The sequence below is a fragment of the Sceloporus occidentalis genome, unplaced genomic scaffold (assembly GCF_023333645.1).
Source record: "Sceloporus occidentalis isolate IW3139 unplaced genomic scaffold, rSceOcc1.0.p SCAF_8, whole genome shotgun sequence".
Lineage (NCBI taxonomy): Eukaryota > Metazoa > Chordata > Lepidosauria > Squamata > Phrynosomatidae > Sceloporus > Sceloporus occidentalis.
This window is the reverse complement of record NW_028316988.1, coordinates 17,931,377-18,040,000: the sequence shown is the minus strand read 5'-3', so window position 1 is coordinate 18,040,000 and position 108,624 is coordinate 17,931,377. Positions and strand designations below refer to the sequence as shown.

Sequence of the window (108,624 nt, the reverse complement as noted above, 5' to 3'; positions counted from 1 at the left end):
TGTATGTATATATATGTATATACAGTGTGTAAATGTGTATATATATGTGTGTGTGTGTATATATGTGTGTGTAAATATGTGTGTGTGTATGTATATATATGTATATACAGTGTGTAAATGTGTATATATATGTGTGTGTATGTATATATGTGTGTGTAAATATGTGTGTGTGTATGTATATATATGTATATACAGTGTGTAAATGTGTATATATATGTGTGTGTGTGTGTATCTATATATGTATGTGTGTAAATGTGTGTGGATATATATGTGTGTGTATATGTATATGTGTGTATATATATATATATATATATATATATGTATATACAATATATGTGTGTAAATGTATATGAGTGTGTGTGTATGCATATGTGTGTCTATATATGTGTGTGTGGTTGAGCTTGAGAATGTGTGTGTGCATATATATATATATATATATATGGTTGTGTGTCTTCAAGGCATTTCTGACGCATGGCAACCCTGTCCTGGGCTTTATTGGCAGGATTTCCTCTGGGTTCATAAAATGGTGCCCCTTATTTAAAAGAAAATTGGCAGAATCATGGTTTGCTTTTAGGATTTTTAGCAATGCATATATATAAATGTGTGTGTGTGAATATATATATATATATATATAGAGAGAGAGAGAGTTGTGCACCTTCAAGTCATTTCTGACTTGCAGTGACCCTAAGGGGGACCTATAATGGGGTTTTGTTGGCAAGATTTGTTCAGAGGAGTTTTGCCATGGCCATCCCCTGAGGCTGAGAGAGTGTGACTTGTGGGTTTCGTGACACACACATATATAATATTGCCAAATTGTGGGTGGTTTAATATGTGGGATATTGAGGACCATCTGTATTTGACAAGAAGAGATGGTGAGGGAGGGTTAGTCTTGATATAGCGAGGGGGAAAAGGATAATAGGAGAAGAAATGTTTATGGATGAGCCCTTGGGCCATTTCAAAATAACACTAAAACACACTATAAAATCCTATAGGAATTCTATAGCAATTAGAAAAGAACTAAAGTGTGATAATAGCTATTTTCTCCCCCAAATTTTTCTTAAATGGGATGGTTTGTTTATTTTTATTGATTTTAAACCCTCTTCTGTGTCGTTTGTACTTCATACATTGGCAAAAGGGTTGGGCTTTTGTATTCCCATTTCGGGAGAAGGGTCCATAGTTCAGTGGCAGAGAGCATGCTTTGCATGCAGACGTTTCCACTTTCATTTCCTGGCATTTCAAGTGGCAAGGGCCACTCCGGCGATGGATGCGAAAGCCTCTCTTCCTCTGTGTGGCTCTCTGAGTAGATAATCCTGGGCTATATAGACAAATGGGTCTAAGGTAACCTCCTATCCAGTATCATCCAATAAGGGGTTCTTGTTCCTTATGCCAAATTAAAGTTAGTGTGCGTTGTGATACGCTTTATTGCTAATGGTGTCATGCATTATATGGCCCCAAAAAGTGTGATCTTACATACTTGATGTTCTGTGCCTTCAAGTTGTTTCTTAAGATGAGCCTATCATGGAGTTATCCATCCTTAATACAACATATTTGGGTTAAGGACATGTATCAAGGATAGATAACTGAGGCCCCATATAGACAGGCCAAAATAAAGCTGCTTCGGGCCACTTTGGAGGTACGCTGTTTAAATGATGCATGTGTCCTAAGAGTCCAGAAGCTGCACCAAAGCTGCGCTCTGGTCTTTAGGACTGGAGCATGGCTTTGGCCTGGCTTCCGGACTCTTAGGATGCATGCCTCATTTAAATAGCATACCTCCAAAGTGTCCATAAGCAGCTTTATTTTGGCCTGTCTGTATGGGGCCTGAGCTACTTTTTAGTTAACTTTATGGTCATAACGTATGCAACCTCCCCTATATCCAAAATTGCATCCTTTAATATGTAACAGACTTCTCTCTCTGTCTCTTTTAGCAATTGTTTTGTTAGTCTATGCTTCACTGTTGATAACCTTTCTGATTTCAGACAAAGTACACCTTGATAGATGAGCAAGACATTCCACTTGTGGAGAGTTATTCTTTTGAGGTAAGAGTCCCAGCCCTTTTTCCTCTTACATTAATGGCCTGTTAGTATGCTTATTGCTTCAGTATCATGTGGCCTTCCAAATATTGCTGGATTGTAATTCCAAGCATCCCTATAGCTATATTGGTTAAGGGCGGCTGGGATTTGCAGTGCAGCAAAACCTTTGCAGTTCCCATCCTTTTCTCGTTTAAGTAGTTGTGCCTGAGCTAGTTTTCAAGTGCACTAATTCAACCAAAGAAGCTGTGGTCCTCAGTTTGCAAGACCAGAGGAGAAGAATTGACGACTGGTGCATTTGGAAGTCTCTTGTTTATCAGGTTGCTATAAACTGAACTAGGCTCTGTGGCAAATAATAACAAATTTGCCCCTCTATACTTGCCCTCTGCAAGCAGAGGAAAGATGTGAGGGAGCAGCATCTATAGGAACATGATTTTGCGACAGGCCCTTTTGGGGATGGAGACTTAGGTTGTATACTTCCTTAGCTGCAACATTTGCAAAAATCAAAGTAGACTGAGGCTTTAGATTCACTTTGTCTGCTTTCAGCTACTGCCTGCCTCTTGTCCCATCTTTGCTTCTCAGCATAAATAAGTGACTCTTTATCTTTTGAGGCATGTTAGCTATTCTATATATACTATAAACTCCCTTAAATAGCTATATTAGGTCTGCTGAATCACTTGGATTAACATATGTTGACTTACTGTTTAACAATTGATTGAATGGGTCCACTCTGTTTGAGACCAACTGTTGGATTTAGGCCATAATGTATATTATTAGAGCAAAGATACGCAAAGGGATCTCACAGCACCTTTGAGACTAGCCTTGAGAAAGAAGTTGTGGCATGAACTTTCGTAGAATTGGCCTACTTCCTCAAATGCAACAAGTCTACAAAAACTCATGCTACAACTTCATTTGCACAGTTAGTCTCAAAGATGCTGCAAGATCCCTTTGCATACTGATGTTCCAGACTAACCCAGCCATGCCTCTGAAATTTCTGTCATTCAGATGCTTAGGTTAGTGATTCTCACACTGTTTTTGAGGATCAAACATTTTGGACTTCAAGGTCCCATAATTTCTGACCATTGGCCAAGCTGGCTGTGTCTTCTGGGAGCTGAAGTCGAAAATGCTTTGAGAACCACTGCTTTAGGTAACATGTTAAAACCATATTATTTCACTAGGCTTTTATCTGAACATTTTTGTGTTGTTTCTGTTAGTATTTCCTTTTATAGGACATTACATTTCTCTGTTAGGCTTCAGGCTTAATTGGGTGCTATTGTGTTAGCATTGTGAGTTGCAAACAAAAAAGTCTAAAGCAAGCCAACAAAACAGTCTAAATAATACATAAACTGGTGTACTCTTTTTCTTTGGCCAGGCTCGAATGGAGGTTGATGCTGATGGAAATGGTGCTAGAATATTTGCTTTTGCTTTTGACAAAAACCGAGGAAGGGGGTTTGGACGCCTGCTGCATGAGTTACTGTGGTAGGTATTGCTTTGCAAAGGAAACAGAAATACAGGTTTCCAGACAGGTGAAATGTGTCTGTATATACCTTTCAGAGCTACATTCTGTGATGTTTTTAGATAAAGTGAGAGCTGTGTTACACTTCTGTATCCCCTGTTCTCCTTTTCTGCTTTATGACTTTTAAAAACCACTGTTTAAATGTACAAAGCTGCTTTGTATCAAGTCTGTTTTGCTCATTGTTGTCTACAATAGAGATGTGGAAATGCAGCCTCTCTCCATTTAAAAGAGATGGATGTTTTGGAACTCCCTATTTGGCTGGCAATAATCTTGCCTCCTCCAAGACCATGGTGATTGGGGCTTGCTGGGTCTGTAGACTGGGGCCATGTCACACTTTCCCAACCCCTGGGCTTTGCTACTAAGCTATGCAGAGCTTTGAGAACTCAGGATCAGCACCTCGAACAGGGCCTGGAAATTGCCAATACCCTTCAACTCTTTTAAGCTAACAGGATATGCTCCTGAGATATGTCTTGTCTGAAATCCAGGCAGCTGCATTTTGCATCTCCTACAGTTCTATCTTCACTGGCAGCCTACGTTATGTTAGATCAAACAGGCAGTTATTGGACTGACAAGAAATGTCTAGACACACCCTTGAGAGCCAAAAACCTGCAAGTGATTTGTTTGTTAATTGTTTTTTCCAGGGAGAGACACCGGGGAGGCATTGCTCCAGGCTTTCAAGTGGTGCATCTCAACGCAGTGACTGTGGACAACCGTCTGGATAATCTGAGATTGGTTCCATGGGGCTGGAGACCCAAAGCTGAAGAAATCTCTAGCAAACAAAGGTAATTCCTCACTAACGAAGAGTTACACATGGGAGGAGTGAAAGGAGCTAGAAACTGGACAGCATCTTGATTTGTTACTCAGCATACTACCTTGGCTGTCTTTTTTTTTTTAATGGGCTTTGCATCAGGAAAACAGTGGTACTAACCTGACTGTGGACCCTTTGTCCTGATCTTAAACAAGAGACACTTGAGTTTGAAGGCACAGAGTGTGGTTCTTGATAGCTAGTCAGAAGTGGAAGAGTGGAACAAGTGGAGGTTGCTACTTCTTGTCTGGTAGTAAATAGTAGCTGTACTTTTAGGTGTGTTTATCTTGGGCTCGCTGTGAAGGCTTTCTTTTGTCATGTGAACTGAGTGCTTATTAACAGAAATCTTGTTCACTAAGTAGCGAGAGTTTTTTCCTTGTCTTGGGTATGGAACCTATTTATACCGAAGTTATAGTAAAGCAGTATCTGATCCATAGATTAAATAAATTCATAGTGAGTTAAGAAGAAAAGGAGAATTTTAAAATTCTGGCCGCAAACTGTACAGCTACCAAGACCTCTCATTCAACAACAAGCATTCAATGCAGTTTATATACTCAGTTGATACTGAGCATGTTACTTTTTGAGTAAAAATAAACAGAATACGGTGAAAGCTTTCTTGAGGCAAAGCAGTGAAGGATGAGCATGTATTGATATGGGTTGTGTTTTGACTTTTGTTAATAGTATCTAATCATTTGGTTAGCAAGTCATTAATTTGCTGTTTGTTTTATGAAAGGGAACAAAGCTTATACTGGCTGGCGATACAACAGCTTCCCACAGACCCCATAGAAGAGCAGTTTCCTGTGCTGAATGTAACACGCTACTACAATGCTAACGGGGATGTGGTGGAAGAAGAGGAGAGCTCATGCACATACTACGAATGTCACTACCCTCCCTGCACAATGATTGAGAAACAGGTGAGTTCAAAACCAGAAGCAAAATAATAGATAAGACTCCTGCCTCTCTTTCCTGGTTCTAAGACTGAATTCTTAACATTCCCTTGCAAGGAATTACTCTGTGCTGTCTAACCTAAATAATTGTCTAGGCCATTGACCACCAAACTTCAGACATTTCCCAATGGTTTTCTCCCCCATTCTGTGAAGTACAATTGGTTTCGTGCAACAGTTCTTCTTAGATTAAGCCTTCATCCTTTCCCTTGGTGTAATCTAGAGGCTGCTTCAAATCTGCTTTCCTAGCTCACTGTTTTTCTGTTGGGGGAGGAGGACTGGGGTGGCAGCCCAGAATGAATAGAGTGGTTTAAATGTTGTTGAATTAACAGCACCTATAGAGTATACATAAGTCACCTGAAAAGGTATTTCTGTAAACTAGATCTCCTCAGTCTACATCTTTTATTTGGCAGACAGGTTTGAAGGTAGAGTAGAAATAAGTCCAGAGAGCACAAGTCAGTGATAAGCCACTGACTTTGACTGCACAGAGTCCCAATCCATCAACATCACTAGGTTGGGCGGTGAAAGGGTCTTCTCTTAAGAGAGTGGTTGCAGTTCATCTTAACGAATACTGAAGTATGTGGACCAATTGTCTGACATGACATAAAGCAGTTTCCTATGTTTCTGAAGCATTAGTATAGGCCATGATGGGAAGAAATGGACAGCTCGATTCTTTATATATCTGCTCAGAAATATGTCCAACTGAATTAGAAATGTGCACATTAAACTGTGGGTGGGAGAAAACAGCTTGCAAATAGTCATAAATAAGAATTGCAGCTTTTGAAATAGTATTTAACTTTTGTAAGAGAGGTTTCACCTCTGGGGAATTGCCGTATACATTGCATATATGTATCCTGTGGCCTGCCTGCCTTCCAAGATGAATCAGGTGGCATGTGTAAGATTCCTAGATGGTGCTGACCAGACTTCCTTGGCTCCAGCAAGGCTGTTGTATCATATTCTCCGAGGCCATTTCCTGACACTACCTTAGATCTTTTGTTTGGCTTGTTTGGGGGATGCTTCTCTAGGGCCCTGGAAGGGAATACTGATTCTTGTCCCGTGCTCCTCTCTCCAGTTACGCGAATTTAACATCTGTGGGCGGTGCCAGGTCGCACGGTACTGTGGCTCGCAGTGCCAGCAGAAAGACTGGCCGGCTCACAAGAAGCACTGTCGGGAGAAGAAGCGAGTCTTCCAGCAAGAGCTTGGACCAGAGCGATGACCGGCTAACCGAGGCCTTAGCCACACATGGGGCACCTTCTCAGAGGGTGAGGGGAGGTGCCTGCTTTGCACAGACTGCTCACTTGAAGCCAGAGGCACTGACAACGAGGAAAAAACAAAAACAGATTACAAACCAACCCCTGTGATGCTTGAGGAAAGGGACTGGTTCTCCCCTTCCAGTGTTAGTCTCAAGCAAAAAGACTACTGTGGGAGCTCTCCTGGCCGGAAGCTTCCTGTTATTTATATGTTAATATGTTTGTAAAGTTGTGTACAGGGTTTTCTTTTTTGTTAGCAGTTCTCTTATATAGGACTCATTTACTGTAATGTTCAGGTGAGAACACATTGTTGGTTGAAATAACTGTCTTGTAGCGAAAGCTTTTCCTCCCGCTGTGGCTGGGAGAGGGCCAGGGGAGCTAGCTCAGACATCAGCAGTTAATCTGAACAACTCTGCATGGAAGTTGTGTTTTCAAGTAAAGGATTGGAATGGATTGGCTGCCTTTTTACTTTGAGCCAGCGTGGCTGATTTGTCCTATCTTCCCCCGTGCAACCTTTCCCCACTGCCTCCAAAGGGATCAAAACAGTTGACCTGCTGAGATTTAAACTACCTCTTGTCAAATTTCTTAGCAATCTCTTTATTTATAGTGGCTGCCACAGCACCCATCGTTGCTGTCTTAGTCTCTGATGATCTTTGCACCGCTTCTTAAAGAACCATGAAAAGTAGGGATGAGAGTGCTGGCGATCTTCCATGAACAAAAGCATGGGACATGGATGGGTGACTTAAAATGAGGAGGGGGCCATCCCAAGGCAGTCCATACTGCCATGTCTAATACTAAATTTAGTCTGCTCCAGATGCTTGGCTGTGTGATATAACTACCTCCTTCAGCCTCTGACGTCAAAATCTCTGAAAGAATGCTTTCCTTATATCTACCATCTTGGAGATGTAAGGTCTGCAAAGTTAGTGGAAGACATTGTTCCCAGGGATAGGAAACCTTTAGACCTGGCTTGGAAAACAACTCCTGCAGTTCCTTATTATTTGCCATGGTGGCTATGATTTCTGGGAGGGGAAGTCCAACAATATCTGGGGGGGCCAAACAATTTTACTTTGTGGCCTTGGGGCTCCAAAGCTTGTGTGTTCTGTAGGAAATATAAGTTGTTGTTTTTTTTTTTAAATAAAGAAAATGATACACAAACTAGCTTTTGGTGACCAAAGTACCTAGAATTAGTGGTCCTCGCCCTGGGCCAGCAAAACGCAGCCAACTGTTAAAGCCAATAGCAAAAGTGAACCTTCAAGACTAGGTATATGGAACGTTCATTTTGCAGATGGAGAGTTAAGAGAAAGCGCACTCAAAACTTCGTGGGGCTTTCAGTTAAAAAGGAAAGTTCAAGCTGTGTATGACAACTTGAGCCCTCCCTTTCCAAATCTCATTCAGATTTAAGGGACTTTGGATTGATGTTAGCAGCCTACGCTGTCATGAAGCGACTGGTGGAGGTTGCTCCTTCTGTGTTTGCTCCAAGGCAGACTAATTTCCTGCATCCAAGCAAGAAGGCTGTGCTGTGCCACAACTACAAGGCATGCATATCTGCTCCTAATCTGGAACTGAGTCAGGAAAGTCAGTTTGTTTTTCAATAGAAATCCCTGCATCTCCGTTTGCCTTTTAACCTAGGTACAATAAAGCCAAAGCCAAAATAGTAACTAAATTTGGCCATTTCCTTTGAGGGTACGGGGAAACTTAGCCTGTAATAGTAATGTAAAACTGATTACAGACTAGGAACCATGCATAGTAATTTAGACGCTGGTGACTGTGGCCAAGAGTTCTCTATATAAGAGGGGTTCATCCTGAGCCTATTTTCCAGTGCTTGCTTCACAAAATAAAGGAAATCCTTGATTTTCACTTTGGCATACATGAATCAAATGAGATTCTGGGGTTTGCCTGCCTTCACTCTTAAGAAATTGAGGAAGATGTCAGTTTTCAAATCCTGAGGAAATCTGCTGCTGGGACCCAAATAGGTGCTTGTCTGTTGTTATATATCCATCCTTCCTCTAGTGCTCACCTCTTATTCTCTCACACACTCCCATTTACCAGGTTCTTTGTTTCAAACTGGAAATGTGCATTAGCTTGTCTTCCCAAGCAGTTTACACCAAAGTACTCCCACCTCATGTGTATTTACAAGTGACTTTATTGCTTGAGCCAATAAATAGTGGCATAGGTATACATATCTATGGGGGTCATGACATTTTCAAAGCTTTGCCTGCTCTGGCGGCTCTCACAAGGGACGAGAAAAACCCACTATTGCATTCTTGCTTATAGCTTTACTTGGGTTTGCTTGTATCCTTAAAATTGTGGTGTGTGAATGGGAGAAGCAGGCACTAAATGTTATATTGGCTAAATCTGGAGAGCGACTACTGGGCTATCAGTATGCAAAGGGATCTTGTAGCACCTTTGAGACTTAACTGTGTGAAAGAAGTGGCATAAGCTTTCGTAGACTTGGGTCCAAAACACACTGCAGAAATAATCCAGTTTGAGACTGCTTCAACTGCCCTGGCTCAGGGAGTCTTGGCAATTGTAGTTTATTGTGGTACCAAAGCGCTCTGACAGAGAAGGCAAAATGTATCACAAAACTAGTTTCCAGAGTCCTCTAGCATAGAGCCAGGGCAGTATAAGCAGTCTCAAACTGAATTATTTCTACAGTGTGTTTTGCACCTTGGTCTACTTTCTCAGATGCAGACCAGCTCTACGAAACGGATGCAACAATTTCTTTTGCTACAAGATCCCTTTGCCTATTGATATTCCTGACCCACATGGCTATGCCTTGGTATCTGCTGGGATTTGGTTCCAGGACCCCCTGTGGATACTAAAATCTGTGAATATTCAAGTACTATTAAATACAGTGTCATAGTAACATGGTGGCCCTTATATAAAATGGCAAAATCAAGATTTGCTTTTTGGGATTTATATATTTTAATAATATTTCCAAGTCATGGATGCTTGGATCCGTTGAGACAAATAAGGCCAACTGTACAAATAACTGCTTTTGAATGAATTTCATCAATCAAAGGCAATGTCACAATAATCTCTGTAATACACAGTTCATTGCCCTGGTCCAGGAGGAGGAATGTCTTAAATAAATGGCCCTATTCCCCTGAAAACCTAGCCAATAGAAATGTATGGCTACAAGTTGCCTGTAGACCAGTGGTCCCCAAACTGTGTCCTTTAAGAGATTTTGCACTTCAGCTTCCTAAACCTTTAGCCATGTTACCAATAGTCTGGGATTCTGTGTCCAAAATCCCTTAAAGAGCACAGTTTTGGGGTCCATTGCTCTAGGCTTATGGTGACCCTATTAATTTAATAGGGTTTTCATAGCCAAGGGACACTCAGAGATCATTTGCTCTTGCCTCCCTCTGAAATTTAACATTAAGTGCCTGCTATTCCTATTCCTCTCATGCAAATACAGTGGGACCTTGGTATCTGCTGGGGTTTGGCTGCAGGACCCTCCTGTGGTTACTAACATCTGCAGATAGTCAGGTCCCATTAAACACAGTAGCATAGTATAAAGAAGCCCCTTATCTAAAATGGCAAAATCAAAGTTTGCTTTGGGATATTTATATTTTTAAAAACATATTTTCAAGCTTTGGCTAGTTGAATCGGAGGATACGGAAGACCGACTGTATTAACCAGGCCTGACCCTGTTTAGCTTCCAATCTGAGATTAGAGGGGTCCGGTGCCTTGAGGGCATGTAGCACCAGAGATCAAGAATAGCCCAACTATTAGGGTGAGGCGGATGCTTCATGTGGCTGGAGTAACATTGGAGGAGAGCTGTTTGCCACGCAGCATCGCTCCCTAAGCATTTAGGCAACCAGATGTCCTCCTTTTCCAGGGCATTTCAACTTTATGTCCAGGAGGAATTTTACAACGTCCTCCATTTTTTTGAGCATGATGGAAGAGGCATGCATTGAAATTTATGGGAAGGTGTTTAGCTTTTTATTTCGTAGTGCCCTCCGTTTTGCGGTGCCTTGTCCTTTGAGGTGAGTCCTTTGAGCTGCCTGTCCCATTCTTGTGTTGAAGAAACATTCAATAGTTAGCAGCTTTTGCATGTGGAATGGGATATTATCTTTGCCCCAGGCAGTGTAATATCTTGGGCCAGTCCTGCTAGATTGAACAACATTTCCTTTGGGTCATTTCTTCCAAGCATGGCGTAATGGTTCCCTGAGCTACAAGCTGGAGACCGGGGTTCAAATCCTCCTCTCAGCCATGGAAACACACTTGGGGTGACTGGGCAAGTCATATAGTCTCAGAAAGGCAAATCCCCCTCTGAACAAACCCTGCCCAGATAGGGTTGCCATAAGTCAGAAATGACTTGATGAAGGCACGCCACATCTCTAGAGGTGCATCTACACTGCAGAAGTAATGCAGCTCAACACCACTTTAACTGCCATGGCTCAGTCCTGCAAAATCCTGGGATTTGTAGTTTTGTGGAGCACCAGCACTGGCAGAGATGGCTTGCAAAACTACAAAACCCAGAACTTTTGTACCTTATGATTATGAAAGCCACCACCAATAGTCTCTATAACAAACCAGAAATGGGGGACCCTCATCCCCTGCCTCCTGTTGCTGGACTCTGATTCCCATTAAGTCTCATTAGCTGAAGGATAATGGGAGCTGTAGTTCAGGGAAAACCCCTCAAAACCCTATTTATTCATTTTTAATTCAACTCCTGAAACCCATTTCGATAACATCTCAGGAGCTATATTCGGTGTGTGTGTGCTGTGTGTATATGTGTGTGTAAATATACATAAAATGTGTGTGTATACATACATACATACAGTGTGTGTGTGTATGTTTGTATGTGTATACTGTGTGTATATACAGTATATATATAATGTGCATATATACCACACACACATATATAATGTGTGTATATGTGTGTATGAGTATATGTATATATGTGTGTGTGTATATATATAATATGCATATATATATATATATATATATATAGTGTGTATATATATTTATGTATACAAATATGTGTATTATGTGTGTGTGTGTATATATAGATATGTGTACAGTATACACACACACACATATATATATGGTCCCAAGAGTCATAGTCCAACACACAAGTTCACCACACCACACTGGCTTTGAATTTTTTGAATATATATAATTTATATATATATATAAAGTTGGAACCAGTGTGACATATAGTGATCTGAGTGTTGGACTCTGGAGACCAGGGTTCAAATCCCCACTCAGCCATAGAAACCCACTGTGTGGCCCTTGAGTTCAAGTCACACTCTCTCAGCCTCAGAGGAACCCTCTGAAGAAACTTGCCAAGGAAAACCCCATAATACGGCCGCCATAAGCCAGAAACGCCCTCAAAATCCTTTATTATCATCGTTAATAACCCGTTTTGGCTCCGTTTTTAACACTTTTTTCTGTCTCTCTTCTATGGAATTCTGGGAGCTGGAGTTTGTCGTGGGCCCAACAAACTCCAACTCCCAGAATTCCATAGCGAAGAGACAGAAAAAGAGAGCGGGGTTAAAAACGGTTTTTGCAGCCCCTCTCTTGCTAAAAAAACTGCCCAAAACTTAGGGCGGCCACAAAGAGCAAAATAAGGCACACAATAAACAACAACAACAACAACTATTTATTGGGTTCAGCTTCTCCTCGAAGCCCTGAGGCCTCTTCCTTTTGAGGCCTACTACTTTCATTTTCATGAGGGGGAAAGGGCGCCCTCTCGTGGCTACTCTAGAGCACTGCAGCCAGTCTGGATGGAGCCAGAGATGGAGCCAGGATTAGACCCAGCTCCAGAGATCCCTTCCTCCTCCCAGGGCTGCCCTTAGAGGCCCATTGGGCAGCAAAGCCTATTAAACATACAATTCCTTTATATCTATATATGTCTATATCTTTAAAGGACCCTTCCCTCTGCTTCTGCTGCAGGACCAGAGAGAAGAAGGATGATGGGTTCGCTGCTCCTGGCGCCCTTCGCGATGCAGCCTTCTTGGCTTTGGACTATATTTCCCATCATCCCCCGGAGGGCTCCAGGATGCTGGGCATTTCCAGAAAGGAGCTCAAGGGAGGGGCCAAGGAGGGCCTCTGCATGACCTGGGGATGATGGGAAGCGTCCTCCGACCCTCCTCTTGAAAGGCTCCAGGGCAGAGAATGGAGGCCTTGAAACCTCCCCGACATTCTGGGCGTGATGAGGATGATGGGAAGTGTCCTCCAAGACCCCTAGCATCGACATTCAAGTCACCAACCCTGGGAATGGGGATGATGGGTCCTGCAGTTCAAGAGGCCTGCTGCTCCCCCTGAACCCTGAGGAGCTTGACAAGGACTGCAAGGTCCCTAGGCATGGCTTTTGGACTGCAATTCCCATCATCACCCCCTGGGAAAACATGGCCGGCCCGCCCCTGAGGGCCAGAGGATGATAGGAATTTCATCCCCAAGTCTAGTTCTGCGTCGCCTGGGGATGATGGGAAGTGTCCAGCTCGGGGCTCTGGAGCCGCCCAGGCCCCCTGGACATTGGCACAGAGGGTGGGTCAGTCCCTGGCAAAGGATTGAGAGTTGCTGCATGGCCCTTGCCTTGGGCTCTCTCTCTTCCAGCTCTAGCCCCAAAGCCCAAGTCCTGGCCAGGAAGGGGGCGAGCCAGGCGTCCTCCTTTCCCCCGGACACGTCCTCCGAGGCATGCATTCCACTTGGAGCATGGCTTGATGGAAAGGAGGAGGCGGGGCGCCAAGATGGCGGCCCCTGAAGTGGGAGGGAATGGAAGGGAGGAGCTGGAAGGAAGGAAGGAGCCATGGCGGCTCCGTTTCTCCTCAGGGAGCCGTGAGGGGAAGGAGCAGGCCTTGGCCTTCCTGGGGGCTCCTCCTTTTCCCCCTCAGAGGCCTGGAAAGGAACGAGGTTAGCATCATGGAGGCCTCAGAGGCAGCCTGGCTCCATTTGCAGAGACTGGTTTCTTTCAAGTTCTTGGTCTTGGTGTTGTTATTACTATTGTGTGCTTATGGCGACCCTATTATTGTGTTTTTGTTTCTTGGCAAGGTTTCTTCAAAGTGTGGTTTGCCATAGCCTCTGAGGCTGAGAGAGTGTGGCTTAGACTGGGTTTCCATTGATCCTGAGGGAGAACCATCATGGGGTTTTCCTGGCAAGGTTTCTTCCCAGAGGGGTTTGCCATGGCCTTCCTCTGAGGCTGAGAGACTTGTGTGGCTTCCCTATTAGGGTCACCCAAAACGGGTTGACATGGTGAGTCTGGATTTGGACCTTGCCAAATGCCATGGCTCCATCTTAGAAAACCCTGGGATTTGTAGTTTTGTGAAGCACCAGCACTGAAACTCCAACTCCCAGAATTCCATAGCAAGAGAGCCAGGCAGCAAGTTAAAGCGGTGCCAAAGTCACAAGAGCCAGACCTGCGTAGCATGGAGCTGCCACAGTACTTTTTAAAGTCTGCTGTGGTTGTGCGCCTTTGAGTTGTTTCTGACTTATGGCAGCCCTAAGGCACACCTATCCTGGGGTTTTCTTGGCAAGGTTTCTCCAAAGGGGAGCTTGCCATGGCATTCCTCTGGGGCTGAGAGAGTGTGACTTGCCCAAGGTTTCAGGGCTAAGCGGGGATTCAAACTGGACTAGATGCACTGTTTTCCAGTGCAACTCTGCCAGAAGTTGACCATAGAGTTGTGCTGGAGGACCTAGAGGTTCCTAGAGAGAACACTTCTCCAGGCATTTGTAGGTCCTCCAGGATGTTTCTATGCTCAACCTCTGGCAGATAGTGACAACAGAGTTGCACTGGAAGACCTGCAGATCCCTAGAAAGGTGTTCTCTCAGGTCTAAAGGATAGTGGCTTTTTTATTTGCCCTTTCCCCACATCCAAGCATGGATTTTAAGAGGGGAAAAGATCACTCCTTCACGCCTTCCCTGCGTTGTGTGTCGGTTGGTAGGTATGCTTGCTTGGGGAGATTAAGGAGAGCAGCTTATGTACACTATTTCGAGCCACAGTTGTGTGTGTGTGTCTCTGCATGGGGCTTTTTGTGCGCTTGGTGTGGGATGCCTGTCAAAATGAAGGTAGGTGTTTTCAAAGAGAGATGTCTTTAATTGGTTTTTGTGGGGTTTTGGGGCTATGTGGCCATGCTCTAGAAGGGTTTCTTCCTGACGTTTCGCCAGCATTTGTAGCTTTGGCATCTTCGGAGAATGCATTCCCTGAAGATGCCAAAGCCACAGATGCTGGCGAAATGTCAGGAAGAAACCCTTCTAGGCCATGGCCACATAGCCCAATAAACCCACAAAAAACTAATTTATTCACTTCTTTTTTTTAGCCAGAAACAGGGAGGTATGGAAGAGTTGAGGGTCACAGAAACAGTCTTGGGACATCCTTTACCCATTCCTAAAACTAAATTGCTAGTGCATTGTGAGTGTTCTTTCTTAATTCATAATTTCAGGCGCTTATTAACCCTTTCATTCCTCTGCTTGCCTTTCTTCCTTCTAGACCAAGAAAATGCTCTGACATGGCTGTGCAGTGCAAGACTCAGACCCTGCAGGTGGTCAACACAGAATACAGTGCTGATGCTGTGGAATGGTGCCCTGTGGATGGCTGGCACAGCATCCTTGCATGTGGCACCTACCAGCTGAAGAAACCTTCCAGCAAGGTAAGTGGAAGCTCTTCCAAGAGATTCAGGCTGCATTTGAACTGCAGAAAGAATGCAGTTTGACACCACTTTAACTGCCATGGCTCATTGCTATGGGACCCTCAGTTTTGTAGTTAGTTGTGGCGCTAGAGCTCTCTGACAGAGGCTGCTATATTTCTCACAAAACTACAAATCTCAGATTGGGTAAAATGAAACAATTACTCCAGTTATAGTTTTTAATTCTGCTTCCTGTTGCAGCCTGGTGAAAGCCCTGATGAAAACAATGAGCCTCATGTGCGTCTGGGCCGCCTATATGTCTACTACTTTGAAGAACAACCTTTCACACCATTGACTGAGGTCCAAAGGCTGGAAATGGCTGCTATACTGGACATTAAATGGTAGTGCTGGAAGCAGATGCTGACACCTAAATGTTTTTTTCTGTATGTTCTGCAGTAAAGTTGTAGAATTACAGGTTTTTAGGACCTACTTGATTAGCAAATGTTAATTAAGCCCCAATTTTGGAGTGGCTTAGATTGGAAGCTATCATAATCCAGTGCAACCAACACAAAATTCCTATCATCGTATATAATGCTTAAGTGAATTAACCCCAGTCATCCCACCCACCCCTTTCCCTTCCTAAAGAAAGTGTTCAGGGGTTCTCTTGGGCTTCTACTGAACTCTTTTATCTATTCCTTTTCAAGGTGCCATGCTCCTATTGCAGAGCATCCTGTTCTAGGCATTGCAAATGCCAAGGGAGCAGTGGAGCTCTCCCGCTTGATAGGACGTGAGGTATGTGGACAAGTAGTGAGCCATAGACATTCAAAGCATTTATGTTTACAAAGTGGAGGAAGCTTAACAAATTGTCTCTGTGTGGCCACTGAGTTTTAGCTTGGGTGCATTTTCCTGCTAGGAAAAGTAAAATGGTTGGATGGGGTGAATTCTCCTGATCCAAACATGAAATCATTTGGCATTCTCTGGGAACAAAGTCTTTAAACCCCGGAATAACTGGAGAGGTGTCTACTAGGAAAAGAAAGAGAGGAATAGAAATACAAAAGTTGGTTGGTGAAAAGATGGCTACAAAAATGATGTAAGGGTGCAAAAAAGAAAAGTCCTTTCTTATGCATGGGAACTAGTGTATGACTAGTGTCCTTAGTAATACTCAGTGTAATATTCTAATGTCTACATAGAAATAAGACCAAATGTGTTCAGTGTGTGTGTATTATTGAAGAAAACATACTTTCTTAATCATGGTGGTCACAAATATTCTTTCATAAAACTTTTATAGACACCCAGCTGGGCTTTTTAACCGATGCTAAATCAGATATTCCTCCTTGAGTCTGTCTGACTTTGATCAGTTTTCTTTTCTCTTCAGTAGAAAAAGAGCTGCAGACTGGAAACGCTGTGCAGTGTTAACCTGGGAGATGAATGCCTTGCTTTGTCTCTGGACTGGTCGACAGGACGGGAGCAACGGTGAGCAGATGCCAGAAAGCTGGACATTGGCATGGTGGGTGGGGACTTATTGATCCTGCTGTATTTCAGGAGCTGAACAAATGTCCATGAGGCTTCCATGGACTTGTGATATTCCATCCCTGCTGCAACTTTGTGTCTGGCAGCCCATTCCAGTTGTTGTCTGAGGACATCAACAGCCTTGATGTGTTTTGGTAGCTTGTACACATATCCGTTGAGTTTATGTTTTATGTGCTTATGGGGATGGCAGTGGTGCACCCAACGTACAAGGTCCAGGACTAATTTGTATGATCACATGTATTGCCAGTCCTCTATTCTGCCTCTTCTGTGCTTTTTCACTGAGCAACACAAGACTGAGATTTTCTCCCATATGTAAGCAGACATCACAAAGAGAGCCATGTGTCCTTACTATTTGCTATTACTTCTTGCAGAGGCCGCCCTCTACAACTGGTCAGCAGTGATTCCAAAGGGAGGCTGAGCTTGCTGTCCATTGACGAATCTGCTCCATCTGTACACATCTTGGAACAATGGAAGGCACATGACTTTGAGGCCTGGATTGCTGCATTTAACTACTGGAATACAAGTATTATGTATTCAGGTCTGTATTTAGATCTCTAGTGGATATTGTGGGTCCCCGTTTTAGAATTACCATTGGTGACAGCCCCTTTTCTGGTGACAGGTATCTTTAATTTGTCCATGGTGCCTGAAGTACGCAACAGCAGTTCAATCAGATTTCTTGAACTCAACTTCTCACCTTCCTCTTTTTTAAAAAATAAAATAAAATACCTAGTTTTTGTCCTTGATCATTGTTTATTCTTAAGACCATGACAAAAAGTGAATTGATATTTGGGAGGGGCTAAGTGCTTAGAGAAGAAGGGCTAACCTCTTAGCCAAACTATCATCCATTCCCCTTAGCACCTATTTCATATCTGTCTCATTTTTCCCTTATGGGAAAATCAGAAAGAGGAGCAAACGTCCCATTTTACTTTCATAAAATACATTGCAAAATATATGAATAGACTACGCTGGCATTGTTTGATTGACTTATGTGCTTTCTGGACTGACTTAAGGTCACAGTCATCTCCATCCAAATTTATAGGAAGGAAAGGAGCCAAGGTAGAACAGGCTGAAGGTCCATCTCATGCAGCATCTAGTTTCCCAGTGTCCAGTTAGTTGGTTCCTGGAAACCTTCTGTTAAAAGCATAGTGCTAGACACAGCTGCCTCTTAGCTTCACCAGTGTCCTGTTTGTTTCAGGGGGAGATGACTGCAAGTTACGAGGCTGGGACACCCGAAGTAGCCCAAGGGCTCCTATCTTCAATAGTGAGGGGTAAATATTAGCCTGTTGGCACGATCTTCAGAGAATTCAGACTGGTGAGGCCTGATGATCTTTCTGGAAGTCTCATCTTTGACTTATATTGCATTGCAGGCATTCAATGGGTGTGTGCAGTATCCAGTGCCACCCGCTCCAGGAGAATCTGCTGGCCACAGGAAGGTAAGTTCCTTGTATGTCACCTCTATATCCACAATGGACAAGTGCTAGAGAGACTGGCGACTTGGCGATGGATCAGAAGCTGTGGCATCCCATAGACAGCACTTTGAGTGTCTCAAAAAGAATGGGGTTCAGGTTGAAGGTTGGCCACAGACTGTTTTGGGAACCTTGGCAGTTTTGGAGGGGTTTGCTAAGTTACAAAGCTTTGAAAAGCCACCTGTAGCACATCCCTGAGGCATGTCCTATTTTTCCAGCTATGATGAACATGTCCTTTTGTGGGACACCCGGAATATGAAGCAGCCATTGACAGACACCCATGTGCAGGGCGGAGTTTGGAGGTTAAAATGGCATCCAAAACAGAAGCATTTACTGCTGGCAGCCTGCATGGACAATGGCTTCAAAATCCTTGATTGCCAAGGCATTATGGGTGAGTGTTTTGACCTTTGGAGTTAGCATAGAAGGTGTGAGAAGTCATCCCCTTATGGCCATAAGGAGATGTATGTTTCTATTAAGCTGGGTATATAAACAAATTAAGTTTACAATTGTAAATTGTAAGTTTTACAATGTTACTTTAATACAATAGCACTGTGGAAAGGTGGTTTAAAACTGAAATATTGCTGCCATTGTTGTAAGAGTTATCACTAATTAGGTTATCTATCTACTTTCTGCCTATTAGTGGAGAACAAAGAGAAATGCGCTGTTCTTTCATCCTACACCTTGCACAACTCCTTGGCCTATGGAGCAGACTGGTCAAGACTGTTCTTGAAGGATCCCTCGGTGCTGTCTACAGCAATGCCGGTAGTTCATATGGATCAAGGCGATGGAACTGTGGATCTTAAAGTACAGAACCTCAAGATAGTTTACGAATCCCCCACCGCCACTTTTGATGTGCTGCTAGATGAGGAGGATCGTTCACCGGTGTCCTCAGTCCAAGCAGAAGGAAGCAGCAACCTGGAAGGATCAAGTGTTGACGGGAAAGGTTCAGGCACCAAAGCGTGTGGCGAAACTGGGTCACATAAAGCCCACAAAGAGACCAGCCTTCTGGCCACATGTTCCTTTTACGACAGTGCCCTACATGTGTGGAAATGGCAAACTAGCCAGGCTGCTACCCCATTGTCCTGAACGTACCATCAGTATTGATTTAGGTTGCCACTTTATCAGCCTTTCTTCTTGGCAGACCTTTTAAGCACTGGAGGGAAAGGTAGGTGCTGAGTGGCGTTGGGGCCATCCCAGGTCGAAATTAATTCCTAAGCCAGGTTTCCAGCTTTATTCCTCTTTTTTGTTGGCGTGTATATTCAAAGTGTGAACTTTTATTCAGAATTTGAGAAAGTACTAAGGGTATTTGGGTAGATTTTCCCCTCTTCTTGCTTTTTGGCTTTCTTTATGTCTTACAGATTATAATTACTACATTTTAGCTGCTCTGCTGCCTTTTAATTAATAATTTCATTTCCACTAAATAATAATAAATAATAAATACATTATTTATTTATATCCCACCCAATCATGAAGAGCAGTAAGAAAAATACATCACAATAACAATAGAATAAAAATAACATAGCAAATTACAATAACAGCAAGAAGAATGCATAGCAAATAACAATAATAAAAACTGCATAACAATTAACAGATCAAATCAATACAATTCAAAATTAATCCCCAGAATACATAGCAAATAACAATAACAAAAAATAACAACAAATCATAATAGCAATAAATAGCAAAAAACTGACAATGTCTAACTCTCTCCTGGCAGCAGAAAGACAACCCTTTCTGTTGGCCTAGGTAGCTGGGCGGCTGGTGTAGGGAGATGGGACCCGTTTCCTGAGATCTCTAACAGACGGATGAGATGATGCTGAGCGTTAAGCAATTCTTGTGAGAATTGGGTGTTTCTTGCATAAGTTTCCTTAAGAATGTAACACTGACATTGCAACTGCAGGCATTCTTGGTACCAACACTCTGCCCCATTCCTAGCCGGGTTTGAGCCTGGCCCCTGGCCCTCTGATGTTATCCGGCTGGCCGCCTCCGCCTCAGACCTCCACACGCCCGTTGCCTGGGCCGCAGCCATTGGAAGCTGGCTTTACTCCTGATGGCCACTTTGAAACTTGCTTTACTCCTGATGGCCACTTTGGAAACCACTCAGGTACTTCAGGGATGCATTGCTGAGCTGATGCTTTCCTCTTCCCCTTGCCTGCTCTTCCTTGCTGCAGAAACAAGACTGGCTAAGATTTTTTTATTCCACAATAATTCCTTCATCTCTGATATAAACCTTTTTATTCCTTTTTTGGCCTTTCTAAACCAGTCTGTTCCAGCAAGGAAGACCAACTGTATGACCAGTCCCACTTCTGTTGGGAACTCAGCTTTTTTGTAGATACCTTTCTTCAAACACCAGCTTCAAGTAAGTTAGGCATGTGGCTTACGATTTGCTTCGTTGTTCACAAGCCACTTAATGGCTGGATTCCCTGATTCTAAGCAAACGCTTGAAGGTGAGGAAAGAATCAAAATACGTGGATAGTGTCATAGTCTGACTCTTTTTGAGGAAAGGTAGAGTCCCAGCCTCTATAGGTCTGGGATTCCTTTTAATGTGCTGCTCCTGAGCAGTTTGGATTTTCATTGTTATGTCTCTTTTATATCACTGAATAAAGAACACCAGCAACTGTCAGTATTCATAGCGAGGATACGTTCCTGAAACCCAGGTGCAAATTCCTCAGTGCTGCAGAAGTCCTTCCTGAAAGGCAAGATTTGTAGTTTTGAGACTCTACAGTGCCACCTTGGAGGGCATTTATGTACAAATGTGCACATTAGTATGGTAAAGATCTTTCATTAAAAACATTTTGACCTTTCTAAAGCATGAATGATAACTGTCTTTGCTTACAACTTCTGTACAGTATTTCACTTTTCCTTTGGGCAGGGGACTTGAGTTACTGTGTGCATGAAAAGTTACATTAGCAGTGCTGTGTACCCTTGAAAGCTAAGCAGGATCCACCCTGGCTAGCACTTCAATGGGAGACCACCAATAAATACCAGGTGCAGTAGGGCTGTATTATAGTTGGAGGAACATGCCTAAGATAACCCTATGAAATCCATGGAGTCACCATTAGGCTACTTGAAGGTGTACATGCATACAGTGTCACACAGCATAAGTCAATGTGTTAGGCATTAATGTGTTAAGCATTAATCTTCAAACTTGCTTGAAAAGGCAGAGATGTCCTTTTCATCTAGAAGTGAACTCAGTTGTGCTTAGAAGTGTGAACCAATACTGAAGGATCCTGGAAGCATCAAATCCGCTCACCCGTTTTAAATGCAAAGCCACAGTTCTGTCCAGAAACAGAATGAGCCTCAACATCTGAAAAGCTATCATAGGCCCCATACAGACAGGGCAAAATAAAGCTGCTTTGAGTCACTTTGGAGGTATGGTGTTTCAATGATACATGCGTCCTAAGAGTCCAGAAGCCACACCAAAGCCATGCTCCAGTCCTAAGGACTGGAGTGCATCTTTGGTGCAGCTTCCAGACTCTTAGGACACATGCATCATTGAAACACTGTATCTCCAAAGTGACTTGAAGCAGCTTTATTTCGGCTGTCTGTATAGGGCCATAGGCCCCATACAGACAGGGCAAAATAATGCTGCTTCGGGTCACTTTGGAAGTATGGTGTTTAAATGATGCATACATATTAAGAGTGCAGAAGTTGTGCCAAAGTCCTTAGGACTGGAGCGTGGCTTTGGCACGGCTTCCTGCCTCTTAGGACGCATGCATCATTTAAACAGCATACCTCCAAAGTGACCCGAAGCAGCTTTATTTTGGCCTGTCTGTATGGGGCCTTACTTTACAAAATGCGATGAAGGTATTACACTCTGCTTCCTTAACCTTGAATGTCCGCTGCATCACTCAGGATTCCCAGAACTATACTTTGCAGAAGGCAAGTTAAACTGCTCGGCCGACCTGCGTTCCCAACCTTCCTATAAGAAGGAATACCATCCTTACTATCGTCCCCATTTTCAAGATGGCTTTAATTCCACCTCCTTTCCAACATATCCCACCCCCGACACTTCCTCAGTGCTGTCTGGACACAGATGTGGGATTATGTGGTCTCTGTACACTTTTGCTCAGCTGAATTAGAAGCGACTTGGATTCAAAGGTACAGCCGTGTTAGTCTGCAGAGAGATCTTGTGGCACCTTTGACTCACTGAAAGGAAGCATGAGCTTTTGCAGCCTTCAGTCTACTTCCTGAGATGGAGTTTGTTGTGGGCCCAGAGCGGAGCAAAGCTCACAACAAACTCCATCTCAGGAAGTAGTCTGACGGCTGCAAAAGCTCATGCTTCCAACTCCTTCCTTTCAGTGAATCTCAATGAGTTCTCTATGTCCAAGTGGCTTCTTAGTCCAAAAAGCGTAGATGCCTTTGCTTTTCCTCTCAGAGTGCCTTTCAATAATGGACCTTTATTGACGCTAATTAGGTTTCACATTGTTTTTATTTCCAGGAGCCTTGGCCTTCTATTAACCATCCGAGAGACTGCTTTGCGCCGCCTCCCTTTCAGCAGCTTCCACACTGTTTTGACCCTTTCCAGCCCAGTCTCTTGCGATTCTCATTTTCCTCTCATAACATTGAACATTATCAGGTGCCTCCAGTCTCTTTATGCCCTTCTCCTCCTTCGGTGCCCTCTTCCTTCCTTCCTTCCTTCCTTCCTTCCTTCCTTCCTCATCGGACGAAGTTCTTGGGGAAGAGCTGGAAGAGCTTCCCTTCCTGCTGGGGCTCGAAGCCGTACTTCTCCAGCCGCTCCGGGTCGAAGGCTCCCTCGCGGAGGTCCTTCTCGATCTTCGGGGCGGCCGTCTGCTGGAAGAGGGCCCTGGCGGTGAGGGGAGGCTCGCTCCCCGCGGGGGCTCGGTACGAGACGTAAGGCCTCAGCTTGAAGCCGCTCAGGTCCGGCACCACCAGCCGCGGGACCTGCTCCGGAACCAGGATGAACTTCCCTCCGGGCGCCCGGAAGCCCAGCGTCTTGGCCCCGCGGCTCTTGTAGAAGGTGCGCGGGCCGCGTTTGCTCGTCCAGGCGGACATGCGGTCGGCGCCGCGGATAAAGCCCCGGGAAAGCTCCCCCAAAAGGCCCATGGCGGCTCCGCGGAACTCCTTCGCCTCTTGCCCTCACGGCCAACTCCGCACTGATCCTTCCCACAGTATTGCTGCCTCTCATTGGCTCAGAAGCGACCGGCCAATCGTCGGCGTCTATGTTGAGGGGTGAGGAAAGCGAGAACCAATCAAAACGAAGGATTTTTTCTCCATATCCTCCTGCTATTGGCCAGTCATTCCTAGCCCCGCCTCCACCCCTGACGCGCGCAGTCCGTACTACTATTGGTCAGCTTCATTCCTAACCCCGCCTCCATCCCCGACGTATTGATCTCACGCGCGCAGTCCATGCCCTCCTGCTATTGGTCAGCTTCATCCTTAGCCCCGCCTCTCTCCCTGTCCTATTCGTCCCACGCGCGCAGTCCGTCCCCTCCTGCAATTGGTACATAGAGAGATCTTGTAGCGCCGCCTTTGAAAGAAGTTTGGCAGCATGAGCTTTCATAGACGTCAGTCGACTTCCTCGGATGCAAACTATTGGTCAGCTTCGTTCCTAGCCCCGCCTTTCTCGCGGTCCTGTTTCTCTCATTGGTTGTAGAGGCGACCACAACGATAATAAGCTGAGCTGCCCGTGTCAAGAGAGCCCTTACCCTCCCCTCCTTCTATTGGTCAGCTCTTAACCCCGCCCTGTTTCTCTGAGGTACTGGTGGGCGGAGCTGCGCGAGGGAGCCATTCCCCTCCGCTCCCATTATTGGTCAGCTGCATTCTATAAACCCCGCCTCTCCTCTCTGTCTTAGCTCTGATTGGTTGTATTGGCAGAGGGGCGTGGCCGGTCCTCGCCCCCTTCCATGCTTAGAGTAGTTAGTCCTCTTCTCTAAGTAGAGGAGGAAGCTTTGTATGGGAGGAAGTGACGTCAGAAGGAGCGCCGCCAGGGTTCTCTCTCGAGTCCTCGCCCGTGAACTCTGACCTTTCGCTCGGTTCCTCCGGGAAAGGGACCGTTGGTGCCTCCGCCGCCGCCCCCTTATTCCCCCCTTCCCTCCCTCCCTCCCCCTTCTCCTCTCCATCCCCGAGGGCCGCCATGGAGAGCCAAGGCGCCCCGTCCCCAGAACAGCAGCAGCAGCAGCAGCAGGTACGTGGCCTCCCTCTGTGGCTGCATCCACACTGGAGGAATAACCCGGTTTGGCACCGCTTTGGCTCTTTTCTGGCTCAAGGCTGCTATGGAATTCTGGGAGTTGGAGTTTGCCCATAGGGAATCATTGGGGAATATTTGCCCATAGGAAACCATTAGGGAATACTTGCCCATAGAGAATCATTGGGGAATGTTTGCCCATAGAGTAGAATTAGGGAACCTTTACCCATAGGAAATCATTGGAGAATACTTGCCCATAGAGAAACACGGGGGTTCCTTTTTGCTTATGTATTACTGTGGCACCGGAGCTCTCTCTGGCAGAGAAGGCTAAACCTCTCCCGAAACTACAGCTCCCAGAGTTCCCTAGCACTGAGCCCAGGGCAGTTAAAGTGGTCTCAGACTGCTTTATTTCTGCAGCGTGGTTTGGACCCAACATTTTGCATGGCCTTGTCTTCCTTTGCGGCCATTGCATCTGGTCACCCTGTTCCTTGGTTTATATATATATATATATATATATACACAACTCCATTCTTCTTTGTCCGTTGTTAACTATCTGCCAGTCAGACATGACCCATGGCAACCCTGCAGATGCGACATTTCCCAAGACACTCTTCTGCTGCTCTGCTTAAGTCTTGCAGATTCAAACCCGTGACCTCCCTCATTAAGTCTTATCCATCTGCTGTGCACTCTTTCCTTCTTTCTCCTTCCCTCCATCTTTCCCAGCATTATTGCCTTTTCTAGTGAGTCTTGCCTTCTCATGATGCGGCCAAAGGACAACAGCCTCAATTCGATCATCTTGTCTTCCAGGGAGATTTCTGGTTTGACCTGTCCTAGGACCCATCTCTTTCTCTTTTTGGCCATCCGCTGGACCCTCAGCACTCTTCTCCGGTGGATTCATTTTCTCTCTGTCAGCTGTCTTCCCCGCTCAGCCCTGGGCTTCCTTTGGTGTTTTTAGGCCACTCGTTTCTTCCTCGCTCACAATCTCTCCTACTTCGTAGTCTTGTGGTTAAGGAGACTGCCTGGGAGGCATGTAACTGTAATTGAGAGAGAGAGAAAGGAAGAGGAGAAAGATGGTATTATAGGCCATGAAACTCACTGGGTGGCCTTGGGCAAGAAGTCACACTCTCTCAGCCTCAGGGGAAGGCAATGGCAAACCACCTCTGAACAAATTGTGCCACTATAAGTCAGAAACAACTTGAAGGGCCACAAAACACACATGCCAAAGAGGGATGGAGCCTCACAAAACTGCAAATCCCAGGCTTCTGGGGCATTGCCCGCCTGCCATTCCTTCTTCCTTATCTAATCTCTGGCAGGCAGACACTTTCCTAGCCTTTCTTGGACAGAGGTCCTTGGTATTCTTCCCTGTTTGTCTCCATCCAAATTCTACACAGAGGCAGCCTTACTTAGCTTTAAAAACCAGACAAGGAAGTTTGAGTGAGTTAAAGTTGGTATCATGGTGCAATGATATCTATATGCAGAGGATGGCGAGAAAAGCAGCCACAGTGATGTATAAAGTCTCCAGAATCAACCAGTTTTGACTGCAGTTTCCAGAATCCTCCAGCCAGCATGCCTTTTGAAGAGGAAAGGAGGGTGACTGCCTTCATGTCCACCTTGTGAGCATACCAGCATTAACTGGTTGGCCAAACTGGAAAGGTCATTGGGGAACTGGATGGGCCTTGGGGGGCTCTCTGGCCTTCGAGGTGTTGCTGGACTCACAAACCCAGCCTCAGCCAGTATGGTTGATGACTAGGATGATGAAATTGTCACCCAGCAACATCTGGAGTATACAGCTTCCCCACCCTTTTAGCCGGAGAGTCCATCAACCACAATTGCCCTTGGTAGCTCTTTGAAGTTAAACTATCCAAGCACAGTCTCCTTCAGGATACCAGATACTGGACATGGAAAACAGAAGAGCTTCTTTTGAGACCTGCTTGTGAGTGTCCTGGAGGTGCTGGGTTGGTGTTCTTGGGGAATAGGATAGTGGGCTAAATGAAATTTGGGTCTGATCCAGCAGAGCTGCTGTTCCATTTATGTAAGCCACTTTAATGCTGCTTGAGAAAACAGATAAAACAACAAGGCTGAAGCTAGGATATGAGCCCCTCTCCAGCTGAACCCTTTAGTGGTGTTCATTATCTAATGTTGATGTTGCTGGGAGCCTAAGAGGGATAATACGATTTTGACTTCAGCAAAATTTCGTGCAAGATTTGATTTTAAAGGCAGTGTGCAGAGATGCTGCCCTGTATTCTGTTGTTCTTGAAGAGTCAGGAACGTTGCATACAAATTAATGATCTCTTCTTCTAGTTTATCTATTAGTTGCAGATTTCTTTTCCTCTAAAACCTCCGATATATGGCTCATGTCCCACTACATCTTCACAACGTCTCTGTAATGTAGGTCAGGCCGGGAGTATGTGACTGGCCTAAGTTCACCCCAGTGAGCTTCATGCCTAACCAGTTTCCAGTCACTCACCATTACACCATGCTAGCTTTCTCATAATGCAAAAACTAAGCAAGTAGTAATCTGTCAGGGAATGTATGGTTGAATCAGCAAATGATTTTTAGTGGAGGTTTGTTTACAATTCAGCCTTTGCGTATCATCTTTCCTAAGACTCAAGAAGCTGTTCTGCCACCTTTCCTAAGACTGCCAAATCTTTTTAAAGTTCCCCAGTTGGAATAGTTATGTAGAGGGGGATTTTCTGCTCTGGCAGGATAGAAAACATGGAACAGTTTCATGAAGGAGCATGTGGAGAAATGGGTTGTTGGGTTTTTTGTTAATGATTTCTGTTTCCCTCCTCAGTGCGCAAACTCAGCCAGAAAGTCATTGTACACCAGGATGTTTTTGTCCTTCTGTTCAGTAACACCACTTCATATAGCAACTGCTTTGCAATTATACTATTTGTTTTGCAACAACTGCACAGGACTACCTAGTCAGCATTGTAGGAGAATAGAAATAAATTCTGTGTCTTGGAGATCTCTCCTTTGCTTTGTTGCTTCTCATCCTTAACAGGATCAGAAAGACAGTTCTCTCAACCATCTCCGCCTAGAAACATCAGTGTTGTTTTCAACTAATTTTTGTGTTTCCCTTTTGTTTCTGTTTAGCTTTCAGATGGCCCTAGTGTTGTTGTATAAAGTTTCTCAGTTACTATCTGCCGAGAATGCTGTTTATGCCATGAAGTATCCCTCTCATGTGTTTGTTTCTGTTGTGTAACAAATGTATACCTAAGGCTGAAACTGACCAAGTGTACCAGTGTGCCACAATACTGTTTTGCAATACAGAAAAAAGCTTGCAACTTTGCCAGTGTGTTGTGGCGTCCAAGCAACCCAACCCTTGTTCTTTGTCCCTTGCTGCCTCTTGTGCCTGGAACTGACTCCTAGAACACATCCATAATGCTGGTTACCTGCCTTTCTTCATATCCTACTTTAAAAATCCTTCTTTTTGAGAAACCTTTGACACTAAGAGCAACTACACTTAAGAAAATACAAAAAATGGAGGTTGCCTTGTCTCTGTGTCTGTATATAAGAATGATACAAAACCTACAGGTGGATAATACCTTTATTAGGCAATTAGTTCTCAAATGCATTGCCTACCTGCATGCTGCGTTTTAAGTCTAGCTTAAGTGTATGCAATAACTGCATATTTCTCCCCTATTAATCCCCTGCCTCTTCACCCCTTTCACTGGTGTCTTTCTTGTATTTGTTTCATAGATGGAAAGCTCTTGGGACAGGGTCCTGCCCTCTCTTACTCTGAAAAACACCATGGCACTATATACACATAATGTAACCAGAAGTGACTTTACGACAGCTGTTAATGTTGTATGACAATAAACATACAAATGAATTAACCCAAAAGTGAGCGACTGTTTTCTGAGTGTACATTTTTGACCTAATAGCTCTCTTTGTGTATGTACTGAGATTAAAAAATAAAATAAATATCAACCCATTCTGCCCACAGTTTTGCGTATTCTGTCATAGAAAGACACTGTTGAAATGTTATCTTCTCCGCCTCTTGTCACCCATTGTTCGTGACAAATGGGCAGTATTTGTTCATTTGATGTGCATATTGAAAGTCAGGGTGTGTATTTGTTGTTAGTTTGCACCTTGGGTGGGTCCAAGATAGCTATTTGGATCATGGCTCAGATCTCCATGCTGCAATGAAGGAAAGACTCTCCAAGATAGCCAGTCTAAAAGCTTATTTAATTAATTGCGTTTCTGGTTCTTAATTGAATTCAAAACCTTGATATAGGAGGATGATAGTAATAGGAGCAATACCAAGCTGAGTAGTCACAACTTGCCAAGCCACCTTGGTCCCTTTGGCCTGTGTTATACCTCTGGTGTTTTCATCCTTTAGGTCAGCTTTGCATCAAGTTCAGATATAACAACACGAGTTCTTCAGTTTGTGGAAGACAGAATGCAGATTACTATGGTAATGTTTTAGCCTGCCTGTTTGTGCTTTAGCTTAGATACTTCTGACACATAACAAGCTTAACCGAATCTTGATCTTGCACTATACTTTATTTTGGGATGCCTGGTTTCACGTTTCTCTTGTAAAAGTCCTTTTCTTTGCTTTGGCACTATCTTAAGCTTTGCTATAACAGTGGTGGTGGTTATCTCACGACTGGTGTGCAGTGGAGTATGTGTGTCTTCTAGTTGCCTACTGACTTATGGCAACCCCATGAATTTCATAAGGACTCCTTAGGCTGTTCTTCCTCTGAAATATATCCTACAGCATGTGGTATTGTTGGCAGTCTTCCATCCAAGTATTAACCAGGGCTGACCCTGCTGAGCTTCCAAGATCAGATGGGATCTGGTACCGTCAAGGTATGCTGTTTATTTATTAACCTGTTTATAGCCCACCCTGAATCATAGGATTTAAATTGTAAACAGCAAAGAGCATCATCAGCATATCGACTGCCTCCAAACTCTTAGAGCATCCAGCAGCTTTATGCAGATGTTTAACAGCATGATGACAGAAGTGGAACATTGTCCTCACTCACAGCTTAATAATGTGATTTATTTAATACCTGTAAAGCTGAGCAGGAGTCCCCCAGTGACTGTTTCTGGCCCTCACAATCTTCTGACACACTGGCTTCATGTCCTACATCTCCTGCGCACAAGACATTGTCCAGCATGCTTAATTGTCTGTTGAGCATCTGTGAGCCAAATAGATTGGCACCCTTTGGAGTGTACTGGTGGTCTTTTCTGTCTCTGTATTCCATAATGAGACCAACACCTTGACATAATAGCCACTCTTTCCAGCTAGAAAATAACCTGGAGCATTCAGGAGTCCTTTAGATTTTGGAGGTCTTAAGCGGCATGTTATCTTAATTGGTCCCCCATCCCTGCAGGACGGGTTTACTGCCAAACCAAACTTGTCTAACCATGACAATGGAGTTGTTGATTCTCCTTCACTTGATCATTTGCTGTTCAGCAGTAAAATTCAGGTCCTTCACATATGTCATCTCGCCACGTTATAATAGGCCCAGTATAGATGTTGAGTCCCTCAGAGCCACGGTTCTGGGATTCACCAGCACTACCATCAAGATTACATTAGCCAGTTTATGCAAAGAAACGGTGGGTAGTACAGCAGCAGCGTGCCTTTTCTTTCTTTCTTAGCCAGCACAAAATGTAGACCCTGGGAACTGTTACCAAGGAAGATGAATTTCCTTATAGAGGAAATGTATCCATGCAGACGATAGCAGTTTCATCCCCCATCTTTCCGGTGTAGGCTGTTCTGCACCAGGTACCTGAAGAGAGAAAACAAAGGCATGCCTACTTCAGTTAGATTTTAGTTATAAAGGGATGCACACACTTTTGGCTGGCTTGGGGGCCAATGGAGTTGGAGATGTGAAGAATCAATCTTACCCTTCTTCTCTGGCTTGGCACTGGATGGTGGAACATCTAGAGATTGTCCCACAGTTGTGCTGGGTGCCCAAGGGTCTGTGTAGCAGTTCTTATTTGTTAGGAACAAGCTCAGGATAATACAGATAAAACTGACCTCACAGAGGAAGAGAGGGGGAATGGGGTGGATGGGAAATCCAGAAAAGAAACACGAAGGAAAGGTTACAAAGAGCAATGATCCAGCAATGCTCATCAGCAGTTGTATCCTGTGTGCATGGTATATAGAGAATCTTAAAAGCACATCAATGAAATGTGATCTTCAATAGATGTTTTAGTGATGTTGAATGTCAGTTCTGAAATGGTAATTAAAAAGGGAACCTCAAAACTCAAAGGAATTTAAAACAAATGGCTCAAACAGGGAAAGGTTCGGCTGCTTACCTTCTGCAGAGTTTTGGGTTGCTAATGGACCATCAGCCACCATTTGAGACAAGTAGATCCACAGAGAAGCACCTGTCCTCTCTTCATCCTAAGGATCATAATGGCTGAGCATGTGGTTTTGAAACTCTAGCTGGGATATATTTGTGCTTAGTTAACTTTTATTAAATATGGAAGAACATTTATCAACATTGTCCTTATTCTGCTCTGTGCCTCTGGAAACCTCAGGGAAATGGGTTTGAAAACAGTGATTAAGACTTATGTCTCTTGTCTCGCTTCTTCCCGCAGTTAACTGGAATGATCATTGGGGCAGCTGTAGCCTTGCTACTTATCGGGATCGTTGTGTATTTTGTTTACAGGAAGGTGAAGGCCTCCAGTAAGTCTATTCACTTTGCTTGGCAGCTCCTACAGCTTGAATTAGTTATGCATGAGACTAATATCATATTGGTATGCAGAGGAATAAGTGGAGCCCAAATCAGCATCTAATATCTATCTATTGAACTAGTCAAGGGTTGTACAGGATTGAGTCCACCCTAATGGAGGTTTCAATATGCTTTAACAACTGTTAGTATTATTTCTTACATTTTTTAAATCTTGCTTTTCTTCCATTAACTTGAAGATTAAATATATGGCTTTCCTTTCTCTGTACTTTATCCTCTCAACAACCATGCAGCATTGCTAATGCAATACCAACTATTCCTGGCTCTCTTTGTATGAGCAATATGAATAGGTGATAAATCCAATTGGAGTTTTGTAATGAAAATAAACTTTCACCAACACGTATTTAGAAAGAATAGGACCTATTCCCAAAGGAAAAGTTAACTGAGAAAGGATGGATGGGAGGAAGTTGATTTTGGAAGCTCTCTCCTTGTCTTTTCCTTTCCATATTGCAAAGTACTTTGGAAAGGAGGACCAACCTACAGATATTCTTGTGAAAAAAGCTTTCCCATGTTTAGAAACTAACCTGTTGGAACACTCTGCATAAAATCTATCCTAGTTTAAACCAGGTAGCCCCTGACCTAAGATGTGTGGCATGTTAAACCTCCACACTCAGCTCTGAGCTTCTATAGACTTAAACAGTACTGTTCTTAAAGGCTTATACGTATTGCCAAATACATGGAGAGGACTCCTCTGCTCCTCCATAACTCTTCTCCAGCTCCCCACTGCCTGCGTACCTATCCTCTCTGAGAATGCAAGCAGTGGCAGGAGTGTGGCAATGGGACATCTTATTTCACCTGCCTTCTGCTTTTCTTTTGCCCGGCTCTGCATATTAGGCTCAACCTGAGAGGTCAGTAAAAGTGTTGTCAGTGATAGTGAAGAGAAGGAAATGTGTTCCTTCAAGGAAGGGGCATCACAGAAGCTGTTTTGTCAAAGCACACCACCCACCCTCCAAGATGATTCCTTGCCACTCTTCATTTGATGCACAGGCTGCCATTTCTCCACTTGCACTGCACATGCTTAGCCCTAAGACCAGTTGCCCTTCAAAAGTGGGCTACAAGATGATGAGCCTTCTGCTATCTTTCAGAGCAACCTCAGCCGCAAGTGCCTCAGTACAGGTTTCGCAAGAGAGACAAAGTTATGTTCTATGGCCGCAAGATCATGCGGAAGGTAAGGTTGACCTGCAATCTAATGAAAATGAGCACTGGACTCAGATAGTGTGTCTGTTGCAACAGACGGGTGTTGCAGCCCAGGGCTTTCATGCTGACCCAGTGTTGGCCTTGGTTTGCAATCTGGAGACAGGGTGAGCTGCAATGTTTGTCCCTTATCTCCTAGCAATAAAAATGCTGACGGATTAGACAAAGTTTGTTTTCATGACTAATTCCTTTTACTCTGTTCTGTCTCTATTAATGTCCAGAGAAAATGCTTGCTGATAGGACCTTCTGAAATATGGGTGTTTTTGTTTTCAGTGCTTGACATAGAACTGGGAATAACCTGAAAGATAGCTCTAGATCTTAGAAGTATGCAAGACAAGTAGCTGGCAGTGTTATTTAACTTTTGACACCCGGGTACACAGAGGTGCTGGGGGAGAAAAGGGAAGGATGTAGAGGTGTACATGTCTCTAGCACTCCCTTTGAGATCTTGAAATGCATAGCCTGGTGGAAAGTGAACCTTGGGAACTGGGAGAAATAAAGATTCTGGAAACTTAAGCATTCCAGTTGTGAAAATAGCCAACCCCAAAGTGCTTCTGGAGTCCACATCCATTTCCTATGGTTGGATCTTTTCTAAGGGCAGAGTGAGACTAAAATGTGCATTAATAGACCAGCCTTGGTAGTCTGACCTGCATTCCTCCAATAGGTGGCACTCCATACATTGCCATTATAGCTACTGAGTTTTATTGCAAGTTAGAATTTCTCTAGGTGCCAGGTAAACATAAATGTTATAGGGCAACATATAGAGAGAACTAAAAGAATTGTCCTCCAACCCTGGAAATCCAGTTATCCTCCCAAAATTAAATTATATGTGGAGAACATGGTTTTCCTACTATTTTGAGATCCAATGTGTTTTTCGAACTATTTTGAGATCTAACTTATCCCATATGGAGCACTGTGGTGGCTGTTCCTCACCTGCAAACTATTTATTGTGTTACAGTAATAATATAAAATTAATCTTAATACCCTAAGCACCAGGTGGCCCTTCCTTTCCACCTCTGGGTCTCTTTCCATTCTCCTTCACTCTGTTACCTCTTCCTTCTGATTCTTTCTATTGTCCTCTTTGTCTGCTTGTTGTAATTTGAGAGATTTGTCAACGAAAGTGTTGCAGCAACATGTCAGAGTAAACAGACCAAAATTGGTCTTATTCTGGATCAGTGTCTGCAACTTAAACACAATACAATGTTTGCAAATGATTCCTCTTTAAAATGTTTGATGTGCAGAATTTCAAATAGCAAATAAGTAGAAGAGATGGTCTTATGAGCTATAGGGACAAGCTGGCACTTGGTTAGTCTCCAAGAATAGGGCTATTGCTTTAGGTCTGATTCAGTAAAGCCAGGGTTGTGTTCTACATATCTTGCTTTGATGCAAGACCAGATGCCTGTTTTCAGGATACATTGCTCCCTTCTAGGTAACAACCCTGCCAAACTCTCTAGTTGGAAACACCATGCCTCGACAACGGATGAGGAAAAGAGCCAAAGTCTTGTCTTTGGCAAAAAGGTATGTGGAGCAGGGGTGGGACAGGACAGGTGCTTTTGACGGGTTGACCAAGAGAGATTTTCGATCATGTAGCTTGGTTGATTTGCAATAACTGAGGGGGGAAGAAGTTTAAGGTTGGCCTGGTAGTGCATGCTTATTTTTTAATCAGGTAAGGAAAATAAGTGAGAGTCAGTGTTTTGAATGTTGGACTAGGACACTGGGAGACCAGGGTTTGAATCCTTGCTTGGTCATGGAAACCCACTGTATGATCTGTGTGCCTATGAACAAATTCTGCAAAGAAAACCCTGTGATAGGATCTCCATGAGTCAGAAATGACCCGAAGGCATGCAACAACAACATGGAAACTAAACAAAGGTGTCTCTAGGTATAAAAGCTTGTTTCCATTCCAAAGGAGGCAGACACAATGGCTGTCTAAAGCCTCCTATTCATTACATTGTGATATGTGTTCACTGCATTAACCATCTTCTTTTAAGTGGAAAGGTGCAGTATAAATTCTCTTGTGAACAGAAAACTTTTTGAAAGTCCACTTTCATGGCCAAACCATTCTTTGATTGTTGCAAATGTTTTCCTTCCTTGTGCATGAAACTCCACCCAGGACATGTTATGTAGTAGGAGTGAAGAACCTGCAGCTGTCTAGATGTGTATCCTATCATCCCTGGCCACTGGCCAGGCTGACTACAGTCTGTGGGAACTGGAGACCAGCAACATCTGAATGGCCACAGTCTATCCCCACCTTCAGTGCTAAACATATCTGACTGTAGCAGTGATCCCAAGCACTTAGAAAGCTTTTCCACTTAACTTTTTCCACTGACACAGTGGTGTTATTGTGTGTGTGTGTGCGTGCGCGTGTGTGCATGTGCCTTCAGATCATCTGTTGAATTTAATAGGATTTTCATAGGCAAGGAATACTCACAGGTGACTTTGCCAGTTTCTTCCTTTGAAATATAACCTACAATATCTCATATACATTGGTGTCCTCTCGTCCAAGCGCTAAACAAAGCTGACCCTCCAAGACCAGATGGGATCTACAACCAAAAGGAGAGCTGGGATGGGGCCATCCCGGCCTTTCTAGAGAAGGAGTTCTCAGAGCCTAGGAGCAGCCACTAAGAAGTCTGTCTCTCTTGTTCCCAGCAAATAAGCCTGAGAAGGAGGTGGGACAGAGAGAAGAGCCACTCTAGACAATCTTAGTGCTCTAGCAAGCTCATAACGGGAGATATGGACGTGAGAAAACTTATTGTTGAGAGCCTTTGGAGCAGATCAGAGCTTCAGCTTATAACACATTCTTTTTTAAAAACTGGAGCAATAAGTGTACCCCTCCAGAGGCTGCATTGTAGTTTCCATCAACTCTCACCATCGGGCTCTGATCATTGGATCAGAGTTGGGGAAGGGGCACAAGACCTTGGAAGTTACTTTTTTGAATGGACATGTGGCTGTAGGATTCTGGAAGGTGTTGTCAAAAAGGTCACCTTTCTGAATTATGCAGCTGATCAGGTTGGGACAAAAGTGGATCCAGGGAATGATGAGGAGGGACTGAGTCCAGACTTTATAAGGTAAGGCTGGGGTGAGGAAGAGCAGAGCAGGAGACTGAAGGAAGTGGTCCACTTTGCCAATGCTTGTAAAGTATATGTGTGTGAATTAGCCCTACTTCATTTCTTGCAGGATCTTGCGTTTCAAGAAAGAGTCCCCCATTTTGCAACCCAAGGAGCCGCCTCCCTCACTGCTTGAGGCTGACTTAACAGAATTTGATGTGAAGAATTCCCACTTGCCCTCTGAAGTCCTTTACATGCTTAAAAACGTCAGGTAGGGGAAGAAGTGATGAAGCCAGGACTGAGTTGTTGTTTTTGAAATTAAGAGATGACCTTCCTCTTCATTATGCATTTGTGTTAGGATTGAGCATGGCTTTGACGTGAGAGCAAATGACGACGGTCTGAGCCATTTAGCTGGCTCATCCTATTACTGGCAATGGGTAGATGAGCACCACTGGGAGTTTCATAAGCAGGGCACACCAGCAAGAAAGTTGGCTGTGAGCGGCACTCCTTTTACCTCTGAAAAATGGGTTTTGGAATTCTCTCTAGTTTTGGCTAAGAGCAATCACCAGTGGATTCTTCTCCCATGTACACATTTGCTCTTTTAAGGAAGGATTTAAAGTGGTGAGCAGAACAACATCCCCAACAAAGAGTGGTGGAGTTGGTAGGTGGAGTTCATGGGGCACAGGAGTCCTAGCCATAGTTGTTACAGGATATCTTGTTCAGGACTAGTTGTCAATCTGGTATAGATGTGTGGGATGTTATCTTTGCTTAGCCACAGTGAACAGAAAGTTTCAGTTCAACCCTGTTCTATGCCTATGTTGGATATTTAGGGCTTTGCCCTCCAGTTAGGCAAACCGCTGCCTTAGCCAGTTAACTGCAGGGCATTTTGTGCACAGATATTTTTGTTGTTACATGTGCGTCTCTTCTCACAGGGTTCTTGGTCACTTTGAGAAGCCTCTTTTCCTGGAGCTCTGCAAGCACATGGTCTTTTTGCAGCTGCATGAAGGGGAGTACATCTTCCGTCCAGGACAGCTGGACAATAGCATCTATGTGGTGCAGGATGGAAAACTGGAAGTCTGCATCCAAGAGTGTGTAAGGACAGCCAAAACGTTTCTGGCATTTGAAACCATGTTTTATACATTTTGCAGTATTAACTGATAAAATGTTGCTTGGACTCTAGGCTGCAAAAGCTGGGGGGAAAGGAGACTTTTTTGTTTAATGCTCTATCACAGGAAGAACTCCACGAACCTAGAAAAATAACATGTTAAGGAGAATTCTAGTTTGGAGCCTGAAGCCTTTGGAAAAGGAAGGTATAGTTGGTGCTCCATATCCACAGCTTCTGCATCCAGAGATTCAACCAACCATGATTCAAAAATATTCACGCACGCACAAATTCCAGAGTGTGAACCTTGATTTTTCTGTTTTATATTTTGCTGTGCCTTATATAGAACAGGACTTGAGCATTCATGGATTTTGGTATCCACAGAGGGTCCTTGAACCAAACCCCAGCAGATACAAAGGGCCCACTGTATTTCTTCATGAAAGAGTATTCAAAACTGTGTGGTTCATTCTAACACTCTAATCTGGAAATGGTGCCGTCCAGACAAAGCTTTTATCTATGGCCTGCTGAGAATAGAAACTAGACCCGAGTCACGTAACACATGCTCTGTTCCTCTCAGCAGTTTGCTCAATTTTCTTTACTGTTAGCCTGAAGCCTTTAAATTATGTTAGGGTTGTTTGTATACAGAGTTGTGCTTGCCATTTCACTGCAGAGTTGCAAGCCAAGAAGCTGAAGTGATTATTTGTCTCCTGGATCCTGTGCAGGGCAACAAACTAGCCTAGCAACACATACCATGCTGAGCTTTGTGCCAGGTGCAAAGACAGCAAGATAGTGTGGTTCTGCTTTGAATTTAACGTGTAATCATACAGACCAGCTTTCCCTTCCAAGTGTTCTGGACTGCAACTGCCATAGAATCATAGAATTGGAAGAGACCCCAAGGGCCATCCAGTCCAACCCTCTGCTATGTGGGAATACACAATCAAAGTATTCCCTGTGACACATGGTCATCCAGCCTCTATTCAAAAACATCCAAAGCAGGAGACTCCTCCACACTCCAAGGCAGCGTATTCCAATGTCAAATAGCTCTTAGCACCAGGAGGTTCTTTCTAATGTTTAGGTGGAATCTTGCTTCCTGTAGCTTGAACCCATTGGTCTATGTCCTAGTCTGTGGAACAACAGAATACAGCCTTGTTTCATCCTCAATATGACACCCATTCAAATATTTAAATAATAATAATAATAATAATTTTTATTTATAGACCGCTATTCCGCAATGATCATAGCGGTGTACAGTAGAATTGCTATAAAATACAAAAAATTGCAAGGCCTCTCTCCCCCTCAAGATGGTGGTTGGAGGAGGGCTCTTTTTCTTCCAGGCCTGGACTCTCTCCCCCTCAAGATGGTGGTTGGAGGAGGGCTCTTTTTCTTCCAGGCCAGGCCTCTCTCCCCCTCAAGATGGTGGTTGGAGGAGGGCCCTTTTTCTTCCAGGCCATTTAAACATGACTATCATGTCACCTCTTAACCTTCTTTTACCCAACACTGTAAGCCACTCTTATTGGCATGGCTTTCAAATTTTTCACCATCCCCATTTACCATGCCAGCTGAGACTGGTGAGAGTTGTAGCCCAAATCACCTGGAGGTGGTACAAGTTGGGGTAGATGGATGTAGCTGAAGTATGGTTCCTTTATCCTTCCCTGTGTTTAATTCCCATAGGATGGCACGGAAGTAGTGGTTAAAGTGGTTCTGGCAGGAGACAGCGTCCACAGCCTCCTCAGCATTCTGGATGTCATCACGGTAAGCCCCTGTGCTGGTTGTAGATTTTCTGCCTTTTGTAAGATGTGTGGGCAAATGAGCTAGTAGTGGCAGGCACTATGGAGGAACACATGATGTTCAGAAAAAGTCTGCATGGAAGAGGAAGCCAGAAAACTTGACTGTCAAGCCACTTCCTGGCCTCTTGAATTTGAGAGCCTTTTAAGATAAGAACAGCTGGATCAAAAGCCAGTGTGGTATTGTAGTGGTTGGATGAGAATTTTAGAGTTCCAGGTTCAAGTCCCCACAGAGCCATTAAGTTTACTGGGTAACCTTGAATCAATTGCTGTCTTCTATCCTGACCTGCTTCACAATGTTGTTCTTGTGGCAATAAAGTATGAAGGGCAGGAATCTCCATGTATACCTCATGTGAGTAATAGCAAGATAAAAACATAATTAAGAATTAAGAAGAAGAACGAGACTGACAGCACTGCCCTGCTTACTATGGTGGCTAACATGACATCTCTGGGAAGACCACAAGTGGGCATGAGGGCAGTAGTGCACCTGCAATATTAATTAAACCTACTTGTCCTGAATATGGAGGTACAGTTCAGCAATTATTTCCTCTTTAATGTTTACTGCTCCATCCCAAGCATGGGCAACCACCTATGGCATCTGAATTTTTGGAGGAGATCTCATTTGCCCTGAGTTCTCTAAGCAAATGCCACAAATAACAGCTATGGTTCTACATCACAGTCTGCATTTCCTAACGTTATAAATACCTACCTGTTCTACAGAAATGCAGCAGACCCTGTTAGTGAATTGTGAAGATGCTCATTCAGGCACTAGCAAGAGTATTCCAGGGCCCACGGGGCACCCCTGTACTCTGTCACTTCCTAGCCGATGTCTGGATGTGCATTAACAGTGCCCCAGTGCACATTGGTGTCCATTGTACACCAGGGCTGTCGCACATCAGTCACCCCACTGGCTGCCATTGCACAACAGATGCCTTTCCATTGTAACGTCATGGCAGCCCCACAGTAAATATGAACATTGTGAAACTTCGCATTTCGGTTTCCTGCACTTTTATGCCCATTTATGAAAATGTAAGTCCCCTGCTGAATTTCAGAATTCTCAGTTTATTTTCAGATTGATCTTGTAAGATGTAAACATAGCCACATTTGGTTTGTTCAGATCCAGCCTTGTGCCACAAGCAAGAGGCTGCCATCTCCTTTTCCCTTGGGAGCTTCTGGCTGGGCTAGCATTTAAGTGGACAAGTTCCTGCCTCGGGCTCTGCTTATTACTTAGTCAATTATTTTTTTTTAATCTCCTGTAATTAAGAATTAATCAGCCAGTTGGGACTGCAGCCATTGGACTGTGCAAAACCAGCAGACAACTTCCATTTCCCCCGGCTGTATAAAGAATGTGTTCAAGATAAGGGCATTTGAGGTGTGGTGGGGTTTGAACTATGGGAGCAGGGCTGGGTTAGGACAGAAAGTAGGAGCTTTCTCCCTGGGCAACTATAAGGAGAGATGCAGAGCATGTGATGAGCACAAAGCAGTTGCTGTTATGACTTGCGAGCATTTAATTTTTAAACTGCAAAGAATACCTGCAAAGATTTGTCTATCTTTTATTATTCCCTCACTGCCAGCATGGTCAAAGACTTGTGCATTAGATGGCCCCAGACTGTGAAACAAGGAACCAGTTTTATTTTGAAGGCAGAGCCCGCACAAGGCTAAAAATAATGTGCTTGTCCCTACGATTTAAAAAATAACCATTATCCTGGTCACCTCTGGCAAGTATTAAATCTGTCCCAAGTGGCCAGATCCAGGAATCTTTCTTGTAAATGGGTAGAGACGTGGCAGTTCTTTTTTCCTTTTATGCAACCACTGTGATGTAAATGACTGACAAGTATCTGAGGGCACGCTTTGCTTGGCCCTCAAAAAGATATATACATTCAGCTCAAAAAATTGTAGACAGACAATCTCCTTCCAGCTGTTCAATTGTCTGGCTAATACTGTCTTCTAGCTTTCCATCCTCTTTGCCCAGGCACTCATGGTTTGGGGCTGTACTTTCATGGCAGTGTTATTCCCCTGTGGCTTTCAGCTGTGGTATGGACTGCGTTGAGAGACACTGGTGCCCCTTAGTCACTTAGAGGTGCTACAGAGAAAAATGGAGGGTACTACCTCTGTAGACCATCTCAAAGTGACAGTAGGAAGTAAAGGTGCATCTGTTCCTGTTGCTATTCTGAGTGTGTTTCCAGAAGAAAGCAGAGGTATTTGGGGTAGTACATGGTTCTGGGTTGCTTGGGGAGGTGACCCACTTCTGCTTAGCCCTTCTCATGGTGCACGGTTTGTGAATGGCGGATCTGGCAATATTGTGGGTATGTGTTGGAATGCCTCCTTAGTACTGTGGGGCAACAACCTGACTGCTCCCTTCTTTAAAATGTTGGCAGCCATTTTCAAGGTTGGTCCTGCTTTCTGAACATACAAATATTGGCAGAGGCCACAGCTCTGGGTGTGTGCTTGGCAGTTGCAGGAACAGGGAACAAGGAGAAAGCAAGTCACATGGACAGCATGTGTGATACGAGAAACTCAATTTTTCCTCCAATTTTCATTCATAAGGGTCACCCTGCACCTTACAAGACAGTGTCTGCTCGAGCAGCAATGCCTTCCACAATCCTCCGGCTCCCTGCCAATGCATTTCAAGACGTCTTCCAGAAATATCCCGAGACCCTTGTGAGAGTCGTGCAGGTGAGATGCATGAAGATTGGGAGGGGATCTGTGTTGTTTGAGGTATCTTCTTTAGCTTTAAAGGTGCCCCAACAAATTTTGTGCCCCTTTTCTCCTTAGATCATCATGGTGAGGCTCCAAAGAGTGACCTTCTTAGCTTTGCACAATTACCTTGGTTTGACCACTGAACTCTTCAATTCTGTAAGTGAAACGATTAATTAATAAAACTCCAGCTTTTCTGAAAGGATTGTACAGGCAGCCCTCCTTATCCATGGATTTTTTTATCCATGGATTCAAGTGGGACTTGAGCATTCACGGATTTTGTTATCCACAGAGGGTCCTTGAATAAAACACCAGCGGATAACAAGGGCCCACTCTATATCATTTGGTTGGCTGTCTCATAAGCATTTAAAGGTTGTAATTTTATGCATAGCCAACTGTGTGAATGTATGTTGATTTTAATGTTTTACCTGCTAACACATGTTTGGCAATCCACATGAAAGATACCCCTGTTCTGTAAATCTGGCACATCTGATTTGAAGCATTTCATTTGGAGATCCAGGCTTCTGATTCTCTTGTTGCCAGTTACAATAGTAGTCGAGTATTGTTTTACTAGAAGACAATGCCACCAAGCATGGACAAATGTACCATGCTGGCTTTTAGAACTTCAGTAAAGCTTGGAGACAACTGAAAACATTTTAGATAATTTACGGGAGTGTGATGCCATCTGTACAACATTTTGTAATGTGAGAGTAATGGTGTGCTGCCATATGTGTGTCTGGCTTCTGTTCCTTCCAGGAGAACCAGGCCATTCCATTGGTGTCAGTTGCAAGCGTAACATCTAGTGGAAATGCCAACAAAGTGGTGAAGAGGCAACTGTCCAATATGTCAGAGGAGGATCGGACAGAGAAGATGGAGAAGCAAGGGACTATGTCAGACACTGGTAAGGATTATCTTTGCCAGTCATGGTTCTTGGTAGCAAATCTGAGTTGCATGGAGTCTGCTTCGTTTCAGAAAAGATTGTCAGTTTGCATAAATGCACTGTGAATGTCAAGCCTGCATGTATGAACAGTGGGTTTTAAAAATGGAGCTGAATTCAGTGGAAGGTCATCATTTGCATTTTGGAAGTATAAAGAGATGGGGCAGGTTTGTCTTGGTTGTTCTGATGCATATTTGTAGCTACAAGCTGTGATGTGTATAAATATCATACCTCCAATATCAGAGGCAGTAGAGGGCCCTAACTATCCCCAGTTGTAGTACCCTGCTTCAAACATTACACCATACATTTTGTATGCATACATCACAAAGTAGTCACATGGTTTCACATTTGTAGTCACATTTGGGTGTCAGCATGACCTTGGAAATGCTCATCAGTTAAAGTGATAGAATGTTATAGGAGGGAACTTTCTGGAGACTTAACTGGTATCTGTCATGCCTGTGTCAAATCAACAAGGACCATCCAGTAGCCATGAGTTCAGTGGAAGTAAAGGATGATATTGAAAAAATAAATCTGGGCCTGTATGTCCATATTCCTGACCCAATCATCTCTGAGCAGGATTAGTATGGCCATTGTAGGGACTGGCAACTGGCCTGAACAGCAAAACATGAGCCTCTGCCTGTTTGTATATATAATAGTTTGTGCTACCATATATCCTCCACTTAAAAAATAAATAAATTTTGTGCAACCTGCATCCAGTCCGCAGGGACATAGCCAAGGGGGGGATTCTTGGGGTCCGGACCCCTCCTTCCATTAGAAAAATGAATGGTGTGTGCTGCTGTGCCGCCGCACCCAAGCTCCATTATAATGGTGGCACTTAGTCTGGACCCCCCCTTCCTAAAATCCTAGCTACATCCCTGTCCAGTGTACGGCGCAGGCACCCCTGGACCACTATTGTTGGTGTACTGGCCATTGTGTTTCTGTTCTGAATCACAGATGGAGGGAGATCTCCTGGATCCGAGATTCCTCTCAGAAGAAGCTTGTCTTTGACCTCCTCTTCTGGATATGCTGATATTTCTGGTGAGCAACACCCATAAGGCGGAAAGAAATGGTGGGAGTGAGGAAAGTGTGCATGACGTTAAATTCCACTTCAAGATTACTGCCTAAGCCCAGTATCCATTTTGAACATTGATGGGGAGTGTCTAAGGTAAAATTAAGTAACATAAAAATAAGGCAAGTTACTGTCCCAAAGCACTTTGCGGGTTGGGTCACATGTTTTCCAGCTCCATTGCAAATAAGAGATGATGAGGGAGCCTGGCAGGAAGGTGCCTGTAATGTGTCACACTCTGTCTCTGCAGGAACTCTAGCTGGCGCTAAAGCGGACTTGAACATGGCCTGCGAGAGAGCCAGAGTCATCTCTACCTCATCCTCTTCTGAAGCACTTTCAAGTCCAGCCACATGCAAGGTAGTTACTGAGACTTGCTATCTCCAGCTGAACAGCAACCAGATCGGAAACACATGGGGTGGTGGCAGCTCATTTTGACTAAGGTCTTAGACAGCAAATTCCAGCCTTGTGTAAGGTTAAGTATACTATGCTTATGCTTGAGAAATAGTGCAGGCCCACCCATTTGCAGGTGCATTTGCAAGCACTTGATGGAGTCAGGATGGGGGGAAATGTCACCCTGCATTAGAGAAATGAAGACAGCAGTTTATTTAACAACATGACAATCTGGTTGAGCTCTCTTGCATCAAAGCAAATGTACACCTCACCATATTTATAACAGTTTTGGAAAATCTATCCAGCAATAGCATATAACATATAGCAGATCATAAGAATGTACAGGACATATTGTAGCCAATGATTAAACAGCAGTCAGTAAGCTATAATAAAAAAATCACAAAGCAAGCATCAAGTGGAAACAATTCAAGAACTTTTTCCTTATATTTCAGATTGTTATCGTTATTAGTAGAAAGTGCCAGTTAATCTATGGTAGGGTCAGAATGCTCTGATAATGCTTGATCTGCTTATCCTTGAGATGCCTAAAGAATTATTTTGCAGCTTTTAAAATTTAAAAAAAGGTTAAAAACATGTTTCCCTTCAGCATGTCTCTATCTTACCTTGGCCTTATAATGTACCTCTGATCTTTCCTCAACACTATTCTTGCAAATGTCTTGTAACCAGATTTGATTGCTAGCCAGTCCAGGCCCCTACAGCTTTCCTAGCTCTTGGTGCTTTGGGCAGTTGAGCATGAAAAATGGTGAATGCACATTGGTAAGGAGTGTGCTAAATGAAGCATGAAATATAACCCTTGGTGTTTTTCCTTGTGCAAGTCCATCTTGAAGAAGACAGTGACAGTGACGGAGATGCCTTCGGCTGTCTTCCACTACACTCAGGACAACCGCTCCGTACAGGAGCCCTCTGCCAACAAGCAAGTTGACGCCATCTTAGAAGCTGCCAAGAAGGATCTCTTAACTTTAATGAAACTGGATGTGAGTGAACAAAAGGGGGCAGATGGATTTGTGCTTTGACAAGAAGTCTGCAGTTAACTTATTGGATTCTTCTGTTGCATTAACTGGTTGCCACTTCTTGAACAGAGCAGGTTCCAGCATTGGAACACTCCTGTACCTTAATGAAAAGCAGGCCAGATATAGCCCCTGAAACAATGTTTTATCTGGCTCCTGCTGTACTTCCCAAATTGTAATATGAGTTTCATAAAAAAACTGGCCTGTGGCTTTATTCCTAAACAAAAAGTGAAGGTGGAGGCAAGGTAATTTCACGTTGCAAGAAAGGAAGGTTTGCTGTATTTCATCACTCTGTCTCTCTGGATTTTGTGTGTAATAAGTGTGACCTACAACACAATGTTGTGGCGTGGAATAATCCTATCCAGGGTGCTAGTCAGTCACCACTTCTTCCAAGGTACTCTATTCCATCCCCCATACCAAAGTTTGGAATCATTCCATTTCCATTTGAAAACAAATACACACACACACTTTTAGAATAGAAAGGCAGCATAGCGTAGTGGTTTGAGTGATCAAAGTTCAAATTCCTCCTCAACCATGAAAATCAACTGGGTGGTTTTGGGCAAATCATACCATCTCAGCCTCAGAGGAGAGCAATGGTGAACAGTGTCAGATCAAATCTTGCCCCCCAAAAGTTGATAGGGTCACCTTAGCATTGCTGTAAGTCAGAAATGACTTAAATGCACACAGCAGTGACTCTTAGAAATATAAATACATAGAATGAATATACAGACTGGATTACTTCAATCTAGAAAGATCAACAGGGTTGGGCCACAGGAGATGACTGTATGGAAACATAATATATGTTCGTATGTGGCATCAACATACAACAATAAATCGACATGCATGCTTTTCTTTTCTCCTCTTAGGACCCCCATCACTTAGATGGGAAAGTAACATTGCACCAAGTTACTGCTGGGACGGTGGTGTCAAGGCAAGGTGACCAGGTGAGTATCCTTTGTATGGGAGAGTGCTGTATGTAGGCTTAGATATACTTGAGTTGGTTATCTCCCATGTGGACATGTGGGGTGGCATTACATCAGCCTCCTAATTCCTCTGGTGTTGCCTGTTCAGGTTGGTAGCAATGCACCAGAGTTTGGGGCAGTGAAGGGCTTCATTTATTGCATCACACCTATGGCTACTTTGTTCTTCTTAAGCACTTACAGTGCTGAAGTTCTTGACTTTTGTTAGGTGATGCCAGTTAAGATTTTTGCCAGAATGAGGAATCTATAGTCCTCCAGATATTTTTGGACTTTAGTTTCTACCCTGGCCGATCAGTAGTTAGGGATGATGGCCACTGCAGTTCAATAGCACCTGAAGGGCCTTAGTTCTTCCATCCCTGATTTATGCCCAGAAAATATCTAGCAGTATGGTTCAAGTCTAGAGAACAGCTCTGCCTTTCTCTGTGTCAGAGAGGCTGAGCTCAGGCTGCAGCATCATGTGGGGTAGCTCTCTTTGAACCTTAGCAGACCTGAGCGCAGGTAAGGAATTGCATGTTTAAATTCTTGCCCACTTAAAGCAGTTGCCTTCTTGACACATAGAAATATGGCTTTATTTTGGAAAAGGTCCCTTAGGACCCTTTTACTTGGTGGCCTTGGACCATACTGGTGACAACCTGAAGTGGTATGATCAAGGAAAAGTTGCACCACTTTGATTCTGCTGCAGAAGGTGGCAGTGCTGTGAATAATGACCTTGGTAGTCCTTCCATGGACTCTTGGAGACTGGGTGCCTGGATACCTTGAATAGGACACACAGAGGAAGAAGGGGCACAAATATAAGAGAGACGTCATAAAGCAGCTCCAGGGATCTAGGGAATGGTACTGCTTTTGTCTTCCTCTGTGCAGTCTGTATGTGGAGCTTGGAATCCTTGCATTGAAAAATGCTGCCTTCAGGCCCTCATGAGAGAACGGGGGTGGTGCAGCGGGATTAATGGCTATACATATTTTTCCAATTTTAATTGTTCTAAATCTGATGCGTGCAGTCAGAAATCCTCCCAGGGGAAGACATTGCAGTCCAGAGCGCTTGGACTAAAACGGCTTCTGCTGCACATAGCTGGCTCAGCGTTCTGCCTTGCCTGATGAGGGAAGAGCTGCTTGTGAGAGCGTGCAAAAACTAGAGAAGCCAAGGACAGGCAGGCAGAGCAGAAGAGGACATTAGTTTGTTCATTGGTGAGGTTAGATCACAGAATGATGGGGATAAGGGTTCCTTTTCTACCCAAACCTGCTCTGTTCTAATGTCTGAAAGATCAGAGTCTGGTCCATCTCTAGGGTTTGAGCAGTGCATGAAGGGCAGTCACTGTGTGTTGTTTTAAACGAGGAATGAGCAACTGTGGAGTACATTAGCCCTTCCAGAGATAGCACCCCCATTGCACCTGCTCCCACCAAACCAAAATCAATGTTTATGCCCCCAAATACTCTGTAGGGGACATGGGGGCATGTTTTGGGCCATCCTGTGTCTTAGAGGATGTTTGGAGGCATTTTGAGGCAAAAAATTCACAAAATTTCCTATTGACTCGGGGGATCCATTTGTTGTTGTTAGCAGCCCTTATCAGTTACAGTGTCTTTACTGGTCATTTGTGTTTTGTGTTTTTACTTTAATACTCCATGTCCAAAGTAAATCCCCCTTCCCTACACATTTTAAAATCCAAATCTTCCTTTGATTTTTGACATACGAGATGGCATGGGTGCAAATGCTGTTTTCTGCCTCTCCTCTTTCAGGATGTCAACATCCGGTTTGTGATCTCAGGGATGCTGCACGTCTATCAGCGTAAGATTGACTCCGAGGAGGAGACCTGTTTGTTCATCACTCACCCAGGAGAGCTGGTGGGGCAGCTTGCCGCCCTCACGGGAGAACCCCTCATCTTCACCATCAAAGCCAATCGGGACTGCAGCTTCCTGGCCATCTCTAAGTCACACTTCTATGAGTGAGTCCCCTTTTTCCTTTCACTTGAGTCTCGTGGGAGAAACTATGGCTTTCTCAGGCTAGACTGCCTAGATCAAACCTAGGCCAGCTCAGGAGGGCAGGGCTCTTCTCTTTAATATTATTTTGGGACACAAGGATGATGGTGGAGGTCTTACAGCTAGCTGGAGCCCAAGCCTATTCTTGCCAGACACTCAACTTCATGATGGTAAGAGCTGTTCAATTGTGGAACATACTCTCTTGGAGTGTGATGGAGTCTCCTTCTTTGAATGTCTTTAAACAGAGGTTGGATGGCCATCTGTCGGGGATGCTTTGATTGAGAGTTCCTGCATGGCAGAAAGGGGTTGGACTGGATGGCCCTTGTGGTCTCTTCTAACTCTGTGCTTCTGTGCTTCTATGAATTCATTCAGTATTGAAAATGTAGGTTCAGAATTGTTCCATTGTGACTGCCAGAGACTTCCATGTCAGTGGTGCTGTGAGTCCACTATGGAGTCTGTTCTAAACTTAAAAAGGAGCTCTCCCAGCTGCTGAGCCTATGTTGGGGATGGATTGACTACAAGCCACCCACTGCTCCTGTTGGTCACCCAAATCTCCCTGATTGTATGTGGCTTGAGGCCATGTAGACTGTGCAGGAGAAAAGGAGATATCAATGTTCTCTGCTGAGATAGTTCAAATGTGTATTATGCGAATGGAAAATAGATACTGGGTGTGTGATGCCAGTGGAGCACATTTGTATATAGTTTGTCTTGTTCCTCTAACTGCGTGTGTGAGCATGGAATTAGTAAAGGGTGTGACATCCTGACTATTGGAGATCCCAACTTCCTTTTTTACTTGTATGCCCACCATTTCCAAAATCTCACCACACATTGCCTTGTACTTTCAGACCCACCAAGGACAAAGATATTGGGTTTTTTTTAAACAAACTTATCTCTGGATGCTAAATTCTATACTTGGTGCTGGCTTTCCAATATGATTGGAATAAGCACACAATGCCTCCTAGCCTTGGTTGGAGTCATACTAGGAAGGGAAGAGCCGAACAAGGCCAGAAATTTTCTCTAGCCCAGCTGTAGGGCCAACAAAGACAGCAGTTTGGCAGTGGTGCCATGGAATTTCACACCCCCAGCAGACATTCTGCTCCTGACGTGCCTCTAACAGCAGGGTTTAAGTATGGGGGCAGATGCCAGCTAATTACACCGTTTCCCTCCATGTGCAGCTGTGATGTGTAAAATGCTGGGTTCTTGTGATCTCATTTAAAGCTGGGAGTGGGCCTTTGAATCCAGCGTCTAATTAAGCCATCACTTGGGTAAGTGGAAGGCAACGGGAGGCCTTGCAATGTGTGACTGATTTCAGTTGCCAGAGCAGTTGGGAAAAGTCAAATCATGCCATTATTAGAAGCTGGCCAGTTGGGGAACCACTTCTTGTAGTTCTGTCTTACCAGCCTAGCTAGTTAGCTACAATGTCATTGGCTCCACTGTCTCTCCTACACACCCTTAGAAGAACCAACAGTGGTTCGTATTCGAAGTCCCTGGCTCATGCCTTCCCCCTCTGCACAAGTATATGTGCCCCTACCTCTCTTGTTTTCCTAGTATTTTTCCTTTCCCTTGCCAGTCCTGTATTTTCCTCCTTCTTAGCTGCCCTCCATCCTTGTTTGTTTGCTCCAGCTTCTTCCTAATTCACATTCTAGGCTTTGAGTACATGCAAGAATGAAGGGTTTAAGTATTTTATGATCCCTTGGACAAAGGAGTAAATGTGGATTGGCATCTGGGTGATGCTCAGGTTGTTATCCTAGCCAGGTAGCACCTTCAGAGATGGTGATACTCCTACAGCCCTAACAAAAGAGCTTTGAACCAGATGGTTCATTGGGATGTTTACCAACAAATGCAAACCATACAGCTGGCAGTTGTTGTACCCTCATCACTTCTATATGCTCTTCCTAATGGCTATGTCTTGCCTTCCAGAATAATGCGGGAGCAGCCCACTGTTGTCTTGGGAGTGGCTCACACCGTGGTGAAGCGTATGTCATCCTTTGTGAGGCAAATTGACTTTGCTCTAGACTGGATGGAAGTGGAAGCTGGGCGAGCCGTTTACAGGTAGAGTACAAACAAATAGGTACAAACTTGTTCCCATGTTGGGACAGGAAGAACCTAACTAGCCATTAGCAGCAATCTGACTATCTATGGCTTAATCTATATCTGGAGATATTGGCTTAAATCCAATTACTAGGAGTCTCATTGGTACGCAAGCAAGTGTTGACTGAACTAAATTCTGATTGATTCATTGTGCCTACTGGGGACTTTAAATATTTGCAAGTAAATATATAATTCATAGACTCCGGGCCACTTGGTCAAATACAGTCCATGGGCTGGAGTCCAAGAAAGCTTGTGCCATGTAAAACCTGTTAGTCTTTAAAGTGCTAGTAAACACCTTATTGTTTTCTCTGCAACAGACTTCCTCTAGAAAGAAATATTTATTGTTCCTCATAAAAGAATAGAGATCTTTTATCTGTTAAGTCATTAGGTGGTCAATTTAAAAATTAGCTTGCAAGTCCCATAAAAGAACTGTTGCAGATGCTTGTTGGATAATCTGTGTTATTTTAAAGACATTTTTTATGTGACCTCAAGTCATCTCTGGCTTATGGGCTCAAGATGAGCCGCCTTATTGATTTTCTTTGTGCAGAGGGGTTTGCCCTTCCTCTGAGACAACATTACCCAATGGATTTCCATTGCCAAATGGGAATTTGAACCCTGGTCTCCCAGAATAGTAATCCAACACTCAAACTAGTGCACCATGCTGCCTCTCCAGAATATTCACATTAAATGGCAATCTAAAGCAGTTAAGCATAGTTAAGCTCACAATGAGGTATAGGATCATTTCTGTTGTCTGCGTCTAACCTACCTCAAAGATATGTTGTGAGGATGCATTAGAGAGGAGGGGAGACAGGACCACCACCTTAAGCTCATTAGACGAAAGGTTGGATATGAATATAGTGAATAAATGGGCTTCAATTTCAGCCAATGCGTAGTAAGCACTTTAGATTGGATGGAACAAACCATTATTGTGTGTCTAATTTATAAAAACATACCTTGCTGCAGAAATTAAAGACAGTGTATGCCAAACATGTGCAGGATATTAACTGATCTGCACATAAGTGCCTCCAGGGCAGAGACAGTGAGAGACAACAAAAAATAAACACGTCTGTCTCCCAGACATGTAACGGTCTCTTCCTTCCCAATATTTTAGGAACTGTGCAGCTCCTTTTTAAAAACCAGTTTTTTTGTGGTGCGGGATTATTTTTTACAGGCAAGGGGACAGTTCTGACTGCACCTACATTGTGCTGAATGGGCGACTTCGCTCCGTCATCAGGATGGATGATGGGAAGAAGCACCTGACAGGCGAATATGGCCGCGGGGATCTAATTGGCGTGGTAAGAAGTTGGCACTTGCTCAGGCAGTTCTCTTTCTGGCTTGGGTTTTTGAGTGCAGCCATCCTCAGATGAAGTATAGCCCCTTGACCATTAATGTGGTCTGTATCCTGGAAGCAGGCAAGTAAGGTAACCCATGAACAGCTCAGCTTGCATTTCAGTAATGCATTTCTCAAGCCAGCAATTCAAACCTCAGCCAGGCAGCTATTGGATCCCTTTATATCACTAGATAGCCTTCACTGGACTTAAATTTGCAGTGTCCCCTTCCATTACCTGCAATTATGATGCTGCATTGCAACTGAGAGCAGGCCATCCTCATCCCTTATCTTGTAACTGCTATGTTGTGGTACTGTGCCTGATCTTCCATTGTTAGAGTTCAAGACATTTACATTCATTCACATCTGCTTACACTAACACACTCAGTCACTTCACTAAAAATAATATTCTTTAAATCCTTGGTGTGTAATGGAAGGACTGTTAGGAGACTTGCACTAAAAATATAACTAAGCCTGTATTAGTATAGATAGGAACTAGTGTGACGACTCACGTCCAAGTTATTTGAAGGACTGTATTCTCTTGTATGAACCTACCTGTCCTTCATAGGTACATCTGGTGGGAACATGAGAGAGGGCCTTATCAGTGGCTGCCCCCAGGTTCTTGAACTCCCTTTCCAGAGAAGTTAGACTGGCACCCTTCCTACCGTACTTTCTTTTTGCAGACAAGTAAAACATGTTGGCAGGCATTTTGAGTGATTGTATGAGGCCTATCCCACCTAGGCATGTCTCACCTAAGCAGTGTGCTGGATCTTGCTAATGGTTGTGCTGGTGTGTGTGTACGTGTGTCTTTAATGATGTTTACACTACATATGTCTACAGAAAGATGCAGTTTATGTTATTTGGCTTTTGGAATACATATGTTAATAAATTCATTGACTCCCAGAATGCATACTTTTTAAAATTTTAATAACGCCTTTGAAAAGAAGACTCTCCAACGTGACATATTGCTTATATTATCCATTTCAGCGAGGGATTTAGAGTTTTCATAAACATGCTCTGATCTTTTTAATTGGGGAACAAAACCCTTGCCTTTGCTAGCAGTGGCCCTAGCTGTGCAAACCAAGTGTGGATGGCAATTTCATTTTTAACTGGGTGAGTTGAAGAACCAGATATGAGCTTCAGATTTTTCTGCTCTAGAATCTTGGTTAGGGTCAACTTAATCCCTGGGATTTAGTTCACTGGCAGTCGCTGTTCTTCTTGTAAGCAAACTCTGCAGCAAAACAAAAGGTTTCAAAGGCACTTCCGCAGCAGCATTCAGTCCTGCAACTAGTGATATATTGTCAAGAAGATGAAATTAAATTAGCAAATGCTGCACTGAGCCAGCTTGCAAGGCACTGAATTCCATTTTACGCTCCAGGAGATAAGGATATTATAGCCTTCTCTAAACATTCCAGTTAATTCAACTCATAAATATTGGGGGCAGTGGATGGGTGAAGACCAGCAGCCATTCAAACTTGTCGGGCCATGATCCAAAGACCTATTCCACTTGTTCAACGGTCAACAGACTTGGTGTTTCTTAAACAGGAGGCTCTCTTGACACCCTCTTTTTGGGAATTAAAGGGTTCTTTCAAAATCTTAAATGACACAACAGAGGTAAGGCATGCAATTCAGGCTGCAGAACATTGGACTTGAGTGGATGTAACCAACATTTGTTCATGCTGAAGCTCTTTGGCTTCTGCCTGCAGAAAGGTGTAAGCATTAAATAAAAATGTTTGCTTGCCAAACAGTGACTGTTTTGATAACCTGAGCGTGTCCTCTGACTGCCTCTTTTGGGGCAGCAACAACAATAAAATCTGTCGTCATCTTCATCCCTCTGGGACTCAGGCAGCTTACAATAGTTAAATCAAACATAGCTAAAAATTAACAACATAAAACAGTTAAAAATGTCATTAAACAATCAAAAAATTGAAACCTGTTAAAAACATATGCCATTTAAAGGAAAACAGCAAATAGAGATCCAGCACATATGCAAGGCCCTTTGCCCTTGAGCAAGCAGTCTTCAAAGTCCTCCCAAAATAGAAAGTCTTTACCTGCATGCAGAAAGATAGAATAGCAAAGATAGTCTCACCTCTCTATTTTCATCAGATATGCCTGTGAAAATGGACAGACCCAGAAAAATGTCTCCCAGGGAGATCTCAAAACTCTAGTAGGTTTGTATGGGGAGAATACAGTCCTTCAGATAACCTGAACCTGAGCAGTATAGAGCTTTATAGGTCATAACTAGCATTCGCACTTGTGCTTGGAAAGAGACTAATGGAGCTATTGCAGCCAGGGAGTTGTGCTTTCTCTGTAGCCCATTAATATCAAAAGTCATGCCATTAAAATATTGAACAGATGATTAAACAGAAATAAGAATGCACTTAAAAACATCTAGACAAGAGGGGTTAAAAAGTATTACCTCTCTCTGGTAATATTGCCTACCTTGTTAAAGCCCTTAGCCCTCAGATGACAGGGAGAAACCCTGAAACTATGAGAGCGGATGATCTTGGAACCCCAAAGTTCACTGTTTAATGAATGCCAAAGTGGCCTCCATTCATCCTTAGGCAGAGAGATTTTTCTACATAGGTACCCTATGCCCTTTGCTAGCAAGGGCAAAAAATCTGCAAGTGACCCAAAAGAGAATAAAGATGCATCAAACTGTAAGCTATTGAATGACACAATATGGCTTTGGAGATCGAGTCTAAAACGTCTGGACACCTGTAGGTTCCTCATCCCTGGACTAGGTATCTAAGCATTTGTAGGTCCTTCAGCATGACTCTATGATCAACCTCTGGCCTATGTTGACCATAGAGTTGCACTGGAGGACCTAACTCCAGCGGATGTGGAGGGATTACTGTATATTAATAATAACAACAGTTATTTATTATTGAATACTTCTACCTTAGCCTGTCTCCCAAAGATTTCAATATACATAAAAATCACACAGTTTTCAGGCACAGTGATAAAATAGAGTTAATTTACAGCCATTGACCATCTAACTTCATTTTGATCCTTTTTAAACGTGCAGCCGAATGTTCAGTTTTCAATTTCCACATGGGCCTTAGGCTATAATAGTACAAAGATACAGCACATGAAATGATTGATGAACTCATATTGCGCAAATTGATACAGTGGGCAAAGTTGGGTCAGCCATAAGTCACCGTCACAGTAATCATGGTAGGAACTTAGAGCGCACAGTTCAATAAAAGCAGCATGAAATCTAGATAAAGCTAAAGCAGGAGCTGTTGACTTGAGTAATGTTTCTTGCTGTTAGCCGACAGGGTTAGTTTTGAAGTTTTTTCAATACCAGAAGTGTAGGGCTGTTGAATGTTTTAAAGATCTTTTTTAATTGAGGTATTGATCTTTGCTGATTTAAGTCACTTAAAGTGGCATTTCACTAAAACATCAGTATAGCTGGTTCTTTTGTGAACTGTGAGAGACCTTAGCAGAGTTGAACACAAATTGTCTTATAAAAGAAAGATTTGTATTTTGATTTTTTCTTCTCAGCAGTGTCCAAGACCCAAACTATCTATCCATAGCAACTGACCATCACTAATTAAATTTGCCCTTGCTCATTAATCAACGTGTGCTTTAGTTACTAATTCGCCAATTAAAGAAACATATCAAAGCACGGAGCCCTAGAGAAAAATCATGTGTCTTATTCAAACCCTGAGAAGTTAATTCTACAATTAATTCCTGTTTTGTCCAATATTCAAGTTGTAATTTCCTATGTGATACTTGATCAAACACCACTGAAATCCAAACAGGACAGTAGTTCCAATACAGAGCCAATTATCTTGCCTTTAAAAGGATGGTAAATCAACCAACATAATCAATCTTCCATGAAGCCTGCTGGGTTTACCCCCTGTATCTTTCCATTTTAATGTACAGTTTGGAGACTTCGCTGGTATTAGTACCAGTATGAGAATTTAGCTCTGTTTTGTGGATTTAATTGCTCAGCAATCCCCCAGACTGAACCAGACATAAAAACAGATGTAATTTATGATTGGTGATCTTTATATTTTGAAGTTAGTGTTGCATTCTGCCAAAGGGGAAAAAATGGGTTTGGAAACATGAACAATGCACAAAACCCTCTGTCTGTATTTCTAAAATGTGCTTGTGCACACACATTTTAGTGCATTTGAAATATGTGTGCAAAGTGCATTTTGAAATATTAAAAACCCATGTGGACCTGGCATGGAGCAAACATGAAAGCGAGTAAAGTCAGGGGCAGGGGATCTACCAAAACTGATTTGGTGGAGCTGTTCAGTTGTTGTTGTTGTTGTTGTTGTGTGCCTTCAAATCATTTCCAACTTATGGCAGTCCTAAGGCAGACCTATTGTAGGGTTTTCTTGGCAAGATTTCTTCAGAGGGGGTTTGCCATCGCCTTTGCCTTCCTCTGAGGCTGAGAGAATATGACTTGCTGAAGGGTTTCTGTGGGTGAGTGGGAATTTGAACCCTGGTCTCCAAAGTCCTAATGCAACATCATGTTCAGCTTTATACTTCCTAGGCAGTGTCTATGTGGCTTTGATGTCTCTCAGCCTAGCATATCTGTTAGGGCTTTTCTGATCATTAGACTCCTATGAAGCCACCTGGCACTTCTTCATAGAGAGGTAGGTGAAAAATGTAGGTTTAAAAATTGTACTATTCAGTCCTGCTGTTTCCCTTGCTGGAGACATCGCTCTGCCGACTGTAGGATTCAGGATACTGGGTTAGATGGATTCAGCCAACAGATCTTCTGTATTTTTCCAAAACCCTGGAGGAACTGAGAAATAAGGCTTGAAGAAGGGGGCTGAGAAGGGAAGGAAAACTGGACATTTCAGCTGGACTGAGAAGAAGCATTCCACAGCAATAACCACCTCCCCTTTGACCATGGTCTTCTAGTTCTCCTTTCCCCATCCCTGTACCTTCCAGATGTATTCAGCCACGGTCACCCCAGTATGCACGACTATTGATCTGTTGGCTGGGAGTGATGAGGTTTGTAATCAAACACATCTGACGGATGCCAAGTTGTGGAAATCCCTCCTTGCTCTTACCCTGTGATGTTGTTATCTCCCTGTCCATTTCCCATTGTGGATTGTTTCTGATTTCATCACCTCTGAAGCCTGTATTGACATATTTGAAAGAAATGGTTGATGCCATGATTGGTGGCTCCAAGAGCATCCTTGTAAATTTAAGCTGTTATTTGTACATTTTCTCAGAGCTGAAGTCATGGCTGCCGATACGTCCCACCCATCTTACATCAAAGATGGGCCACCTGCCCCCATCCCTAGTTATGACTTCTCTCTTACTATGGGGCAAAGCAGATTACCTCTCTCCCAAGGCTAATCTTAGTCTCAGGCTTCTGTCTCTGTTACAGATGCAGAGAGAGCTCTTCAGCAGAGACCTCTAGACAGCCAAGTTGTTCTTGAATCTGAAATATCTTGGCTGCCTTGGGGTTTTGCAGCACAAAAGTTGGCCTTCTGTGGTTGAGCTGGTTCCCTTGGCAGGGAGGCTAGGCCCATGAAAGCTTTCCAAAGTGACACAGTGTACCCTGAGCAGGCTTTTGAATAGCTCTCCCCTTGGCCATTTCTCCTTCCCATCTCTGCACATCTCATCATGAGGTTGGGTTGTGCACGTACCACAATTCCACAGAGGTGCTCAGTGCTTGATAATGAACTTACAATGTGTATATCTAGCTGCAGAGAAATGCATGACGGCTGTTGTCCATTTTGGATTTGTAAAGTACGCACGTGCCTAACGTGTTCTTTCAGTGTCAGGCTCCTCTGATAGCAGAAAAACGGACCCAAATGGCAAGTGACGCCCATTTTCTTGCCAACGTCCATTAGTTAGTAAGCACCAGGCTGATTTGAGTGCTGTATCTTCATTTCGCCTGGGTAGCTGACATTTGTCATGGTGTGGGGACACAAGGAGCCAGGCTGTCTTCTTGAGATGGTAAATGTCAGTGCCTCCCTCTGGGCAGCAGGTGACATCTCCACACTCAGCATGTGGCCCCATTAAGCCACAGTTCCATGTTTCTTGTGTTCAAAACTAAGAAATGGGCACTGTTTTTAACTATAGAGTTTAAAAGAGAGACGACCGGCCTCCTCACTGTTGCCTTCAAAACAGCATGCTTCCATTTGATCAAAATAAACTACCCTCAAATTTAAAACTTTCAAGTCACACTTTGTTCTTATATTCAGAATCCTGTATGTTCTGGAGAAGGTGGACCAAGAGAAACTTCTTTCTCACAAATGATCATTTCTTGGAGTCCTCCAATGAAATTAGATGGGAAAGCAGGTTAAAAGCACAATAAACTTATAGAATTCATTTCCACTGGATGTGATGGTGGCCACTGATTTAGGTGGCTTAGGTTGCTGCTGCTGCTGTTGTTTGCCTTCAAATCTTTTCTGACTTACAGCAACCCTAAGGTGAATCTATTGTGCAGTGTTTTCAGCAAGATTTGTTCAGAGACGGTTTGCTAGGGACCTTCCTCTGAAGCTGAGAGTCATCAGGCTTACAAAGAAAGAAAGAAAGAAAGAACCCACAAGGGATGGGGAATGGAGAGAAAATATAGTGAATAAAGACCAGCTCTTGAAGGCCCAGCAGAGGTTGTCTAAAAGGAGGAAGGCCCAGATTACTGAAATCTATAGAGGGGTAACAAGGAGGAGTTTTTGTGTGTGTGCGCGCGTGCAAAAGCTTAAAGTCAAAGGTTGAGCAGAGGAGAACATAGAACTCAAGAGTTTAAGGAAGACTTTGAGACTGTTCTGTTGGGGGGCACCTTTTATTTAACAGAGCTATAGTAGTTGCTGGTAGCATCTCAGCAATGGTTTTGTTTCCCTCTCTCAGGTTGAAGCTTTAACGCACCAGCCCAGAGCTACAACAGTACATGCAGTGCGCGATTCTGAGCTGGCCAAGCTTCCCGAAGGAGCACTGACCTCAATCAAGCGCAAATTTCCACAGGTAAGGAGATGCCCAACTTCTTCCCTACTAGCAAGTAGCTGAGATTTTGGCTTTCGCTGCATCCCTTCCATAAAGGTATTATGTATATAAATATAATTTATAAAGTGGCCCTTGATATGATATGAATAATGCACAATTCTTTCCCTCTCGCTGGAGGAGAAAGGAACCCATGTGTAGCAAAGAGCCAAAAGCACTCCGAGGCTTAACAGAGGGTCTAAGAAAGTTTTACTCTAAGTAAGAAGGATTAATTCAGGTTTCTGTATCTTGAAGCAGCTTTCTCCAGGCAATTGCTTAGAAAGTTGAAAGTTACAGAATGGAAACTCTGCTTACCTGTAAGTGGCACGAAACTGCTTAAGTTAGAGGGTATCAGGGATTTATGTTACATTTCCCTACCTAGTTGTCAGTCCCAAAGTTCTCAGTCTTTCACATGGCTAAGGAAGCAGCTGTCTGATCTTTTGGGGATCAGCTTCCAGCAGCTTTCCTTATGCCAGTGGCCAGCATCCCAACAGGAGAGCTTGAAAGAACAGACTGACAGACCCCAAGAACAAAGGTTGTAAGGATTTTATACCCCTAAGCCTTGAAGGCTCCAGATGTTTTACCAGTTCTGTAGCTCTCACAGAGCTTAACTGGCAAAAGATCTTTCCCCTGATCAGACCTAATGCTTTGCCATCTTAAATTGTAAACCAAGCCCTTGTTAAAAGGATATAGCTTGGTATGTAGCTGCTAGATAATGCATGAGTAGTGTTATCACAGGCCATTTCAGGGATCTGATATCTCCACTGTATTCTCCTTCCTCCTTCCCACCGGACACATAGACTTGTTTCCTTCTACCTGTGTTAATGGTGTGCTAAGCCACTTATGCCTTGGGTTGTATTTCTCGCTCTTCTGGATGCTTATTTGAACAGGGACACCAACGTGTCTCTGTAGCTATGCTACAGGACTCTTGTATCGTCTCATTCAGTTTACCAACCCATCCTTTCATTGAGTGGCCATCATAGGGTGCCTAGAAGACTCCTCTTCTTGCTTGGGGGCTTAAAACATGAGAAACAATTTTATTTTTAGTCTAGCAGCGAGTAATTTGGCTTTGTGTGGGTTTTAATAAGCTGCTCTCCATCAGCTCCCTCATTGATTTTTTTTTAAATATTGAAAACCACATATATAGCAAAAAATAGTAGCAAAGAAGGAGGGGAACTTGTGAATCGGCTGTAGCCTCCCCTCATCCAGTCACCTGCCATACGTGTTGACTTCAACTCCCATTGTCCCCAGTCAGTCTGAGCCCGGGGATGATGAAGCTGTAGTCCAAAATGCCTGGGAAACACAAGGTTGGAGAAGGCTAATCTCAGACTGCATCTTGCCAGCTGTTGTAATTCCCCGGCTTCTGGCTGACCCTATTTGATGGATTTTTTCCCCTCCACAAAAGCTCTGAGCTTGTACTGATATCCCAACTATTAACTTGGAACTGTGTGTGTATATATATGTGTGTGTGTTTTAAGCCTCTTCTGCTACTCTATATTTAGAAGAAAGCTCCATCTGTGTATTACTGTTTGAGAGGCTGTTGTTGTCTTCGTATGGAAATTGGGCCACAGAACTAGATTGTGATTTAATTTCCCTTCCTTCTCTCCCCCTTCCCCATTTAATAGGTGGAGGATAGCCATTCTTCTCCCACATTGCCAACCATAGCATCTCTGTTTCACATTTATAAAATGCATGAATTTAGCAGAACCAATACACTGCAAAACCCTGTCAATTATGGCCTTTGTATACTGACAGTCATTCAAGATGAACCACTGGCAATGGCAATGGGGGCAGTGGCACAGGAGGAAAGATCATGAAGGGTGTGTGCACCTGGCCTTTTCAGGATAACTCTTCTGGATCTTTTGTTGTTGTTGCTTTTATTGTCCTTTTCAGAGTATCCAAAGATATTGTTTTAAAAAATAAGAATTCTTTGACTTGGCTCTGATCTCTGCAGTCACCGTTATTTGGTGAGAACACCATGCTATTCATTTATGTATTTATTTTTCATTTACATCTTGCCTTTCTCCTGGGACAGGACCCAGGCAGCCGCAACAAGTGACAATACACCTTTCACAAAAGGTACTTCTCCCAGGCTCCTAGCAGGCTATCCAATGTGAAAAATCCACTAAGCAATATCAGCTTTTCCAAATACACATCTGGTTGAGTACAAACCTGCGGCCTGGAATAAACTTAGAAGTATATTCAGTTTTTGTCTTGTAGGATAAACCAGTGGGGATTTAGAGAAGACCTTCCCAGAGTTTAAAGTTGTGTACTAATGCTTCCACATGCATTCCTGACATTTTCTAAAATAGTCAAACCTTGCTTAGGCTTTAGGCTTTTTCATCCATTCCTATGCATACGTTGAGCCACAACTTAGACTAGAAGGACTAGAACTACTCTCATGCCTATTATAAACTCTGGATCTTGTAAGATCATGACAATGAAAAGTGTGTTCTGAAACATTTAACAAGTGATTCCCTTTTGCCAGTGTTACTTTAGCCAGCCTCCATATTGTTTCAATAATTTTATTAAGCCAACTCCAAAATCACAAAGAAAAATCTCTATGGCGGGTTACAGACCACCAAAAAATACGTAGTGACTACGTATTAGGGTTAGGAAGGTGCGGTGCTTCCACACACCCCTAACCCTAATACATAGTCACTACGTATTTTTTGGCGACGGCCGTTCCAGATGGCCGCTGCCATGTTTACGTCTTGGACGCATAGCGTCCAGACGTGTCGTGGCACCTATGACGTTGCGAGTGCGCCAGCAGCGCCTCGCGGCATCATAGCTGCGCCACGGAAAGAAGCTCCATTTTGGAGCTTATTTTTTGCTCCGTAACGGAGCCGCACGGTTTGGCTGCAGCGGCTCCCTCACAGAGCAAAAAGCGGCGGCAGCGGCAGACCGCCGCAAAGCAGCAGTTTATAACCCGCCTATATAACCTTTAAAGACCATAGTTCTCTTGATCAGCATCAATCCATTTTTGGTTTTTTAGAAAAAGTCAGGGGGGAAAAGAGAAAGGGTGACAAAGATATTGAGTCTACATGTTACACTGAGGTGTATGGGAAAGGAAAGGTTGGCAGATTATCAAAGTAGTCTCATTAGGTTTATACTCTCATGGTCCCTAGGCTTGTTGGGACATTACTTCTCCATTGTAAAATACTAGAAAAACCACTGAAAACTGCAATTTGTCTATCCAGGGTGAAGTTGACACCGCTTTGTTCTAATTTGGAAAAGCGGTATATAAATAAACATTATTATTATTATTATTATTATTATTATTATTATTATTATTATTGACAGGCAAGTAGAGACTGGCGAGCATCTTGGGCACTCTCTATATAGTCAGAACTGGAGATGAATTTGGGCTTTGGAAGAGATAGAGGACAGCATATCAACAGAAGCCAACTATTTTCTTAGTTAATAGTTAATAGGTAGAATTTGTGGGATAATAACCACTGACTTAGATGGCTTTCAAGGCAAAAATGAAGATGGATAACTTTGCTCATGAGCTGTAGTGGCGAAATTTAGCTTCCATGGACATAGGTGGCCTATAGCTGAAAATCAGAAGCTGGTGGTAAAGAACAGGACAAGGCAATTGCCTGCTTTCCCTGATGAGAAGCAGAATTATTGTTACTTTTTAGATTACAACCCTACAAATGTATGGGCCCCAATCTCCCCAGGGCCATGCTGTCTGGGAGTTCTGGGCATTGTAGTCCAAAAAGTAACCATTCCACGCTTTGTGATAAGACACCATTGGGCCCATCACCTGATCCTACATTGTGTGTGTGTGTGTGTTTATTGTGTTTTAGTATTGTATTTTGGTATTTTATATTATTGGAATAGTTATAAATGTTTTATTCTGTAACTGTTTGTAAAGTGCCATGTACATGGATGGCACTGTATAAACAATGATGATAATGCTCTGACAGAGCTATTCCTTACCTATTTCTCAGCATGGTTGGAGCAAAATACAAGTGTCTTTTTTTCTGCCTGTCTTTTTTCAGCGGGCTTTACATTCTCCCACTTTGCCCCAGCTTTTTCCAAAGCTGCTCTTTGCTTCAGTGGGTTTCTCTCACACCACACAATTTTGACAATACCTAAAGAGCTCAAGCATGCCGCTGGAAGTATCTGTGGGGGCTTGTGTGTGATGTGTGTGCGTATATTGGCATCTTAAAAGAATAGGTATAGAACCTTCCTTTCTTTTTTACTACGTATATATGTATATATAGAACAAAGAGTTGTGTGCCTTTTATTTTATTTTATTTTTTTACGAGAGAAACGCTCGGTGTGCTTTAAAACTCCAAGGAAATCGCGTGCCACTTGCTTTGCTCACATCCGAAATTGATGTTCCTTGCGCGTTGCCATGGCAGTGGTGGAGTGACTCACCCAGTGGCAGTAAGCAACCTGCTGTGCGCACTCACTCGGAGCTGTTTTGAGTAAGCTGTCATGTGAAGGAGCGCAGCTTTGGGAGGAGAGCTGCAAATCCACTGCCCCCTCCATGCAACCTTGGGTGATGGGGAGGTCAATGGGCAGGGCCAGGAGTAGTGCAATCCACTTAATCCCACATCCCCTTAACCCAACCGCCTACCCAGAAAAGAAAATCTTACCAAAAAGATGGATTATGGAATCATAGGGTTGGAAGAGATCCCCTAAGGGTCATCCAGTCCAACCTTCTGCCATCCAGAAAGACACAATCAAAGCACCCCTGACAGATGGCCATCCAGCCTCTGTTTAAAAACCTCCAAAGAAGGAGACCCCACCACCCTCTGAAGCAGCATCTTCCGCTGTCGAACAGCTCGTACCATCAAAAAGTTCTTCTTAATGTTCAGGTGGAATTTCTTTCCCTGTAGTTTGTGTCTATTGCTCCGTGTCCCAGTCTCTGGAGCAGCAGAAAACAAGCTCACTCCATCGTCAATATGACATCCCTTCAAATATGAGCCAGCATGGCATAGTGGTTTGAGGGTTGGACTATAACTCCTGAAGACCAAGGTTCAATTCCCAGCTCGGCCATGAAACCCTCTGGGTGACTTTGATCAAGTCATGCTCTTTCAGCCCCAAGGGAAGGCAATGGCAAATCTCTGCTTAAAGCTCATCTGGCAGTGTCAAATCTGTGTTCAAATCCTTTTTCAGCCACAAAACCACTGGGTGATCCTGAGTTAGCTGTTTTTGTTCACTCCCAATCTGCTCCCCTCTCCTCCTGACTCCTTGTCTGCACCCTGAAAACTAACCTCATGCGGTTGCCAGGGTGAGGTTTACATGCTAGGGCAAAATGTCTACATACTAAGATACAATGGTTATTACCTCTTGAGGAAAAGGTGAGAGATGCACATCATCCATCTGCTTATTTTGTTGTGCCTACTTTTCACAACCACATTTGGACCTATGCTGAAGGGTGCCTTTTTGGCAGTAGGTTAAGACCTCTCTTTTTCAGCAAGCCTTTGGAAATTGATTTTTTAACAAGATTTTGGTAAGCTTTTTAATCTTTGAGATTTTAAATAGTTTTAATTCTTTTGTTTAATACTGTTTTAATCTTAATTGTGGCTGTTTTTAACTATATCTGATTTTATTGCCATTTATTGACTTTTTTGTAAGCCGTCTTAGGGACATAAATAGTGATGGATGGATGGCAGGTCATATATTTCCTAGGTAAATAAAAACTGTAAGGGCTAGAAGCTTTGTTTTATTTTTAAGCATAGACTAAGCTTATGTTAGAATGAAGACAATATCCTAAATGGCATCTTTGACTCGCACAGTGTCCCAGGTTGTATGGAAATGAAAACAGAGATGGTGTGTGTTTTTGGTGGGATATTTTGGGTAAGTGCACTGAGAATAAGAACACACAAAGATGGCTTGTGTTGAGTCAAACTGTGGGTCCGTCTTAGGCCAGCATTCCATGATACAACTTGCACCTTTCCCCTGAGCTATAGAAGCCTCCTTCTTGCTGGAAATCCTCTTAGCTGGAATGTGTGGGATCAAACCTGGCACTTTCTGCCTGCAAAGCATGTACTGTGCCACTGAGCCAAGACAATGTGTGCATGTGTTGCATGCACTCACTTTTCTACTCTTGTATCAAGTAGGGGCTAGACAGAGCTTGGAAAATTACTGGAGTCTGGGATTGCTTTCCGGACTATGGTTCCAGAAGCCAAGGTGTCTGGGGGATTTTGATCATCTTTCAAAAAATCTTTTTCAAAATCTCACACTTCCCCATAAGCAACAAATGCGACTGCTGGCAAGATAGAGTCAGGATGTTAATGGTGTTCTGTGGCAGATCCAGGGCAAGGTCAGCACACAGAGATAGGGTTAAAAATGGAGATTATATAAAGGGGAGGAGATGATGATGATGATGATGATGATGATGATGATGATGACGACGACGACGACGACTTTAAAGGGAAGCTGATCTGTTGCTAAATCTTAACAGAGGAGCCACCTTCCTCCTCTCAAGCTATTGCTTTTCATAAAAGGCCCCTGGACTTCATCAGGATTGGCAGGGATCCATTAAAAATCTCCCTCCTTAATCTTGCTGCTGTTGCTGGTTAAGAAGCTTCATTCTCAGTATTATTGATCTCTGATGGAGATGCACCTCTTTGATTTACTTTTCTCTCCTCCCCTGCCAGGTTGTGACTAGGCTTATCCATTTGCTGGGCGAGAAGATCCTTGGCAGCCTTCAGCAAGGGGGTAGGACATTACATTCTTGGATACTCTTTTTTGTCTTTCTCTGCTGGAAGGTGGGAGGGGAAGTTGGCCGTTTAAATGGTGCTGAGGCCAAATTGTCTCTCCAGTGAGCACTCTCTTGGAGTTACAGAACCATCCACTTGGCTTAAGGGGATTAAATGGAGTGCTGCTATTGGATGGAGAGCTAACAGCACTGGCTGAAATGCTTGCACAGTGTCCTGCTCCGCTGTGAGTAAGCTCAATGCAGTTCTGCATTGAGAGATCATATTTTTGAGTCTCTCCCTGATGCCCTTGCACATATTTTGGCTAGGATTTGTAGTCTTAATTTTTTTTTCTAAAGCAAAGTGAGCTAATTTTGTAAACTGCAGTCCCTAATATTTGGTGGAAAGTATTCTTACTCACCTCCAAACACATCCGAGTGGACCCTTCACGCCACCTCCCACTTCCCCCCTCCTTCTTCAGTTCACTTCAGTTACCGTAATGTAAACTGAATTCATTGTGCAAAAGTAGTTTGCACACAATTAACTCAGCGGGACAAAAAGGAGAGGACAGAATCTTCCCCTTCCCTGTAGGCTCAGGCAAAAATAAACTGCTGCAGTGTCTTCTAGCTTACATATTCTTCCCTGTTAATAATGTTTGCCATTTCGATTACACTCTTGATGTCGCTTAGCCACACATGACCTGAATTTCATTCATGAAATGTTGAGGTAGAGGCAAGAAACCTGTGAGACTGACTGGTATTTATAGTCATGTTCACTTTGTGGACTCATATTCTGGGGGTCCCTTTCTTTATCAGTTGGTGAGGTTGGAAAACTATTTATTCTCCTTGGCTTCTGACACTTGCAAGACCATCCTAAAAGGAACATTGTGCCGTTTTCTGACTGGATGTCTTTGTAACAGCTCACTCCCTTGGACTGCATACGCCAAGCAGCAAATGGGATGCCAGCAACCCTGCAAGCAACCTCTCCACTGTTGCAATTATGCCTGTGTCGGAAGATGTGCCTCTCTCCACTTTCACCTTGGAGCTCAAGCATGCCCTCTGCGCTATCGGTAAGAACTCTGCAGGTCACAGGAGGAGCTGTCGTTTGCAGCTGTTTGTGGGTGAAGTGTGCGGAGGAGTTAGAAGCAGAACGTAGGGATGACTTAAGCATTTGTGTGTAAAGGAAGATTGCTACTCCCACTCCTTCTTATATGAAAACTTGAAACAGGCTTGTAAGGTTCCTCAGATACACATTGTTCGATTATAATTTCGCCCTCCCTTTAATTCACTAATTCCCAGTCTGAGTTGCTGCTCTGGTGTTGCTTTTGTCCAACCAGCCGCCATTGGAAGCTGATTATTAAATTCAGAGCCATCCTCACCCTGGTACTTTTCAGTCAGTCCAGAAAAAGGGAATGACCATTACCAAGGGGAGAGTGTCTATTGTGCCTCTGTGCAAGTCTCTGTAGTGTTTTGGCATGTTAAAGCACATGAGAATAAAATCATCAGTGTTTCTTATGTGTGTATGTGAGAAATAGTTCTGGATATGCCTCCCATTTAGCAGAGACACTCGCTTATAGCTAACGCCTCCTCTGATCCTTGTGTTTTAAAGGATAGCTGTGTTGTTTATCATTTGATTTTCTCTCTGTAAAGCATAGTAGAAAGTTGTTCCCGTCCCCCAAACTGCAAAAAATCCAATGTTAAGTCTTTCAATGAGGCAGTGCTGCTTTCCCGACACCACACTCTATCCCAGGGATCTGCCTTTTTAATATCCAGTCAGACTTGAGTCTATCTATCTCAATATTCTCTACTGTGACGAGAAGCAGTTGTTTGGAATCTCTGGCAAAGAGGGATCATACCTGTCACCAGCTACCTGGCCTTTTTAAAACTGCAAATACCGAGACTGAACCCTGGAATTTATGCATGCAGGGAAGGTACAGTAAGCCCCTAGGATTGACACAAAAATCTAGCCTATTAAGACTCAGATGTTTTAAAGAACTACACAACTGAATATTTTGAAAACATCCTTAGTGTGCACGAAAATATAAACACTAGAGGGCACTCAGAATGTGTGACAGTATGACAGCCGCTAGTTTTCCACAGGTCAAGACCAAGAATTCTGTGAACCGGAAAATCAGTGGTGTTGTATATCACAGTACTTCTCCCTCGTCTCTCTCCTCCCTCCATCACAGGTTGCATTCCCATAGTTTAAAAAGCTAGCATTCTTTGCTGATTCTGACTTGTCTGAAGCCAGAATCCTCTTGTCAGACAACATGCTAAATGTAGATTAGGGATATGTGGGCTACCTGCAGCTCCCATTGTCTCTCAACACTGGTTGTGGCTATAGGAGTTGCAGTAGCATCTGGAGGGTCAAACATTCTCCAGTCCTGCACTTAACAAAAGGTCTAGTTAGCTAGAGGAGTTCAGCAGGAGCAAATACTTGTTCATGATAAGGCAAGATTATCCAGCATGCTGCTTACTCCAGAATCATATGTCCCTGTGTTTCTTTGTATGTCAGCAATGCATCTTTGGTATCAGCTGGCTGAAGCATTGTGGATCAGAATGGCACGTTTGGCTGATTCACAGCTCATGACCGACACTAAGTCCGTTCTGGGATGTAGGCCAGGCAGAAGACTTGTCTGGATTAAAGCCAAATACAACACTGACTATGGAAATGATAAGCTTGTAAATTGAAGGCCAGGATGGTGTTTGAAAGCCAGGGAATCAGCTACTCTATGGAGACATGTGATGGAGAAACATGTAGGTCTGATAGAGCAGTCTGTGGCAGCCTCATTAATGGGTAGTAGTAAAATTGCTATATCAGTGGGCTAACCTGTCTGCTGTTCCTCTGCACATCCAGGGGCTATACAGTTCAACAAGAACTGTATAGTCCCTGGATGTGTTGAGGAACAGCAGACAGGTTTAGAGAAGATACTTCAGTGTGCCTGAAGTTTTTCATAAAAACTTAAGCTAGGCTTAAGCTAGACATTCTTCTTATGCACATCTGCCACTGCCTTTACAGTGAGTCAGTCCACTGGACCCAAGGCTATACTAGCTGGTGGATTCTGGATATCCAAAATATAGCTTTTCTAAGCTCTGAGTTGTATACTTGGAGATACCAACATTGCTCTCCTTGATTTGGGGGAAGGTGCTTGCTGAACTGGGGCACAAGGCTTCTGATACCCTGATAGGTCTTGCTACATACAAAGTACTGCTTCATCTTTCCCTCCAGCACGGCTGTATTCTCTGCTTTTGTCTCATCTAGATACCTGTCACAAAGCGCAGTTCTGGCCTTTTGACCATACCCATTTCATTTATGCTTTTGCCACAAAGAGCCAGCGCTCCGTCCTGCAGATCTCCCACTGGTGCTTTGAGGTCCATGCAGCCTGGCTCTCATGAAAAGCTGCTTTGTTTAAGGGACTGGTGCAGATTTCTCCCCCCCCCCCCCCCGAGTTTTGTCTAGCAGGTAGTGATGTGTCCAGAAGGGCTTGTTGTCAGAGCGACTTGCGTAGATGGGTGATGTCTCTTTTGGGGGAGGCACGAGTCAGAATTTGAGTTTAAAAAAGTCTGTAAGGCTGACTTCTCTGATGCAAAAAATGCTTTCTCTTCCCTGTGGGCTGATAGAGCACTGGGCTAGGTAAATGTGTAGGTTGGAAGGGAGTTGAATATAGGAAGAGTAAAAGTCCTGCTAGAGGACCAGAGCTTTGAAATCTGAGGTTTCGTACTATGATTCCCAGAATCCCCCAACCAGCGTAGCTAGTGGCTAGATTGCCTAGGGGAATTCTGTGTAATCTAGTTCAGAAAGAATATGCTTTGTGATCTTTGAATCAGACCAAAACTCTACATAATCTAAGCAACCTGTTTCCTCTAAGTAGCCAACCAGCTCTCTCCCAATACCCAATCTCCCTCTTGGTTTTTCTCCTGTATTGGGTACACAGAGGTATACTGCCTCCAGGTATGGAGTCTCCATCCAGCCATAATTGATAATAGCTGCTGCTAGAATGTGTTGCACATATCATTTATACTGTTGCTTCTCAAACTACAATTTGCCAAATGCTTCCGTACTGTTGTAGGGGAATCCCAGCCCTTCTAGCTGTTGTTGGACTTCAGCTCCCAGCAGCCCAGGTCAAGAATTATGGGAAGTGTAGTCCAACATCTGAAAGAACAAAGACTCCCCATCCCTGGCTACTGTATGGCTGTTGATTGGATCAGTAAATTGGTTGGCTGAATTTGCTAGATCCTTCATTAAAGCCATTGTATGCTTGTATGCAAACCTAGGAACAAGGTTGTAATGGTGGCTAGCAGCTGGCACATGAGACATGGGCTGTTCGGTGGAGCGTTCGATCTCTCCTCTGTACCTAGCAAAGAAATGACACAAATTGATAAAGGGTGGAAATGTCCTTCTTTGCACCCAATAGGAAAATGTAGCCTTTTCTTTAGAAAGATAAAAGCCCTGTGACTTTATATTTCCCTCCCACACTCTTCCCATCTCCCCTTCTCTCTCCACTCTGCTGGCCTTCAGTAGGCTCATAAAATTTATTGAAGGCTAGTAACTTTGGGGACCTTATTTGTAATGCTGATGTAGGCCAGCTGCCCCCAGTCTGTATTTTGTGGCTGCGCCTTCTGTAAATTTATGGTTGCTTTATGCAAAATTAAGTAGCTTCCCCCATCTGTTGCAAATGCAGTGTCTGTCACATTATAGGATAAGGTGATTAATTCTTAAAGAGAGCCACAGTGGTGTAGTGGTTTGACCATTGGACTATGATTCTGGAGACCAGGGTTCGAATCCCGGCTTGGCCATGGAAACCCACTGGGTGAAAGTTACTCTTTGGATCATCCTCAGAGAACGAGAGATTCACTAGAGCAGTCACCTTTATGTCGCATGTGTTCTCGTTCTCAGTTCTAAATGTATTGGCATGGGAATCTCCACTTCCAAGCAAAGTTGCAGCCAAGGGCTTCCTTCTAATGAGACCCAAGAGCAACGGCATTCTGCAGCGGGGAGCCAGCTGAGCATGAGAATGGCACATGCCGCTTTTCTTAATTCATTGGAGCAGTGACTCATCCCAGTGCGGACTGAGGAGAGATGTGGGCGAGGAGGAAGGGAAAGGTTGTTTGTGGGGTGGATGCTTTCTGTGTCTTCTAAATGCTTTTAGACGAAAGCATCTGCACGTTGCAGAAGCTGATTGGTGTCGGTTGCCGAGACGGTTCCCATCTTTCCTTTTGCTCTTCGTAGTTTCCAGACAGAAACAGAAATGCAGGGAGTATGTAAAGGATTGTTATGGGGAGGGTGTGTGTGAAAGGCAGTGTTCAATTCCTCCCCTTGTTTTTTTTAAAGGCTAATAAAGGCTTAGCCTTTGGCTTAAGATTTTTTTGAGAGCACTGTTTGGCTCTTTGTCCTGCGACTGAGACCTTTGGGTGTCCACACTTGCATGTGTGAAAGACGGACCACTTTTCCTTCATCATGTGTTTTACTCGTAGGCCTCTTTCCCCTCAAGAGTTGTGCCCAAAATGGCTCACGACAAACTGACATTAATTAAATATAATATAATTTAAAGACCTTTAAACCTAATAGACCCTCAAATCGCAAACAGCTTCAGTGCCAATAGTTAAAAGCATCATAAAAATACCCACCGTTCTGTGCAATATTGAATTTGAAAATGTGAAACCACTGGTCTGATCCATCGTTTTTAAGAGCAAACATGGGAGAGAAGAAAGCCTAACTCAAGAAATAGTTTAAAATGTATACTACAAAGATATCTCCCATCTACAAATGCAGGATTCTCCGCAGTTCACCTACAAACACTGGCTGGCAGCCATGCCTCTCGCTTGCGGCAGTTGTCTCCTAGCTCTCACCTGTGTCTCTCTATTCCTTCCTCCATCTCTCACATGGGCACACACTAGCAATTTTGATATTATTTAGACTTTCCACCAAGTTTAATTTTAGCATTCTCTTCAAGAGTCCAAGATTTATCAGCTTCTGAAGTGATACGGTGGGCCAAGATAGATGGAAAATAGATTCCCTCAAGGTTGACATTGGCCCACATCGGTTCTACAGCAGTCTCCCAGTATTGTCTGCAGTTGTAGAGCAGTCTGGGCAGATATGGAACAGTATTCTTGGAGGTTTTAAGAAGGTACGAATGAAGCAAAGAACAAGTGTATCCATCCATCCCAGTCCCAGAAGATTAAATCGTCACCAACTCCAAAATCTGGAGACATATCAAAGAAAAAAGAGGAAGAAGCAGAGAGATTGGGTAGAAGGAGCAGGACAGATATGTGGAAGTGTGGAAGCAATACTACAGTGTTGCATTGAAGTAGTTCCTGGTTTGATTTTTTAAAGAACATCATTATCAGGTGGTTGTTTTTCTAATTCTTATTTATGTGCCTGTTTTTTTAAAATAAATATGCTCAAAATGGCTTGCGATAAGAACCATGTTATGTTTAAATATTCATTTCCCATAAGCAGTGTAGTGCAAGTTCGTTTTGAAATATAACAGTCCGGATGATCTAAGTGACTCATTTCAATTATAGAAACATCAAAACGTGTTAAATTCAATGCAAAAGTAGGAAGGCTGGTCGTGCATATTTTGAAAATGGGTGTTTTTTTTCCAAACTAGAGTCAGGTGCAGTAAAACTTTCCACTGCTGCCATATATTAATAAAGCATTAGCCAATTCCTCAGCAATGCCAAGTGCAGAAATGGTGCCCAGTTTTCTTTATGACATGACAAATGAACTCCTTTTGTCAGTCTGACATAGTCTCCACCAACTTCAGAGATGGAGTGTGTGTTTGTGTGTGTGTCTACCTCTAACACTAATGTTCTGGCTGTGGTTTCATGCAAAGCGCAGTCTCCACACTGGCTCAGGGAAATCTATAGCCTACATTACCTGGATGGATTGCCATGCTCCCCATGAACCTTGTCCATTTTGTCCTCTGGTTTTTATTTTGTGGTTGATCAGCCTGTGAGCCGTTGTGATTGAATGCAATGTCCTTGCTGGGAGAAAATAGAGAAGGCTGTTATGCCTGAGTTGTGGGCTTCCCAGAACCATCTGTTTTGCCATTGTTAGAAGACAGGAGGCTCTTTCTTTAGTCTGATCCAGTTTGGCGTTAGTTATGTTCTTGTCACATTTGATAGACAATCAAAGAAATGTGTTAAAAAACTGAAATGAGCAAACAGTGTGTTTCCTTAAAGCCTTTATCAGCCTGGATCAAGGGATAGGCAACGATTGTAATTATTTTCCCCCCAACCTCCTAGAATTTATTCTTCTCTGTTTTGGAGCAGGAGGCATATGTTTTTTCTCTCAAGGATTTCCAAAGTAGCTCAGTGGTTCTTCTATACTTATGGCACCTCTCCCATCTATTAAGTCGGGCTGTTCTCAAGTGTGTTTGGATAACTCTCATGAACTCTTACTAGCTACCCGGCTGGATTTGCTGAAAGGAGATCATGCCAAATCAGTCTATTCTCCTCTTTTTAATGTAAATCTGGTGCAGTCATTTAAACCATACTGGTAAACTGGGGTTGTTCAGATATAAAGTGGTAGCTTTGTATTTATGAGAGCAATCTGGGTTGTGCATTTCTGCTATCTACTCCTACCCTCTCCCTCATATGTGGTGATTTGAATGTACTATTCTTGGCTTAGCAGCGTACCATAAGTTTCCCAAAGACCAACAAATTAGGGTTTGCACAAAACCTACATTGCCCACAAACCAAGGTTGAAAACTAGGATCAAACTATTCCTAGCTGTTGTGCAAAAAATTTGGAGGGAGAGGCAGAAATGTATAAACCCTATAACTGTACAGCCTTGGAAAACGGACTTTTAAAGACATGACATAATTGGGTTCTCTCATATATACATTTTTCAAGTCCCATGATATACAATGGCCTAGTGCAATGGTGTCCCTTATAGAAAATGGCAAAATCGAGGTTTCCTTTTTGGAATTTTTCTGTGTGAATATTTTTGAACCATGGTTGGTTGAATCCCTTTATGCAGAATCTGTGGATACAGAAGGCTGACTGTATGTTCTTAAGATTTTAGGATGACTGTGTTGGATTAGACCAGAGGCCTGTCTAACCCAGCATTCTTTGTCCATTGCGGGCAACCAGACCCAAGTTAGAAGCTATCACTACAATTTGCTGTAGCTAATTCCATAGTTGAGCTGTAGTCCTTTGGTCTGTTCTACATCTGCCATGGTTCATCCACATTGGATGACCTCAAGTTTTTGGCAATCTGAGAGTGTCATTATTCATTCTGTCCACACAATGCATAAATGTTATACAATCTTCCACATCCCGCCACTCGCTTGCCTTTGTAACTGAGCTAAAGAGTCCCAAATAGAGGAGAGCTGCTCAATTCTTTACCCTTTTCCCACTTTGTAAGATCCATTTTTGAGTTGAGCTGACCTTAAATCTTCACAGTGTATTCCAGGCAGGATCACATCATGGATTTGTATAAAGGCAGGGTAATGTTTTTCACTTTTATTATTGATTTCATTCTTAAAGATGCTCTTTTTAAACTCTGTCTCATCTATCACCACCTGCATGACACAGGATGAGGAATGCTACTAAGAAAGTGCTTGTACACATGACTGCCTGTAGTTAAAAGAATGAGCAATCTAAAAAGAAAGTTAATTGACTAACCACATGGTCCCTTATTTTAATCAATCAAATAATACATTTTTATTTTGTTTGAATTGATCAGATCAGATATACCAACATTGATTTAATTTCTCTGTATAACCAGAGTGGCATCAACCTACATATATTAAGGAGGTAGAGGTATCAGCAGATCTGGGAGAAAACACAATGTAAAACATTTTTAAAAGAAGATTTTAAAAAGTCCTCAGGAACCCAGCACCCTCCCAAATCTAGGTATATGAAGACTGAGCATGATAAGACAGAGCGCATGGGGTGAGGATATAAAAGTGAAAAATTGGAGCAGGGAGAAGGGAATGGGATGTAGTGTTGGGAATGTGGAACAATGGAGTACTCTGCGTTGCAACATTTTCTCAAAGCCCCACTCTGTTTTGTGAGTTTTTAATGAACAAGCAGAGCCTTGCAGTTCTGTTAATTTTGTTTTATCTTTTCCGCTTTGATGAAGAAGCGTACATGCATAGGTACAAGTTTTGTTGTTTCAACCCATCTCCCTAAGAGGGCATTCCTTACCCCTGCCAGACCAAGAAGGCAGTGACCTAAAGGCATCTTCAGAAGGGCCAAACAATTAATGCAGAATACTACTTTAACATATAGTGCCATTAAAGGAGGCATTGAAGGAGAGTTGCAGAAAGGTATTTAGGGCAATGTACCTCCTCATAGGGCTGGCAAGATGATGGATGTTTTGAAGAATTTGTGATTTGACCATCCACCCTGCTCACCTGATCTTGCTCCATCTGGCTATTTCCTGTTTCCAAACTTTAAAAAAGGTTTAAAACTATGTATTACATAGCCTTGGTAGTCAGGAAAATCAATATGCTGCACCTTTGAGGCATGCATCTGAGAAAGCAGGCTCAAGTCCACAAAAACTCATGGTACCAAGTTCCAGCTTTCAGTTAGTCTAAAAGGTGCTGAAAGATCCCTTTGTATACTAACAAGTTTGAAAAGAAGGAAATTTTTGAATGATTCAGATGTGATAGCAGAAGTACTTCAGTGACCAGATATCAGATTGTTTGTTTGTTTGTTTGAAGGTTTAAAGAAACCCGAGAAACAGTGTGCCAAGCGCATCGAACTACAGGATGGAATAGCATGCAAGCTTTTTATTGTTGTAAAGCATCCTTGTCCTTTGAAATTTCCTTTGATTTCCTGGATCTTGTGGAATAGGTCTCTCATTCTTCCCTTTTTGAACAGACTATCTCCTCCCGCTTTTTGGACACTCTAAAAACCAAACCCTTTGGGGCATGTTTTTGGCCCCATGAAGGGCCACAGCAAGTGATGAGTGCCAAATCCCAATTCCATTGGCATTGGCTACCAAAATGCACTGTTGGACCTTTGGATCGTTGTTGTTTAAATGGCTTTTTAAATGGCTTGTGTTTTTTAAGATTTTAATTTTAATTGCTTTTCAAGTTTTGTATACTGTGAATTTTTTAACTATGTCTGTTTTAACTGTTGTAAGCAGCCTTCAATCTTAAACTGGGGGCAAGATGAGGAGGTGGGGATGGTGGTGATGATGATGATGCTGGAATCATGGCCTGTGGTTTCCCCATATGGTTATATTATTACTATGTTGTCTTTGTTGTGCCACTACTTTGATGCCTTTTTACAAAAACATGGTTACAGAAATATTGATGGCAGGTAAACATACCTGGAGGACTTTAGGTGCAGATAGGTTGCTCCAGAGCGGAGGCCATCACTGCAACGGCCAGAGCCTGACCTCCCTTCCCCTCCTCATCCACAATTTTGCCTGGTGGTCAGTCAACTGTTGAGCAATGTGTTACGCTGATTCACCACCCAGTTGTTTTGTTAATAGGAAAATGAGTTATTTTCTGCAGCACGCTGCAGTTCTGGCAGGGTTTATATTTCATGTTCTGCTAAAACGCAAGCACTTCTGTCAATACTGCCAATGACCTTTCCCTCTGGCATGACATTAATCCCTTACTTTCTTTCTCTTCCTCCCTTTCTCTGTCTCCATTCCCCCCTTCCATACAGCTGTAATTATTCTGGAGGGAGAACTTTGCCTCTTTGTTGACATTTATAGCAGCAAATAAAAAACAAGGCTGAAAGGCAGGCAGTGCCCAGTGAGCAGCTTTTCACCCGAACAAAAGCTGTTTCTTCCAATGCAGAGTTCAGAGCCTTGGGAGTGTTCAAAAGAGGGAAAATATATCTGAAAGCCTGCATCCAGAAAAGCTGCAAGCTGAACAAAAGAGGCAAGCTAGGGGCAATGTGTGCTACTTCAGTTCCAAGTTGGTTTGCTTGCAAACCATGCTTGTAAATAGCCATTTGCCTAGGGCAAGTTAGAATTGTCTCCAGGCAAGTAGAATAAAGGAGAGCATATGTAAATGGGTTGGGAACAGGCTTTTTGGTATTTTCCCTTTTACTTCAAGGCATCGATGTGCCACTAAAATATAGGTGAATAATCGTTTGGGGACAAATAATTTTTTGAACTCATTTACAAAGTTTATAAAGGGAAAAGAACTCTGAATCTGACCTACTTGGCCTATTTCCGCTTCTTAATTTTTTCGAGATTAGCCATGATTATATCTAACATATAAACTTGACTAATATTGTCTGCTGTGAAGTGGTCCTCTGGCAGAAATCTTTCCCAGCAATTGTTGTGGTTGTTCTTGTTGTGTGCCATCAAATCATTTCTGACTTATGACAACCCTAAAGCGAGCCTGCCCTTGGGTTTCTTGGCAAAATTTGTTTAGAGGAGGTTTGCCATTGCCTTCCCCTGAAGCTGAGAGACTGTGACTTGCCGAAGGCCACTCAATGGATTTCATGGTTCAGCTGGGAATCGAACCCTGATCTTCAGAGTTGTAGTCCAACACACAAACCACTATGCCATGCTGGCTGCTTGCACTACCTGAGATCTTCCAACTGAAAATACTGAGGACTGAACCAAAGGCTTTATGCGTGTGAAGCTTGTTCTCGCTGCATAAGCTGTTGTGCTCAGCTGCTTCTCTGAAACTTGGCAGCTGGCTTTGTAAAAGCCCACAGTCACACCTCTTCAGGCATTAAGATATTTAAGGATTCCAGACCTTCCCTCAGCCCTGCTGCATCTGAAGGCATGTTTGGTGGTTTGCACCAAACACATTTCTCAGTGCCAGTCCCGTTGTCTGAAAGTTCAATAGTGGTCTGAACATTAGACTATGACTCTGGAGACCAGAGCTTAAATCTTGGCTCAGACATGAAAACTCATGGGCTGATCTTGGGCAAGTTACACTTTCTCAGCCTCAGAGGATGGCAATGGCCCCTCTGTAGAAACCTGTCAAGAAAACCCCATGATAAGGACACCTTAGGGTTGTCATAAGTCAGAAATGACTTGAAGGCACACAACTGAGAGCCAGGATTCACTGGATACCATATGCGTAATTGGGAACTTTTCCAGATGCCCTTGGTTAGTAATGATCTTTTCTTCTAGGTCCCACTCTGCTGCTCACCAGCGACAACATTAAACAGCAACTTGGCTCTGCAGCATTGGACAGGTGGGTGACCAGACTGTCCCCCTTAATGCTCTTCTCTCTACATGCTCAGCTTTTGAAGAAGCCTGTCATCTACTTCTCTTCCAATAGAAGCCTGCTAGGGGACTGGGAAAGAGATGAAGTTCACTATTAGGGAGAATAGTTGCATTTAAGCCAGCTCCTTGAATTCCATTGCACTATGACCAAAACTGAAATGAACTCAACTTAGGGCATCTCTTCACTGTCCAGAGTGCTCTGGGCTGCCCGTGAAGTATTCTGGCCCCAAATTCCCTCTGTTGCCCTATTATTTGTTCAGTTGCTGCAAACTGAATTCAAAATGCAATGTTATTTTCACTCAGTTAATTCAGCGGTGCTGAAAGGAGAGAAGGGGACCGAGTCTTGTCCTTCTCAGTGGGCACAGCCAAAAGCAAACTGCCAGATCCTCTCCTATTCCTCCCTGATACCTTTTGCCATCTTAAATACATTCTAATGTTACTGTGCCTCACATGTGCTAGTTTTCATCTGTGAATTGTTGGAGAGTATGCACTGAAGCTTACCAGTAGCCCTAGGCAAGCTTAACCTGCTTCACGAGGACGTTGTGAGGACACAGTGGGATGCATCTCACCTCTGCCGCCACGGCTATGTACATCAAGAGCAAATGGGATGAACTAGAAATAGTTCCAACCTTGTAACATTAGGATTCTCCAGTCAACAGGGAAAAAAGTGGATATATATTTAAACTGCCATTAAGCTGAGCCAAAAAAATAATCAAAAAATCAGAAATCTTAATTTTCTGTAGGCTTATGTTTCGTTCGTCAAGCCCTTGAAATACCAGGCAAGCTGTCAGGTTAATTAGCCCTGCTTTTGAATGAGTGGATGTATTTTCTCTACTTTTCTGATAAGTTGTCATGCAATGTCTGATTAACGGCTGGCAGCTGCGCATCCGGTGTCTTTGATGTGGGGTTCGAGGCTGAAACGGGAGGCAGGAGAAACAAATGGTGAGAGGCAGCTGGGGGGAAACGCTGGGTGCAAGGGGCCAAGCTGCCATGGAACAGGTGCAAAGGAAAGAATCCCATGCTTCTGGGCCTGGTTGACTGAGACTTTCGCACTCTTGCACAGCTCCTGTTCACTTTCGTTCCTGATAGTTTGTGGTGGTGTGGGCTGTGACATACAAAATGGTGGCTTGGAGTATGAGTGAGAAGCCATTTCAGGAAAATACTGGGATTAGTCTGGAGGTGAAGATTTGGAGGAGGGTTGCGGGCCCCATTAGAAGAAAAAAACGTGGAAGGCAGCCATTTTCACTATGTTTTTAGGCCTTGCTGTGCCATTTTAGGCCCAAGAGAGTCCTTTTTTTAACAATAGGAAGTGATGGAATTCACTTCCGTTCTTTAAAAAAGGCCTTTTATAGTCCTAAAATGGCCTGAGGTTACCTGCTGTGTTTCATGGCTCAGTGGGAAAAACTTGATCACCCAAGTCCCAGTCCAGTGCTAATAACACTGGCTTTCCAAGCCAGCAAGCTGGGCTGTTCTCTAGTCAGAACATGTTCTAATGCAGTCCATGTTCTAAAGCAGTCTCTTTCCAGATACCAAGCCCTAGGGACAGAACAAACAGAACACAGGGAAAGTCACTACTGCCTTTATGTCTTGCTTTGGGGCTTCTTGGAGATCATTTGCTGGGCACCTGTGGGAAGGGGGATAGGCTAGATAAGCCTTCAGTCTCAACTCAAGCAAGACCAGTTACACCGCACAACTGCAGCATTCACATCTTTCTCTTCCTGCAGCATCAGGCATGACTAGTGCTGCAAGGGCACCCAACTTGCAGCGTATACTTCTTGCTCATGACATCCTTTCCTTTTTTGCCCTTCTCCTTTTTCATGTCAGCATCCATGAATACCGACTATCCAGCTGGCTGGGCCAACAGGAGGACATGCATCGCATTGTGCTCTACCAGTCAGACAGCACCCTTACCCCCTGGACCCAGCGCTGCATCCGACAGGCTGACTGCATCTTGATTGTAGGCCTGGGAGAACAGGAGCCGTCCGTCGGAGAGGTGAGGCATTTCTAAAGAAGCATCATGGAGTGGGGCTTCTCTGGGATGTTAGATTTTCAAGGCTTTTTTTTTTCTGGGTTAAGCAATACACCCTAGTTTCAATCCCCAAATTCATATCCTGGAATCAAGGCTACACCTGAACATGTAGAAAGTACTGCTAGATAACCTTAGCCCACCCATATACTCCAAGAAGTAAGCGACTAGGCTTTTCCACGTCTGACTGGTTCCTAGGCTGCACACGCCATGTTCCAAAACTCCCTCCACAGGTCATGTGGTCATCTACCCACACTGGCCTTACCTAACATCTTTTCCCCTGCCTTTGTCCCTCAATTGCCATAGTTAAAACCAAACTTGTCACCTCATCACCATAATCACAAGTTTTGCATTTCTATGGCTATTTATACCGTTTGAGTATAAAGCTCCTTCCTGGGCACCAGATCACTCCATGCGTCTGAGTAAATAGACCTAGTCTACAAATGTTCATCAACACAGTTCATCTCAAAGCTGCTACAAGATCCCTTTGCATGCCTTTACTGAGTGAGCGCTTCTGATCCATCTATCCCAGTATGGCAGCAGCCATTCAGAATTTCAGAAAAGAGTGCCCCCTCGGCTCTGCCTGGGGAAACTGAGGATTAAACCCAATACCTTCTGCATACAAAGTCTGTACTCTGACACTCAGCTATGGCCTTTCCCAAGAATGTTTATATTGCAGAACTGGAAGTTGAAGCTAGTGTCCCTCAAGGGGCCATTCTGTCTCCCATGCTTTTCAACATTTACATGAAACCGCTGGGAGAGATCATCTGGAGACATGGGGCGCGGTGTTATCAGTACGCTGATGACACCCAAATAGTCTTCTCTATGTCTCCGACTGATGCAGTGACCGGGGTTGGCGTCTCTCCGTTCGTGGCCTGTCTGGAGTCGGTAATGGGATGGATGAGGGACAACAGACTCAGCCTGAATCCAGAGAAGACGGAAGTACTCGTGATAGGTTCTCCCAGTCCAGGGTTGGCGGTGGTTCCACCCGTCCTGAACGGAATCACGCTTTCCGTGAAGGACTCTGTACGCAGCTTGGGGGTGCTCCTGGATTCGTCGCTCCACCTTACATCTCGACGGTCAGGAGCACCTGTTATCAGCTCCAGCTGATACGCCAGCTGCGTCCCTACCTTGACCGGAGGGACCTTGAAACTGTTGTACATGCCCTGGTAACCTCTCGTTTGGATTTCTGCAACGCGCTCTACATGGGGCAACCCTTGTACCATACCCGGAAGCTGCAACTTGTGCAGAATATGGCAGCCCATCTGGTCACTGGTACTGCTAGGGCCAGTCATATAACACCAGTCCTTAAAGACTTACATTGGCTGCCTATTCGCTTCCGGGCGCAATACAAGGTGTTGGTTATCACCTATAAAGCCCTAAATGGCTTGGGCCCAGGGTATCTGGAGGACCGCCTCTCTCCGTACAATCCGCCCCGCGCACTCAGACCATCAGGGCAGCTATTGTTAAGAGTTCCAGAGGCAAAATATAATTCCACCTCTAGGAGGGCCTTTTCCATCTCGGCCCCCAACCTCTGGAACGCGCTGCCCTTTGAGCTCCACTCAGCTACCTCCCTAGCCCAATTTAGGAAGGGGCTAAAAACCCATTTATTTGAACAAGCTTACCCCTGACCAGAATCTCCCCCCCCCCCCCCCCCCCCGTCGTCAGCATTGTTTGTCGGCATGAAAATTTTATTATTTTTATTGAACTGTTTTTAACGAATTCTGTATAATTTGCCGCTGTGTTGTTATGTAGTTTGTTGTTCACCGCCCTGATTTTTAGAAGGGTGGTATACAAATTATTATTATTATTATTATTATTATTATTATTAAAACCACACTCAGATTTTGCTAGTGTGTATATAGTGTGGTCTATGTTTAAACAAGCCACATAACAAACCGAAATGCCAGCTGTCCTGTATTTGGTACCACTGTAGATGAAATAATGTGGTCAGATGTCAGAGTAGGGTGGGTGGATGAAATTTGAGAAAGAGAGAGAACAGTTTTGTCTTTCTGGATTGCTGTTCCTGCCAGCTGTAGCCTGCTTAGCACCACTGTAAGCAAGTCAACTTTTTTACAATCGGCTTTTGTGCTGCAATTGGTGCCCCAGATTAAGTTGCAGGCACTGGATTGTCTTGGATGAGAGTTGGGCTGGGCTGTGTAATCTTCTTTTGCCTTTGCCTTCTTTTGCTTCTGAGAGCAGCTTTTCCAAGGGCTCTTTTTCCCCCGTGACCCTGCAGATCAAAAGGGTATGTAAGCTGGAGAATTGCTCTCTCATTCTCTCTCTTTCTCTTGCTCTCTCAAACATATACACACACACCACAAGTACTGCTGGGTACACACAAAGCAAAATCCAAATGTGTCCATTTTTGCACTCTGTAACCTTCTAAATTTTATTTTATTTTATTTTTTTCCTTGCTTGTAAATAAAACCACACCATTTTATCGGTGACCCAACCGCAGCTTAGGAGCTGGGAATGATGGTGAAATGATTTTAGGAACCCTTGAAATCCTTATTTGTGAAATACCCATGTTATTAGCACCCATATCATTAAATCAGAGTAGATTCATGCTTAGAAATATCCCTGTTATAATGACTACCTATTTCGTTTCCCCAGTCATGATCATGCAAACCCTAGTCCTTTCCATACAGGATTATGCTCTAAAATTAGGTTCCAATCTTTGTATTTCTAAAGTGTGGTATCAACACTTTAAGATATTACTATATTCTCTCACATAATTTTATCCTGCTTTTGCTAGTCATGGAGGAGTTGCCCGAAAACCCCATCTCAGTCCTTCAAAATGTTATGTGGTCCCTCCAAATCCATCATCTTTTTGTTCACTGAGATTAAACAGAAGTTGCTTGCAGACTTTCAAGAATTAATTTTCTGCCATTGAAGACTTTGACCTATTTTTTTCTTTTAAAACAAAACAACTAAGAAAGATAATTCGGAAACCTATTCCCATGGGAATGCTGAGTTTGTGTCACATGCTTATAGTTTCATGTGGTGGGATTTAACTAGCCCAGGAACTGGACTTATAGTGTAGAAACCCAGCAGGTAGTGTTCTCTCTCATTGGCTTTCTGTGGCCAGAGGAACAGCACCATACTGGTTTGAAGGGCATGATATGCTGGTTCCCCTACAGATATGAGGTGTCATGGTCACCCACATGATTTCTTTCTTTTTCTTCTAGCTGGAGCGGATGCTGGAGAACACAGCAGTCCGAGCCCAGAAACAGTTGATCCTGCTGCACCGAGAGGATGGGCCCCTTCCATCCCGGACTGTGGAATGGCTCAACATGAGGAGCTGGTGTTCAGCTCACCTTCACCTTCGCTGCCCACGCCGTGTCTTCTCCCGGAGGAGTCTACCCAAGCTGGTAGGTGTGTGGCATCAGGAATGCCCCTGTTTTGTCACCCTTTCCCATCCTGCCTCTTTTCTGTTTTTGCCATTTCAGTGGTGGCAACAAGTTTGGAGAGGCATGGCAGTATTTGCTAGAGTTTGTATGTGGCTGTGACTGCTGGCATCCTCTCTACATCTTCTTTGCTATCAAAGGTTCCTGACCGTTCTTCCTTTTCCTTTCCTGCCCTGTCTTTTCAAAGCCTTTGTCTGAGGATTTGGCAGCTTGTTTCCATGGCTGTGAGCTTTCTGCAGAACAAAATGTGCAGTATCCTTCTGAAGTGTTGAACCACTCTGGCATAGGGGAAAAGATTCATTGGTTGGTTGTTCGACAGCCAGTTCTACTCTTAATATGTGCTAAAAGGCAAAGCTTTCAAGGAGGAGAAGGCGAGCTGTGTTCCTTTGATGGAGCAGATTTCGCTTTTGCACCTCTTTGAGGCCGGTTTGTCATGACCTTGGAGTTTGTCATGACCATGGAGTACAATTGATGAAACCCACGAATGACACTGCAAACTAAGGAAGTGTTAATGGGCATGAGATTGGGAAGCTGGAGGAAGGAAATAGGATGAAAGTGAAATGATTCTGACAAACATGTAGTGCAAGGTCATTGTTGATTCTGAAAGGGTAGCTTCTTACAGTGCAGGGGCCCATCTGCCCCTAGAAGTTGGTCTGTCCCTGGAAATTCTTGGAACAAGTTCTTTGGTTGTCATTTATGAACTTCGAGATATGAGTGAACTTTGAGATATGTATCTCAGGGGAGGAAAATAAAAGGAGAACTGGTGAGAACTAGGAGCCTGAAACCTAGAAGCAAAGCATGACATGCCAACAGTGTTAGGCCTGGCTATAATAAGGGTGAATTTTGGTCATTCTAATTCTGAGCTAAATGTTCTCCAGGTTTGATTTTTGGACTGTTAAGGAGAATCATATTCCAACAGCTATGTTAATCTCTGTGTGTATGCATGTGTTTGGCATATGTATGTACGTCGAACGCCAATCGTATGTTGCATTGTGCCTAGTTTTTTTACGATCAGCTGGTAATGTGTGTGTTTACGGTGCAGATTTTATATGGCAGATATTGGAGATTAGGTGATACAAAAGAATTAGGGAGGTAAGACTGTATGAAATTGCTGTTGTCGGTTAAGAAGCTATATTCAGATTCAAGACAGAGTACCCTAGTTCATTGTCAATAAATTGACATTCTTTTATTGTTAACTGGAGAGTCAATGTAATTGGAGAGCTTGTCCATGAACTGATTTTTCTATTAATTAAATTATCGGCATTTATTTCAGTAAGAGAAATGTTTACATAACGTAAGATATGATATACTGTGTATCCCTGGCTATGAACTCACTTAAGGCTTTTGGCATGATACTGTTCTTTCTGCCTTGATCTTGCAATATGGGGTAAAAACATTGGCCTGTGTTACAAGGTTATTGCAAACATCCCTGTGATGTTTGGACAGTGTCAGCAGGGAAGGTGCTATAACTTAGTAGTAGAGGAAAAGTGTTTTGTGATCCAAAGGAGGTAGGTTCAGTTCCTGGTTTCGCTAGTTAAAAAGATCACAGAGTGGAAAAGATCACTTTCTTCTTTCCAGATAAGAGCCATTATAGCCAGAAGAGGCAATACAAGACTATGAGTTATCCAAGGTCTCACTCCGTCTAGGGCACTCTTTTATGTTTGAGTGTAAGGTGTTAGGATGAAAAGAGAGTGGACTTTCTGTGCCAAAGCAGGCTGGTCTCATGGCCAACTCTCAAAATTGTTGACCAGCTTTTAGATGGCAACTCTGACTGTCAAAATGTTTGGACCATTCCGCATTTAGATAGGTAATGGAAGGCAAGTGAGTCAGGATTATGAAACAGGGATAAAGCATGGATGGGTGGGATATCACTGTTCTATGCACTGCTTCATATGTCAAGGAGGTAACATGGTGATTGATAGTGTCAAGCTAGAAACAGGACATGCCCATCAAGTGCAACCTATGATGCAGTGTAAATCAAGGAGATGTCCATCATTCTTTCCTGAAGCATGTACTTGCCATGGTTGTTTCATTCTTTCATACCTCCAAGTTGACACCTAAAAAGGCACATTCTAGTCCTACGTTGTGCTTACATTTGGAGCAAATGTACATATATATCAGTGGCTGGTATGTTGCATCTTAGGAGTTTTCCTGTAATGTATCCAGACACAATCTACAGTACTTGCTTTTGTTCACTATATACAAGGTCCTTTTTCATGCTTGTGGACTAGCACTGATAGCCTTTCTTTCTCTCTCTTTCCATCTGTAGAAAGAGCTATACGAGCGTGTTTTTCAGAAGCCTCCAGAGAGACACTCGGACTTTTCCCGGCTGGCCCGTGTGTTGACAGGGAATGCCGTCGCTTTGGTGCTTGGAGGAGGTGGAGCACGGTAAGGCCAACCACATTGACTGTGTTGGGCTTGGGGACACTTCCATGCCTTTCTGATATTTCTTGGAGATGTGATGTTTGTTTAGGCCTAATAGCATTTCTCCATGGAGCTTGGAAAATTACTTAGAGCTTGGAAAAGAGAAAAGAAATTCCACCTAAACATTATGAAGATGTTCCTGATGACTAAAATCTTTGAGGATCCTCCCCGAATGTCCCAAGGATGCACCCAAAAGTAAAAAAGAAAAAATAGATGAGCAAATGTGACTTGTTTCAGGGGAGGGGACCAATAATGTTTGCCTTTTGTTCACATTATTTGCAAAAGGACTCTTGCTGCCCCAAAGGTAAAGCACAGAGGGTAACATCATTACTTCTAACACATGATTTCCATGTTCTGCACCAGCAGCAGTGACGACTGGAATTTCTTTGTCGCTTCTCGATGTAGCCTTTTCCTTCTCCATGTCACCAGATAGCCTTGGCTTTAATCTGAACCCTGAGATATATTTCTGGAGAACCAGATCCTGATTGCATCTGTCTGTAGGCAGGGAGTTTTTTTTTTTCTTGGTATAAAGATAATTCTCTTTTGGGGAGAGATGCAACAGCATATTCGCTACTCTTCTGATTCCAGAACTGCGCTTTTCCTTTTGTTCTCCAACCCTCTTGTTTTCCACCTTTCAGTAACTATATAGTGCCAAAATACTGCTTCCCCTGTATCCTCTTATATCCTCGGTAAACTGTTTAGGTTTGGGTTCATTTAAAAACTTTGGCACCGGATCTGAGCGCTTGGAAAATGTCACCCCTTTTTTTGTCCTTGGGCATTGCTCCACCTGCAGGGGTTGGGTGGATTGAGTTGGGTTGATGCATACTGTGTTCATCGAAAACGAACCTTGGAATTTTCTTGTCTCCTGTACTTTTACATGGGTAATTAGTCCCTTGATGCCTGGCTGCCAGCCCCTCACTGATTGTTCTAGGGTTTGGGAGAAATGCCATAAGTAAAATCGCCCACACGTTGTTCCAGCCCAAAGGGCTTTTATGCCTCTCTTTCCTTTGTTAACACTCTAAATATCCTGCCCCCCCCCCCAATATTTTAAAAATCCAAGCTGACAAGGGAGTGAGCAAGGGTTCCTTAGAATGGGTTTTGAGGGGGTGGCCCGGAAAGCCAACCTGGGAGAACATCAAAATCACAAACCCAGTGGAGATAGCAATTGTCTTGTCGTTCTGAAAGGCCTGCCTCCCACAGCTTTGCTAACAATATTTCCTAGAACTTCTTACAATGCTGTTTTAGTCTCCTTTTAACTTGCTTGTCTTTGTAATACCACTCGCTGGCAGGACTGTGTGTGCCCCATGCTTCTACAGCAGCACTGTCTTGCATGCTAATAAACGCTGCATCCCTGCATTCTTAAATGAAATGAAGCCTAAAGACCTGGAACTGCATTGGGCTCCCATTTCCTTCTCTTTATCCTGGTGTGTAAGCTTTATACAGGCCAAGTATCCCTTATCTGAAATGCATTGGGCTAAAAGTGTTTTAGCTTTTGAGTGTTTTTGGATTTTGGAATACCTGTTTTTGTATATACACTAAGCCCTTGATATCCACTGGGGTTTGGTTTCAGGACCCACCTGTGGATACCAAAATCCACGGATGTTCAAATCCCATTATAAACAATATAATGATATAAGTTGGCCAAACCAAAGTTTGCTTTCTAGAATTCATATTTGAATTCCGTAGCCGGTCAAATCTGTGGAAGGCTTGACTGTACATACATTATGTCAAAACACAAAATTCATTTGTATTTCATGTACACCTTATACATATAACCTGAAAGTAATTTCAGATAATATTATTTAATTATTTTGTGCACAAAACAAAGTACATTGAACCATCAGGAAGCAAAAGTGTCACTGTCTGAGCCACTCATGAAATAAGCTTTAGAGTATTTGAGATTTCAGAATTCTAGATAAGGGAGACTCAACCTCCTACATGACTTTGCTTCAGATATTTAAAGATTACTATCATAGCACCACTCAATCTTTTCTTCTCCCAGCTAAATACACCCAGTTCCTTAAGTTGTACTTCCCAAGTCTTAGTTTCCAGACCTTTGATCATCTTTATTGTCCTTTTTTGGACACGTTCCTGCTTATATTTTTCTTGAACTGTGGTGCCCAGAGCTGCACACACTGTTCCAGGCAGACTAGAGTAGCAATATTACTTCCCTTGCTCTGGAGCTGATATGTTGTTTCCTGGGGCTGGTAGGCTGATAGAAGACTCGGTTTGGAGGGTAGAATCTGCGAAACATGGCATCAGATGTGTTGCCGATTTGTGACAACCACACTCTTGGTTTTAGCTATCCCTTGTCTTGGAAAATGTAACAGATCCTTGGTAGTTTGTGCTGAAGACCTCATCTCTCTGTGTCAGGTGGGTTGGGGAGCAAGATAATACTTTAGCATTCTTTGCAACACTAAGTCCTCCCTGGTTTAAATAAAGGTCCCTTGGCTTCCGACAGCTGTTTAGCATTAATAGCGAATGGCTGGGGTTCTTTCCGGTGCAACTTCTCTTTCTGAATTGTCGCTGGAGGCACATAGACTGTCTCAGGAACAAGAAAAAACTAAACACCTGTATTATGTTCATGAAACAGGAGGCTTAGCCAGGCATCTCAGGTAACAATTAGGTTGTGAGTCTTTCTTCCTCCCCACGCCCCAAAAAACCAGCCACTTCATGGTAATTATCTTTTTGCCGTTTGTCATGACAGACAAGAGAACAGAAACAGCACGCTCTCTTCCCTCCAATCCCCACCCCAACCCTGGCATAAAAATACAACAGCTCCACAGATAGTGCACTCAAATTACAGCATTTCACGTCCACAGAGCAGCTTATCCAGGAAAGGAGAGGGATTTTGGTATCTATCCAAGCACACTCTGCTGGATCTCTTTTGTTCGTAGGCTAGCGGGAGAGGTATGCAGAGCTTAGCAAATGAGCATGCCTTGGCCAGGGGTCATCTTAGCCTGAGGCCGGTGTTGGCATTTTGTCTGAGACAAAGGACGAGATGTCACCGCAATCCTATAACACTGAATCTGACTTCAGCACATCAGATAGGATAGCATACAAAACCACACAAGGGGCAGCCTAGCGGGTTAGGACAAGCTCTTTGATTCTTTCCTCCAGGCTGGGGAGTTTATGAGGACAAAACAGAAACCACCTCCTCTCTTCTCACCAACAAAGCATTTCCCCTCGAGGTGCTCACTACTTCCTTATGATAAGATGGGCCTTGATCTATCAAGGGCCACAGCAACCATGGTCCAGAACATGGCAAAAGGGCTTCTTTTGGCATTCATTTGGCAGAAGCATGTGGCTAGGAAAGTGGTTTTCAGAGTTCCATGTTCCAGAGCATGGCAAAAAGGCTTCTTCTGGCAGTTCTTATCTGCCAGAATCATGTGGCTAGGACAACAGTTCTCCTCTCCATCTACATGCAGATATTGCACCCCCCTCAAAAATATTTTGTTTGTGTAGTGTGTGTATTTTCATTCATCTCACAGATAGCAGCCTATCAGTAATGCTTTTTTTCCACACACAGGCTCTTGTGCTATGTGCATCCACCGTCTTAACTTGGAGCTCTTGTGATCTCTGCCTCCTCTCTTCACTTCCCTCTCCCCGCATTTGAGAAACTGTCTTGTGGTCACTAAGGTGCATGTGCCTGCTGTGCCAAGGACAAGACATATGGATAAGCTAAGCGGGAAATGCATAAAAAAAGGAAAGCTGATTATTTATTTATTTGTTTGTTTGCTGTGTCTGAGGTTGCAGGAAGGCTAATGGGAGAAGATGCTGAGCATTGCTTTTGCAAGGACCATACAAGCCTCAGTGGTGCACATGCATGCACATAGGCTTGCCCTTCTTATTCACATTTGCCGTACTTGCGCGCTGATCTCTCTTGTCCCCCTTGAGCAACTATCACACATCCCGTTGGGGCTCTAGCTCCACAGTTTAAGAACCACTAGTTTAAGAGATTCTGAGAGTTTGAGCCTAAAAATCTTTTCCTGAATTCTGAATGGGAAACACATCCAACCTTCAAGGTTAATTGCTAAAGACCAATGGTCTGAAGCTCTGTTGACTCTCTCTTGAGAAAAGCATTAAAAACCCTGCCTACATTCTAAGAATTGTCTATTTGTTTTATTCAAAGCATGGCCCTAGGTGGGATATACATCGAATAAATAAAGGTGATTAAAAAGCAAACCAACAACACTTCTCCCAAGTTTGTCCTGGATCCAAGGAGGCAGTCAATCACTGAAAAGAGACATTTATCAAAGTGATTAACAAACAGAACTTAAAAATATATATCGTGAGCAAAATGTTTCATCTGCCACCCTCTTCGGTTGCCAAAGATGACACTTGGCTGCATGCTAGGTGGCAGTTTAAAACATTATGTTATCAGCGTTCTTCTGGTATGATTCTCTAAGCTGAATAAATATGCAAGACCCAATTGTTGTGCTTTTGTGGCCAATTCTGAACCTTCATGCTGCTTTCTGGTGCACAGTTTAAACAGGTGGACATTTTGTTAAATTTATTTATATTCCAGAATCCAGCTTTTCATAGAGCTGATTTTGGCTGTCCCAGATGTAGAGCCTTGTACTTCTTTTTTTAAACACAGGCTTGACGTTGCAGGAGTCGCATCCAATTAAAAAAAGCCTTAAGGTTTTGTTTCAAAGATTCTGCATAAGAACCTTGAGTCCCAGTTTTGAGATAAAGGCAGGGTATAAATAAAGTGGTGATGGTGGTTATGGTGGTGGTGGTGGTGGTGGTGGTGGTGATGTGCCTATTTAACAAATGCCTTTTATTTTCCCTCACCCCTTTCCTCTCCATTCATATTGCATTTCTGCAGAGGATGTTCCCAAGTAGGCGTCATCCGGGCATTGAATGAAGCGGGCATTCCAGTTGACATGATCGGTGGCACCTCCATTGGGTCTTTTATGGGTGCACTGTATGCCGAAGAGCGCAGCTATACTCAGATGAGGATCAAAGCCAGACAGTGGGCAATGGTGAGAGTTTTCCAGTGGCGTATGTAAGACAGTCAACTGGATTGCATCGGAGAGTGGTGGTCTCAACCTTTAAATAGAGGTCAGATGGTTATCTTTCAGGAGTGCTTTAGTCATGTATTCTTCCATGACAGGGGGGCTCTTGTGGTCTCTTCCAACTCTTTTAAGATTCTATGATCCTTGTGAGAGAATCATAGAATAGAAACATAGATTTGCAGGAGATCACAAGGGCTATCCACTTCAACCCCCCTACCATGCAGGAATGAGAAAGAGATAGCATTTATTTTTATTTATTCATTTTTTAGATTTATATCCCGCCTTTGCCCTAAAATGGAATACAAAGTGCCTTCATTTAGCTTGGATATTTCATGCAGCATTTTCATCCTTAAGCAAAAAGAAGTCAACACAGGAGAGACACAATATTTTTACTTGTTTTCAAACCTCTTCAAAAGTGAAGAGCTATTAAGGCCTTAAATAAGGCAGCACCTTCATTGCAGGGGGCAAGTAATAGGCCAGGCCTGAGGAGGGTGGCCAAGCTGCTTCCCAAGGGAGCGTTCCATCTTCTTCATTGCTCAGGCCAGCTGTTTCAGTGCTCATCCGTTAGAAAACTTGCATTTTCACAGAAGCATTTATTTGCTGAACCTCATGCAGCAGAACGGATGTTCCCTGGAGCCTTTTTTTGCACAATCTGACGCTAGCATTATAACCGTATTTTGTTTCAAACGATTTACCGGAGATTGTTCCTTTTCCATCTGTCCTCCTGTTAGAGTTGATCATTTCTGGTTAGCTCTAGCCTAGAGAAGGAATCATGTAGGAGAAGGGTTTGGTGAGGCAACAACAAGATTTGGGGACAGGTCTGGTTTCTGTGCACTGAAAGATGTCTTGCTTTAATTTTATTCACAGAGTGAGGATGCGGAGGGGGGTTCTCACTCATAGGCAAATTTGGAAATGCTACTTTTCAGATTACATCTTCCAGAATTCCCTGGGCAGAATAGTCAGGTTGTTTCGGTTATCCTGGGAGTTGCAATCCATGTAGTAACTGTTCCAAGCTCTGGTCTAAACTTGCATGACAGAGATGTGGGAATAAGACAGTGGATTACTTAAGTGATAGAATGGACTGAACCACTTTAGGCTGCAAGGGAGGATAGCTACCATATGTGTTATGCTGGGGGTCACAGGGGAGACATGTTGGGGAAAGCTGATAAATATTATATAAATGCCCACAAAGCTGGAATGGAAAGTGGGAAAATAGAGACTGGTTTCCTATAGTTTATTCCACAAAATGAGCAAATGTACACCAACGTTTGAGGAGCAAGCATACACAAACATTTGGTTCTGCAGGCCATAGAACATTGTTAAGACATTGGTGCTTGTATCAGGAACATTTAAGGTGGGCAGGATGGGTGTTTTTTGCATTAGACTGAACCTTTTCCAACTTCTAGTAGCTGAGGCTGGAGCAAAGGAAAAGCGTTCGCTCCAATGAGCTAGCCAAACGTCTGGTGGCGGTGTTATTTGCCACCAAGTGAACTTCAGCTTATAGCATACCAATCCAACAAACAAGACACTTCCATGAACCCTGGTCATCAACTTAGGTCTTCTCACAGCATTATTATCTTTTCTAGTGAATCACGTCATCTTTTGGCGCATCAAGTACAAGAGCCTCCGTTTGGTCATTTTGGGTTTTAGTGGGCGTTCAGCCTTAATTTTCTCTCAGATTCATATTTTTGGCAATCCTGTTTATCCCACACTTTTCAAGACTTTTCCTCCACTGCAACATTTCAAATGAGTTGACTTGCTTCCAGTCAGTTTTCTTAACTCTCCAGCTTTTACAACTGTACATAGAAGCCAGAAATACCATGGCATGGGTTTTCAAAAAATGACTGTCATTTAAGGATGTTCGCCTGCTAAATAAAGGGACATGTTTTGTTTCAGGAAAGGAGGCTCCAGAGGATTTGTGTCCTTGAAGGATAAGGTTCACAAAGAGGGAATGCAGAAACCATCTGTCTTCTCCTCTCCCTGCAATGCTTCTCTCCTAACCTTTTCTCTTTCTTCCTTTTCTTACTCCACATGCTGCCATAATGTGGGCAGAAGTGATTGACAGAGGTAAATCTTTGTCTCTAGCTTTAAAAAAAACCCAACTCATGGGGAGCAGACGTTAAAATGAGGGTGAGCTTCTCCTCTAAATCTCCCCGAGTGAAATAATAGTTCAGAAGTGGGTGTGAGGAGTTTGTATTTAATGGCATTGAAAGAAGATGAGTAACTTTGCACCAAGGCGTCCATTTTGGCGTATGTCTCCAGTGAGGCTCGAGTGAGATACATCTTGCTGTCACTTAGAGGCATTTCCTCCTTTGATTTATTGAGTCCGAGAAAATTGGTTTCATGGGGATTTCTGAGAGAGACTTGTCAGGCTTGGCTTAATTGAGAAAAAAGAGATCTGGAGATGGAAACCACAGTTCTCCCTGTCTCTTTCTCTCTTTCTCCGGTTTTGTCACCTCTGAATCTTGATAGATCAAAAGAGAATACTGTATAAACTTGACTATAAGTCAATCTCATGTATAAGTCGAGGGCAGGTTTAGGGGCCAAAATGATGGATTTTGATATGACCAATGGATAAGTTGAGAGAGTAAGACTTAGGGTCATGTAAGAAAGGATCTAAAGGGCAAAACAAGGGAAAACAATGCCAAAGAACATACAGAATTGCAGGACGCATAACTGTTTGTGTTCACCCTGAAGGATAGATGGATGATAGAACAGAGAAAGTTTAGTGCTTTCAGGAAGATTACACTCTTGCATTTCACCAGGGAATGGTTTCTATTTTTATGAGAGTTAAAGCACAATACTTACATTGACCCATGGATAAGTCGACTCAGATTTTTGGGGCCAATTTTTGGAGTAAAATTTCTAGAGTTATACATGAGTATATACAGTATGCTTTTAGCATAGCTTTCTCTAACCCAGTGGTTCCCAACCTGTGGGTCGGGACCCCTTTGGGGGGTCGAATGACTCTTTCATGGGGGTCGCCTAGGGCCAGAGGAAAACACCTATTTAATTACAGTTATGAAGTAGCAATGAAAATAATTTCATGGGTTTGGGTCACCACAACATGAGGAACTGTATTAAAGGGTCACAGCATTAGGAAGGTTGGGAACCACTGCTCTAACCTGTTGCCCTCCATATGGTTGGACTCCCAATCTCGTCATCCCAGTGACTGAGAACCTGTTCTCCTCTGCTCCTGATTTTACAAAGCTCTTCTGTACCCACCTGAGCACTGATGCAAACTACGTGTCAGAAGCAGGACCCTGAAGGCAGCCAGTTCCTGACGTTATTTTGGGTGCAGGGTTTTGGCTTCCTTCCGGCACGTAGCTCACCAATTGTTGTTGCAAAGGGCTTGGCTGCGGAAAGGTTGCCACCAGCCAGAGAATGGCCTGGCCCTTGCGTTGCCTCTTTTTGTCTTGGCCTGCCTTGCTGAATAGCTTCCACCTGTTGCCCAGTCGCTAAAATGAGTTGAGGAATGACTGCGGGTGAAAAAGGCTTTTAGGTATTTTTAGCAGCCTCCGCTCCCTGCTCTCAGCCCTCTGTGAGGAAGCCACAGAAACCAGGTCGAAGAGATTACAGAATAACAAATGGAAGACCTTTTTTCTGAGTCTTCTTTTTTGGGCCACATCTGTCATCTAGGTTCATCCATCAAGCCTCACATGCTCGGGGCTAGGAAACAAAAGGCCGGGGCTGGATAAGCTGGGACAATACACAACTGTGAGGACAGAGACCTTGTACGTTTGCATTTTGTTCCAGCTGCACGCAGGGATTTAAACTCCACAAGGCAGGAGGATGACGGGCCACTCACTTTGGTATTGTTCATTTTTATTCCCAGGCCTAACAAACTCTAGTCTACTTGAGGGGCTATTGTATTTTCAAGATACAGATCTGAGTGACAATAAGATCCACCTTTAACAAAGGCTCAGTCTGTATAATAAACCAGAGGTCAAGGAAGGCCAGTTAGGTATTGAGTGCATGCAACCAAAGGGGATGAAGCCATTGACTGAGGGATGAGCTTGCTTCCAGAAAGTTCTCACAAGATACATGGGGAGTACCCTTTATGTTGTGTGTCTGTGTGAGTGTGCCCTCAAATCACCTGTCAACTTACAGATACCCCATGTATGTCATAGGCAAGAAATACTCAGAGACTATATTATATAAATAAACAATCTTGCTTCTTTTTTAGAATATGAATTCTGTGTTCAAAACAGTCCTAGACTTGACCTACCCCATCACCTCCATGTTCTCTGGGGCCTCCTTTAATAACAGCGTCTGTGACATCTTTAAAGACAAACAGATTGAGGTAAGTGGCATGTTTGCCAATGCCCAAGCGTTAAACTGTGACAAACTAAAAAGGTTGCCCTGTCACTCTTCAGAGAGACTACTAGCCAAGAGAAAGGCCGGTTGATGATTTTCATGTCCAATCCACCCAACTATGTACATGTTCAAGATTGCCCATTGGCTACATTTGACACCATATTGCCTTTTAGGGAAAGTTTGGCAGGATGGGTGACAAAACAAAAAGTGTTCAAGTTAATTCAACACTTAAAGTTTTCTGCTGTTTGTTATCCCACTCTTACCTTCAAAGAGTAAACTCTGGCATTCCTGGGATATGATGTGCAGTTATCCTCACAACAGCCCTGCGAGGGAGGAAAGCTGCCATGAAATTCTGCTATATTGGGGATCCAAGCCCACTCTCTGGGAGATTTTTCCCGTTCTGATATGTGGGTTGCAAACAGCTGTTCTTCAAGCCCAGCCATGCAATGGTAAATTATCATCTGTGAAATTTTAAATTGCTTATGGGAGTTGTGTGCAGAACAGAATCCAGGTCCACTGCTCAACCTCATTCTCTTCATACACACAAGCAAATGTAGAGGCACCATCTACCACAACAGACAGCTGTTCCGCATCAGGTCCTTGAGCTCATATAACACCGGTGTGTCTCTTGGTGCTGTGCAGGGCATTCCCATTGGGAATGCAACCTCTGAGAGAGTAGCAGCCCTGGTGTGGGGAGTTTTGCAAAAGCCTGAACAGGGATGCTGACATCTTAAGGGGATGTTAAACTACTTCCTTAGTAAGCTAGTGGGCATACTTGTTGAGTGCCTCACAGTCTTATTTTGCATATATTCAACTGTTTCCAGCCTAACCATGCTGAATGGGGCTGATGGTGTTGCAGTGCAACATATCTGTGAATGGCACTGATTTGGAGAAGGCTGATGTAGGTCATTGCTACATGGCTTAAATTCATGCACAGGTACAGGTCCTCCTTAGCTTCTAATTGTGGTTGCACTAGCGACTGGAAGGAAGACGGAGAGGCATGTCAGCTTGTCTCTTACTAATCTGCCCCTGCAAAGAGTAGCCTCCATTTCCAGCTGTTCCTGCTGCAGATTATGTCCCTTGTATTGTTGTTTTAGCCTGTCCAGCTATGGATTTCTTGATCCCTTCTATATTTGTGAGAGAGAATCCTATAAAATCTTGGTGCGGCTATATTAAAAGAGGACTTAATTTCATCATGCATGGCTGGATTTAAATCTTTTCAGTCCAGATTGGTGTGTGTGTGTGTGAATAATCCAACTGAGCTGATGCTTTATATGTATATTCAGATTCCCCACACCCTCAAACTGTTTCTTCCTTCATGACTTTCTGGGTAGTCAGCATGTATATTCTGTATGCTTCCCCCCAACGAGTATTTTCGAGGATCATACTTTAAGATGACCTCTTTCTGCCAAGGTACTTCCCTTGAGATTTTGATGCTCTGGTGCTCATACCTCGAGGGAGAAATGCTTCTTTTTAATGTGCTTTAAAAGGCTGGGGAGTAGACATTTTCATGTTTGCTCAGGCTCACCAATTGGGGAGTTGGTTTACAAGCTTATAAACTGTCAGGTACTTTTACTCAGGTGGGACCATGTGGTTCAAAAAGCAGAGGATGGATGGGAGAGTAGGTAGACAAATCCAAAACCTTGGTGTGATGTCATGACCATGAGCTCTGCAGTGTGATCTGAGCATCAAAACAGAAATTCACAGACTGAATTTCAGTGCATTAAAGAAGTAGTAAGTGCTGTTCTTTCCCCCTTAATTAAAACTTGAAGGCGTACTTTCATATCTAAAACAGTGTACTTTCAGGCATGTAAGAGCTATGGTCTCAAAAGACTTGGTGACTGCATTAACATGCCATTTCAAGGGCTTTACAAATGTATTGGACCACAAAACACATTTCTCTGCTAGTTATGATGGGAGCTGTAGTGACATCTAGCTAAAGCCAGGATTATGATAAAACCATAAACAAACTATTGCTTAACGCTGATTATGGTCTTCATTTATTTGGACACAGGAAGCAATAATTTGAGATTTGCACATCCTAGAAGTCTTTTGCTTTCCATGTTTTAATTTTAATTTTATTCTTTTAAAAATTCTTTAAAATCATCACATCTTCACCTTAACTACCTGAAACAATGTACATGCAAATACGTTTAGTCTGTTTATATGATATTGTAATTTAAAGGTATAATTTTAATTTTGCTAGTTGTTTCTGTCACAACTATTGCCATTACATTCAGTAATATATGGAAATTGTGATTTGTGAGTAACATTAGTACAAAAAAAACATTACTAAGGATTCTTTATGGTGTTGTATGGGAGAGCAATGGAAAGGGTGACACCATGAGTTACCACATCAAGTGATGCCAACTCTAGTGATGCTACTAATACCACCTATATACCCTCGGAGTTGTTGAATAGTCAGTTACATCCAGAGTAGAAATGTAGAAAAATTGCCCCTGTCAGCAAAGATGGATTAGTCTGGCCATGCGTACTTGCTGTGGATCATGCAGAGATCCAGCGGTGAGGCTCCTCTATGGGAGTTCTTAGCAAGCCATTTGGAAATAACCAGTTTAATAAATGCTTTCCTTATGGCAGGATCTGTGGATTCCTTACTTCATAATCACGACAGACATCACTGCCTCGGCCATGCGGGTCCACACAGATGGTAAGCGAGTCTCATGGCAACAAGGGCTGGGTGGACTTGGTGTGAACACACACACTCCCCAGGGCCTGCATTGTGCTTTTAACTTCCATGTAAGCGTACTTTGTAGCTCTCCTGCCTTGATTCCCTGAAAGGGGATGGGCAAATCGCAACTTGCAAGCAGGAACCCCAGAACTGTTTTTAAGCTCCTGGAGCAGCTTACATTAACCAGCAGGTTGTTAGTCATTTTGCCAATTGCAAGGGAAGGGCAAATTACTTTCCCCATCCGTTATAATTTAAACATCCTTAAATATCAAGACCTTTTCAAGCACAGCCTGTACCTAGAAGTGCCCTCCATGTCTCGAGTGTGGCTTACACCCATGTAAGTGTGAATAAATAAGAATTCTGCCCCCCAATTAAATCTGTCTTCATCCCCAAATTTGTAGAGAGAAAGAGAGAGACAGATTGAACATCTTTTGCCCTTGAACTCCTATTTGCTGTGTTCACACTCCCTTGGTTACTGCCTGCACCTTTTCTTTGGATGCCTAAATTCGTGTTTCTAAAAGCTCAGTTGACATTTCAAGTTACTGCAAAACTATCAGTTTGGAAAATGACTGATAATTTTATTTTAGAGGCACAGAATTCTTGCTTGGAGGGCAGTGTGCACACTTTGTTCCCCCTGCCTTGGCCTGGTAGCTGCATCTCTGGTTGTAACTCTGGAAAGGTATTAGGACTACCCTCCAAAGTTTGGAAGAACCCATATGGTGTTGTGGTTTGAGTGTTCGACTAGGACACTGGGTTCAAATCCCTGCTCATTCATGGAAACTGTGTGGTTGACCTCGGGCAAGTCATACTCTCTCAGCTTCAGAGGACAACAAATGAAAACTCCTTCTGAACAAATAATGCCAAAAAACAACAGGATCAGCAGAAGTCATAAATGACTTAAAGGCATTCAGCAACAAACCAGGGTTGGTAGTGCTCTTTCTCCTTTGAACTGTATGCAATAAGACAAAGCAAGGAAATGCTGTATTTGAAAAACCCAGTCATGAAGGTGCAGCAAGAAGCATAGCCGTCTCTCGGAGCTGCCCAGCCATAATGCTGCAATCAAAATGCTAAAACGGTCTGGACTTCTAATTAGCTAATTAGAACTCTTAGACTTCCTTGTTCCCAGAGGCTCCAGTCGCATCGCCTTAATGTTTCTAACTGGATGCACATCATAGCTTTCTAATAGCCTTCGGCCATAAGATGGCCGCCCCAAGTCAAGGGGCTTTGCACTGTTTCCAGAGACTTCCTAGGTTTGTGGCTTCTTCAGATTCCAGTGCTATTTTTTTTCATGAGGGTGGGGAGGATAAATGCTCAAAGGGAGCATCTGGATCCCCTCGACTCTCTGTCCACGCTGTTAGATCGGAGAAAAGAATTATGATGGTGAGTCTCAAAGCTTACCACTTTCCAAAGGGAGCCGATCCAATCCATTTTGGCTGATTAAAAACACCCTGCTTTTAACGATTACAAATTCCCTCATCATGCAGCTCTGAATAGAAATAATTGAACTGGTCCAAGAGAGAGGCAGAGCTGCTGGCCAAAATGTTTTTGCCCTGTGTCATTTGGTAGGAATACCAGGGATGGGGGGCATGGCTCCTGTATGGGATCATCAGCACAGGGCTCCTTGGAAGCTTTGTCAGATCCCCAAACGCCACCCCCTAACTACTTGTCCCAATCTAATAAATCAGCATGCTTATTTATCATGTTTTTGATCACAGGAGCTCAATGCAACAGCAACAGGCATGAGGTTTTATTCCATTTTAAAATATCATCTAGTTCAATGTTTCCCAAACTTTGGTCCTCCAGATGTTTTGGACTTTAGTGCAAAACATCTTGAGGACCAAAGTTTGGGAAACACTGGTTTAGTCCAACATCCTGCTGTGCAGAACTCTATAATGCTGTGATTTTACCCTTGTAGCAGTCCAGTGAGGTGTGTTATGGTAAGATATCACAACTGGTCCAAGGTTGCCCAATGAGCTTTATAACTATAAAGCAAGGATTTGAACTCAGGTTCCTTTTGGCAAAAGACCAGCATTCCATCTGTTGCACTGCGCTGGCTTCAATCCTTTCTCTGTCATGGGGAGGTTGTAGGGTAGGTTAGGGTTAGAATAGCTTTGCTGCTGCTTCTTTTTACCTTCAGGGGGAGATGGATCCCTTCTCTGCCTTTCCCTGCAGGCTGTTTGTGGCGGTACATCCGGGCCAGCATGTCCCTCTCCGGCTACTTGCCTCCGCTCTGTGATCCCAAAGACGGACACCTCCTGATGGATGGCGGTTACATCAACAATCTCCCAGGTATCGTTGCAGCTGTCCTTTCGTACAATCTGTTTGCCTGTTGTTTTGCAGCTTGATCTTTAGATTAGAATTTCTCTTGCATTTGTGCTTGCCAAGGTATCCTTTGGATATTGGACTATGGCAAGGAAACAAGGGGTGGGCATCAGACTGCAAAAAAGACCGAACTTTTAAATGGAACTTGGGCTAACCTGCTAAACAGTCAACTTCTTAGGAGTTGGATCCAGATGTCATTTATAGAGAGAGATGATTAGATTCAAGTTAGTCATGACCTGATGATTTCAACGAGTTGAACTCTGTGACTAAATCCTAATCAAACCAATTACTCCTTCCACATCAAGCTACTGGCTAATAGAGCATTTGAATATTTGTGGCGGTAATGAAAAAGCTTGGATAAGTTACTTTTTGAACTGTAACTCCTGGGGTTCCCCAGCAGGCAATATGATTGACCGAGACCATGCTGGTTGGGAGTTGTAGCCCACAAAAGAAACTTTTCCAAACTTTGGGATTGTCATAATCATGATCCTGCCCATCTCCCAAGGAACTGAAGGTGGTATGATCGGCCATTGTTCTCTTCCTTTCTGTCTTCCTCCATTCTCATACTTCTAGGTTTATAGTAATACCCTCATTGGATGGTGTAGATGATGAGAGAATGTGATATGAATCTGATAGCAGAATGTGGATCTGGACGTGTGTCACCTTGCTTCTTTCCTCACATTTTAACTCATTATTTGCCAACCTGGCACCCTTCCCACACAGCTCTACTGGCTGGAGATGATAGCAGTTGTCTTCCAACACATGTTTGTGGGTTGTCAGGTTGGAAGAAAGCTGGTACAACTGCTATACCACACTGCCCTGTGAATTAGGTGAGCTTTAGGCCTGGGCTGATTACATTCTCACTATGCCCTATCAAAATACATTCCAGGATGGTGTTCCTCCCTCCTCACAACCACCCTGTGAGATAGGAGAGGCTGAGAAAGGGATTGGGAATGGTCCAGAGTTGACTGAGTGGAAATGTGGAGCTGGGTTTTTCCTACTCCTAATCCAGTTGTACATCATCATGACTCTCAACTTTGTTATAGTTAAGAGGAATCAATAAGTGGCAGTGCCAGATTGTGCTGTCTCTCTTTGAAATGTAAGCTTAAATGTATGCAGGAGAAGGCCTTTAAACCTTGCTGAGAAGCTCTCAGCCCACCGCGCTGCTTTCCATCACCAGCTGCAATCTGAAATGGCACACTTGTCACGATGCTGTTTTGTTGGCCTCCTTCACTTGCTGTTCCTCTTGTCTTCTCACCCTCGCCTCCCTGAGGGACACTGAGTCACTCTTTCTCTGCAAAGGCCCTTTTATTTTATCTGAAGAAATGCTTTTCAATGTTTGGGTTTAAAAAGCAAATTACGGGAACAGGGAGGGCCGATAAATTACTGGGGCATATAAATTACCCTAATTCTGCTGAGAGGGAAAGAATTTCCGAGAGAGCATTTTGGAAGGTGAAATGACCCTCTCTTTGGAGCAATGCCACCAAATGTCAGACATGGAAGATGAGTGGCAGACACCCTGCCAAAAAAGAATTGCCTCATGCCAGGCCGTATTGCAATGCTGTGGCAGACTCTTCTTTGTTATCCCAACAGCGGACGTTGCAAGGTCCATGGGAGCGAAAGTGGTCATCGCCATCGATGTGGGCAGCAGGGATGAGACCAACCTCACCAATTATGGTGATGCCCTCTCTGGATGGTGGCTGCTGTGGAAGCGGTGGAACCCTCTGGTAGAGAAAGTGAAGGTATACCTCATGATCCTTGAAAGTTACTGGCCTGGTCACTTCCGGGGGGCCGCATAAGCATACCAAAGAACTGGAAACATTCATAAAGCAGAGTTCTTTTTCAAAGTTATCACTGTTCTCCTGATGAATAGGAGAAATATGCATGGTCAAATAAGGCTAGCAGGTTTTTTTCTTGAGCTACAAATATTGGACAACAACATATTTTCAAGGGTGCATTGTACAGTGGTCCCTCCACATTCGCTGGAGTTAGGGATGAAGGACTCCTATGAATGTGGAAAAACCATAAATTAAAAAAAAAACCCGACTCTTATTTTACCTAGGTTCTCCACCACAATTCTATGGTCAACTTCTGGTAGAGTTGCACTGGAAAACTCAGAGATTCATAGAGAACATATTTATCAAAACGACAAATAATCAAATCCGCAAAAGTCAAACCCGCAAATGTGGAGGGCCAGCCGTAGTTACAAAGACTCTTGGAAGCATCCGTTGTCAAGGCGGCAGAGTAAACAGAGCTTGGAGAAGTTACTTTTTTGGACACCAGCTCTCAGAATTGCAACTTTACAAGCTCTGAAAACCAGACCATATTTACAGTTCCTTTTGACCTCCTGTCACCACATTGGTCTTAAACATGAAAGACATAGAGAGGTTGGATTGGAAAGGAAGCACTCAGTGGAAAAGGCCAGGCATGGTTCTAAGCCTAAGTGTATTTTTATCCCTTGGATAAGCGTGACCCTGTCTACATAACACCACCCAATTTCAGGCCTATTTTAACTGTGGAGGCTTCCAGCCCAGTCTTCTCTGAGAATATCTAACATGCAATTCTCAACATACTGACTAAACAGTTTGCAGGGTGCTCACTAAACTGATTTTCAGGGTAAGGCTGCAGCTGTTGGAGGCACTTGGGAACAGCCATCCCCCTGTTTTTCTCGTTAACACCACTGTTGCTTTTTGCCTTTGGTAGGTCCTGAACATGGCTGAGATCCAGACCAGGCTTGCCTACGTGTGCTGTGTCCGGCAGTTGGAGATGGTCAAGAGCAGTGACTACTGCGAATACATCCGGCCACCCATTGACCGCTATGGCACTCTGGACTTTGGAAAGTTCGATGAAATCTGTGTGAGTGGCAGGTGTAGGAAAGAAGAAACAGATGGGTTTGTTATGAAGTGTGTTCATAAGCTTCAGATTCTATCCTCAGTACAAGATTTCAGCATTTCCCCATCAACCAGGGGAGCTGAAAAAATGTTAATTCTTAAACAGTGGCAACAATTAAGTCTAGTTGAACTGAGCGAAAGGCCAACCATGTGGATTCTATCCACCTACTAACTTGTAAGAGGTAGGGTCAGAGTTCTGGATCCTCTTCCAATGTGCCTTTGGCAAATGAACCCAGCCCAGCTACTGCTACTGAACATGTCCTCTTCTCTTTTCAGGAAGTAGGCTATCAACATGGGAGGACAGTATTTAATGTCTGGTGCAGGAGTGGAGTCCTGGATAAGATGCTGAAGGACAGGCAGGAGCTCTGTAAATCCAAACCTTCATGTGTGAGTATCCCAATGGTGGAGGAGGCTGTGGAGTCTTGAAAGTAAACAATAGACCTCATACTGGAGGAGCAAGTCACAACAGACCTCAAGTGACACCCCCTTCACTTTCACTGTTGTGCCTCTTCATGATGTCCGTTGACTGTCTGACCAGGGCTGGGGAGCCATTGACATTTCAGAGGCTTTGGACTACAAGTCACACCAGCCTTGCCCCACCATGGCCAGTGGTGGAGAATTGTGGAAGTTCTCCAAAATCACTGGAGGTTTGGCCAACCTGACTGTCTAAGCTTGGCTACCCATTAGCCAAATCATGGGGAAAGGCAGTGTTTTTTTGGAAAGCATTCCACTCTTTGTGGAAGCCTCACTCTTGTTTCAGACAAACTCTCAGCCACCATTCAGTTCAGACTTCAGCTAAGACCCATCTCATATATTCTTGGCCAGGTCACTGGGCAGGAAGGAAGCAAGAAAAGAGAGGTGTCAGAAAGAGAAAGAAAAGAGGTGGTCCCATTTTTTGTGAAGGATGCAACAAGGATCGTAGTCTTCCAAGGTCTCATTGGGGAGCAGAGCAGACCCGTAACCCCAAGCACTTTTCCACCCCTCTATAGGGTATGTTTCCCTTCATAGACACCAAGATTCTCTACCTCTTTTGAAAAGAAGAGCCTCAAACCTGGGCTGTAACATCTGTTCAGCCAGAAGAGATGGCACTCCGGCCTGCACCCTGATTATAATGTACTTTCGCTTGGATTTTCATTAAAAGCTACTGTCTTGGTTTGATAAGCTGGGTAGAAAGAAATTATTAAGTGGTAAAGTAAATATCCCTTTACTCTGTGGTCTGCAGTGTCTTAAGAGGCTAAGAGCTATTACGTGGGAGGGGGCATTATACAACATGAAAATCCCAACTGTCTGCTGCAGACTCTCAACAGCAGCCCGAGTGTAAGATCCTCAGCACTTGAGAAAGATGTTAGGACTTTCAGTTCCCAAAGGGAAGATAGCGTGTACTTGACATATTTTGAGAGCATCTGGCTTTGCCCACTGTGAAGAGATCGGTTTCATGCAGTCTCTGGGATCATGGTAATATATTGGGATGGATGGGGAAAAGATTGTGAAGTGATGTTGAGCTGCAGGTTACTTAGGGTGTTGCATGGGTCAGGAGTACCATACATGTGGAGCAAACATTAGCAGCGTAGGATGTCACCTATCTGGAGTGAGTTGAATCAAGGAAAAAAAGGAGCTTCATAGCCAGTCAATCTGTATTCCTGACAGCTAGAAAACCCATGGAGCTGCCCTTCAGGTTTCTGAGATTCTAGCAGGTGTTTCTCCATGGCTTTCAAACCTTTTATTTTCAGCCATGAAAACTAGAAGCATGCTATTTTAAAAAAAACCCCACACAGAATAGAGCTGAGAAGTTGAAGACTAGTGTTTTGCAACTCTTTCTGCACAGAAAAAGCTAATCCAGACTTGATTCCTGCAGAACCGCAGCATAACATTAGCCCTTTTGTCACTGTATATAATGTGAATCTCTGAAAAATATGGTTGCCCAAACTTCTAGAGCCTCTTTCTTTTTTAGATATATGCAGATTGAATACTAGCAACTGGCAATATCTGCTATTCTGCCTCTGTGTCTCATCAGAATGTGTCCAGAATTTGCCATTTGAAGCACCGTATTTTGGAGTGTAATATAGAGATTACATGCCTGTCTAAAAGAGAGGAAAGACTGTCATATTTTATGGCAAACTGAGCTGAGTGCTTTTCAGCTTAGATAAATAAGTCTTGGTGAGCCAGTAGGATTGCATCTGTAACTATTTTTAAGACCTTTGGCTAACACCCTGTAATACATTCTCCGTTCTCTGCGGTGTTGTTCAGTAAATTCTCTTTGCAGTCTCTCAGATGGGAAAATGAGCAGAAACTGGGATTCCTGTTTTCTTTTTAAACAAACACTACAAGCCAGTGGCTTCTAATGCAAAACACACTTGCCTCACATCAATTTCATCACCTGAGTATCCATGGCAAAGCATGAGACTACACTGTAATAGACAGCACTTGAATTGTATATGATTCTTCCTGTGCGGCATCACACACTTTGTGCAGCTATAAGCAGTTTTACCACCCCGAGGAATAAAGTTATGCCTCATTACATTACTGTCGAAGTACAATGCAAAAAATCCTGGGAAATGGAATTAATTATAAGTAACCTGCTATTTGTAACTACAGGTTGAGTCTCCCTTACCCCGAAATTCGAAAGGCTCCAAAATCCAAAACCTTTTTCATGGGTGACTGAGATAGTGGCACTTTTGCCTTCTGACAGTTCCATGTATACAAACTTCCTTTCATGCACTAAACTATTACAAATATTGTGCATAAAATTACCTGAAGGGCTATGTGTATAAAGTCTATATGAAACATAAGAATTTCATGTATAGACTTCGGTCCTCTCTCCAAGATACCTCATTATGTTTATGCAAATATTCAAAAATCAGGAAACAAAAACAGTTCTGGTCCTAAGCAGTTCAGATATGAGATATTCAGATTTTAGTTACCTTGCTGTTTGACCTTAAGCATCAATGTTTCCCTTCAAGTAGTAGCCATAGTAGGGATATCTCTATCCTAACCCCGCCTCACCCATTCCCTTGCACACTGACCAACAGTACAAAAGAGTCTAGTTTGGCCTTCTGAGCGTGTGGCTTAGGCAGGGTAAGCTAGCTAGCTGGTGGCAGAGGTAAGATTTCATTGTGTGTATTTGTTGTGCAAGCTGTTTGCTCCCATGCTGCACCAGCAATCCCCTGTTGGCTGCCTTTGGTTTTTTTTTAATCCCCAACTCGACATCAAGTCTTTGATTTGCATCAGGAACAAACATAAGAGACATACAAGCCCGTGGCAATGATGTAACTGTGCATCCTTCTCTTTTTTTCTCTTGCAGCTTGTGACTTGCCCCACAACATCCTTCACTGACTTAGCTGAAATAGTCTCCCGGATTGAGCCAGTCAAGCCCGTTGTGGTGGATGGTGAGTAGTCTCGCCTTTTGTTGCGCCACCTTCCCTTGGCAATTCTCTCCCAAGGCTTTGATTCTTCTCAGCGTCGATCTCCAACATCCGCTTTTACTCCTGTCCACTGACAAAGTTGCCTTCCTTTGTAGGGTGCCACGTGGCTCACTTATTTTTACCATCTGGCACTGTTTGCTCTGCAAGCGTGTTTTGGAATGAGGCATTTCACACCAGCGGCTAATATGTTACAAAAAAGGTTCATATATGCTTCATTAGGGATTTTTCACTCCTAGTCCTTAGTGAGCGTTTAACATTGGAGGCAGACCTGGTCTGTAATGAAAATTGTGAGCTGCCTTGAGTCCCAATTTTGATCCCAATGAGACAGGGTTGTTGTTGTTTAAAAAATGTAAATCCCTCCGTGTGGCTCTGTGTGGAAGCCAGTAACATGAACCCATGCAAAATGGGACTAGGAGTAACTCTTAGTGTAACACAGAGTCCATACTCTTTCTCTGTTGCAGGCTGCCAGCAACCTCAAGCATCCATTTTAGGGATGACTTTGGAAGAAATTCAAATTGCAGTCTGGCAGAGTTAAAACTTCCAGTGCCAGATAGGACAAATATGTCAGCAAATTGAGAACCTGATGTCAGAGTAGACCTGTTCATCCCTGCCAAAAGAACCACAAAGAGTTGAGAGAAAAGTTCTCCTTTTGATTAAAACACAGATTCCCATGAGCAAAATGTGCTATCAGAGTAGACTGTTAAAAAGCTTTGAACTTCCCTTTCGCCCTCTCTGATGTTTGCTGGCTTTTGCGACAGTCTTTCTCCCTAAACCTTGTTCTTTTTCAGATGAATCCGACTATCAGACAGAGTATGAAGAGGAGGTTCTTGGCAGCCAAAAGGATGACTACGTAGATTTTCTGAGCAGCCAGACTGGAGAGGACTCTGACTCCGTAAGACCTCCCTTGAGCCCTGCTGGGTTCAGGTGTCTGCCTTTAAGGCAGTGGGTATGGGTGGCCCAGTGAGAAAAGGATGTGACAGGAGAGCGTGGTTTGCCAAAAGAGTCCCTAAGCATCACAGTTTGTCCAGAATCTATCTGTTTATTCCCCTGTGAAGTTGGAAGTATTCTGCTTGTGCTTAAGGCCAGCTTCTGATCTTAGAACAGCCTAGGAGTGAGATCAGGAGATGGAAACACCAGGACTTTGCTCAGATGCAAGCAATCAGTCTCTTTTATTGTGTACTTACAGTCTATAGACCCACTGCAACCTGAATAATTACAAACAGATGTTAATATTTTCTGTTACATTAACTCATTTTTTATTGCAGCCTGCCACAGGAAGCACTGACACTCCACCTTTGACAGTACACAAAAAGTTTATGAAATATCTGGAATCCAAGGCTGGCGGTGTTGTAGGAATAAACAAGGGAAAGAGTTTGGGCAATCTTGTGGGCTGGGAGAGAGGTGACCACAGAGGATGCAATGAAATAATTGAATGAAGCACTGTTAAGGTTATTTCTCTCTCATCCATGAGATTGCTCAGATCTTTATCAAGGGTACCTTTACAACCATCAGTCCCTGAAATCTGAGTGATTTTTTAAAAATGAAATATGCAGTTTCTGTTGTTGTTGTTTACCATCAGTGTTACAGTCAGAAGGGAACTCAAAAAATTAACTGAAAGGATTGTAAAATGATTTCTTCATTACAGTTTAAATTTTGCATCTCTAAGCTTGAGCCTAGAGGGTGGAGCCAAACAAGGCACTTGGAAATTGCTAATGCAACTGCACACCCAAACACACCAAGCCTAGCTGACTGAACCCTCTTGCTCTCCTCTTGCTCCCAGCAGGATCAAGAAGTCCGGCTCCGGAAACGTAACAGCGTTAACATCCAGGACAGCCAGCAAGCAGCATGACAGACCTGCACTAATCTGCTCTGTGACTCTGCAGTGGCCTCAGTCTGTCGCACATGGACATGTGTGCTCTTGCGCTCTCTTGTATTCTAGCCATTACAAACTTCCCTGGTTGAGATGCAGCGGTGTCTTTTTTGTCCTGGCTTTATTGGCAAAACCAGGATTGGCAAGGAATCACTGACTAGGGCAGAATATAGGCTGCAGGCTGTATGCAGCCCCTGCAGTGCTGTTTCTGTAACCTCCTACGAGTCATTTTTACCATGTTTTCAGCCCCTCCTCCCAGGCCATTTTAAAGGCCTTTTTTAAAAAACTGGAAGTTAAAACTATTCCAGAGTGCCTTAAAACATTGTAAAAAATACCCCCAATATCCCCTAGAAGGTATTGGGGGCATATTAAAGTTCAATGAGGTACGTGATACACGGGTACAGCCCCTCAAGTCTCTTAGGAAGTGAATGCTGCCCCAACCTCCCACGGTCGGCCATCGTGGACTATGGTGATGCTCCCCCAAATCCGTCATTCCTTTGGACACAACTCTCCAGAAAACCTTCCATGATGTGGCTCAACCTGAGTGGATTCCAGGGGGGCTCTGGTTACTTTCAGGCCGGGAGTTAGCAATGCATTTCTTCTTTGTTCCCTGAGCATGAAGACACCAGCTGGGGGATAAAGCTGCTTGTATATATATATGTGCGTGCATTCGTGTGTGTGTATTTAGGGATAGGGGTAAGGGCGGCAGATTTTAGCACTCCCATTCTGTCTCTCCCGAATTTATTTTGCTCACGCCCTGGCATTTGCAACGGGGGAACGCAAGGTTCTGCCGGCAATTAGCAGGAAGCTTGAATGTTAACATGTAAACGAAATCGGGATGTTCTGTGCTCGCGTCCAACGTAGTGTGTGATAACGCAGCCATCTGTCGGGAGCCGACTTGCCCGGTGGTGGTGACGGCAGCGGCCGGCAGCAGCTCCAGCTCCTTTGCCAGAATCTGTCTGCTGAAATGACTTTGTTGGATTGCCTCCCTGCTTGCTCGCTCGCTCTCCGCAGCAGGCTGGTCTGGAGGAATGTGTCCCTCGTGCCTTTCCGAAACTCATTTGAGGCCTCGGCTTGTCCGATTGTTTCCACTTCAGCAAGTACTCAGAGGGGGATTGGTCCTAGAAGGCTGTCCAGATAATCCGTTCTTCTCCGTTACAATGTTGGTCTCTCTCGTCATGTGAAAAATAATAAAATCTAGAAACCAAACCTGCTCTGTGCCATTGTCCTCATTTATTTGTGTAGTTTCATGTGCCCCTGCTTAGACCCTGAGAGCCAGCATGGTGTAGTAATGTGAGCATTGTGTAGTTGACCCTCCGTAGCCACAGATTCAACCATTCACCACTTGAAAAAATAAAATAAAAAATGCAAACCTTTATTGTGCCATTTTATATAAGGTACATCATTTTACTATGCGACTTGAGCATCCACAGATTTTGGTATTTAGAAGGAGTTCTGAAACCAAACTCCAGCAGATACCAAGGGCCTGCTGTATTTGTTATCTGCATTTTTACCCTACCTTCCCTCTGGTTAAATTATGGAACCAACTGCAAAGGGCAATATTCTGCCCCTTCCTCTCTCTTTTGCTGAGTTAAATAAGAGCAAATTACTGTTGCACATTGAACTCAGTTTGCAGCAATTGGAATAGACTGAGGAAGAAAGGGGAAAGTGGATGGAGGAGAGGGGAAATGGAACATTTTAAAAGCAGCTGAAAAAGTGAAGTGACAGATTAATCAGGACTGCCAAATCAAGATAGATGGGGGATATGTGATATCGGGAAGAAATGATACTCCACATTTTGACTTCAAGGGTTCTTTCATTTGGTTGCATAGCCCCTAATGTCATTAAAATCAATTGTGATCAGGGCCAGCGGAGGA

General features: G+C 43.5%; 4 protein-coding genes across 7 annotated transcripts in view; 3 read left to right on the top strand and 1 right to left on the bottom strand.

Annotated features, from left to right (window-relative positions):
• The window catches only part of LOC149308083 (zinc finger MYND domain-containing protein 19), an 8,596-nt gene extending 1,601 nt beyond the window's left edge, over positions 1-6,995 (top strand). Inside the window, exons 2-6 of the mRNA XM_089535050.1 lie at positions 1,977-2,036; positions 3,400-3,506; positions 4,185-4,325; positions 5,082-5,262; positions 6,365-6,995. Coding sequence (XP_089391176.1) covers positions 1,977-2,036; positions 3,400-3,506; positions 4,185-4,325; positions 5,082-5,262; positions 6,365-6,508 — 633 coding nt within the window. The 3' untranslated portion in view covers positions 6,509-6,995. The remainder of the gene's footprint in view (positions 1-1,976; positions 2,037-3,399; positions 3,507-4,184; positions 4,326-5,081; positions 5,263-6,364) is intronic.
• A 5,834-nt stretch (positions 6,996-12,829) lies between these two features.
• LOC149308082 (diphthine methyltransferase-like) lies at positions 12,830-20,920 on the top strand. 2 transcript variants are annotated; one of them, XM_089535049.1, is made up of 10 exons: positions 12,830-12,847; positions 14,980-15,139; positions 15,377-15,516; positions 15,820-15,907; positions 16,494-16,588; positions 17,017-17,183; positions 17,841-17,913; positions 18,013-18,078; positions 18,330-18,502; positions 18,752-20,920. In XM_089535049.1, the coding sequence occupies exons 2-10, from the start codon at positions 14,999-15,001 to the stop codon at positions 19,195-19,197; spliced, it is 1,389 nt and encodes a 462-aa protein (XP_089391175.1). In that variant the 5' UTR covers positions 12,830-12,847; positions 14,980-14,998; the 3' UTR covers positions 19,198-20,920. The 2 variants fall into 2 exon arrangements, with proteins under 2 accessions (XP_089391175.1, XP_089391174.1); XM_089535048.1 differs by lacking the exon at positions 12,830-12,847 and adding an exon at positions 13,184-13,406.
• A 1,468-nt stretch (positions 20,921-22,388) lies between these two features.
• On the bottom strand, positions 22,389-23,253 carry LOC149308081 (large ribosomal subunit protein mL41-like). The gene has a single exon (XM_089537010.1). It carries the CDS (start codon positions 23,176-23,178, stop codon positions 22,771-22,773), a length of 408 nt encoding a protein of 135 aa, XP_089393136.1. The 5' UTR covers positions 23,179-23,253; the 3' UTR covers positions 22,389-22,770.
• Positions 23,254-24,036: 783 nt separating this feature from the next.
• On the top strand, positions 24,037-108,017 carry PNPLA7 (patatin like domain 7, lysophospholipase). Of its 3 annotated transcripts, none has more exons than XM_089535045.1 (35): positions 24,037-24,259; positions 28,605-28,679; positions 30,818-30,905; positions 32,055-32,137; positions 33,590-33,678; positions 35,338-35,478; positions 36,140-36,299; positions 37,981-38,061; positions 40,641-40,769; positions 40,869-40,949; positions 41,547-41,691; positions 42,682-42,765; positions 43,044-43,150; positions 44,017-44,175; positions 45,075-45,152; positions 46,923-47,128; positions 49,083-49,214; positions 50,425-50,548; positions 57,409-57,522; positions 64,158-64,218; positions 65,116-65,265; positions 76,260-76,323; positions 78,180-78,348; positions 81,573-81,755; positions 84,061-84,179; positions 89,047-89,203; positions 93,423-93,539; positions 96,152-96,221; positions 98,415-98,531; positions 100,158-100,306; positions 101,268-101,420; positions 101,732-101,842; positions 104,757-104,841; positions 105,666-105,769; positions 106,658-108,017. In XM_089535045.1, the coding sequence occupies exons 1-35, from the start codon at positions 24,209-24,211 to the stop codon at positions 106,724-106,726; spliced, it is 4,005 nt and encodes a 1,334-aa protein (XP_089391171.1). In that variant the 5' UTR covers positions 24,037-24,208; the 3' UTR covers positions 106,727-108,017. The 3 variants fall into 3 exon arrangements, with proteins under 3 accessions (XP_089391171.1, XP_089391172.1, XP_089391173.1); XM_089535046.1 differs by having other exon boundaries at positions 106,661-108,016; XM_089535047.1 differs by lacking the exon at positions 24,037-24,259 and adding an exon at positions 24,869-25,147 and having other exon boundaries at positions 106,658-108,016.
• Positions 108,018-108,624: the final 607 nt, after the last annotated feature.

Coding starts and splice junctions, on each gene's coding strand:
- LOC149308082 (XM_089535049.1), top strand. CDS start 14,999: ATGGCTGTGCAGTGCAAGACTCAGACCCTGCAGGTGGTCAACACAGAA. Junction 15,517..15,819: donor GCTATACTGGACATTAAATG/GTAGTGCTGGAA, acceptor TTCCTTTTCAAG/GTGCCATGCTCCTATTGCAG. Junction 17,914..18,012: donor CCTATCTTCAATAGTGAGGG/GTAAATATTAGC, acceptor ATTGCATTGCAG/GCATTCAATGGGTGTGTGCA.
- LOC149308081 (XM_089537010.1), bottom strand. CDS start 23,178: ATGGGCCTTTTGGGGGAGCTTTCCCGGGGCTTTATCCGCGGCGCCGAC.
- PNPLA7 (XM_089535045.1), top strand. CDS start 24,209: ATGGAGAGCCAAGGCGCCCCGTCCCCAGAACAGCAGCAGCAGCAGCAG. Junction 30,906..32,054: donor CAGGAAGGTGAAGGCCTCCA/GTAAGTCTATTC, acceptor GCTATCTTTCAG/AGCAACCTCAGCCGCAAGTG. Junction 32,138..33,589: donor GCCGCAAGATCATGCGGAAG/GTAAGGTTGACC, acceptor GCTCCCTTCTAG/GTAACAACCCTGCCAAACTC.